This window comes from Miniopterus natalensis, chromosome 5 (genome assembly GCF_054644295.1).
Source record: "Miniopterus natalensis isolate mMinNat1 chromosome 5, mMinNat1.hap1, whole genome shotgun sequence".
Lineage (NCBI taxonomy): Eukaryota > Metazoa > Chordata > Mammalia > Chiroptera > Miniopteridae > Miniopterus > Miniopterus natalensis.
The window spans coordinates 36498340-36642518 of record NC_142085.1 but is presented as its reverse complement, the minus strand read 5'-3'; the positions used below and the strand labels follow the sequence as shown (position 1 = coordinate 36642518).

The 144179-nt window shown below is 36.5% G+C and overlaps 1 non-coding gene across 1 annotated transcript; it reads left to right on the top strand.

Moving 5' to 3' along the window:
* The first annotated feature begins 100922 nt into the window (after nt 1–100922).
* On the top strand, nt 100923–101029 carry LOC148093077 (U6 spliceosomal RNA). Its single transcript, XR_015714637.1, has one exon. It is a non-coding gene; the product is annotated as a U6 spliceosomal RNA (small nuclear RNA).
* The last annotated feature ends 43150 nt before the right edge of the window (nt 101030–144179 follow it).

Genomic DNA, 144179 nt, shown 5'->3' with positions numbered 1-144179 from the left:
ACTATTAAAATCACATGCACATGAACTTTCTTAAAACAGGTATAATGGAAAATTGACTTAATGACAGATATCAACATTTAAAAACAAGTAACCCATAATTACCCTGGTCAGTTGAAATATATACAGAACATGGATGAATTCACAAATTAATTCTCTCTATGTGCTAGCTTTATTATAGCATTATTAATAAATTAACTAAAAAATAAATCCCCATACTATCTGTAAGAGATCAAATTGGCATCTGCTGGTTAAAATCGGGTGTTTTTTTAAATACTTGTGCTCTAAGTTTGAACTCTAAGTTTGGATGTAAGCTTTGGTTTCAAATTGTTTTCAGAATCTTTCTGGCCACTGGAAAAATATACAAACAGATTCTAATTTAGCAGAAAATATGGGTTGAGTAAAATTAGATCCTTTGGAAAATATTAACTCATGTACATTATAAAAGGTAATAATTCAAACTGCCATTTTTTAAGGATCTTAAAACCTCCCAATGAGGCCCTATTTTGGGGCTTTCAAAATAGCTCAGGATAGGATGGAGCATGAAATGAATTTGGGCCAATGTGTGTGTAGGAGCCTCACAGTGAGTTACAGTTTTCTGTCCCAAGGGTCACAGATCGGTCTGTTCAAAACCATAAGAGGCAAAATTCCTGTCCGGTTATATAGGGTGAGAATTCTCCTCTCACTTTAGCAGGAGGAGGGCAGCTGTCCAAAGGACTGCTTTAGCCCTGCTACTCACTGGTCACCCAGGGACATCACCAGCTCAGATTCTTGATGGTAACCAAAGAAAGTGGTGTCACTCCCTGGGCACCTCAAAGTAGAGCAGAAAAGTGGCAGAACCAACCCCGATGCAGCAGCAAAGGCTTATTTATGCCTGAGGAGGTGCAGAGGCAGCCTCCTGAATCCAAGGAAAGCAGAATCCAAACAGGAATAGAACACGCAGGGCTGGATCAGGGCTCAGAGAGAAAGATATGTAAACACAGAGCTTCGATGTCCCCGCGCATAACTCTGTAGTAATTCTTTAGCCCGCCCCCCCTCCCTCCTTCAGCTGTGATTTAATTCTGGCCATGGGGTTTTTAATTTCAGTTACTGTACACATCATTCCTAGAAATGCTGTGTTGTTCTCGCCTCAGATCACATTGGTTTGTTTTGTGGTAGTCACTTCTTCTCTGGTCAAATCTGCATTCTTTAACCATATTAAATAATTGTTTTATACTCCATGTCTAATATTTCTAATATCTGAAGTCTTTGCGGGCCTGTTTCAACTCTCTATTGTTTCAGCTGGTTCTCACTCCTAAGGCCTTGTTTTGTGATTTTTGACTCTAAGTGAAGCATTTTCCTTTCAACCTCATTTCTGGAAATTCATTAGGATGTGAGGTGCAGTTGAGTCCCTTAGGGAGATGGTGGTTTCATCAGCCAGTCTATGGGGCACTTCTGATCCAGAGTCACATGCAATTAAATTATTAGCTTAAGATTGTGCAGTTCACTCCGGTTATGTGAATTCAGAGCACAACCCGTGAAAGACATAGATCTTCAACACAGCTCAAAGCTAGAGCAAGCTGCATCTCTCCACTTGGCAGGGTTTAGTTTGTCTTACACTAAGAGTATAGTTGTTAGCACCCGTGCAGGAGTCTGTTTTCAGATTCCCTTTCATGCTAGCATCCTAGTCTTTATCGTCTGTCTCTTCTCCACTGTGCAGCAATCAAAAGAGAAAGCTAATTAATCTCCCAGAATTCTGGCTCTCACATCATTTATTTTTCAATTTTGCATTTTCCTTATTTTTTGCGCCAGCTCAGCTCAGCATTTTAATTGTTTCAAACAAGAGGGTAATTTGTGATATCTATTTCACCAAATTGCCTGAAATAGAAGTGATTACGGCCTTAGAAAGGTTCATGTTCTGATATATTTCCTTGTTGGACTATGATTCTAAGCTGTCTCTTTCCAGGGCCTTGCACAGAGCTGACCCAGACTGGGGCTAAACAAAACATGGACGAGCAGAACATAAGCATTTCCTGACATTCTTCCCTGTGGACTCTGACCTCAGCCACACTGGCTTCGTTAGGTCATTGCTGTTCCTTATGCTCATCCCCACATCAAGACATTTGCAAGACTTATTCTTTCTTCACCTCCCACCTTCAGTAATTCCAGCTCAGAGATCTCTTCCTTAAGAAGCCTTTCTGGCCCGGCCGGTGTGGCTCATCAGTTGAGCATCGACCTATGAACCAGGAGGTCACAGTTTGATTCTGGGTCAGGGCACAAGCCCAGGGATTTGGGGCTTGGTCCCCAGTGCAGGGCTTGGGGGAAACAGCAGACCAATGACTCTTTATTGATGTTTCTATCTCCCTCTTCCTCTCTCTGAAATCAATAAAATCATTTTAAACAATTTTTTTTTTAAAAAGAAGCAGCTTTCTGACATGCAAAGTAGAGTCTGCCTAATTTATATTTATGCAACAGTCTGATTCTCTTTCTTGGTGTTATCACAATCACAATGAAATGATTACTCTAGGGATTAGTTGTTTGATGTCAGCCTCCCTGAGAGCTAGAAAGTAAGATTGTGAGGAAAGGAACAGTGTTGTCTTGTTCACAGAAAGACCCCCAGTGCCCAGAACAGTGCCTGGCACAGAGTAGCCCTTTGTTAATTCTCTGTTAAATGGATTCTTACACGAAGGTGAAGGCAATATACACTAAAAAGGGAGCAATTGCATAGTAACCTCTTACTTACTTTTTACTTTGGGTTCATAAAAAAGGTAGGAATTTAATAGTCCTATAGATGATCAATGGTGTGTAAACAATTCTCCCTTCTAATGACACAGGCAGGTTGAATGCAGCCAGAAACTGTTCCTCTGTTCAATGCCAGAGAGTTGCATTACTTACAACCTCAAATATTTAAAGTAGAGAAAAACACTTATTTTAAACCATCTATATGATTTAAACTTTTTACCACCTCAAATTTATTTGCATGCTTAACATATCTATTTATAATTGAACTTCACAATATTTCCTATGGGAAATTATCTGAAAAAAAGATAATATATGAGATAGCTTCTATATATATAAATAAGGTGACACCAAAACACCACCACTGGTAGTCAAATATGTGTTTTCTCCTTCACTGAGTTGTAGCATCTTAGGTGTCAAAAAAACATTTATGACAGTCTCACTTGACAGTCACGTTTCATTCAAGCATGAAACAAAACTTTATGAAAACTCAACAAAATAAAACAATGTCAAGGAAAATTGCATTTGATCTGGATTATTTCAATGACATTCTTTTTTTATGATCTAACAAGAATAAGAAATTCATCCTAAAGATACTAGAAATAAATTTATGCTAAAACCTAAAGCAATAGCTAAACATATCACAATAAAGTTAGTATAATCACTTTAATTAGAACATCTATAATTATATTTAACTTCATGTACCTCCATGCCAAAAGGCTTTGTTTCCTATTTTTCTTGGGAAAGACCAAAAAATATAAAATAAAATAAAATATAAAAGCAAAGTCAAAACAAACCCCCGAAACCAAACATATGTAAATTTACATTTAAAAAGAGAATTAAAAAGATAATTTTAATCCAGGAATTAATCTGTTCTTCTTTTGTGGCATTTACTAAGGATTTGTTCACATTTTCATTGTAAACAAAACTGAAAGTAAACAAAAGTAAGACCCTTTGTTGTTTAAAAAGAAATAGATGATTTTCTATAGCCATAGGATCCAGAATACCCCAAATTATGTCTGATGATTGGTGCAGTGATTTCAAATATCCACAGACAAAAATTCGCTTCACAGGGTCAGCAAATTACTTGTCCTTTTTACTTTGCTAAGGGAAAAATTGAAGAGATGGGGGGAAAGAAAAGAAGAGAAAAGGAAAGGAAAGAAAAGAAAAGACCACCTGGAGTGATTATAATGGAGGAGATTTACCCAAGAAAATAAGTAATATTTGGGACCCATTTCATGGTTTATAAACTACTTACACAACATGTGATCATCTGATTCATATAAAAATCACATAAAGACATCAGTCCACCTTTTTAAAAAAAAATAAAAATAAGGCATCTCAGAAAGCAGACTCTTTTTTCTCAAGATCAAAAGCTAATAAATGGTAAAATCAAACTGGAGGCAAGATCTTTGTTCCACAAATAGATGCTTTTCCCATAACACTGGGTGGCTGAATTTTGACTGGGAAAATGAACGAGTCCAGCATAGTGTGGAAAGATACGGTTTAGCAACAGACATGTAAAAAGCATTGCACGATATCAAAGCATAATGTTAGTTAGGTTAATAGAAACAGACTAGTCTGAAGGAAGCAATCAGCTAGCTTTAAAGTCTGTGTTGTTAGACTAACAGGAATATTATGTCGAGTTCTGAGATGTCTGCTTTAGGAAAATTATAAATCAAGGATCAGTACGAGATAGTAGTCCCAGTCAGATCTGTCCCAGAGATATTATTTTCCCAGCCAGAGGAAGAGGATGTCATAAATAAGACCCAATATTCACCCCCATTCCCCTTCTGTCTCTCTCTCTCTCTCTCTCTCTCTCTCTCTCTCTCACACACACACACACACACACATAAACATAAAACTATTTGCTGTGACAGGACAATTGCTTTTTAGCCCTTACTCTCTGAAGAATTACAGGATTTAGGCTAGAAATATTCTATTGAAAAATTTAATTCTTCCCAATAAACATTTCCATTTAAAAGAATTTGCCTTAGGTTGTGAGCTACTATTAAGAAAATTTTATTCTAGCATTCTAATGAATGATTCCAGTTATTCCCAATATTGCCAGTGATTCTGTTTTACTTCTGTTTTCTCTTGATTTAAGCAAGTCTTTCACATTTAATTGTAATTTAAGAAATTAAAATATGGTAGTTTCCCACCCTCCAAATAAATTTTCATCAGAGCTGCCTTTCATTCCTAACTTGGCTTCATTTCTTATACATTTTCACTTCTCTTTGCTTTGGACAATTGATAAATTATTCTAATAATGCAATCTGTGTTGAATCTAATGACCTGTCTATAGCAATTAGATTTATTTTACAAAGTGAGAAATGTGACTACCAAAACAGAGGGCAAGAGAAACCCTGTCTGAAATGACAGTTTTGTGGTTGGAGTGAGAGTGATTTTTCTTTTTAGATTTGCTAAAATTATACCATCTGACTAGTGGCTAGAGGATATCAAAGGTGAGCCTCACATGTTGAATAAAATCCTGGGTAGAAATAGTACACAAAGGACACAGCTTTAAGCAATGAGAAATGAAAAAGACAAGAGTTTCATGTAATTTTACACAAAAAGATTGAATTAGATTTGCTTTAATACAGAAGATATAAGAGTTTGAAAGAAAATGGTTCTTCATGGTTTAGATGTACTGAATTGAAAATGGTTTATTTAAAAAAAAAAAAAAAAAAAGCTGTTGTATCTGATTGATATATGAAGGATTGTTTCCTATTCAGAGCAGCTCTTTATGATTCTTTATATAACGTATTTAAAATTTTGACCACATCATTCTCTGCCAGTTACAAAGGTATTGCCCCTCAGATCTAAAATTACCCTTCAATGTATGTCCTAATAACAATACACCTTAAAGAATTTCTCCTTCACAATGAGCATGTTGTTAACTTTTCTTGGTAGAGGGTGCCAGCTGGATATAAGACAAGGGGCTCTCCTCATGTTTCTGTCTGCTGCTTGGAGGATCAGCCAAGTGTATAAGAGAACTTTGGTGGAGCTCTGCCTTGGAGTGTGATCCCAGAATTGTGGTCCCTTAACAACACTGCAGCTTGATCTGGCAATAGTCCTTCAGCAGCCCTCTCATTCCAGAAACCAGAACCCCAAAGGGTTCCTATCTAAACTTGCCCAAATCTGCTTCACCCTACATACTAACACCCAAAGTCATCTCAGCCATGCTGGCACCCATATTCCTGATGCAAGCCCACTCACAGCCTGCCTTCCTTAACTCCACGGGATGCCCACTGACTCTCTACCCTCGCTATAAGTCCAGTACATTTTTCCTGTGGCCTGGGAAGGTTCCAACCCCCTGCTCCCCACCTGTGCTCCAGGTTACCTTCTGTTTACCCAATAACCACAGACCAACGTGAGCCTGGCAATACCAGCAACCTTTTTACTCTCTAGTGAGTGGAAACACACTTCCAGCAAGCTCTGAACACCTTCCAAGTTTGCCTTTCCTTGGGTACTCTCTCATCTCCAGGATACCATACTGAGTTTTCTGATATCTTATGGTTACTCTTTTATCATACTTAAATAATTTTTATATTAAACTTACCCTGTGTAACCTACTGTGGGGTTTTAAATCTTCTGAATAAACCCAGAATGATCCATGTGAATACATAGCTCTAATCTGTACATCCATGTTAGGAATAAAAATTGTATGTCAAATTTAAGGCTTTCTAATAAGGCTTCATGGGGTCTCTTCTCACTTTTCCATATCTGAAAACTAAAAGGTTGGTCTATTTCTCTTGCCATGAAAAAAGTAACCTCATCTATAGTTTTCCTCTAAAGACATAAGAAGCAAGTAAGTTGTCAATGTTTTAATAATTATTATTTTATTTTATTTTAATTAAAAATAATGACTTTTGACATTTTGCATATGGCAGTGATGATCAATTAGATATTAAATTTGTTCTCTCACCATAAACAACTAGAAAAACTGGATAAAGGATATGGAAAGCTTTTTTCAGGTTTTGGACGACATGCAACATTGATGTTACGTGCATGAGAAAAGGGACGCAAACAGTATAGGCCTTTTAATAACTCTGATTTTCTGCTTTGAGGCACTTTCAGACCACGGTATAGGGAGAGGTGACCCAAGCAGAGAATGGTAGCCTCCCTGAATTGAGGGCACAGAGAACAAGGACAGGAGGGCCAAAATGCTAAAATTTATGGGCTGCAATATATAGGACATATGCTGAGCAAGAGCTCCAGAAATCTGCCTATGGGTCACAGTGAGTTTATTGTGGATTCTAAGCTACATGAATGGTAAATGAAACACCAGAAGGACAGGTAGAGAGTTACTGGGTACCTATGAGGTGAGTCGGCCCTAAAGCTTTTAAAAAGCTAGTAGACATACAACTTATAGGGAGCCAAAGTGGATACATGTAGTTGCATACTTACAACGTGCAATTGAGACAGGAAAATCACACTGTAGTAGAAGGGCTAACCTACTCGAAAGCAAAGGCTACTCTAAATTTGCTCCATCAAATCTTAAACATAAGCATTTATGGACTCAAGATAGTTTGCCAGTAGTCTAATATCCTGCCAAAATAAATTTAAAGGAATACAACAAAAGCAAGGCATCCATCAATGCAGTATTAATGATGTCTAACAAAAAATTGCTAAACATGAAGAAAAAAGAGGAAATTGTATCATTAGTAATAAAATAATCAGTTAATAGAAACAGACCTCAAATGACAGGTGTGAAAATAACAGATAAACAATATAAAGCATCAATTATAAATATGCTTGAAAATTGAAAGAAAAATATTAACATAATAAAGAAAAATGCAAGATTAAAATAATCAAATATCTAGAGTTGAAAAATTATCTGAAATGAAAAATTTATGATAGCACAGAAGAAAAGATCACTAAGCTTGAAAACATTTGAGTAGGAATTACAAAAACTGAACATTGAGAATTTTAAAACTTCAATTTTAAAAAGTAAAATCTTAAGATATTACACAGTCCTTATGCATTTGGAGACAAAAATTATTTGTTTACATTTTGTTAGGAAAACAATTATGTTAAAAACTAACAAATTAAGAATTATTTCTGGTCTACTTTGATCTGTAAGTTTTCATTTTGACACAATCTCTTTGCTTCAGGCATCTAGCAATATAATATTTGAAATGTAAATCTATGATGACATAATAGGTTCTTAAAGTAAAATTAATAGTATAAAAAAACCCTATCAAGACTGTGTAAGAAAATAAGAGAAATTACAAAATTAAAAAATTTTATAAATGAAGGGGAACAGATTAAAGCAGAGTAGAAAGTTTTAAATTCATAAATTTAAAAAATTTAATATCATTATGTAAGCACATTAAAAACTTTCATAAAATGGGAAATGTATTAGAAAATAAAAATTACCAAATGGGCTCAAGAAGTAAGAAAAATGTTGAATGAACCAAAAAAAAAAAAATCCATCTAAGAAAAATCTAATGCCAATATACATCAGATATTAGCTGATAATACAAAATGACACTATGCCCACCCCCTTGGGGTTTATAATGCAAATAAAAAGGGACCTGAATACACAGATGATTCTCTCATCACAATTATGTCCATATAGTGATATAGAAATGGATGGCACCAAGGAGTGCTGATATCAACTTGGGCATTGTGTATCTCTGCAGTCGGGAAGCATTCTGACAATAACTTTCCATCTTGCTAAACTGGCAGGACTGCCAGAGAAATGGCCCTGTAGAAGGATGCATGCACCAGAAAAATGTGATTGATCTGCATAATTAGAAATATATGACTGAAAAATAATTCCAAACCTCCTATAATCAAGAGAAATCATTTATAAATGGAAGCACATTGCTATGAGCAAATTGCTATGATTTGTGGAAAAACAATATTTTAATTATTTAAGTATATTTTTTTTACTGAACTTCCTGTCTTAATAAAGTATCCCATTTTGTTGCAATTTGACATGTGCTTGTCAATTCAAGAGGTTAACTAAAGGTGCAGGCTGTTTCTCACTCCCCCTTAGAGCTGCTGCAGAACAAACACCTCCAACCCAGCTTCATCTACTTTCCTCTAGAATCATATATGGCTTGTCTGAAAAACATAGGGCATAGTGAGCAGATTTTAAAGCCTCGATGAGCACCACAACTCAGTGGCCTTAAACATCGCTCACCACACTCAAGTGCCCCTCCTATTTATATATTTATTTAGCTTTGTATGATGTGTTTGTTCTGTTCACCCAGGTAGGATTATTTGTTTTGGAAACATGTAGTGTAATTAAAAAAAATGCAAAATACACAAACGCTTATTCTTGTCACTTTATGCTATGGATTATTTTGCATAGAGAACAAAGGAAAGATAGTAGACCTTCTTTTACTCTAGGATCAACATAAATTTTCCTGATCGCAGGCACAGAAGTTGGTAGTTATTGATCAGGGCGCTGGAGTAGTTTATTACATTCTACCTTCAATAAATGGAAGTTTTTGTCTTCGTTTTAAAAATTTTATTTTAGTGAATTATTTCAAACATTTGACACTCAGGAATGAACTGAGAGATGATCAATATTCAATTTTAAATTTCCTCCTATTTGGATCCAAAGAGCAAATCAACACCCCCAATCCAGTTTTAATCACTAAGATACATTGAGCCAATTCCTTTTATTCCTTGGCAATTCCAACCACTCTGCTCATGTTTCTCTTCCTGTGGTCCACCCAGCAAGGACAGCTTCATTTATCAATCGCTGTTATACCCTGGTGTCTTCATGATGAACCCGAGGCACTGGTCATGGAAGACTGATGAATTATTTGAAAGACAGGAATATTGGAAGTGCTGGAATACAAATTATTGTGTATCTAAAGTTATTAGCAAATTTTTTTTAAAATTCATCTTTTCACATTATGTCTCTGTTTAATGCTAATGTTGTTACCTGAATTGCCTCAGCAGCATCTGTATCAGCATTGTCAGCCTTGGATTGTAAATTACAAAGAGACAGATTGTGTCTGTCTAACTTGCTGTGAACAGCAATTAACAAAACATTTTATGAAGATAGATTCTCCATGTGTTTGCATGGTGATAAATTTTACTGAGCCTATTTTAATATCTTATTCTGCCTATATTTTAAAAGGGAAACATCACTATCAGTATACCATACAATTAACCCTAATACATTTGAAAAGAAAACCAAGATATTAAATGTCTTTGAAGTTTATATCTGAATTATTTGAACTATATTAATTTTGCAGGAAAAATTTTGTACAGATACAATCCAAATGCCATTGAGTGGACAGTAATTTAAAAAATACTTTGAAGATTAGACCTCTGCTGGTATCCAGTTAATGATCCAATAGTTTCATCAAGGAAACATGTTTAATTTAGTCTTTATTCATTTAGAATTTGAAGTTAGATTTGGCTCAAGGCTATTGTACTTTCTATGGGCTGATACCAATAATTATGTGACTCTTAAGTGATTAGCATGCTGCTAATATTTTCCGTTTATTTTAAGGTTACAGTTGTAAGTAGAAAAGTGTCAAAAGAACTCACTTATACAACAAAGAAAGATGGGCCACAAAATTATTCTCTGAAGCCAATAATGCTAAATTATACTCCACTGAATTTAGATACTAATTTTTCTGCCAAAATTGCAAAGTGAATTTCTATTTTTAAAAAGTTTCTTTTTTACCTATTGTTCAATATATTTTCCTTCAATGCATACAAAAGAATAAGTTCTTTGGACTTAATTTTTTTTATACATAGTCATCTTTGAATTTGCTTAATTTATTTGAACTTCCAAAAAATGTCTACCACAGATATTTTAAGAAAAAGAAAAACTCTATTAGGGCTTTTCAGTACACATGTCCAGGAGGTATTGTTCATCTTTTGGATAGAGATGAACCAAGAGAAAGCCCCATAATTCTTTTAATCTAATCTGTAGAATGTCACACTAAACATAATTTTATTTGAATTTCGATACAAAAGTACATTCTAAGTAGAATTAAATATTTCACCATTTTGAATAATCTAAAATTGTCCCTCTTGTTAGTTCATTAAGGAGTGAGGAAAATGTGTAAAGTGTTTAGTCCAGTTCTTTAATCACTTTGTAAATTAAAACTCCAGAGGCAATGCAATGGTGAAGTCCTTCACTGCCTTTTTAATCCCTCCAGTGCTGCTCCCCTCAGCATCCTTGCCCTCGCCCTAGAGATTTAATGCAGTTGGCACGTAAACATCCTCTAGGGAGGTTATATGACATTTCCCCTACTGTGGCTTTTGCTCTGTCCCCTTTCTCGGAATGTTTTCTTTCCTTTGCTCAGGAATGATTTCTTGCATCTTTTACAAGTTTCCAGTACAAGCTCCCCCTTCAACTTGAAGGGTTCCTTCACTACTCCTGTTCATAGTCCTCTTAAACTGGGCCAGGCGGCGAAAGACAAATATCACATGATCTCGCTTATACGTGGAATCTAAAGAACTTAATAAACTGATGAACAGAATAGATTCAATGACATGGAAGCATGGATCAGACTGACAAATGTCAGAGGGATGGAGGAGGGCGGGGGGATGGAGGGGGAGAGAGTAACCAAAGAATTTATATGCGTATATGCACAACCCCAGGACACGGACAATGGTGGGGAGAGGGACTGGGGAGGGGGGTGGGATGGGGTGGAATGAGTCATTGGGGAGAAAAAGGGACATCTGTAATACTTTAAACAAAAACAAAATTTAAAAAAATAAAATAAAATAAATAAAATAAACTGGGCCAGGACCCATTTATTTGACGGTTGCAAAAAATCACCATTTGACATTTTCATTTTTGTTATGTAACATTTATATTGTTAAACTTTGCATGTTCACAAACTTTTCTGTAGAGGGTAAAATTCAGTGAGTTAAATTTCTATGTATTTTTTGCATGTCAAGTGGAGTATAAATAGATTGTTCAATCAACGTATGCTGAAAAGAGTAACGAAGAGGTGAGCAGAAACAATGACCTTCATTCACTGTGTAGCTCTACAATGTTACCCTTGGGAAGTGCCAAATATGAACTTCCATGACAAGAGGAAAGGAGCTCCCTTATGGATGCTGGGTACACACAATGCTTGAGCTTGTAAGGACTGTTAATTAAACACCATGAACAATATGGTTTGCTACTAAACATTGTGTTTTTGATTAATTAAAACTAGCCATATGTGCAAAAGTCTTGGCAACAAATGCACTTTTTATAAATTGGAAAAATAATTTTAAATAACCTTTCTTTTATAAGAAGAGGTTGGGAGAGAAAGGAGAAAATAGAGCAGTCACAAGTGTCTATTGGAGATAAGTTGGATTCACAACCTATACTTCAATTGGCAAGCACTGTCTTCATTCTTTTTCCCCCTTTAGAAATAAACATGAATGAATATTTATGCAACTGAATTTGAAGGGCAAGAAAGGTATTGAGAAATAATTTCATATTGAGAGATAGATGCTTGTCAGCTTAGGGCAGGGGCTTTTCATATTTAGTTCATTTTATTTCTCTGCATGTTTATTTGTTGTTTGCTTATTTTAACTGAAATATTATATACACAAATAATAAAAGAATACAAAATTAAAGCAACTACAGAAAAAAAGACAAACTATAAAGAGAAACCACTTGTGATTTTTTAAATATTTTTGTTTTATAGATTTTTTTATATTTATAATAATAAGACACAGAATAAACAATAAAATAGAGAATATTGAGAGAGAAAGGAATATAAAGTGGCCATATTTCTAAAGTTCTTCCCTCTAAACCACACTGTATATAGATTTCATATCCAGAGCCTTATGTCCTTGAGAGCCTGCCTTGCTAAGAAAGGCTTCTTTCCTACCTCTTCTATTTTTTATAAAGATCTTGTATAAATATATAAGGTTTATTGTTACACAGAAGAAAAACAAGAATACATTAACATTTTATGGGAAAGCTGATTTTCTGTCTTCAATAATTTTTGTGTCATGGCTGCTGACGTGGTGAATGTCCTGTATTTCTCAAACTGGGGTTAGCAAATGTATTTTAGAATTTTCAAACTCTATACCAGAATTTTTTTAATATTGAATTTTCATTTCAATGATAACCTAAAAATAAATATAATTAAAGTCTGAAAATAAGAGGGAACATTGCATAATCCACCTTTGGTTGGACGTCACATTTACCATAACACAGATAGCAATCAAAAGAATCTACATTTCAATTTTTACTGACATGTCTACAAGGTATCAAAACCAATCGAATTTATAATCCAAAATAATGCTCCACGGAAATTCTCTCTCCTATTCTTCTAGCTTATAATATTACACAGACTCTTCAGCTTCCCTGTCTAAGCTAAACTCCTGTTAACCCTCCCCTAAGCTCCTGCCCATCTAATGGTTTTTTCCTTCCTACCCTGTCCCCTTCCCCTTTTTCTTCCATTTCCCCCAAGTAACTGAATATCCCTTTGCCCCTTTTAGTATCTCTTGCTCACACCCCAATCTAACCAAAGGTAACTTGAATGTCATTAAGTAAATCTTATAATCTATACAAACACTAAGTGGAAAAGTGAGATGCTCAGCTGGTGAGCCATACACAGAAATGAGAGAAGCAGCTGTGCACAGCCATATACTACTAATAATTTTTGTGAGTGTTAAATAAGCATATTCTGACCTTCTTTTGGATGGCCAATTAATGTCTATTCTATATTTGAATTACAATCTCATTTGTGTTATATGACCACATAAAATAAGAGAATTTGCATTTCAAATCACATTTAAAAAATTCAAACTAGGGACAGAACTTCTTAAGAGGCCCAGGATAATTTTTCTCAACAGCCCTCACATGTTTACATTTGAGAATGAGCGTACGAATGGAAAGCTAGATGGACTCTCTAAAGTGAGGTAGATAATTGGATAGACTTTCAGAGTATGTTTGGGATGAAACGCACGTGAGTATAGTAGCGAATGGGAGAGTGAAGAATGTTAGGTGTCATGAGGTGTACAACAGCAAGTGCAAACATAAAATAGAAACAGGGAGTGAAGTGCCAGTGTGTCCTGTGGAGGAACAATTTCTACACTTACAAGCTGGCCAGCATGGACAAAGAGAAAATGCATATTCATTTGGTTAAGGGAGCCAAATTAATTCACATTCATTTAATAATATATACCCATGTTTCCATCAACAACAATTTATTATTATTTCTTCCAGGTCTTCGAGTTGGCTAGGCTGTCTCCTGCAGTTAAATTGTTGTTGTAAGTCACTAAGTTTGAGATAGTTTGTTAAGAAGTAATGGATAACTGAAACAGTGACTACATTTTTATACTATAGTATTGATAGGTTGTGTTTGTTGAACAGGGAAAAAAGAAGAGCATAACTGTCTAGCTGGGGGCAACTGAGGCCAAAGAAAACATTCATATTAGCTTCACATTGCTTTGTGGAAACTCAGGTTCATTTGACACCTCTGAAGGCACCTTTCCATACACTGCTCTACCCATCCATCAGCTACTTATTCTCCCAGCCATCCATCCATCCACCCGTCACCCCACCAATCCACACATTTAACACTTATGGGGCTCCTACTCTGAGGCTAGGCAGTAAGGATGCAAAATTAAATGAAACAAGATTTTTGTTCTCAAAGAAAAATCTGTGTGATTGAGAAAATTTATTTAAAATCTGCAGATAGGCTGTGAGAATTATTAAAAGGGAAGGCGGCATTTTTTTTGTTTGTTTTCCTTTTTGGTATTTTTTAAAACAACTTTCCCTAAATTCTCAGTTCTCACTTGGACCAAAATCTCAAACACATTTCTATGTTCTCTGTAGGTACTGAAGAAAACAAGTCTTGACTGATAACAGAAAACAGTTGGGAATCTAGTGAGGAAGATGGATGGCTGTGGGGGCTGAGTCCGAAAACAGAAAAGACAGAGTAATTGAAAAAGAAGGTTTGTGTATCATTCATCAGCCACCACCTTCCAAGAAATATCAGCAGATGCAGGAGAACAGGAGTCATGGCACAGATTATACTGTATTGTCTGTCTCTCATTATGCTGAGACTTCCATGAGCAAAGAAGTCCTGTATATTTTTCACTGTCTTTTTTTTTTTTTAACACCTAACACTGCCTGGAAGTAGCTACTCAACAAATATTTGTTACGTGAATGAATGAATGAATGAATGAATGAATGAATGAATGAATGGTATCAGATCCCTGACAATGATAAGACCTGGATCTTCATCATATTCTGTATTTCAATATAGATGATATTACAAAATGATAGTAATAAAAACTATGAAGAAAACCCCCCCAAAGGTACTCCTTATCTAGGTTCCTCATTCTAAAGATGAAGACTTTGTGACCAGAGAAGAGAAGTGACTTAGCTTAGCCTCACACCGTAAGGAATGCAAGGGGGCCGGAAATCAGGCTTCCCTCTCTCGTCCCAGTCCCACATCTTTCCATTACACTGTAGCTGCACCTGAGGAGTCAGACATCCTGCCTCTCTGAACCCTGGAAGAAGCTGGTGGACAGCTTTGCAGAAGCAAGCCCTGATTGTTTTTGCCTCTCTTCACAAACAGTGTAGGATACTAAGCTGTGCCCATACCTGGTAGCCTGAGTCGTCTTTTCAAGTTGAGAAAAATAACCCAGGGGAACACCATCCTTGGCAAAAGTACACTGACTTTCCAAGGGCACTGAAGGTTTGCAAAAGCCGTTCTTGGACTCTGGGGAGCTTTAGTTTCATGAAGGTGATTTAAGCTGTTTCCTCTGGGCATGGAAGGATTAAGATTTAAGAGCCACAAGTGACATTCAAGAATAATAAGAATTAACCACCAAATACTGCTTGCTTGTTTATTTGGCCCACAGACCGACAAAGCTTCCAGGAAATACTTTCATTGCACATAACAGATGAGAATCCTTGGAAAAGCCCTGATAATCCACAAGATTAGAAAAAAATGGCCTTGAGGATAACCACTTTCCACTGTGCCTGTCCCTCCCCCGTCCCTGAAAGTTTCTCATTCACACCCTGCATGCAAGCCACGGATAAGTAGCTGGAGTATATTATGAGAGAGGCAATGTATCAAAACTTGCCTCCATTTAAGTCCCTGCTCCATCACCTTCTAGCTGTGTTGACTTTGCTGCTGCTATCCCTCCCTTTGAGAAAGAGGGAGAATAAATAGAACTAATTGAGTTATTACACGGAAGGCAGTCGCCTAGCACCTAATAATGGATCAATAAATGTCACCGAAGATTGACAGCACCTTATCCGCAATTCCAAAATGACAAGATTGAACCGTTAGTTTTTATGTAACTCTTCTGACCTGAGCTGAACTCACTAGACAGCAAAGCCCAACTTGAACTGACGAGCTGATGTGAGACTGTGCCCGTCTGCGTTTATTCCACTTAGTACAACACACGCTCCTTTTACTGAAGAAATTAATTAGTTTGAATACAGGGGGCTGTGCCAGACCCCGATGGATATTACAGTCTATTGTGACTTTATCTTGTGTTCTTCAAATCGAAAAAGAAATGAATTCTGAAAGGCGCTGGGACCCGAGCGTTGTGTGTCAGACAGCGCGAGCTTGGGTGGCCCGCTGCCTCCCTGGCAGGCCTCCCCGCCCCACCCGCCCCGCTCCCTGAGCCGGCCGCAGCAGCAGGGTGCCCGCTCTGCGCAGCCCCCTTCACCAGCCCGGGCAGCTGGGCTCTTCTTTTCTGTCGCCCCGTGGTTCTTAACGCTGCACTCCATATCATTTTCTCTGCTATATTTTGTGAATTGTATCCTGAGAAAATGAAGCATCACTTCGGTTAGCATATAAAGCTGTCCCTAATGAATATTTTCTACGAACACTCTTTACTTAATAAAAGTAAACATGGGATTTTTTTAAAAATCTGTTTTAAGCTGACACTGAAGTGCTAAATATTATTAATGACAAAATTAATTATGTAAATAATAAACTTGCTTTCTTCTTTGTGGTTTCAAAAAATAATTATGCTACTGCTATGCAATGTGTCCTGACAAGTACTGGCATGTAATTTCACAACAACACCACCACCAACAAAACAGCAGGCTTCCCTGTGCCAAAGGAAAAACTGTTTTCACTGAACAATCACAGATGTGTCCATGATACTTGAGACAGTCATATGGGAATAATTCCCAAAAGATATCAGAAAGCATTTTGAAGCTTTATGGAGCTAAGAAGTCATTATGCACTATAATCTTAAGATTATAATTGATATTTTGAGAATTTGTTCTTTTATTGTTCTTTTTACAGCATTTCTTTTCTCCTATTACAAAAATGACATCTGTTGTAGAAAAATTAGAAAATACCTATAAACAAAAAGAAAATAAAAGTTGCTAATAATCTCACCATTCAGAATATAATTTACATATTAGATTGTTTGCCTATTTGTGCATATGTAAATAATGGATGTGTGAGTGCGTGCATGTGCTTGTATGTCATAGGTCTCCTATGCTTTAGTGAGAGTGAAATGGTTATATTACACTGCAAAGAAAGCAATTATATGGAATCTCTAAGTGTAATTAGATATGGTTTGGAAAAGAAAAATAAGTCACAAATATATAAGTATACATTTGCAAATTGTGGTTTTCTACAAAGGAAATAAACAGAGGACTAAAGTATAGAAAAATAGAGTCAGGGAATAAAGTTGTTAGGGGAAGAATGTCTGAAGAGGAAATTTTAAAAGGCAGTATGTCTAGAATAATGGACGAAGTAAGGAGCGAAACAAGACGGAGATGGAGAGTGCAGTGGAGACTGGACCACGCAGGGCCCTGTGCTCCATTGTAAGGATATCCACTTACTTTGAGGACAATGGGAAAACATCGAAGAGCTTGCTGCAGAGAGACTGATGTGATCTGGCTAAATCTGGGTTATTCAACCTCCCCACTATTGACATTTTAGGTCAGATAAGTCTTTGTTTTGAAGGGCTGTCCTTTGCACTGTAGGAGGTTTAATGGCACTTCTGGCCGCTATCCAACAGATGCCAGTAACATCTCCCCAGATGTGACAACCAAAAATGTCCCCAGACATTGCCAAACTTCCCCTGTGAGTTAAGAGCCAAACAGTCCTGCTTAAAAATATCTAGCTTAAATAATTTAAAATTATTTTGGCTACTAGATGAAGGATAGATTTACCTCTTCGTTTGCCGGGAGCATGACTTCTGATTACAACAAGCAACCATCTTGTCACCATAAGAAAAATCAGCCTTAAAACGACACTAGCCAGTGGATTTCAGAGCTGCAATAAAGGAAGAATCTGGATGCTTTATGCATCGGTGAGCTGCTGAACCAAATGACCAGAATCTGGCATAAGAGAAAGAAAGTCAAAGTGCAAAATGGAAGACTAGTGAGTTCCAGTAAGAAGGTAGCTAGTGGTTCATGTCGAGAGGCGTGTCTTGGACTATAGAGACATGTCTTAGAGTTGTGACTATGGAGAAGCTGTAATTGTGAAGATTTTTGTGGAACTAGAATAAACATGATTTGAATTTATACCTCAATCTAGTTATCACTCCATTCCTCTGCTCCATTTCACAGCAAAACTTCTCACGAAAGTTGCCCATTTTCCAGATAAAGAGGGAAAAAGTATATATAATGTATGTATTATCTTGGTATGTGGCCTAGGGAACTATATAGATCAAGTGACACAAAATGAACTGTTCAATAAATGTTGGAACAAATAGCATTCTGAATAATTTTAAAAAATAGATTTCCTACACCACACTGATAAAAAATAAAATCCAGGTTAATAAAAAACATTAATTTGGAAAGCAAGACTTTAAAACTATGAGAAATAATATAAGATATATTTTCCATAATAGTACAACAGAAAGAGATATTTAGGAATCATATAAAAGTAAATATCAGAAAAGAAAAAATAACTCATATGTATGACTATATAAAAACAAAATTTTTCTCTTATGATAGACTCCATAAGCCAAGTATAATGGCAAGATACAGTTTTAAAAATATTTTTTTATGATCCATATAATAGACACAGGATTTCCATACAGAATATAGGAAGAACTTCATATTAAGAAAAAACAAAAAACACGCAGTTGAGTTACATGTTAAGTAACTCCAAATAAAGGTATCAAAATCCACGTCCCGTCAATTTAAGCAGCTCTCCAACTTGACTATTAATTAAGGAAACACAAGTCAAGCCTGGCCAAGCGTGGCTCAGCGGTTGAGCGTCGACCTGGGATCCAGGCGATCAGGGTTCAATTCCCGGTCAGGGCATACACCCGGGTTGTGGGCTCGATCAATGACTCTCTCATCATTGATGTTTTTATCTCTCTCTCCCCCTCTCCTTTCCTCTCTCTGAAATCAATGAAGATATATTTAAAAAAAAAAAAAAGGCGTTTAAGGAAACACAAGTCAAAGAAAAAACAGTCAACTTTATTCACGAAAGTATAATTACAAAATATATTCACAAAAAATAATACTTAGAATTCCCAGTTAAGAGTGTGAAATATAAGAATTCTTAAAATTTCTAGCGAGGACATATCAGAATAACTGTTTTGTAAATTTGTAAATATCCAGTAACAGTTAAAATACGTTGATTATAAAAACATCAAGCAATTTGACTTCTGGATATATGTGTACCCTGCCATTATACTTGGTTTATGGAGCCTATCATAAGAAGAGGTATTATGAGACTTTGCAATGTTACTTACAACAACAACAAAAATCTTAATATCCACCCAATGTAAAGGTCTAAAGCAGTTAAAGTGACGGAACTGTGTCCATATGTCAAGAGGCTACAACTGAAAAATACAGTGTTGGCTATTATAAATAATATTCTATGGAACAGCCTGTGTATATTGTTTTGGTGCTCATGAATATGCATTTCTCTTGGATATTTACTTCAAATTTAAATGGATGGCTTAGAAGGCATTGTACGTTTTGCTTTAGCAAGTTAGATTACTAGATGTAGTAGATTGTATTAGTTTCAGTGGTTTTCAAAGTAGTAATGCCAATTTACATACTCACCAGTAGGGGAAAAACTAGAAATAACCCAAATAGCATCAGCATTATGATGTAGCAATAAACCATAGTACTTTCATCAAATGAAATGCTATCAAGCAATGGAAGTGAAAGAGCTGCTGTTCCACAGTAAAGAAAGATAAATCTCACAGACATAATGCTGAGTGAAAGATATTTGACAGGAATTTTTTATAAGTCCATTTATTTGAGTTAAAACAATAACAAATCTAACACATGGTGATAGAAGTCAGAATAGTGATTATTTGGGGGAGTTAAGACTGGATGTGGACTCCAGAGCAGCTTCCCTGTACTGATAATATTCTATACTGTACATGATCTGCCTGAGGGCCCCAAGGGTCCATTCACTTGGCAAAAATTCATTCGACTTCACACTTGATATCTGTGTACTTTTTGTATGTGTTAATTTAACCATGGGTTATGCATATATGTATGTAAATTTTTAGGTTAATCTCTCCCCACCCACTCGTCCACCCTTGCCTTCCCTCTGAGATTCTTTCCCAAGATTGTTTTGGTTTTTTGAGGTCTTGTGGTTCCATATTAATTTTAGAATTGTTTTTGTATTTCTGCAATAAATTTCACTGGGATTTTGATAAAGATTGCATTGAATCTGTAGATCACTTTGGGTAGTGTGGACAGTTTAACAGTACAGTGAAGCCCTCAAATTCATGAACACCGAAAGCTTTGCCTTTTACTTGTGCCTTCTTTAATTTCTTTCAGCAGTGTTTTTTTAGTTTTCAGTGTGCAAGTCTTTTACCCCTATAGTTAGCTTTATTCCTCAGTATTTTACTCTTTTTGATGCTATTGGAAATGGAATTTTCTACTTTCTTTTCAGACTGTTTATTAGTGCATGAAATGAAACTGGTTTTTGTGCACTGACTTTGAATCCTGCTACTTTGTGGAATTCACTTATAGCTTATAGATCTTACAGTTTTTTAAATGTGTGTGTGGAATCTTTAGGGTTTTCTACTTATATGATTATATTATTGTGAACAGAGACAATTTTACTTCTTTTCAATTTGTTTGTCTTTTATTTATTTTATTTTTTTGCCTTATTTCTCTGACTAGAACTTCAATACCATGTTGAATAGAAGCAGTGAGAGTGGGCGTGTTTGCCTTGCTCCTGATGTTAAAAGAAAAGCTTTCAGTTTCTCACAATTGAATATGATCTTAGTTGTGGGTCTTTCATACCAGCCTCTGTTGTGCTGAGGTAATTTACTTCTACACCTGATTTGTTCTATGTTTTTTAAATCATGAGAGTGTTTAATTTGCGAAATGCTTTTTGTGAATCTATTGAGATAATCGTGATTTTAATTCTTCACTCTGTTCATGTGGTTTATCACATATAGTGGTTTGTGTAAGAACCTTCCATGCATTCCTGGAATGAAACCCCCTTAATCATGGTGTGTAATCCTTTTAATGTGCTGTTTATTTGGTTTGCTAGAATTTTGTTGAGAATTTTTATATCTATATTCTTCAGGAATATTGCCTGTAGTTGTCTTTTCTTGTAATGCCCTTATCTGGCCTTGGGAGCTGGTAAGGCTGGCATCATAAAGTTAGTTTGAGGTTGTTCTTTACTCCTTAGTATTTTGGAAGTGTTTGAGAGGGACTGGCATGACTTCTTTAAATGACTGGGAGAATATAGCAGTGAAACCATCTGGGCCCGGGCTTTTCTGTGCTGGGCAGTTTTCGATTACTGATTCACTCTCCTTACTCATTCTTGGTCTCTTCAGATTTTCTGTTTTTAGGATTCAATCTTAGTAGTTTCTGGGATTTATACTTTTAGGTTATCAACTTTGGTGACATATAATTGTTTATGGTAGTCCCTTATAATCCTTTTTGTTTCTGTGGCATCAACTGTAATCTCTCCTCTATCATTTCTGATATTCAGTTCTCTTTTCTTTCCCCCGCTTAGTCTAAAAACAACTCCTAGTTCAATTTATTTGTCCTATTGTTTTCCCATTTTCTATTATATTTTTTCTCTAATTGTAATTGTTTTTTCTTCCTCTAATTTAGGAATTAGTTTGTTTTTCTTTTCAGAGTTCTTAAAGTGTAAACTTAGATTGTTTGAGATTTTTTTTTCTTTTTTGATGTAGGCACTTACCACTATGAACTTACCCCTCCATACTGCTTTTGCCACATCTCATAAGTTTGGTAAGATCTGTTTTTATTCTTATTAGTCTCATTATATTTCCTAATTTTCCTTTTGATTTCTTTTTTGACCCATTGTTTGTTCAGAAGTGTGTTGTTTAATTTCCCCATATTCCTGAATTTCCAGTTTCATACTGCTATGGATTTCTAGTTTAATTTTCTGTGGTCAGAAAAGATGCTTGGTGTGATTTCAGTGTTATTAAATATGCTATAATTTGCTTTGTAACCTAATGTGATCTGATCTACCCTGGTGATTGTTCCAGAAGCTTGAGAATAATGTGTATTCTGCTGCTGTTGGGTTCACTTGGTCAATAATATTGTTCAAGTCTTCTGTTTTCTATTGATCTTTCTGTTTGTTCTTTTCATTATTAAAAATGGGGTTTGAAATCTCCTGCTATTATTGTGTTGCTTTCTATTTCTTCCTTCAGGTCTGTAATGTTTGCTGCATATATTTGGGTGCTCTGATATAGAAGATTTATATATATCTCCAAATATGTATGTGTGTTTTTCTTTGTCAATAAATCCATTACAGTTTCAGTTTCTCTATCTCTGAAGATTATTTCCTTAAAGTATATCTTTTCTCAAATGTTAATATACTACAACATTTTTAGTAAATGTTTGTATCATATTTTTTTTTTTATTTTTGTGTGTTTATGTTTTACATATATCTCATATAAACAAAATATAATTTTGTTCCCAGAATATAGTACTGCTTGTAACTTCTTCTCTTTGTCCAATTACTTTCGTTGTAATGACTAATATTTACCATGTTAATGATTATTTTCTTTTTGTTCTGAAGGTCTTATGATCAATTTTTAATGTCTTGCTTTCTTTTAGAATGATTCTGTATTTATTATTAAGTTGCTTTCCTTTGTTAGTTGTAAATCATGCACATTTCTATTACTATTTTAGTGTTAACCCAGATTACATGTCCTTGGTAATTAAAATCTAAGGCTAATCATCAATTCTCTCTTTTTAGCCAACACTACAATCTTAGAATGTTTTAGTTCCATTTACTGGTATTATGATTTCTTATGATTTTTACTACTATTTATGAATACACTACTATTTATGATATGCTATTGTAATTATTATTATTAAGATTTTACTTGGCCAGTATTTGTTTGTATGTGATCACAGATTTATTGGTTTTATTTCTCTGTATTTTTTCCTACCATGAGCTTTATGGTTTCTCCTAGATGAAGAATATTCTTCATTACAGTATTTCTTTTAGTGCAATGCCTGGTAGGTACATATTTTTCTGGGTTTTGGAGAGAAAATATCTATATTTCACTTTATTTATTGAAATGTATTTTCAGTAGGATGATATTTTAGTTTGGCAGTTTTCTTTCAGCATTAGGAATATGTCATTCTACTCTCTTTGGCCTTCATTGTTTATATAGAAGTCACTTATAATTTACTCTTTGCCATCTGTAAATTTTTTTTCTAGAGACTTGTACTATTTTGCCTTTGTCTTTAGTTTTCTGAATTTTATTATGACATGTATAGAATAGGCTTTTTAAATCTGTGGTTTAATGTCTTTTAATCGTTTTTGAAAATTCTTAGCCACATCTTTTTAATCATGCCCTATTTTTCCTCTCCTCTCTTTCTGGGATGCCAATCACATGTGTGTTATATCTTTTTGCCATGTGCCTCGTTTTTGTTTTGTTTTGTTTCATCTTTTTACTTCTCTGTGCTTTTTCTTATTTTCTCCTGATTTTATAATCTAGTTTAGTAAGTTCCTCACTAATTGTATCTAACCTGCTGTGACACCCACTCCTGGAGTCCCTAATTTCAGGTACTATATTTTTTATTTCTGAAATTTTTTTTTTGCTTTTTTTAGGTGTGTTTTTTTTATCCAGTTCTCTGCTTCACTATTCTGTCTTGATCTTTATTTCTTTAATGTAGTCATCACCTTTTTCTTGAAGTCTGTATCAGATAATTTTAATTTCTAGAGCTGTTGTTTCCATTGTTATTTCTTTTGCTGATTTTAGTTCATGTGACTTATTATATTCATATGTCTTGTACCTTTTTATTTTCTACTAAATAGTTTGAAAAATCATATGTTTTATGGACAAGAATATTTTGTGCCTCCAGAAAGGATTTTTGTTTACCTCATTCTGAGACCGCTAACAATGCAAGCATCATTGTAATCCAATTTTAAGAACTGGATTTTTTTTAAATTTGGATTTGATGTTTAGCTGTTCTCAGTGTAAACACTGTTATATATTTAGCTCTTATTTCTTGGATGCAGTACTTTACCATTTTAACTCAAAATAGAGGATGGGTTGCAAGAAACATCATTATTCATGGGCCCTGTGTTCCAACTTTGTGGCCCAGATCCATGAGACTATCAAAAATTCCACCCAGCCTTTTAGTTGCCTTTCCACATCTGTAAGTCAGGAGTCAGGCTCACTTATTGGCCTGTTATTCTTAACAGCAGTGTTAATTCTTTGATAACTTCTGTCAGAGTCCATATATATTCCAATTTTTTAAGTTTTCTTTTTTATATAGTTTGGTATAAATTATCTAAGTCTTTTTTTATCTGAAGTCAGTATCCTATATATTTTATAATCTTTTCTGGTCATCTCTATGTTCAAACTCTCCAGTGGAGAAACAGCATAGCATTGGAATTAAGATGATGGCTTTTGAATCTTGATTGCCTGAGTTCAAATTCTAGCCTGCCTCTTATAAGCTCTTTGAATTTTGGCAAGTAACTTAACCCCTCTATGTCTAAATTTCCTCATCTGTGAAAAAGGACAAGATTTATTTCCTTTGTTAAATGTCAGTATTTATAAAGCATTAAATATATAAATTACCTTATGCTATTATAAAATTGCTATTGCAGCACAATTCACAATAGCTAAGATTTGGAAACAGCCCAAGTGCCCATCAGTAGATGAGTAGATAAAAAAAGCTGTGGCACGTTTACACCATGGAGTACTATGCAGCTGTGAAGAGGAAGGACCTTTTGGCCTTTGGCACAGCATGGAGGGAACTAGAAAGTATTATGCTCAGTGAAATGAGCCAGTCAGAGAAGGACAAGTACCAAATGATCCAGCTTATATGTGGAATATAATAAACAAAATAAACTGATGAACAAAGTGGATCCAGAGACATAGAAGCATGGAACAGACTGAGGGATCTCAGAGGGAAGGCGGGGAGGGGAGTGTGGGTGGGGAGGGATTAATCAGGGAACTTGTATGTTTATGTACATGGCCCATGGACCCGGACAACAGTGTGGTGAAGGCCTGGGGGGAGAGGTACAGGGTGGAGGGGGTCAATGGGGGAAAAAGGGGGGCTTTTGTAATACTTTCAACAATAAAGATAAATTTTTTAAAAATTGTGCTGAAAATATTAAAATTACATATTTGTTCCTACTATTTTTCCCCACTTTATTATTTTTCAATTAAATAAATTTCTATTTTAAACCACAATAATGTACATTTTACTGATTATTAATCTTCCATATTATTATGCATAGTCTTGACAAGTTGAAAATAACATAAACAAGGTCTGATATATAAATGAAGTCTCAAATGCATACCTATCAATATACTGTCGCAGTGTCTTATTTATGCAGTTCTCCTTCGTCTTCAGAGGAGCGTACTGATCAATTTTCTGTCAAATTAGTCATTGTGATCCATTTATAAAACAGAAAATTTAGCTAATACAGAGAAGCATCGGTTTTTCAGTGGAGTAGAGAAAGACTCTTCTAACAGATTTGACCAAACGTGACACACAAATGCTTCTATTATTTGTGTAAGTGCATAAGACAAACTTAAACCCAAAATTGAGCCTAACCATAAAAATACCTGACATTTTAAAAACACATGATTCATTGATCATTTTCTGTTTCAATGTGATATGTATTCGATAAAAATAACCCATAAAGTAACCGCTGTATCATTAACCATACAAATTTTATTACTTCCTCCGTTTTATAGAAAACTAAGCCCTCCCAATTAGAAATTTGACCAAGTCATTACAGTATCTTTCTCACACTGAATTATACAAATAATACTTCAAAAAATAGATGATCTATGCTGATTTAAACTAAATATAATCTTAAATCTCTGTATACTTAGTACATAAGTACATAAATAATTCCTTCACTGAAAAAACTGAAATTTAGTCTATTTAAAAATCAAAATGATTTTTTCATTCATACGTGTCACAGAGGAATAAATCTATAAAATCGCAGAAGCATTTTATTCTAATTACAGGTATTACACATATATTTACTTGGTAAGTGTTCTCTACTAGTAAGAATAGTTCCTAACTGTGTCTCACAATACAGTGGAGGAGGCTATTCCTGCAGGATTAAGTGACACTCTGCAAGAACCTGTTTATAGAATAAAACTTTGCAGATTACTGTTCCACTAATCTCCTAACCCTCTAATTCTGTATTCGATAAATGCTAGTTTTACTCTCTTTTGCTTCCTTTACTTAAATCCTTAAGTAAAGTTTTCACTGCATGTGAATTGCTAAGAATCACCAAATGAAATTATATTTATCAACAGATTTCCAGTAGTGTGCCTAGCTGAGACCATGCCTGTAGCTAACAGTATCTGCGAGTTATGTCCTTTCTGCCAGGCAACGGCAACTACTTGTATCGCCTCCTTCAGTGGCTGAAGTGACGGCCACTTGTGTGACAGGAGAGGGACACTACGATAAACATTTTAAAGCTCTATCTTCATGTATATTTTTAATCCCACATTTCATTCTCTTGCTCTTATCCCTAAAATTTCCTAAGTGACTACAGCAGTTAACTAACCTCTGGCCTGAGCTTTTCTGTAGTCATTTTCCCAAGAAAGAATTTGGGTTTTTTCTGTTCTTGACGTTATGAAGCATTTCTAATAATGTAAGAAAAACGGAGAGGCGAGTATAATAAAAGATGTAAGATGGGAAAGACCAAATGTCAAGCTAAATAATGATAATTTGATTACTTAATATCTCTATAAATATTCCATTAGGATTTCTTAATTAAACCTCTACGCGTGCTCTCCAAAGTTGAAGACAGGGCAGCTAACATCGTTTAGAGAAATGAAGTACCATGGAGTGGAAATTTTCATCTGACCTCGGTATAGAAAAATGCCTTCTGGATTTTTCCAAATGATTTACAAGGTCTATGTTTAGAAATCTGGCTGTGGGATGACATTGCACAGTAGACTCTGAAAAACACATAGTCAGTGTCCCGGCAACTCACACTGGCTCTTATCTAGGACAAGTGCTTAAGTATTTTTTTTCTTAAGTCAAAGTCTTTCTTCTGGCTTGAAAGTACTCTTTAGTCTCCATAGCAATCCTTTGACTATACCATAACACGATCTTAAATATCTTTACATTTGTTCTGAAATAAAAGGTACTGCTGTCTTTCTTATTACTTGAACACGTAGAGAGAAAAGATGAAAATACTCCAAAATAATTCCATGATTTTATAACTAAAGGACGGAAGTTTTTCAACAAAATTCTTGTTTCTTACTTGTCAGAGCTCAGGGAAAAGAAGAAATCTGGAACAAGTTCTCATAGACATCAGAGCCCCTGTTCTCAAAACAATTTAACATCCAAAGAAAGATTTACATAACACAAATACTTAATATACAAATACATGATTTATTTACATATATACCCACACACACTTTATATTCATTCATATATTTATGCATATATCTGATATAGATACATACTTTATATTCAGAATACATAACGACAGAATATGAACACTATGTAACCATAGTAAATAAAACATTTTGCAATTAGATTTGCAATTAGGACTAGGTAGAATTAACTAAGCTGGACGAGTTTCCTGAGATAAATCAAGATAAATAGGGAGATAAAGCATTACTTTGTGCACTATTTCTAAGATGCAGATATCGATACCTGCTATATCTAATAAAAATAAGTACCATGTGTGTTCGTGCTAGACTTAAAAGATACCTGAAGTCAGAGATGTACGTAATAGGTATCTTGAATGAGAGAGACTGGATTGTCTTCAGTGAACCATGAAGAAAAAACCAGGGGACAATAATCAGGGAGTAGAAGATGGTAAATTATAATGGTGTTAGCCTCGACTTCGAAGTGGACTTTTATTGAGAAAAGAAGATAAAGTAATAGTTTTCAAGAAAAGGAGCTTGCAAAGAGGCCATTGACCAAAGTTGTTGTTTGAGAATACTTTACTTTGAGAATGCAGAGTATTCATGGGGCAGCTAAGACTAGAAGTTACAAGGGGTGTTAAGAGAGGAGGCTGAGGACACAGTGCTGATCACCTAGCTACAGTTTGGGGAATACAGTGGAAGGATTTGGGCAGCACCAGAGAACTGCACAGATCAGAGCAGCACAGAGGTAGGAGTCCCACTGATAACGGGTGACTGGGGGACCAAAGCTATCTCCCCGTGCCTAAGTTAAATGCATAGGGACCGTTACGGGATTCTTTCTGATGGTTTCTTAGAACAGAGTGGGTGCTCATTCTAGTGTTGGCGTAAGGTGGTGCTGGTAAGACGACTTCCTAGAAGCCCTTCCCAGTATGTCTGGCAATAATTGGTGGCTTCAAAAGGTAATAGAACAAGAAAGGAGAGTAAATAAATTGATTGAAGGTTACAGATGGGTAAGATCAGAAGGAGCATGCTAGTGAAAAGAGCACTGCTAACAAATTAATCTGAAAACTCCAGACACTCAAACAGTTAAGTATGATTGAAGGGAAAACTGGTAGATAGGGTGCTTGAGGGCGAGAGAGGGAGAGAGGGAGAGAGAGACCTGAACCATGAAAGGCCTTGTTCGTCATATCAGGACAATTTTTCGGAGTGGTCTAAAGGCCAATTATCTAAAACACCTTGCATACAGGGCCTGAGAATCAGGGCCTTAAGAGGATACAGGGGACTATAAAGGCCAAAGTTTGAAAAACACTGTTTTGGTACTTAATTTTGTAAGCAAAAGGGGAAAATAATCAGAAGTATTCAGGAGAGAAATATCATCATCATCGTCATTGTTGTCGTCATCATCTTACACATAGTGTTCTGTATACTGTACATAAAAATATCACTGATTTAATGCACTTTGTAAGTTTTAAGTTAACATAAAATTTAGACAGAAGTATTTTACTTTTATGGCTTTTTGCTCTTACTAATTTCAATTAACTCACCCATCCTAAACATGTCAGATAAGAGGGTTTCTATTATAGATTAAAATATTAATAATGGCTGGCAGTGGAATTGAGATTGTTAGTGATTATTTTTTTCTTTCATTATTTATTTGGTATTTTCTCAACTTGGTTAAAAAATTATATTATTTAAATAATCAAAATAAATAATTAATGTACAATAAAAATTAAGGAAGAGGCATTATCAACCTAATGCAAACAAATGATAGAGTAGTAATATTTGTATTACAGTGAAATATTAAAAATTTTAAATTATTAAATGGGAAAGGAAAGTTATTTCACATTGATAAAACTAAAATCTACATCTTTTATGGGCCATCAAATTATGTTACATAAAGAAAACTATTGAGAAAATTATAGAAATACATTTGTTGTAGTTATTGCTTTAATATAATTCTCTTTATAGATTATAAAAATAAAAAATTGAAATGAGACAAAATTTAATTAGATGAAAGAATTAATATAACAAACTTTGTTCTCTATAAGTAAAGATTATCTTTTCTCTTAGGCCACTGAGATATTGAAATTTATTTTCTAACTCTCATTTACAGTCTTGGCAGGAAACAAACTGCACACACAAAATGGCAAATTTGAGATGAGTTTTAGAAAAAAATCATTTACAAAGAAGAAGTCAAGATGTAAAGAAACCACAGGGGATCTTGTGACAACGATGGTAGTCCTAGGTTCCTGAAAGAGTGAGGAGAGGAGTCTCTACAACCCTAAGCAAAAGAGAAAGTCTTATGGCAAGATTACTCCAAAGAAGCTGTAACCTTCAGAATAGGGGAGGAGCTGAGGTAATAAATACCTTAACCATCCTCTCTCTCTTTGATCTCCTGAGAAGCTCACCCCTGCACTCCGCCTTCCCCAAGCTGAAGACAATTAGCAGCCAGTGGACATGGGGCCCATTGATTCAGGACTCACAGGCCAGCCTCCTGGGCCACAGGCTGGTAGAGAAGTGTGGGGATTTCTTCTATTGGGTTGAATAGAAGAAATCCAGCACCATCACAGAGAAAAACTCCAATGTAAGAATAAAATGGATAAAACTTATTCTCTGATCATAATTATTTTAGTTTACTTCAGATTTAGCTAAAAATATTGAAGCTAGATCAAAATCATTGTGCTGCTCTACCCTAACTTATTCTCATGGGCTAATCATATTAAAAACTCCTCTTACTAGAACCACAAAGTAAGAAAAGAAACCCATTAATTTTTATGTAGTAGGAGAAAGAAGGCTATAAAAATGTACAATAGTAGAGACTACTTCTTGATTGATCTTTCAAATTTCAGTAACTTGGTCAGAAATAGGAAGCTGGGGGAACAAGCCATCATGGAACCCCAGGACCAGAATCTAAGTAATTTATAGTTTTCCTCAAATTCTGTCTGTATAAAGTAGGACTTGATAAATTGCTCTATCCCAAAGGCTGACAAATTATGTCCTATAGACCAAATCCAGTCTACCACTTGTTTAAAAACAGAAAAAAAGTTATTGGAACACAGCCACACTCATTCACTTCCATTTTAACCTATAGCCTATGGCTCCTTTCATACTACAAGGCACAACTGAGTAGTTACAACAGAAAATACATGATTGCCAGAACTGAAAATATTTACCATCTGTTGCGGAAAAGTTTGGAGACTCCTCTGTTCCAACTATATTTGCTACATCTGTAGTAGAGGTATATTTTCTGTTGACTTATTTACTTCTATAGATTGTTAATTAGAAATAGAGGCTGAATTTTTATTAGCTTAATTATTTCATCTTCCTTAACTAGACAAAACTCAGAAGTAGTAAAACATTACTGGGATCACTGTTTTGTGATTAGTACATAGTATTTTCCTTTTTATAGTACTGCTCACAAACAAATTTGAAGGGCTGTTCTTTGTTCATGAACAAGTTTGAAATGTCTTCCTTTCCTCTAAATAGGTGATAATTATGAGTCTAAATATGAAATAATCACAAATAGTATTGTATTTTCTACATAATAGAAGTTAAAAGATCGATTATTTTTATAGAGTGGGTGAGGCTGGTCAGGTATAAAATAGGTGCTGAATTTCTAGATGTACAACCAACCTCACACCTACATAGTTGTATTGCATTTTAAAGATGATTCAGACATAATAAAATTCCTTGACAAAAGATGTCTGTGGATGGAATGCAGCCCTGAGTTCACTAGTCTGAGACAGCCATTGCACAGAATAATTTAAAAATATAATAATGAAATTTCACACAGGTAAGCTAAACTACTTAGAAACAAACTCTTTTCCTATGGAATACTAGGTCAAAAAGTAAATATAATAGATAATTTATAAAATTATGAAAATAACATTATTTACAATAATTGTTTATTATAAAGTCAAGGTCCCACATAAATATAAAATTACTGCATATATTATTAAGCAAAAAGCTATTAAAATAAATTACTATTGTAAGATAGTAGAAAATAAAGTTAAATGAATCTAGAAAAAGCAAATAGAAGGAAAGGAAGGAAACAAATTAATGGGATTGATTTACAGTTTCAAAATTAACAATGGTCATTATAAAGAATAAACAAAATTGATTTTTTTTTTTTCCATTGCTTTTCAGAGAGAGTGGAAGGGGGGAGAGAAAGAGAAAAACATTGATATGAGAGCGACACATTGATTGGTTGCCTCCCACACACACCCTGACCAACCAGGAGCCGGGGATTGAGCTTGCAACCAAGGTATGTGCTCTTGGCTGGAATAGAACCCGGGACCCTTCAGGCCTTGGGCCGATGCTCTAACCATTAAGCAAAACTAGCCAGGGGTAAAAAAATTATTATTTATGGATGATATTTGTCTTCTGAAGATATGAGAGAAATATGTATGAAAATCTAGTCAAAAAATAAATACCATTAGTTATGTAGTTACAAAACAAATATTCACAAATTAAAATTTATTTACAAGCTAGAAAATTTCAGGAAGCTTAATGGCAATAAAATATTGTCTTCTAAAATTCTACCAAGTTACTTAAAATAACTTTTTTACTATCTTGACAAGAAATATAAGAATATATATAAATAATTTTAAAATCTTTGCTGAGTGGTCAGTCTTAAAAGAAGACCTATAAAGTGGGGAAGAGGTGCTTATTTCTTAAAAATAAAACCATGACATTGTAAAAGTTATTTCCAATAAATATTTATAAATATTTAAAGTACTTGCAAATAACAACCCCATAGGTTTTTTAAAATTACTTTGGAGTTCATCAGAACAAAATAAATGGGAACGAATGGGGTTTTTGTCCTGAAACAATGAGACAATCTTATCTGTTGAATACTGTATTAAAATGTGATTTAAAGACCAAATAATTTGACTTATAATACCTATAATTTGGTTATAGGTATTAGATTAAGCACAAGCATTTTCCTTTCCTCCTTTTTTTTTGTTTTTATTTCTTCAGTCACAAAATTGCAAGAATAAATATTCTGGAAAAGAAGATGACAGAAACAAAATTTGGAAAGCTTAAAAGCTGGTGAAGGGTGAATGACTTAACTGATCTAGAAAACTGAATCCTATGCAGGCAGGGCAGTGAGTCCATTTGCACTGCAGAATCTCTTGAGGCCTGAAGCATGGATGGCATTGCGTAGCTCTGCAAATGGGGATGAAAGCAGGCAAACAGAGGATTGGTTAAAAGTGCAATTAAGAAATTAGGACCCTAAATCCCCTCCATGATTCCAGAAAGAGGGGTCCCTCTTATTCATCTCTTTTGTAATAGACTGAGGATTTTCCCTGGTGAAGGTAACAACTCTGACCTAGGAACCAGCAGCTCCGCTGAGAATGTGAGGCCAGCACTGGCCTCATGAGGTAAGCAGAGGCTCCATGAGCTTTTCCTCACTGGGATACTGACACATCTAGTACGCGACCCCCTCAGCTCCCAGAGTGTCGGCCTCTTACAACCTGCAGGCGCTGATTGAAAGATTCTTTTCTGGGGGATCTGACCAACCCAAGGAAAACTTTCTAAAGATACACTGGGGTCCAAGCAACCATTCCAAACTAAGTTCCATGGCAGAATGAAGCCCTAATGCTCTAGGGCTACCATCATATGCAAAGAATTAACCTATCTTCTCTGAATCTAGAATAATACTAGCTAAATAACTAACTCCCTTGGGGGAAATGAGGAAATAGTCACTCAAATAATATTCTGCAGTGCTTATTTATCCCCCAAAACTCCACTGAAAAAGGCCAGACCTACTATGAAGTCAAAAGCCTACAAAATGCACCCATGCACAGATGATGTTAGTCATCTTTTCATTCTTTTTTTATGTATGAAAAGTAGGTAAGGAGAAGGTTTAAAAGAAATACTTTAACGTAAGAAATGGAGGCCAAAACAAACTAGCAAGCAAATAAAAAGGGAGAAAAACCCAGATAAACACACCGTGTAGGATTGCTAAAATATTTCATCCATGAAACAAGAACAAGTGCTGGTGAGGGTGTGGAGAAAGGGGAGCCCTAGCGCACTGTTGGTGGGAGTGCAGACTGGTGCGGCCACTATGGGAAACTGTGGAGTTTCTTCAAAAAATTAAATATGGAGCTGCCATTGGACCCAGTGATCGCACTTCAAGGAATATATCCTAAGAATCCTGAAACACTAATCAGAAAGAACTTATGCACCCCTATGTTCATAGCAGCGCAGTTTACAATAGCTAAGATCTAGAAACATCCCGAGTGCCCATCAGTAGATGAGTGGGTAAAAAAGCTGTGGGACATTTACACCATGGAATACTACGCAGCTGTAAAGAAGAAGGATCTCTTACCCTTTGGGACAGTATGGATGGACCTGGAGAGTATTATGCTAAGTGAAATAAGATAGAGAAAAACAAGTATCACATGATCTCACTCATATGTGGAATCTAAATAATAAACTGAGGAACAAAATAGATCCAGAGACATAGAAGCATGGAATAGACTGAGGCATCTCAGAGGGAAGGCGGGGGTGAGGGAGTGGGTGGGGAGAGATTAATCAGAGAACTTAAATAAATAAATAAAAGTTAATATATGATCAAATTAGTAAGAATATAGGATTAGGACAATTTCATAGCCAAAAAAAGTTAGATCCATATATCAAATCAGACAGCAGGAAAATTACAAAAGAATCAATAATTTACATTTTTAAATGAAATAATTAAAAATATAAGAAGAACTAATATAATTCTTTATAACTTTCAAAAAACGACTGGCTTTCTATGACTCAAAATCCAGAAGCTATAAAAATTATTGGCATAATTTAACCACATTTTTTTTTAAATCTGAAAAAGAATGTTCAAAAGACAAATAACAAATTGGGAAAAATATTTTTAGTTTATACCACAAAGTATTTTGTTTTTCCCCCCTTATTTATAAAGAGCTCCTGGGGGGGGGGGGGGACAAAAAGTTCCATTAAAAAATTAAAGAACCAGATAGAAAAATGGTCATAGACTAAATAACTGATAAAAAAAAAAAAATACAATGGTCCTTAAATATGGAAAAAACTGTTTAGTATCACTCATATAAATATAAAATTGATAACCACTTTTCACTATTAAATTAGCAAAAATTCAGAAATTAAATAATATACAATGTTGTTAACACAGGGAGGAAACAGGTACCCACATATATTTCTGGGGAGAGTGTAAGTTTGTATGCCCTCATATGAAAGGCAATTTGGTAAGCTCTATCAAAATTATAAGTGTTTGTGCTTTTTGACCCAACAGTTCTATTTCTGATAAGTTATTCTACTAATACAGTTATTATTGTGCTAATTTGCGCATGTACAAGTTTACTTACAGAAGTATTGTTTGAAATGGCAAAAGAGTGGCAAAACATGAATGTGCATGCAACAGATTCATTACATAAACTATGGTACACTCATAGAGTGCAATTAAATTGTAAAAAAAAAAAAGGTAAGGATGCCGTCCATATATATACTAAAATGAAGATATATCCCCAGCTATATTGTTAAGAGATGAAAGTACATATATTGTTAAGGAGTAACTTTTGCTTAAAAAAGAAGCAAAGTAAGAATCTACAATTGCTTTAACATACGTAAAGAAACTCTGGAAGGATACCTGTGGAATAAATATTAGTGTTTACTCATTCGTGGGAGGAAAGCGGCCTGGGAACCAGGAAGGTGGCAAACAAGGATGAGAGGAATGATTTCCACTGTAAAACTTTTCAAAACACCATGGACGATAAAAAGATTTGTTCTTCTATTGGCAAATGATTTTGAAAGACTAAATTATTAGGAATATACAAAATTGTGAAAAAGATGCCTTCCCCTCCTGAATATTAAAATGCACTCTAAAAATGCAGTGGGGTTAAAAATAAAACTGTTATAATGGCTCAACAGAAGTGGACATGGCAATGGCCAAGACACAGACACACACCTACATACAAGGTACAGAAAATGATAAATATCTTAAATGTCTGTAGATTATTCCATAAGCGGTAATGGGATGAATGGGAAGCAACTTAAGAAATACATAGATTGAGATCCTTGTCTCATGTCATATTGTAAATGAATTCTGAAAGAGCAGAAGAGAAAGATACGACACTTCACCATGGACCCAGTGCCAAGAGCATTCTTCACATTGGTTGTGAGAGCTGGGTCATTGCATTTGGAATCTATGTCCAGCACCCACTTAAAACGCTCTGCGAATGAGCCGAAGCAGGACTCCCGCAGAGAAGGGCCCTGTCAGAGCCCTCTGTCTCCATGACCCACGAAAACGTAATTTCAAACCAGTTCTTCACGGACGGTTACGCGGGAACTTCTGCTGCTTACGCTGCGGCCTCTCCTGCTGGCTGCGAGTCCGCGGCTCTCAGCGCGGGAGCGGCCCGGGGAGAGCAGTTCTGGTTATTCTTTTGGGGCTTCTTCGTGCCGCAGGCACCTAAGGGTTCTCGTAACTGGCCCATCTTCTAAGCTGTTCTGACGATATCTGGGTGTTTTCCTAAAAAGGCTTTTGATTTGCCCTGGGACTCTCAACCTAGACTCTCGGCCTGAAATTGTGTCTCCTTGGCTCCTGGTTGTCGGTTTCAGTTTTCTTCGTGAATTTGTATTTTCCTGCTCCTGCGCTGCCTTTAAGTCTAACGCTTTATTTTGCAAGTTAGGCAGAGGACCGCAAAACTAAAACTTTATCTTAGATTTTATTTTTCCTTTTCTTTCTCTGCTCTCCTTCCAATCTATTGAGGACCTTATTCATCAATCCTAACAATTGCGCTGGAAGAGAAATATTTGCGAACAAATAAGGAGACACCAGGAGTACTTCCCCTATGCTTTCCTTTGTTTGTTTCTTTATTGGTTGGGCTTAGTTTCTTGTTTGCTTTAATAAAGCAGAGCTAGGGAGTATAGGTAAAGTCAAAACAGAACCAGAAAAGGGTATATACAGATCTGATGTACTGCAGAGAATGGGGGGGAATTTCTTTAAGGAAAATAATACAGATACCTTCTTCTCTTCTAAATTCAGCGTGTTTCTCTACCGCCTCCTTCAAGGCTCCGTCACAAAGGGAAACCTGACGGGGTTGGAGGGAAGGGAGAAATTGCCCTCCCTGAAGTCTCAACCCCTGGTGTCAGTGTGCACATGATGACATACCCGCTATTGTTAAACATGCCATCTTGAAACAATTTATTAGACAAAACCAAAAGTAATATCAACAGATATCCATGGACATTTTACTTTTACTCTGAGGTAAAATTATATCTGACTGAAGCTTTTAGGAAATCCACCTAAGTAAATGAAAAAAAGAAGTGTATTAAAGGCAGAGAACATAATGTCTATCACCTCCTTAGGCTCAACTTTTAAAATAAACTTTTTATAATAGATTTATAAATTTAGATTTACTGAAACCTGCAAAGGTCGCACAGAGAGTTCCAAATACCCTGCACATAATTTCCACTACTGTTAACATCTTACTTTGCTACAGTACATTTGTCACAGCTTATGAACCAAAAATACTGCATTATTATTCACTAAATTTCCTACTTTCATCAGTTTTACCGGCTGTTCTTATTCTAATCCCAGGTTTCATCAGGATACATTACATTCAGTCATCACATCCTCTTAGGTTTCTCTTAACTGCGACAGTTTCTCAGACTATTGTTTTTGCTGACCTTGACAGTTTTGTGCAGAAAAGTTCCCTGAGTTGGAGCTTGTCTGATGTTTCTCTCATAATTAGATAGAGGTTCTGAGTCTTTTGGAGGGAACAACAAAGAGGAACCACCTTGCCTTCTCACCATGCAGCATCAGAGTACACACTATCCACTGGACGCATCACTGATTATGTCAACCTAACTGACGTGGCATCTGTCAGACTTCCCCACTGGTAAGCTGCCCCCTTTAACTTTTTCCATTTTATTCTCTGGAAGCAGGTCATTAAGTATAGACCACACTTAAAGAGTGAGGAATCATGTTCCACCTCTTTGAGGAGAGAGTATCTACATAAATTATCTGGAATTCTTTTATACAAGAGACATCTGTCTCTTCTCTCCCATTTTTATTATTGCATCATTTAATTGTATTACTATGGATTCATGAATATTTATTTTATACTTTGGGTTATCCTCCAATACTATTTTGTTGTTGTTGCTCAAGTTGCTCCAGGTTTGGCCATTAGGAGCTCTTTGGGTCAGCTCCCATGTTCCTCTGACAAACACTCATCATTTTGTTCTTAGAGCCCTTCATTGCTTTCTGGACTACAATACGTCCCAGGTTCAGTCTGTATATACCCTGGCCCAGCAGGAAGCTTGATTCTTAGCCTATCATGTTATTCTAAGTTTTCCATAATATATTTTCAGATATGGAATTAAACCATAACTTCAGAGAAACAATGTTCTCCAGACTAGTTCTCACTAAATCTAATCAAAATAAAACACTGCCCTTCAGGATACTTAACAAATTTTTATAATATTATATCCAGTACATTTTGCTAACTTCCAGCTTACATAGGGTATGTCTGGGAGACATCTTCAAATTCTCCTTACTTGGTGGAAAAAGAAGATATTATTCATGGTTCTTACCAGGAAATTTTTTTTACCAAAAATGAAAAAAAGGCAAAGATGGGGAAAATATGAAGCCAAGAAAATGTGTGAAGCTGTAAGCTAAAAAATGTCCAGAAGGACTGACAAAATCTAGGTGGTATGGAGAAGGTTAAAGCCAGGTATGGGGTCAGAGGACCTATAGATATGAAAGCAAAGGGTAAAATCAGCAACAGGTAAGGCCATTAAGCAGATTTCTGGAACAGAAATTGTCTGTTGTATAGATCTTGCAACTGCTATAAAATGTCAGCTGGAGAGTGCATTGATTTTAGAGGCCAATTTTTAAATCTTGGGCTTTTACTCCTGAAAAAGAAACTTTTTCAGTACCCTCACATCAACTGTATACCCAAAGTTTTAGCACTTGATTAACAATTTAATTTCGCTGCACAGGTATTCCATAGCTCCCTATTCCTGTGGTAGGGCCCATTCTAGGCACCGTGAGTACAGCAGTGAAAGGCACAGAGTACCTGCATTTGGGGAACTTACATTCTGATAGGGAAAGATAAGCAAAATAATAGTGATGATGATGATGATGATAACTGAAAAGAAATACTTTGGTAGTGGTCATAAGTACTAAGAAAAACAACAACAAAGAAAGTGATGGAATGGAGCGGGCACTATTTTATATATAGTGGACAGAGAATGCCTCTCTAACAGGTACTGGAGCAGAAACCTATGGAAGTGAGAAAGTGAGATATGTGGTGGAGAAGTGAGAGAAAAGCCTTATAGGCTTAGAGAAAGCACATGCAAAGGCTGTGTAGTGAGCAGCTTGATTTGCTTAAGGGTCACTAAGAAGAACAGTGAGGCAAGGAGATCAAAAAAGTAGCAGAGAAGGGAGGAACAGAATCTGTCATGTTTTAAAGGACCTGGTAGAAATGAGAAGTTATTGGAGGATTTTCAAAAGAGAAATGAGTTCAATCTTCTTGAACTTGTAGAGACTTGTTTTGTGGAATGACATGATCTGACATATTTGAAAAGCTCATCTGGCTGTTCTATGTACATGAGACTGGGGGAGGGAGGGATGGCTTTCAAGGATGTGTTTTAAAATTTAGGTTTTATTATGATTCATGTCTGGTGAGGCCAACAGATCAGGAGACTAGTAATATTAAAAACATAGTTTGGTCAGGAGGCGGAGGGAGTTAAAGAAAAACATGAACAAGTAGCTCAGTTGTTGTTTCTGTGGGGAAAGTGAGGCAATGCAGGATATGTAGGTTTAGGGTTGGCTAGTCTGAATAATTTCAGCAGGCAGTACAGCCGCTATCTGGTAGCTGGCCTTAGGGTGATTAGGGTAAGAAGATAAGTCTAGAGAATAAAAGCTCTATAAAAGAAGTGGTTGAGGGGCAGTGGGTGGGCGTGGATTTGCTGGTTTACATATGAAAAGAGCACTTCCAGTCCAGTACTATCTCTGTCTCTAGAAGCTGGCTAGCCCTTGGAGGGGCAATCTCTCCAGGGTCAGCAAGGTCCCAGATATCAAAACATCAGAAACATGTGGTTAATAGATCATGAAAGCAGTGGAAATATTAGGGAGGCTATTCAATAACCCAAGCAAGAGCAAATGAGGAGAAATAATTGAATTTACAGGCTTTAAAGGTGACTTAGACTTGGTATGTGAGAGGAAGAGGGCATCCACAATGACTCCAAGATTTTGGGTCCAATCTACTGGAAGAATAGAGTTTAAATTGACTATGTTGGAGAAGACTACAAGGAGAAAAAAATCAAGAGTTTGTTTTTGAACTTGTTAATTTATGAGTCCTAATATATATTTGGATATCAGCTAGGCAATTGGATATATGGGTCCGGAGTCCAAGAGATGGTCTTGGCTGGAGATACAAATTTTGGAGTCATCAGTATATAGATGGCATCTAAAACCATAAGAAATAATTCAGAAATCAATTTATTATTTATAGATAAGAGGTCCAAAGAGCCGTGGGTGCTCAAATATATGCATCACAGGACCATAAAAAGAACCCAGCAAAGAAACTAAAAGGACCTGCTAGCCCAGGCTGGTGTGGCTCAGTTGGCTGGGCATCATCCCATGCACTGATGGGGTTGCTGGTTTGATTCCCTGTCAGGGCACATGCCTAAATTCAGGGCTCGATCCCCAATAAGTGGCTTGCAGGGGGCAGCCAATGGATGTTTCTCTCTTCCTTCCTCTCTCTAAAATCAATAAAATCATATTTTTTTTAAAAAAGGAGCTGCCAAACAAAAAGGAAGAATACAAAGAAAGAGTAGTTCTCATTGCTGAGGGATCTGAACCTCGGCCTTCTTACCTTTATTGGGTTTCTACAGTCTTCTACTAAATTACTACTTAATGTGGTAGTATTAGAAGACACCCAAAGAATTCCGAGATCTAAACATATTTTCCTGCCTCACAGCCTAGCAGCAATCATAATGATTGATAATAAAAGTCAGTGACCCGAGCCAGCATAGCCTTTTTAGTTTTGAGGTCCCAAATATCACTGTGATGTCCCAATTTCCAATTCAGTGAAACTGTTGTTGTCACTCAACCTTTAAGCCAGCAGAGTTCAAGATCAAGAGAACAGGAATGAAAAATTTTGCAAATGGGTCATCAGGTATAAAATAGAAAAATGGCACTAACTCTTTCACAGATTCCCTGAGTTTCATATATTAGCCACAAGTTCAAAGAATATGTTGAATATTGTAGGGCATCATTCTAATCTGATCATGTATTGTCTCCAAGCTAATGTCATAACTGAGTGTGTAATCATCTGTGTCTCTGTATTATCAGGCTAGCTGCTTCTAAATACATGTATACTTAGTAATTCACATGAGAACCAACTTGCTAACTCACTTCTGTTATTGTAAAATAAATTCCTTGGTCAGAAGCAATAATAATATATGGTATATATAGCATTGAATAACTCAGTAAGCCACTGGATGATGTTACTTATAGAAGTATGATAGGCAAAGAAAGCAAATTAATGTTCAATATAATTATTCATCACAGTGAGGGCAAATTATCCCCCGTACACACACACACACACACACACACACGCATGATAGAATATATCCAATATAATCAACCAGCTACCAGGCGGCTGACTGCTCTCTCCATATTCTCTACCAGTAGCTCAGCATTGCGTTCTGCTGATGGCAGGCGGGGTCCACATTAGTGACAGTAGCCAGATAAGCCTCGGATGTCCATGTTATAAAACCCATGCAGGGCTTGCATCCCTGCCACCATAACCACTTTGTTCAAGAGCCATTGAGCAAGCATGAGAGTTGTAAAGAGGCTGATGTTCACAAAGTAAGTTATTTGGCCCTGTGATTACTTACAGCCATCTCTACAGTGTGTACCATTAATGAAGCATTTTTACAGAAAACATGTACCTGCCCACTCTAAGCCGTCCATTCACAGAGCTCTTGCCTCTTGCCCATACCTTGTCATCAGCAACCGTCCAATCCCGTTCTTCCAAGCCCCTGATCATTTAGCCATACCATTAGCTTGGCAGTACAAGTCCAAATCTCAGATCATCTAAACTGCCAGGCAAAACCAGTCCTACCCACTGGATGATTTATCTGCCTTTTATAATGACCCTTTAATGGGATTGCAATGGCTAGAGCAAAGCACTTATGGCAGGTACCAATGTATCATAAACCACCACCCATAAGTAGAAACTAAAATGTTCTTTCTTATTCATCTGGTGATAGACTTCCTCAGTGGCTAGAGGGGGGTTGAATTGGGGGTGAAATTTAGCAGGAGAATGCACACTGTGGGTAAGGCCCAATTGCTTATATAATTAACATGTACCAGCCCAAACTGTGGTGTACCACTTTCACGGGATGTTGGTGTGCCACTTAGAACACACAATTTTATAGTGTTTGGTGGATCAGAAAATACCCAAATAGTGATTGACATTTCAGGTCATCCAGTCACATTAGGTCTCATTATTGGGCATTTAATTTCAATCAGGGTTCATTTACAACCCAGAAATTGTTTGTCAAAAGAAGAGTGGTTTATAGAAAATGACATAGTTTTGCAGGAAAGTACAGGGGACTACACTATAATTCCCTTATCAGGGATTTTCAGGCTCCATTCAGCATCCTATGTGTCATGGACACTTAGAGCACCATTGAATATTCTATGTCATTAAAACCAAGTGGCAGAGCTTCTTGTACAGAAGCCAGAAACAGCTGAAAAGACTTGTCTTGCTGTGCAGTCCACTCAAAGCCTTAGGGATCATTACTAGGCAAGAAGGTAACACATACACTAATATGTATTGTATATCCATATAATTACTAAAATCCAAAGACTTCTACAAGGTTTGCTTTCTTAGTAATAGTGGCTTAAAATGTAACATCTTGTTTTTCATTTTAGACAGGACATAACAATGCACTACAAACCACTGGATCCAAGAAACTTCACAAAAATGGCAGCTCCTAAATGTTTGTGGAATTTTATCTCCCACCTTCTAAAATGATTATATCCAAAAGCATTTTCATTTCTTGTTTCTTCTGTTACTGACATCCCATCAGTATGATATCAGCATACAGAAGGCTTGTTTTACTCTGAGTTGGTGTGAATAGCAAACTATGACAAAATGTTGCATTTCTAGTGTAATATGGAGAGAGTCTAATAATATCCCAGATTCAGGGAATCTGAAAAAGGTGGCTATTAACTTTCCTGGCTCCAGTTTTCCAGGAAGGTTCCTGAGAAGGAGCTAGAGCAGATGTTGAGTGAGCTAATCCACTATAGTATTATAGCATAGTTTCAAAGTCATATTAACGCAGTTTGTCACCAGATTACAGTTATTAGCTGAGACTATAGTTAGGATGAGACTTCAACCTCTTTCCTTAAACATTACAGACCTATGACCGATCGTGTGAAAATGCTCGGTACCTTGTTAAAAATACATATATATATATGCTCCACTCCAAACAATCATTTTTCTCACTCTCATCTTTGCAAATTATCTTAAGGACTAATTGTAAACATATATATTTATAAAAAATTTAAACTTAGATCAAGTAGAATCATTTTTTTAAAGTGGTTATTTGTTCTGATATTATCTCTGTAATTATCATGCCCAATGCCTTCACTTAATTATTGACCCAAAAAAAAAAGTGCTGAGAACCAAGCTTTGCATAGCCTTTAACCGTGCTTTATACCAACTCATTCATCATGACACTTTTTGTAGAAATTTGAGATCTATTAGGTGTCCTCCTAATTATGCTATCTATCTTCAAGGCAAATATCTCCATCTTATAAACAGTACCACAAAACGTTGTAAAGTTCCTTTATGAAATGATTCTATGATGTTTATAGTATTTATTTGGCATATCAGCCAAGCAATATTATTGTTTTAAATGTATTTATCCTTTATTATTCTCCTTTATAAATGCTTAATTCAATACAAAGCAGTTATCTCACCAAAACACATCAACTGCTTTCTTGTGTCATGAATTCATTCAATGCCTTTGAAACATAATTCACATTGTATAGTTCATCTATTTACAGAATATAATTCAATGTTTGTTAGTAAGAGAGTTGTACAAGCATCATCACAATCTAATACTGGAGCATTTTTATTACCCTCAATAGAAACACCATCCCTATTACCAGTCACTCTTCATTGCCTCCACCCCACTCAGCCCTAGACAACCACTAATCTAATTTATATCCCTATAAATTTGTCCATTCTGGCAGGATCATAAAATGAAATTATACAATGTTCAGCCTTTTGCAACTAGCTTCTTTCTTTTAGTATAATGGTTTCCATGTTTACCCATGTTGTGGCATATATCAGAACTTAATTCTTTCCCCCTAGGCAAAACGTTTCTGCCTCACTGCATTGGAGATTCATGAAAAATTTTTTGTCTGGACTCACTTGAGTATATATAGCTGTACCATTTTACATACCCACGAGTAATGTGTGAGGGTTCTAATTTCCCCCAAATTCATGACACCACTTGTTATTATCTATCTTTTTGTTACAACATCCTAGTCTGTTTTAAGTGGTATCACATTGTGGGTTTTGGATTTGCATTTCCCTAATAACTACTGATGTTGAGCATCTTTTAATATGTTAGTTGGCTGTTTGTATATCCTTTCTAAAATATGTCTAACAAAATCTTTGCTGATTTTTATTTTTAGATTATTTTTCCTTTCTTTGCCCATTTTTAATTCACTTATTTATCTTTTGAGTTTGGTTATATGAGTTATTTACATATTTAGAAAACTAGATCCTTACTAGTTCTAATTTGCAAATATTTTCTCCTTTCTTCTATTCTGTGAATTTTCTTATCATTTTCTTGATAGTGTCTTTTGAAGCACAAAAGTTTTTAATTTTGATAAAAAGAAAATTCACTATTTTTTCCTTTGGCTTCTTGTGCTGTTGGTGTCATATCTAGGAAACCATTGACTTAAACAATGATTCATGCTTATTTTTTTCTAAGAGTTTTTATGGTTTTGGCTCTGTCAATAAGGTCTGTTATCCATTTTGAGTAATTTTTAAATGATATGACATATGGACACTGAAGTTTCTGCTTGGATGGCATATTGGTCAGCTAATGATTGAACAAAGGTTTCCTTAAATGTCTGGAATTAATAAGTCTTTTAGTCTTTGCCAAGGGATCCAGCAGGTTCATCTGCAGTACTCAACTCATTGTTCACAACTCTGCTTTAGTCTTACTTCCTAGTTGCACAGAACCTCATGTTTTGCCAGAAAGGAGAGTTTAGGACCTTCTCAGATCTTTCCAGAACATGAATATATCTATATGTATGTATGCATATAACTATACACATTATATGCATGTCCTTCTAGATTGCCAGAAACATGTCAGAGCTCTTCTAAGCCCATTATGGACATCTTCTCCTCAAGCTTTTTCTTTTACACTTTTTAATTTGTCTATTGTTTGCAGCAAATGTTTTCCACTGCTTCAGGAAGCCATGATGTTTCAACTATTGCCACTAACTAATTTTGACCAACACCCCTGAGAAAAAACCTGCCCACACCAGGCAAGCTCTGAGTCAGGTCAAATAAATACAGTCTTGTCCTAAATACCTGGGAACAAAGCTTAGGAGAGTCACCATCCAACATCATCTTCCTCCTCCACAGGCTCTCAGACTTCTGGTTGTCATCATGACTGTGGGCTGCTGGATTTTAGAGCTAGGGATGGGGGGTTGGGGTGGGGGAGGGTGAGATAGGGCAAGTTAAAACACCACAAATTCACTATTCTTACTTAGATTAAGTCTTATTTTCTTGAATAAACACTCTCTGGCATGCTGTAATTCTTTGGTTAATTTCTAGAGTTTTAAAAAGTCCTGACCATTTGATTCTGACCATTTTTGCTGATGTTCTCATTTTTTTTATGGAGAAAAGAATTTTTGAAGGTCCTTAATCTGACATTATGCCCATGCCTTCATTTTTAATATTCTACTTACCTAGAACTCTTCCTCCGCTGTCATCTCCAATAAAATATCCACAAGATTCATTTCTAATTCCACCTCCTCAGGATAATCTTGCTTAAACAGAATTTTGCTTGCTCTGAATTCTCCTATCATAGTTACCATATTTGTAATTTATTTTATTTTATCAATTTTTAAATTTTTTATTGATTTCAGAGAGAGGAAGGGAGGGGGAGAGAGAGAGAGAAACATCAGTGATGAGAGAGACTCAATGATTGGCTCCCTCCTGCACACCCCCTGCTGGGGGTCCAGCCGGCAATCCAGACATATGCCCTGCCCCCGAATGGAGCCTTGATGTCCTGGATCCTAGGTCCTAGATCATGGGGGGATGCTCAACCGCTGAGCCACGCCTACAAGGCTGTAATTGATTTTAATAAAATGGCATCTCTTCCAGCAAGTATCTAAACTGTTATTTGAATTAGACTTGTTGTTTAGCTTTTGATATGTGTATTTATATTTTCTTTCTCCAGCTAGACTGTGTCTATTGTAAAGACAAGAAAAATTACCACCTGGTACTTGTCTGATACACTATATATCCTGAAATAGTTCTAGGTACATGAACTGAATTCAATGGACCACTTATTTAAATCAAAGTTACATAATTGACTATGAAAATTATCAAAATTTATATATACATATGTGTGTATGTTTGTAAAACAAATAATATATGCAAATGTATACAGCAATATATATCATATTTCCAGAGCTAGAATGTTGTAGACCACAATATCTAATTACATTGGCAGACTATTACTTTGGGTTGTTTTTGAGGCATTTTCCGTGTGACAAGCTTTATATCTTTTCATCAGTTTCCTAGGGGGTTGGCCTAGATCTTCACAGGAATTTAAATATTTAGCATGCCCTAAATTTTAGTTGCCACAAAATATTTTATATTTATTCTCTTTATACTGCAGTCACTGCCTTCATATCCCATTAAATGGAATACTAATGACATATTTAGCTACATTTTTATGGTAAAATAGATATATTTTTCTCATCTAAATTCATGTTAGACTTTTGGGAACTTAATACATTGAAAAGTTACATAATAGAAATGAATTAATGTAATTGTATTAAAGAAGGCTGAAGAAAATATCCTATGGGTACTGTCAGCCTTTCACTGGGAGAACCATCAAAGATAATATACACCATACTGTTAAAGTAATTTTGGACAGTTCACACACACGCACGCCCCCCCCCACACACACACACACACACACGCACACATGCACACGATGTTGCAATTGCTGTCCTTCAACCAGACACTGCCACTTACGCGCCAGGTAAGGCTGCCTCTCCCTGAGCCTCCCTGAAACTGAAATATTCATGGCAAAAGCAGCCGTGCCTTTCCTAAGGACTGTGAACAAGAGTGGTGATATATAAGTTGACAGTAGCTTTTCCTGTTTTCCCTCAAGTACGTATTTGGGTTCTGCTGAAATTTAAAAAATAAGCTCAATTTTCTTCCCTTTCTTTATTCTCCATCTAAACTTAGGGAGGAGGAGCACACAAGGCAATAAAAACACTCAGTGTTTAAGCAGAGACTGGAAGGCATTCTACATGGTATGTTTCCCATCTGTGCCACTGCACCAGAATTAAAAATGAATGTTCTCTCTGTGTACACTCCTCTCTCTCCTCCCTAGACACAGGAATCATTTTCTCTCTACTCAGCTTGAAGGGATGTAAATGATAAGGTACAATGTAAACCTGACCCAATCGGAAGGCTTTTGTGTGTGTTTTTCTCAGGAAAACTCTCCTCAGCATGACAGAAAAATCATTTGGAAACAATGAATGGAAACAAAGAACAGAAATGACTTTCACATCATAATGCTAACACACCTGTTAATTCCCTGACATAATAGTCATTTTTCAAGTCCACAAGTCAAAAATAAATTTTATCCCAGGGATTCATTAAATTGGCCATAATGAATATTGACTAGAAACAATACTTATTTACTGCATTGAAGAGGTAGTCGGCCAAATCCAAGATATTATTTTTGAAGCCAACAAGGTGTGTCGTGATCATGTTCAAAAACTAATGAAAAACAAGTTTTATTGAAATCTATAAATTTCGCTTGCATAAGAAATTATTTTTGCATTCTCCGCATTCCACTGCTGCTCTAAGACTCTTATTAAAGGTTGGAGACAAATAAAAATTTACTTTTATAACTTAGGGACCAATTCAATTTTACAATGATTTTTATTGGGGGTTGGTATATGGTCTGATTTCTTTCATGGCTGAGAATACATGTCTATTGCCTTCAAAATGAAGGGCAACTTAGTTATATATAGAAAGTTTTCTTTCCCCCTCAAAATTCTGAAGTTGACTCATCACCCTCAGAATGTTAGTATTGAGGAGTCTGAGGCCAATATTGTTTTCCCGTTTTGTTGCTTAACCTGAATTCTGGTCACATCCTTTATAAATAACGTGGAAACACTTAAAAAAAAATACTTCGAATTGATATTATTCCATTGCTTTCCTTATGTTCGGGGGACACTTCTGACATGCAGGTTCAGATCTTGATGCTATTCAAAAGTGGATTTTTTTTCTATGAACTATATTTATATATTTCCATTTTCTTCACTATCTGCCCTCTTGCTCAACATGTCCTCACAAAATATTCAGGGATTACTGAGGTTCCACTAGGGTGTCCTCCGCTAGTGCTGCCCAAGTGATAATGACATCTGTTAGGAGGGAGAGTTGCAAGTTGACTCACTGCATCTTTGTTATCAATACTGAAATCAAAATTTCAGCCTGTGAAAGGTATTACTCCATTGTCACTAGAAATAATGTGGATTTTCTTTATTTATTTTGTGTCTTCTGTTGGTCATTAAAATGAGAATTTGAAATCAGGAATAAAAGGACCCCAATGGAGCTTGTTTTACTCTCCTTCCTGTGAGTGCAACTGACACTTTTTAACCTTGTTTTATTTTCATATTAAAATAATACATGATGTAGAAAATACAAAGTTTATTGAAAGCTTAAAGGGCATTTGGTTGACATATTTGATGCTGCTATTTAAATTTTCAAAATCATTTCATCAGGAGCACTTTTGTCAGAATAGAGAAATTAGAATTAGAATAAAAAGCTATTTTGTACTGACCTCCAGACTGAAATATCATTGAGATTCCCAAAATCCAACTGATATCTATATTGGTTGTACTAGATACATAAAAAAGAAGAGTTTTAATTTGACACATCAGATTTATTGGTGGAGGGGAGCTTTCTAAAAATGCACACATATCACATTCAACTATTAATCCATGAAACTGTATTTAAAGGTGGTGATCCTCTGATGCATGTTGGTAGTAGTCCATGTTGATCTGTATTTTTAAAATTAAAATACCTAGGTTTCCAGTAATTGCTCAGATGGAATTAGCCAACTACAGTCTATCTCACCCACTAATTACAACTAAAAGCTCTGAACAAGGTATATTACAAAAAGCAACTCCCTGAAGATTCTAAAACATAAACAATCGCGGGAGAATTGAGACCTGAAGTGAAACTTCAGAGTGACTCACAATAGGTAGCAAGTGTCCTGTTTCCTTTCTTCCCGTGTCTCCTGTCTTGGGTCTACCCGAGCCCTCTCCCATGAACATCACTGGACCCCTACTCTAGTCTTCCCAGCTCCCTGACGGTATTAACATCTCTGCTTAGCTTTTTAGCTTCTTATCATCTACTTCTCCTTTCTAGTAATAGCACAGCATAGAATTTAACAAATTTCTGCAGAATGATAGGTTCACTTCCCTGTGGCTCCCTTTTCCTGGGGCCTTGGCCTAACTAACATTTTATTTCTCAATCATAATTGTTAGGGGGCTTGCCCGGCCGGGCGTGGCTCAGTGGTTGAGCGTCGGCCTAGGATCCTGGCTATCAGGGTTTGATTCCCGGTCAGGGCACATGCCCAAGTTGTGGGCTCGATCAATGACTCTCTCATCATTGATGTTTCTATCTCTCTCCCTCTCCTTTCCTCTCTCTGAAATCAATAAAAATAATAATAATAATAATTGTTAGGGGACTCTAAAGAGCTCTCGCTCTCTGCTTCTGTGTTGGGTTTCAGACACACTGAAAAGCACTCTGAGGGGAGAGCATGACGGGGAAGTTTGGCCTCCCTTCTCTCTTTGGCCTTGGACATGCAGGTCCTAGTTTTCGATTCTGTTTTGTTTTGTTTTTCAGTCTAGATTTTCCTTGTTGTTTCAGTGCAGTAGTTATCTGACAACTATTTCTTAATTGTCTCAGTGCATCATCAGATGCAAACTACTCTGATGCAGGCAGAAATGGAAGTCTTAAAAATTATGGGTTGGTAAGTCATCAATTATTAGTTTTATTTCCAAATACTTTCCAAAACAGTGTTAGAAATTAATAATCTTTAAGTGGTTGGTATTTGTGATATGCTCTATAGTTTTCCTCTTCCCAAGCAAAACTCACAATGTACCGGCAAACAGCCAGTACCCACCTACAGCGGTGCCTCGGTTTTCGAATGGAATCTGTTCTGGGAGCCCGTTCGAGCTCTGAAACGCTGGAAAACCGAGGGATCCACAGCCCACAGCTGGGCCTCAGGACCTTGCCCTCAGCGGGGGCCGTGTGGCATGTTCCACTCCCGAGGCGGGTTCGAAAACCAAAGCATTGACTTCTGGGTTTACGGCGTTCATAAACCGAAATGTTCCTCAGGGGAGACGTTCGAACACTGAGGTGCCACTGTATTTGCTATATAACCAAGGTGGTCCCCTCCCTCTTTTATAAAAGTTCATTAGGTATATAAGCCCCCCTTGAATGTGAAAATATATGTTCGCTGAAGGAAATATTTTCCTGAGCTCTTGTGAATATTCAAAAATTATTTTTAAGAAAGCCTTTGGTGCACTGAAGTAATTACAAGCAATTGAGTATATAATGACTGTATTGTTACTTCGGGACTTCAGTGAGTATCAGGTTACAGACTTCTCAAATCCTATGTAATCCAATGTGAAAATCTATACATTGTATAAAATGGATTTAAATTTAAAATTGCCTCCCCAAAAGTAGATTAAATGTAATTAAACATGCCCTCATATGTACCTAAAGAAATTTTAAATTCAACTACCTAATAATCTCTGTAAAGGATATGAAACAATAATTTGATAAACTGCATTGTGCCAGAAAATTTCAGTCCTGCTGCTGCAGCAACTGTAAATCTGATCTGTTTTAAAAATTGGATGGGTAATATTTCTAAAGTCACAAGATCTGAGATACTAGTTATAAATAAGGATTCTTTATCAGACCACTACTCTCACTACAGAAAAAAGCTTATTAAAATATTTTACATATGACATGACCCTGGTATCTGAATAGTCACTGACATAAAGGTTGAATTATTTTGTTAAGAGTGTCAGCTTTCTATTAGCTTTCAGTTCAAAAATGTGGAAAACTCACCTTTCATGAAATGTTACACTTTGATTTACAAATTCTTAACTGAAATAAACAAGAACAATGAGGGTGGGGAAATTTGCTTAGTAAGTTACAATGAAGAATTTAGCCAGAGGCTTTCATGTGCTAGAGTTTCGTTGAGGGAGACAGCTTCAGGCACATAAGGTCCGACTATATTCTGGGAGGTAAGCCAGAGTCCAGCCACCAGCTTTATGATGTGTCATTCTCTCTGGTTTGTCTTCTCCAGAAATTTAGACACTGAAAGCCTCTTCTAGGACATTCGGGCTTTTATCAAAAAGAAGCCTGAACTTACACACTTCTTAGTGTAAGTAGTGACTACAACCCCATAAAGCCATGACCTCACATCAAGGCACTCCCTTGGGGTGATATTGCTAAATAAAGCTCCACCTCCTCAGAAGTGTGGACCATACCCTAGGTCACAGTACTGAGAAGCATATGTTAATCAAAAGGTACAAAGTTACAGTTATGTAGGATAAATAAGTCTAGGGATCTAATGTATAGCATGATGACTATGTTAATAATCCTGTATTGTGTACTGGAAATTTGTTGAGAGTAAATTTCAGGTGCTCTTGTCACACACACAAAAATGGTAACTATATGAGGAGATGGGTATGTTAACTAACTTAACTATAGTATTCACTTCACTTTGTATATGTATATCAAAACATCATATGTATACCTTAAATATATACCATTTTTATTTTAAAAATTAAAAAAACAAACATTTTATATATCTTTACACTAAAGACACCTGGTCTGGACTCACCAAAGCTTCATCAACTCTTAGTCAAATCACAGGAAAACTGACGTCACATCAGTTACTCATTCCAACTTAATGGTACGATTTTCTAGATCATACCCAACCAGTTTATTTACCACAAACATTTCCAAGTGAAGCAATGCTTCATAGAAAATATGTTCCACTTCTATGACACTTCATAAAGTACAGAGCTAAGAATCAGCTCTAAATAGGACAGTAAATGCCTAGACAGCATAAACATCAACGCAGTACACAATTTTGGTCTCGTTAATGTAGTTTTAAACACTCTCAATAATGCAGTAATATAGTCATTCTCAAGTATTCCTAGAGTATTATCTAATTTTGGTCTCCATATTCTGTAAAAATCTATCTTCTTCCAGTTCATGTTAGGCTTTTATCTATTTTTTTTCTTGTCCCAGCTTTTCTTAGCAGGATATAGTGATGTACTCATATACATATTTGAGAAGGATGATGACTATAGAAAGTAAAAGTGAATAGTTTGTGGGCACAAGTCTCCATTTGGCAATCTAGAATATATATAAGGGCAGATTTTAAAGATATTTTGAACAAAGAAATGAAATGGCAGTGGGAACTTGAAGTAGCTGTTTCCTTATTACTGAATTTAGAATTTAAATGAAATCTCATAATTACTCTGCAGAGTTTGCTTTAAACATCAGATTGTTCTTAATTTTTCATTTAACATCAACATTGCTCCTTTTTTCAAAAAATTCTACCTATTATCACTACATTCTTCTAAAATAGAAATATACATGTGTTTGAATAATAATGCATAAAATTTCTCAACTTTTTGAAAACAGGTATTTCATGATCTGTTATGGATTTATTGTCTCTCAAATTCAAATCCTCAATGTCTTCTAGAGCCTTACTTTGCAGTAATATTAAATATGGGTTTCCAAATACTCACATATTTTTTATGTTAACCTATGCAAATATTTTTGTTATTATCTTGATTTGTGAGCCATTATTCTAATGAATTTTAATTTTACTCCAATCATAATTACAGCTCCCTAGCAATTACTGCAGCTCCCTTCCCCAGGAAAATGTATTTTCTTCTAACATAATTAGTTCAGAGATGTGCATCTAACTGTTATAGTCTAAATGTTTGGGTGCACTACCCAAAAATTATATGGTGAAATCTTATTACCCAGACATATTTAGGTCATGAGGGTGGAGCCCTAATGAATGAAATTAGAACTTATGAAGCAGACCCACAGAGCTTCCTAGTCCATCCATCATGTGAAGATACAAGGCTATGGCCCAGATCTGTAAGAGGAACCTCGCCCAACCAAGTTGTCACTCTGATTTCAGCTTTCCATCCTCCAAAAATGGAAGAAATAAATTTCTGTTCTTTATAAGCACCCAGTCTGTACTGTTTTGTTATTACAGCCCAAGTGAATCATGACCCTTCTTTAATTATTTTTTTAATTTAAGAATAGCAGTGATTAATCTTAATCCTGTTGACATAAGAAATGTCTAAACATGCAGAGAATTTTTGTATGAGCCAAACTGATGACATATGCCAGGGAGCAAGATCTCAAGTGCTCCAGAGAATAATAGTTTTGAAGCTTCTTTTATGCATTTGAAATTAAGGAGGGAATGTAAGGAAGATTACAGAGTTGGGAAAAAGCAAGGAAGAGACTATATTACAAGATAATGAAAAAGATTATGTGCTCTCTTCAGCGTGGTTATGGCTTCTTTCAAAGGTGTGTTGACCTAGTTGCACAGAAACAATGGACAGGGATTGCTTAAAGTAAAGATAAACCTTTTACTAAACCATGATCTTCCCAGTGGGAATTTATGCTCAGATCACCCTGTGAGGTTATTTTTCATAGAACCCCTCCCTTTTTTGGGTCCACAATCCCTTTCTGGAGAAGAAGTTGAGACCTACCAGCAGCCCTTTTTCCATCCTCATGGAGGGAACTTATCTGAGATAACATAGGTGATATGGAGTCAGATATTGACAAGCAAGATGGAAAAAGAGAGTTTTACCAGAGTTGGAGGTCTTGGTCTGGCTTTCCTGAGGCCTATATGTACCCTTGCTTGTCTCAAGGGTTAATTAGGTGAGTAAATAAATTAACCTTCTTGACTAAACTGAGCAAGTCACCTGAAAACAACAAATTCCTGATTAATCATTTGTTTAATACATATTTTACTGTCCCCATTTCTAACAATTTCAAAACAATTGACATATATTTCTTTGATATTATCTTCATTTTCCTCTTCATAAATTTTGGTCTTGAAAATTTTGTCTTAATTTTTTTCATTATTTTTCTTCTCATCTTCAGATACTTCTTTCTCCTTCCAAACCTGAGAAAGCTAAACTAGTGTTCCAATTACTAAAACATACTCATTGATTAAATGATGTATTAACATTAACAATATTTTTAGCTAACATATGTCTATGTATAACATTTGAATTACTTTTGTCAATTTATTCCAAAAGTCATACAAATAAAGTATATTTTTTACAATGACTAGCTTTTGAAGTTTAATACAGCTCTTAATGTTTAACATACCATCAAATTTTCAAAAAAAAAAAAAAAAAGAAAATTTATTTGTGATAATATCAAAACCTTAGGGAACTAACTTTATATTTTAATGTTCAGATAATGTAATAGTCAAGGATTTAAAAATATTAATCAATGAGATTTTTCAAAAACATAATAAGAAAATCAGACACAAAATAATAACATGTACCTATATAATACTGGAGAATATGAACTTAATATTTAATTTTTGAGGTGATTTAGAAATAAATTATTAAATTCTGTATGGTAAATTCTAGGCACTGTTTTGATAGCCTATAAGGTGTAATAAAGTGGGTTATACTACTGAAGTAAGAGATAGGGCAATGAAAAAAATCTAATGTTACTTCTCAGGAACAATAAAGTATTAATCATGTAGTGAACCAAAAATATGACAAATTATGTCCCTAAAAATCTTGTCATAGATTCAAAGAGGTTAGATGCTAACTAAAATTAATGCTTAAAGGAAATTGTTATTTAAGTATTGTAGAAAAAGTAATAGGGTTTCTTCATGAGAATATTTACTATCTTAGTGAGCTCTATCTATAACTCCATTTTTGTTTCCATAGCCACATCCTGATCTTAACACCTGTGGTATGTTAATCATGCAAGTGTACTCTTTTCTGTCTCTCACATAACCAGCATTGACATTGTCTTACAAAATAACTAGGTTATGAGTAAAGATTTGCCAGTGGCATGAAAACAATCTACGTTCCCATTTTACCCAATATTAGCCCATTTAAAATTTGTACATATACCAACAAGCAATGTATAGTTTTCTTTGCAGTCTAATCTATACCACCTTTAAAAAATACTTTTAAATATTGGTGCTTTCATTCTAATTAAACTTACTTTGCTCATTCAAAATTTGCAGAGCAGGCTCTGGAGTTCCTTCCTGTTGTGAATAACATAAAGGATCCTCAAAATGCAAAATAATTATATTTGCATAAAATATTCAGCTAACACATTGATCGTAACCTGAATTTGGTATAAAACTGGACCCTAACATTTTTTCAATTCACCCCACTGCTCCGTGTATATTAAAGGCCCATTGTGGGATTTTAATATTTATGTGAGAAACTAAGATTATTTTTAATTCCTAGGGCTATAATTCTAGGACTTTGCTTCTCAATTGTGGGGAGTTGGGACAATGTTTAATATCAGAGCATGGATGCGGGGAGAGAGTCAAAAATTATTCTATTAACTATTGGATACCCACCTATGTCTCCCTTGACATCCTCAGCTGGGAAAATTACTCCGAATGCATAAGCCTTATTTATAAGAAAACTTACCAGTTTTCTTCACTGTTGTTCTTTGGGAAGCTACAAAATCTGATGAATAGGCCTAATTTATTTTTTGTCATTTTTTTCTTTCTCCATTCCTATTAGACTACACTAATAGAAGACAGAGACCAAATCCAATTCAACACGACATCCTCAAAATTGCATTTGGTATTAGCAATTCTCCAAACATATTTTTTATGAAGCATTGCTTCACTTAGAAACCCTGGTGGCAAATAAACTTGGTATTTTAATATATTCTACATATTCCTGAAGGCAATAAACTGAAGAATGGTTGGTTGTGATCTAGACAATTGTGCCACTTAAGTTGGGATGAGTAATTGATGTGAGGTCAGTCCTCCTGTGATTTGACTGAGTGTTGATGAAGCTTTGGTGAGTCCAGACCAGGTGTCTTTAGTGTAAAGATACATATGAACAGAAAATACAGAGAAGATACAGTGACTAAAATGCATCAAATCAGTGGAAGAGTCATGTTATAAGTGTGTATCCTGCCATTACAATGTTCAAGGTACTGCTCACAACTCAACACCTTCTGGTAGAACTAGTCAACAATACCTTTAATTTATTGGAATATGAAGCAGGTTACCATGGAAAAAAAAAAAAAATGGCCAAGTAATGAAAGTCATTCACAAACAAAGCTCTGTCTATGAAGGTTACTTTTCTAACGGAAATGTACTGCAATTCTACTACACATTTCCATATTTATCATTCTCATTTTGCATTAATATACCCTTTGAATTTTCTAAAAGAGAATAAACCATGCAATATTTCTCAAACTTATTCTCAACTATATTATTTTCCTATCGATTTTGTTAAAAATTACCACAACTTTAGTGGCTTAGCCCAACACAAATTTATTCTTTTACAGCTCTGGAGTCCAATATTTGTCAGAAGGATTATGTTCCTTCGGGAGGGTGTAGGGGAAAGTCCATTTTGTTGTCTTTTCTAGCTTATGGAGTCTATCCACATTCAGTGGTTCCATCTTCAGAGCCAGCAATGTAGCATTTAATCATTCCCCTCTGTTCTTGTGCTTCCATTGTCGTGTTTCTGACTGTAATCTTTCTGTCTCTCTTCCTAGAACCCTTGTGATTACATTGGGCCCATTCAAATAACCCAGAATAATCGCCCCATCTCTTCATCACATTTGCAAAAATCCCTTTAGCCATGGATTAGCCCGTGATCATTTTTGGAAGGCCATTATTCATCTAACCACAGCCATGGAATCCCTTGCTTTTTTATCATGGAGCCCCTGTTACAATCTTGCTGAAATAGTGTTCTGTAATACATTTGGGAAATTTATATTTTATAAAAAGATGGACAATATCCCAGACTCTAGAAGCAGAAATGAGATAATGAAGAATAAGCTATACAGCAAAGACCAATTTACTGTGGAAAAACAATAAATGGCTGGAGCCCTGTGACTTGTGATTTAAACCAGTTTTGTCAATGTGAATGGCCAAATGAGATAAAGAAAAGCCCTAGGACCTTGTCCTGACCTGCCTCTAGATTCTTTAAATGCTCTCTGTTCAATGCTCCCTCAGATGATTAGGGAATTAGGCCAAGCATAATGAAGGAACAAAAGATAAATGTGAATACTATGACCTCTCAGATTAAGGGAATCTGTATGTTTCATGAGGATGTGCCATGATGCATGAGAATGAAGAGTAATCAGAGGATGGAATTTGTAAAGTTCATAAGGTTACGGGAGATTAATGTGAGTTAGATATATTGTGTGAAACAACAACTCAGTTGGCTAAGCTAAGGCAAAAAAAAAAAAAAAAGGTAAAATCTAGTTTCAATTAAAAGGCAGCACAGTATAGTGGTTACCAACCCATGTTCCACTGCCAAGTTCCATGTAGAATTGCTCTTCTACCACCTTAACTGCCCTTTACATCTTCGTACCACAGTTTCCTCATCTGTAAAATGAGGAATACATCTATGTCATAATATTTGCAAAGATTAATGGTTAATTTAGGTGCATTACATAAATGAGCTCAATACTTATTATCTATTGTGACTACAATTTCTGTAAATTTTAGGAGTAAAGTGAAGATTAATAGCAGGAAGAGATGGCCCAGAGCTAAATGCAAGCATGTCTTCTTCTGACCATTATCATCTCTGATGAGAAGAGAATGAATATCTGGCTATACACCTTCCAAAACAGAGAGATAAAGGAAAGAATAATTCTCAGCTGACAATCTGATTATGTGAAATCACTGTTCATCATACATCCATTAATGAGCATAATGAATGCCTTGAAAAAGGAAATTCCCTTGTCACCTGGCTCACAAACATTGGTGCACTTTGGAATCAGCTTGGGACGTTAAAGAATGCTGGTCCCTGGCTCCCACCCCCAGCCATTCTTATTTGCTTGTGCTAGGGTGCCCCCTGAAATTGGTATTTATACAAGCTCCCTTGATAATTCTAATATGGAGCAAAGTTTGGGAACCACTGCCCTTGCTGATTTAAAAAATTGTTAACTAATGAAGAAGAAACCTCCAGTTTGCCACAGAGCAATGTGCTTCAAGTCTGCACTTTCATTCCTTTTGAGTTCATATTAGTGTTTAATCCTTTGAGTTGCTGTATGTATAGCATATTGAATGATATTAAATTACTGAATATTCAATTATTTTGATCTATAAAATTATAATTTCATATGCAGTGATTCTGAATAGTTTTATGCAGAATAACTCTTGTCCTAAACAATCTAAATGTCCATCAGTGGATGAATGGATGGAGAAAATGTGGTATCTACACACAATGAAATATTACCCAGTCATAAAAAGAAGACATCAGTGGATGAATGGATGGAGAAAATGTGATATCTACGCACAATGAAATATTACCCAGTCATAAAAAGAACACATCAGTGGATGAATGGATGGAGAAAATGTGCTATCTACACACAATGAAATATTACCCAGTCATAAAAAGAATGGTGGTCTCCTGGGACTGGGGGCAGGGAGGAATGGGGAGTTGCTATCCTATGAGAATAGAGTTTCAGTCATGCAAGATGAAAAGTTTTGAGATCTGCTGTGCAACATTGTGCTTATAGCTAACAACATGGTACTGTATAGTTAAAAATGTGTTAAGAGGATAGATAGATTTCATGTTATGTGTTCATTATGACAATTTAATGAACTGTACAAAGAAAAGTACTACTTAGTGAAAACTAGATAATACAGTACTCCTGCCACTTCTTCCACCTAGAATGTCTTCACTCAGAATTCTGTCCTAGAAGTATTATCAAATCTTGAAGTCCTAGTTCCAATGTTAATTCTCATTCAGTGCCTTATCTTCCAGAATGTCATGAACCTGCCCGTGGAGATAATATCCCAGTACAAGAGAAAAAAGAAAGAACACAGGCTTCTTCTAGAGAATCATCAAACAGTTTAGTAAAGAAAATAAGCTTGGGGGAAAAAAGTGAGAGATTGTGGGTAACAAAATGCTCGTAAGAATGGGGAGAGGAAGTGGGAATGAGAGCACTGAATCCCACAAATTGTACAATAATATGCGAGGACAGGTTCAGTTGGGGCGAGAGGTGGAAAGCACAGCCCTAAGCAGCACTGCAAAGCATGAGCATCTAATTAATGGCATTGAGGTTGCTAAACACAGAATGATACGTGTGAATGTTGGGATAGTTTGATAAAAGTACAATATTGCTGCAAGCAATTAGATGTTAGAATTACATTATGCTTAGTGCTGTTATATTTATACCCAATTCAAATTGTGTGTAATTAAATAAACTAGCATAAGAGATTGGCATAAGTTCTTTCCATGGCTCCTCTCTTGGCAGTTTATTGGAGAAAAAAAGCAGACGGTGAACTAAGGCAATGAGGCAACACTCTCTATTTGTGCCTGATCCCTAGAGGTTCCTGTGTAACAAAGAACAATAAAAGCATGAGGTTCCACAGCACACTCAGAAAAAATCTCACTCAGGAGCAAAGAGGGGCAGTCTCAGGACTCCCGTCACCACCAGAGTTCAGCCCTCCTTCCGTCACCCAAGCCTTCCCTTTCCTTGGATCAGGAGAGTGAACATGTCTCCAGTCCTCATGTTCTCAGTGTTCTGGGCTTCAGGGGGCAAGAAAACCAAATTTTTATTATTAACCTTAATTGTAGGTGTCATCCCTTATTCAAACACCTTTGTACTTCTTTTACGATGCTCATTGCCAAGTTGTAGATAAGCTTTGATTGAGCCATCCTGGGGCCTCGGTACTATCAGCTACAAAGACAAGGAGCGCTAAGACCATGGAGGCTAAAGGACAATCAATCTGGCAGCACAGCTGGATCTGAGGGGTGGTAGCTACATTGCAGCATGTGGGGATAAAGTGGGTGAAGCAATGTAGGTTTTCTTTCATCTTTATTGAGTTTATTGGAGTGACATTGGTTAATAAAATTACATAGGTTTCAAGTGTACAACTTGATAATATATCATCTGTATATTGTATTGTGTGTTCACCACTCACAGTCAAATCTACTTCTGTCACCATTTATCCCTCTTTTACCCTCCTCTTCCTATTCCCACCCCCGTTTCCCTCTGATAATCACCATACTGTTATCTGAGTCTGAGGTGTTTTTTTGTTTCTTTGTTCAAATTTCTTCACCTTTTCCATCAAGACCCCAAACCCCCTTCCTTTTGACAGCCATCAGTCTGTTCTCTGTAACTAGAGGTAAAGCATTGAAAGCATACTCAGCCATGTGTAACAATTACTTTATGTGCCTAACATATTACTTATTACTTATACTTATAACATATTACTTATACCTAACATATTACTTAAGGGCATGGATGATGCCTAATTTATATTGAATTCCAGGAGAATCTTGTGCTAATTATAAATCTGGAAGGGCAAAGCACAGAGATTAGTAGAAGTTCTGCTCTAATAGCCAGGACTTCTTGATGAATTCATATCTAGTTCTGTTGGTATAGATACATTTATTCTTAAATTATAACTGGTACATCACTGCCATCTGGCATTCCATGGCTAAGCAAAGCACCTTCACCAGGAAGTGAAAAGTCAATGATGATAATAGCAGTGCATGTCCACTGAGATGCAATAACAGTTTCTGGGATTTAATCTATTGCCCTGGAATGGACAAAGAAAACAATATGAGCGTGAAGAAATAACACCTATCATGGTGCATAATGCCAAAGAGAGAAATGGGTGTGAGGAATGTACAGTTTATTCAGGGAAAGATGATTACTCGGAGTGGACTGGTGGTTAAGTGATCTGTTTGTCAAATGCATTCAATACTTTCTCATGCATGTGATTTAGTTCATGCAGCTCCTAGATCCTCAAATTTGTCCGACCAACATTATCGTGAAAATTCTGCCCCTACTTCAGGGTTAGTTCAAAGAGAACTAAATCAATTGTAAAGTCACTGAAGTGAAATCCAAGATACTTGACTTGCCAGGTTCATGTTATAAAGTGAAAACACACCTAAAATCATACAATGTTTAAGTTCCCTATGAACTTGAATTTATTTAAGTAATTTGAATATGCACTGAAAAACATGATTTTTCAGAGTGATGAATCATTTAAATCACTGTTATCATAGAGATTCCATCTATGGTGTAGTGTATCTTAGGTTGCCAAGCTTTACTAAGCTCCCAACTATCTCTTTGGAGCTTCAGTAAAAGCCTTTTTAATGCAGTTACAAATTTTGTCTGATATAACCTCCATCCTATGGCTGACTCCTCTACAATATCAGTCTTCAGATGAAGTTAATGTAACAAAAAAGCATGTGTATTTATTTTTGTTAAATCTTAGGTGTTTGGGCACATAATAAATCAGTTTTGTGTGTATGGTATTATTACACATTTTGAATGGCCTTGTACATCCATTGTTGTATCCTGAAATAGTCTATTTTCATCTCATATATTGCTCCTACTAGGTCTAGAAAACTTGCTCAATGCTCATCTCTTCCAGGTAAATTCTGGACAAAACTGTAGCCTAGATAAAATTTGCTTTTCTAATTGTTTGCACATTTTAGTGTCCCCCTAACTCCAAGAATACTACTTCTCTATGTTACATATCACTTGCTTATGTCCTCACTGTTTGAGGACCTTTAAATATGCTTAGCATGAACCCCCAAACTGCAAATGAATCTATATTACATGCTTTAAAAGAAGCTGGCACTTTTATGCAGAATTATCTCTGGTCTCACTCTCTTTTGTCTCTGCCGATAATCTCCTTTCATTTTGCCAGACTTGCTTCAAAGTTAAGAGCAACAACCCTTATAAGTACATTCTTACTGTGGTAAGACCCTTGTCTGAGACTGAGTTCCCAGATGTGTTTCTAGTTAGTAAACATTCAGAGCAAAAACATTCTGATAGTTTGCAATTGTACCTCACTAAGTGTGGCATTCGTAGCTAATACACATACTCACTGTGAGATTCCAACAATCCCAAGCTAATCCTTTATTATAATTTATAAATTATGAGCACTACGTAATTGTATGTTAGATTGCCATAATTTTCATGGTAACCCTCTCAAACAAGCTATGGCAGGGGATTTTGTCATTGCACTTGAAAGATATCTTTGGACATGAAGAATACGGCATGCTTTACAAGAATCAATACAAATAGAGAATTAGACTGGCAAAATTTTATCTTCATACCTGTGTTCCCATACTTCATAAAGTGGAAAATGAAAGGTTAGGCAGGTCATTAATTTTTTGTACAGACTGTCCTTACATGTTGGCATTTACTGACTGCATAGCAACATAGTGTCAGTTGCTCCATTTATTCCCCCTTGGTAGGTAAATCTGGGAAGCTTACAAATCATCTTACAATATTTTTGCTGATTCATAAGCAAAAAAGTGATCACAAAAATTACCAAATTTATTTTCTTCAGATCCAACACTCAGAAACAAAGTATTAAAAGTTCTTGAAGAAAGTCATAGTTTCTCAATATAATTTGAGCAACTGAAAGGGGTTGTAATGAAAGTCATCTTTCAACCTTGCCACCTCTTACTAACTCCCTTGAACATAATAATAACTGACATCAGTTTACACAGTCAGGTATAAATGCCTCCACTGTATAGGCAAGATGAAACTATCCCTGCGACCTAAATCTGGCCTCACCTGCATTATACAATCAGGGAACATGCTGATAACAGCAGCAACAGAACAGTTTTTCTTAGACCTGGCAAATCAACATTGACCAATTTGCTCCAGGTATTCCTGCTGCCCCCAGAAGTCATATCATAACTAGATCATGTGTATCTGAATCACAGAAGCCCTTAATATACAGTGTCAGAAACCTAGTCACCTTTAAAAGCTTGATGAAAATACCACCTCAAAAATATTTTCAGTTAGTTCTTATATCGATAGTAAATTCAGCTGGGCTCACCTGACAGCATGAACCAAGATAGAAAATTCTCAGGAAAAGTGTCTCCAGAGTATAAGTACATAAAAAGATTTTAGAGTGTATTTTTGTTTGTTTACACATACACACAAAATAAATAAACAAATAAATAAGTGATACTATGACTCCAGATAAAAGAGCACTTTTTAAAGTTTAATAATAGCTCTAGGTTCTGAAATTAAACACAGCAGGAAATGAGAGTTACGGATTTCAAACAACATTGCTGTGGAACGTTCAAAACTGTTGTGTAACTACAAACATAGCATGAAGACAACATAGAAACTCTATGGCAGGCAACTAGGTGCACTGAAAGTTTAAAAAAAACAACAGTCTGGCCGGTGTGGCTAAGCAGTTGAGCGTCCACTCAGGAACCAAGAAGTCACTGGTTCTATTCCTGGTCAGGGCACATGCCCAGGTTGCAGGCTCCAACCCACTAGGGGCGTGCAAGAGGCAGCAGATAGATGATGTTTCTCTCTCGTTGTTTCTATCTCTCTATTCCTCTTCCTCCCTCTCTCTCTAAAAGTCAATAAAAACATATATAGAGAGAGAGAACACTGTATGTCCCTGGAATTTCCTCGTTTCATTTCTTTAAGAATTCTAGTAGGATAATCAATGCAAAGTCTCTGAATGAGTGCTAAAACCTCCAGGGCTAGGGATCTAGTGATGGTGCTATTACAAAGGATGTGTTCTGTTAAGAAAGATTTAGTAATCGCTTTGCAAGTGCCAGGCAATGTCCAAGGCTCTAGGAATATAGCATAAATAACCCAAAATAAAATGCATATCCTGAAGGAGTTTACATTCTAATCAAGAGAGACAGAAAATAAGTCACATAAGATACCTGTACATAAAATTATGGCAATTACTACAGAGGAAAATAAAACGTGAAAAGCGAGGAGTGTTGAGGACTGAAGTAGGCTGCAGTTTTGAATTAGGTTTCCAGGGAAGAGTTCACTGGAGTGATGAGCTGAACAAGGGTTGAAGGTGATGTAGATGTCTGGGAAAGAACATTCCAGGCAAAGGTAATAGCAAGTCCAAAGCCTTGAGGTAGGACCAAGGTTTATATTACTAAAAGGAGTAAAGAGCCAATGGAAATTTAAGGGAATGAGCAAGGGTATGGAGAGGAGGAGAGATGAGGGTCTGTACAAGCCATTTACTAGATGTTGACTTTGACTGAGTGAGATGGTAAGAAGAGGTGTGGTTTGGTTGATGTCTTCAAGAAACACTTTGGTTGCTGGGCTAAGAATGGACAGGAAGCAGGGACAGAAACAAGGAACATTTAGGCTATTGAGACAAGAGGCTTAGGTAGCTTGGACCAGGATTTTAGCAATGGAGGTGGTAAGAAGTAGTCATATTCTGGGTAGATATATTTTGAATATAGAGACAAAAATATTTAGCTGAAAGATTGCATGTGGGATGTGAGGAAAGAGGAATTGAGGACTGCAAGGTTTTTGACCCAGATAACTGGGAGAATGGAGTTGCCATTTAAAGCGGCCGAGTACACTGAAGGGGAGTTGAATTCAGGAGTACAGAGGAGAACAGGAATTTTAACTGGGACATATTAGGGTTACAGTAACTATTACACAATTAGTGGTTAATGTTGAATGATGTTGAATGATGTTGAATGACCCAGGTAAGAGACATAAATTTGGTTGTCATAAGAACGAAGATGGTTTTTAAAGCCAGGACTCTGGGTGAAATCACCAGTGCTTGCAAGTGAGGATAAAGAGAAGGGGTCTTAGGACTGAGCCCTGGTGCACATCAACATTCAGAGGTTGGAGAAAAGAGAAGGGATGGGGGGGGGGGGGAACCTGTAAACAGTGATTAGTAATGAGGTATGAGGAAAAGTGTAAGCATGGATTGAATCTTTGAAGCCAGAGGAAGAAAATATGCCAAGGAGGACATGAAGTCATACTCTGTCTAAAAATGTTGATAGGTCAGTAAGAGTGTTGTTGGATTTAACGCTATATATGTCCTTGGTGAACTTTACAGTAGCAATTTCAATGGAGTTCTGAGGTGAGTTGGTTCAGGAGAAAATAAGCAGAAGAACAGGGGTCAGCAAATATACTTAATTTTTAAAGAAGTTTTACTATAGAGAACATCAGATAAATGAGAGTCATTAGAAGTAAGTATATGGGATCAAGAAAAAGTTTTAATATGGAGGAATAACAGCATGTGTGTGTGCTGATATAAATGATCTACTTGAAAGTATTATTAAGAAGTCAGCTACAATAAATATCTGATAATATGTTTTAATAAATGGTATACTTCTTTTCTAATAGTAGCCTGACCCACTAAACCATCAGTTGCTAATAAAGAAGAAAATTCGAACCACATTTATACAATATTAAATTGAGAGCATAAAAGGCCATCGCTATGCCTTGACATTTTTCAGTGTTTCTACTCAGATATCAATCATTGTTGATCACCATTTCGCCAAAAATAATTTCCACTATTTCAATTATCATCATGCTCATGAGCATACTTCAAACAAGTTCTTCCCAAATATTTGATAAGTTCATAAAGGCAGAGTTCTGATAGAGGACTCTTGTGTGAGATTATAGTTTCTGGGGAAAGGAGCAGTGGCTTTCAGGAGCTAGATATTACTGAGGAAATGAAGGAATAGGTGCACGGGTTACCTTCAGTGAGTGAGGATCAATGCTGGGGAAACAGTAGAATGATTTGGGAAGTTTTCAAAATACTGATACACTGGATTCATCCTCAGAAACGCTGAGGTTTACTTGGTGTCGGATGGTATCCAAGCGTCTGAATTTTTAACAGCTCTCCAGGAGATTCTCATGAAGAGTGTTTAAGAACCACTATTCTTGATACATACTGTTGATAGCCGTCTCCCATGTCATCTTCCAAGTTCTGAGGGTTTAGTGGTGGCAGGGATTCCAAGAACAATGAGATTACTTTCTAGTCTTCTCAGGAGGCAGTATGGTGTAGTTGAGTCTCTAGCTCAAGAATGACTATTCGCTTAGTAAAACTCTTATGAATTCACCTTAAACAAGCTTATGATTACATGAACAACTGTTCCTTACCTCTCCCCAGTTCTTCAAAACCTATCTTAAAAGTAAAATCCAAGATCTAAGTCACAAACTCAGACTATCTAAAAATATCTACCCATGTTCTTGACAGAAAGTAATTTTTATTTACCAGATTGAGCAGAAGGCAGAGCACAGAAGTAAGACATCCTTGGGATGCTCTGATCCTGTGTTTAAATGACATGTTGAACTTCCTGTTGCTGTCTTTCTTTTCCTACACTACTCTAAGTTGTTCTTCACATCCTTTAGCTTATTGTTTTCTACCCCTCTCTTATGATTTTTTTTCTTTCTGCATTTATTTCTATCATTCTCTGCCTTTCTCTTTATTCCCTGGTATCTTCTTTCGCTTTTCTTCATTATTGTGAGCAATGGGTAGAACAGAAGGATGGAAGAGATAATAGAGGCTAGGAATGGAATATCTTGGAGGGTTCTTATAATCATGTAGAAAGCATTTCATTAAAAGGGAGAACTTAAAAAGTATGTATCAGACCAATAAAAGTACAGGAAATGAGTTCCAATGCTGTTGCATCATTTACTCAGAATGAACAAATTATAATGAACAAAATAAATTGATGAACAAAATAGATCCAGAGACATAGAACCATGGAGCAGTCTGATGAACTTCAGAGGGAAGGCAGGGGTGGGGGAGTGGATGGGGAGAGATTAATCAAAAAATTTATATGCATATATGCATAACCCCAGACGATGGTGTGGAGAAGGCCTGAGGGGGGGGGTGCAGGATGGAGGGGATCAATGGGGAGGGGGAAGGGGGACATCTGTAATACTTTCAACAATAAAGGTAAAATTTTAAAAATAAATGAACAAATCATAAAGTGGAAAATCACATATACCATAAATTCATACAATTTTAAAATGTACAATCTATTTATTCAACAGAAAATATTATTGCCTGGCATTACTGAAAACATTTGAAATAATGCCACCAGCATCCTCCTGGAAGAGTAATTTACAATCTATTCACAGTCTAATTAACATAAGTAGACCCAATGCATGTATAAACAAAATTCAAAAGAAATTATTTGAGACTAAAGATAAAAACCCATGCATTACTATGTGCTTATTACTATGAACTATTATGCATTATTACAGTGCTTAGCTCTCAGTCCTATGCACAAATTAATTTAGTACTTACTAAATATTGGTAAATGAATGAAATTCTTACCAAATTCACATAAAAACATTTTTAAAAATTCCTTTTTACTCTTAACATTATCATATGTCTCTCTATGATAAATCAGACTTTGTTCAAAACCAGTGAGACTTTGGGCAAAAATATGCTATACTCTGCAGTATAATTTAATCCATTAAAATAACTTTATTACACATGTTGATTGCATACCAGAGATCAGAGACACCGCTGATGAAGGATGAATCCAAACACTATGGTTTTAGAAGACAGGAAAAAAATAGGCAATTGAGTTCCACAATATCCAATCAAGATACTCATTTTATCTTTTACCAACACTGTTTGGAAGTTAAAGTGAAATTGTGAAACATATCTAATCAACTGTGACTTACAAAATGTTAGTCTTTTGTTTCCATTTATAATGACTTGGTCAACATTTTAATGGTAAATGTACTTTCAGATTTTGGATCTCCCTACATAAAAATACTGAAGATTTTGAAGCCCTTTGAATTTTAGCTTTAAATGAGATGGCTCATTACCTACTTTATCAATGTAAAGTTATTTTAATTTCTAATACTAAATACTTTAATGCCTAATAATAGGGATCCTACAACAGGTATATATCTTGTACACATTCACTTATTTGTTCTCAGTGGCTATCTATTTGTTTAAATATTTGTATCCCTGGAATATTATGAGTTTCTTGAGAATAGAGCTTAGTCAGATCTTCATCTCCAGTAACAAAGACAGTGAGCATATATAGGACACGTTTGATAAATGTTTGTGTATCAGATTTCTTAGTTGCTTGGCAACTAAAACTATACTGATTTAAATTCTATTTTATAAATAGGGACTATAATAAACCCCTGTTCATTAATTATTCTCCTCAGTGGTAATCTTAGAGCAGGATCTCCATCTCTGGTCCATAAGATTTATATAGTCAGAGAATGTTTCTGGTCATTTCGTTTGATCTAAAGAGTGTTTTAGGAACTAACTAGACACTAACTACCATGGCAGTGATAGCAGTGGGAGGAGCATAGCCCCTGCTGTCTTATTCTAGGACTTCGTCACTCTATTTCCCAACATACATCTTGAATACATTTGAGTTTATGAGTCTGACCTCCTGCAGTCCAGAATTTTAGAATTGAAAAAGCCAGAGCAAGAAGCCTAGACTCTAGAAAGTGTGTGATTCTGTAAGGATCTGTGGCATATACAGATAGTCCTCTGTGTTCACAGGTTCTGCATCTGTGAATTCAACCAGCCACAGATTGAAAATATTCAGGAGGAAAAAAGGTTACATTGGTGCTAATGAGTAGTATGTAGTTAGGCCTCTGATGGTTGTGTCTGCACTGAACATGTACAGGTTATGATTTCTTGTCATTATTCCCTAAACAATAGAGTATAACAACTATTTACATAGCATTTACATTATGTTAGGCATTACAAGCAATCTAGAAATGATTTAGTGTATACAGTAGGAAGTTTGCAGGTTATATGCAAATACCATACCATTTTATATAAGGGATTTTAGAATCCATGGATTTTGGTTTCCACGGAGGGTCCTGGACCAATTCCTCATGGATATAGAAGGACAACTGTATTGCTTTTGACTAAATTATTACATTTATTATTTTTATTGCAGTGCAACAAATTAGCACCAATGTAGTAGCTTAAAACAAGACACATTTTATGTTTCTGTGGGTCAGGAGTCCAGGCTCAGATTGACTGGGTTCTCTGCTAAGGGTCTCACAAGGTTGCAATCTAGATGTCAGCTGGGTTACATTCCTTCATGGAGTTTGAAGTCTTATGCTAAGCTCACATCATTGTTGTCAGAATTCAGTTCCTTGAAGTTGTTGGACTGATGTTGCGCCTTCTTACTGGCTATCAGTTAGCTGCTGTTCTAAGCCCTTTAGAGACTGCATCGTTCCTTGTTATGTGACACTCATAGGTGCTCCCATAACACAATGCTTTTCTTCAAGGACAGCAAGAGAATCTCTCTCAAGAAGAGCCTCTATTTTTTTGAAGGGCTAATTAAGTCAAGCCCACCCAGGATCGTCTTCCTTTAGATTAACTCAAAATCAGTTAATTTGGGATCTTAATACTTGCAACACCCCTCACCTTTGCCATATAACTTAACCTAATTATAGCTATGAGATCCCTTCCTATTCAGAGTTCGCACCCACACTCAAGAAGAGGGGATTATACAGAGGCCAGAAATCTTGGAAACCATCCTAGAATCCTGCCTACCACAAGGTATCTTTCAGATCTTTCATGTAACCTTGTTTTCCAGAATATAAAATTACTTTAGCATATCTATACATGCATACATGTATATTTATACAGTACACAAAATATAAAGTGTGTATTATATTAGTTTAAATATTACATATATTTCTATGTGTATACCTGTGTAGGTATACATATGCATGTGTATATGGAGGGATAGATACATACACATATTTTCCCTTCTATTTCTCTTCTCTACTTACCCTTCTCTGTTTCTCCTCTCCCTTTCCTCTTCTTGTTTTATCTTTATCAATTAAAAACCAAGTAGAGTTAATTTATATAACTTTCCAAAAAGCAAGAGAATTTATCATGATTTTGAGAAATGAGGCTGAGGTTTTCAATTTCACTCAAGCATTTACTGGGATTCTTTGGTAGGCCATGTGTTTGCATGCTACAAATGAGATGGAGTTTACTTTATGCACTGGAGAGCTCTCTAGAAAAGAAGCCCATGCATTCTCTTAATCGTGCATGATTATATAAAGAAAAATCCACCATCTGTAAAGCAATTTCCTTAAGTAAATTGGAGACATTTTTAGAGGATTCACAATAAAGTGAAATAAAAGTCTGATAGAGCCAATTCTTTATTTATTCAAGAAAAATACCTGTTTTAAGAAACTGGATTAAAGTGACTTTGCTCAATGTATTTGTCTAATGGATTTTCTCAAGTCTGGAAAGCTTGAGAAGATCAAATGAGTAAGAAACAAAACTGCAGAGATTTTCCTATCTAATCAGAGGTTTAAAAGTCATTTTATTCATAAGTATTCAGGAGTGGGAATTAAAACGGTGCTTACATTGTGATGGTAAGAAAAATGAAAGCACACATCATAAATGGGCCTCTGAGGGTCCCAAGGGAGGAGCACCACTCAGCGAGCCTGAAGTCCTGGTTAAAATGCCAGTTCTACAATTAACTAGTTCTGTCATTAAAGATAAGTTCTTACTTTCTTCACATATGGATTATGAGTAACATTAACTTCTCTGTCCACTTCTCAGGGTTATTGTCAGTAACCAGTCTGACTTAATAAAAAGGTCATGGAGACATATTTCTAGAGAGAATTTTATTATAGTTCTGGTTTTAGCACTTTCTAGCTATATGGACCTTGGCAAGTTATTTTTCTGGTCTTAAGCCAAATTCCCTCCTATGGAAAATAATATCTAGTGTCAGGATGATTTTAACAATTTATAGAAGTTAAGTAGATAATCTGTAAATTGTATCTATTATTAGGATGATTAATTTAAAATATCATTAAAATGTAAAATACAATTCTTAATAACCTAGGAATAGAAAAAACTTATCAACTAGAGCAAAGGATGACTTTGCTCTAGTTGATAAGTGGAATTTATTCTGCACGTGCAACAAGAATACAGTACAGATATATACTTTCACATTCTCCCACCAACCTCATTTCTTTATTTCAGATTCAAATGTATAAAGCAAGAATTACCAGGGAATAGTTAGAATTTGTTCTGAGAATATTCAAAATGATTCTATATATCTGGACTTTGGAATTATTTTCTTTTATCATTATTTCAAAATATTATAATCAGTATCTCATATTGATTTTTTTATATAGTATTTGGAATAAATGCTTTGGAACACCTTTCTTCTAATAATTTTGTTTTGTTTTGTCATTTATTCATTCTTTCTAGATCATTATTACCGCATGTATAAGATGATGAAGGTTTTGTTTGTAGAAAAGCATAAAGAATTTTTTTTAGTAAAAAGGATTCCACCTTTTGTTCAAATTCTGCAAAGAATATGCTTTAGAAAAACCATTTAGATAGCTTTCAGTGTGATCCTCTGATAACAGAGAACATGTTAATATCCAGGTAACGAGGGGAAAGAAAATAAATTCTGAACCTACATGTTTCAGCTGAAGAGACAAGACCCCTTCCATTTCAAAGTGGTTTGCATATGTTCAGCATCAAAGGCCTGACCATGAAATCCTCATTAAATACTATGCTGAACCTAAGTTGCTGCTGAGGAAGATGGAAGATGTCTGTTCTACAATCACACTACCATGTTTTCAATGAAAGCAAATCTCAGACTAAATAGTGCCACATACACTGCCATTGGTAAGTCAAATCCTTACAATAAGCAGGCACAAAAACACTCATATGACCTGTTCCTGTCAACTTAATAAAGTCCCAGTTCTCTGTTTTTTGAAGTTAATCACTTTCTACATAAAATGTTCTCTTGTCCAACAATGTCTTAGAGGCACAGTTCAGTTAACTGAACATTTGACCGCGCCAACGCGAATATTCTAACCTATGACTACATGAGCGGCATGCTGAAAGGTGACACGTAAAAGCTTCCCTGGCTCTATCATCTATGACAGAGATGGGACGTCTAAAATATTTTGCCAGTCTGTATATGCTGAATAAAACTAAATTCACACATAATTTATAGGCATAGTCTTTAATGCTCATTTAAAAGCTACTAAATTCACCAGTGGAAATCCTCTTCTAACATGCATTTGCAAAGCCTGTGGTATTTATCAGAAATAATGATAGATGAAAGACATGTAGAGTTGCCTTTTGATCAAATGTTATCACCCCTTATGTGTTTAATATATTCCCTATTAGGAAACTAACTGCCCCTGAAGTGGAGTTGAACTAATACACTTATAACATATTTCCATATCATAACACTAAGAATGATTGATCCCCAACCCAGACCTCTCTTATAAACTCTAGACTCACAGCATCAGCTGCCTACTAAACATAATCAATAGTCTCCTAATTGGTTCCTGTTACTGTCTTTAGCCCCCTGTAGTCTATCATCAATATTATAGACTGAGTGATCCTGGTTCCTTTGGTAGAAACGGAGAGTTACTCAGAGTAAGGGTCAGATTTTATCATCCCTCCAGTGACTTTTCATTTTACAGGGAATGAAAATGAACATCATCAAGCCCTCTGACCTCTCTGATCTTCTCCCTTACTGTAACGTCCCTGCTCAGCGCGTCCAGCCTCAGTGGCCGCTTTTATGCTGCCGCAGTCCTGTCCCGCTGCCTCCCCTCAAGGCTGTTGGACATGCAGCTTCTCTCTGCCAGTTCTTGCTCCGCAGGCATAGGCGTGGCTTGCTCCTGCACCCCTTTAGGAATCTGTACTAATGTCATCCTGTTAGTTTCCTGTGCCTGCTGCAACTAGTTACCATAAATCCTGTGGCGTAAAACAACAGAAATTCATTGTCTCACAGTCCGGGAGGGCAGACGTTCAAAATAAGGTGTCAGCAGAGCCCAGCTCCGTCTAAAGGCTCCGGGGAGAGTGCTTTCCTTACCTCTCCCAGCCTCTGCTGGAAGCTGGGCCTGTGGCCGCGTCACTCAGGTCTCTGCCTCCAAGGCCACGGTGCCTGCTCTTCTGCCTCTATAAAATCCCCTGTCTCTCTCCCGCAAAAACACTGTTACAACATTTAGGGCCCACCCAGCTAATCTAGAACAAACTCCCCATCTCTAGAACCTTAATTTAATTGCATTAGAAAAGGTTTTGCTATATAAGGTAGCATTTACAGGTTGAGCATTAGAACCTGATATTTTTGGGGGAAGCCATTTGTCAGCCTACCACAGTCATCCTCTCAGAGAGGCCTCCTCTCCTACCACGCTTAAAAATGTCCAGTGTCCGCTCCCACAGCACTTCCTCTCCCCGTTCTTTGCATTTTTTATAGCATTTTTCACTTGACGGCACTCTACATATTTACTCATTTATTTCTCACATTATTTGGCTCTTTCAGCTAAAATGTAAGCACCATGAAGGCAGAGTTGGCATAAAGTAAAAATATTCTAAGGAAATTTCTAATTTCCATTTTGAAAAGCATTTCATTGTAGAACATGTGTAAATTAAACAGAAATATTGTTTGCTTATAATTTATAAGCAAAATCTCCCAACTCAGAAATCCTCTCACAAAAGAAGCAGAGGAAGAAAATATTTTTATTATTTAGTAAATATTAAACCAGAATGCAATGTGCATCACAGTCAGTCCCTTAAGAGACTGCAAAAACAGAAAGAAACCTCCCCTTTTTATGTAGCCAACCCATTAAATATACGTTTTTTTAAGATAAACAATAAATAGTCCTAAATAGTTCTTGACAACCCCACTTGTGGCACATAGTTCATCCTAACTATGGCTGGGTAGCTGGGGTGATCACCTCTGTTAGCCAGTTAACTTTAACAGGGGGAAACAGAAACTCTTCCCCTCTTTAAGACAGGAGGTAGTTCTGCATCGTGGATCAGGGCACCACCTGAAGCTGGGCTCACACCCTCCCACAGGAACCCGAAGATAGGGATGCTAACATTCTTGATGTTTGTGTTTTAAAAAGATAGCTCCCAGGCTGAGAAAGACATTTCTGGATTATAAAGCTGTACAAAAGCCTATCTAGTTTCAAAAGGATTTACATATATTTCAAAGAGATGAGAAGGCACTTACAGTTACACATTTTCTAAGCTAAATGCTTTAAAAAAAAAATGAAGGCAGGAAAATATCTTCCCCCATTTTCAACAGGGAGAATTAAGCCTTTTTTAAAAATTTATCTTTATTGTTGAAAGTATTACAAATGTCCCCTTTTCCCCCATTGATCCCCTCTCCCCTGCACCCCTCTCCCCAGGCCTTCACTACGCTTTTGTCTGTGTTCATAGGTTATGCATTTATGCATATAAATTCTTACGTTAATTTCTCCCCACCCACCCATCCACCCCCGCCTTCCCTCTGAGATTCATCAGCCTGTTCCATGCTTCGATGTCTCTGGATCTATTTTGTTCATCGGTTTATTTTGTTGATTAGATTCCACATATGAGTAAGATCATGTAATACTTGTCTTTCTCTGACTGTAAGCCTCTTATTTTAAATTTATGTTATCCTTACCATATACAACTTGCATCTTAAATTTAATTAATCTCATGTGAAAATTGGTATATTTAGTATATTTCTTTCTAATCGTGTGTGTATATTAGTTGGTATTTTTACATATCCATTTTATTATTTATTACTTATTATTTATTACTGATGTATTTCCTCACATATTAAAAACTTTCTGTTAATCCTAATGTTAATGATGACTTCCATTTTTATAAAAGGAATTAAACCAAAATCATCCCTAAATGATTAAAGGTTAAATGTGCTCTTAGGCTACTTTTTTAAATTTTTCTATAGCCAAACGTTCTACCATCTAGGATTTCAGTGTGATGCTTGAGATGACTAATACTCCTAGTTTGGTGCAAATCATATCTTTGTATTGATTCTTTTAAGAAGTATTTATTCCTTGAGGAGCTCACAATCTAACCAGGAAAAGAAGGCAGCACAGTGAATTGCTGTGCATTCTATTTACTTTAATAACAGACATGTAAGCAAAGTGCTATGGAGACACGGGCCGGGGGGGGGGGGGGGCGTAAGTCAGCCTGGGAAGTTCAGGGAGACTTTGAAGAGGAGAGTGAAAGCACAAAACACAGCCTAGGCGGAAGGAGAAGCATGAGCTAAGGACAGGACTTATGAAAAGGCCTGAATATTTGAGCAATGGATTACAAATTCCAGTGGGGTTGTATTGGAATTACCCAGGGTGTTTACATATGGATCCTAAGACTCTCCACCAGAGTCAGAATGAATACCTATGAAGTGGTCCCAGAAGCCTTATGTTAATGCCCATTTGTTATGAGCCCAATCCCCACCCACGTTTGGAAATCAGTACTTTAGGGGCTGTGCTTGGAGCCCAATGCAGATGAGACATGAGAGAGGCAAGCAGAAGCCAGGTGATGAAAAGCTTTGTGGGATGTCCATAAAGAGGCTGCATGTTAATCCTGATGAATTAAGACTCAACATTAATTTCCAGCCCAGCTGGACAGTAAGCACCCCAGGAGATGGGAGGCAAGAAGAAAATAAGAAGTGGAAATTATCAGGATGGAGAAGTGAGTGTTAACATGCTCTCTTCCTCCTCAACCAGCCAGGAGCAAGATATTTCTACCACTTGAACTACTTTCTGCTCTGGCGAGGACTTAGCACAGTTTGTTAGGAAAGAATTCTCCAAGTAAAACATTTTGCTTCCAGCTGTGACTCTGACTGCTGCTCACTGAGTTACAGAGGAGCCTCTGCTGGTAGACATGGTGGCTATTTCAAGGAAGAAAATGAAAAAGTCTATGTTTTAGAAGTTATGGGGAAGAACACATTTTTCTCTCAAACTATGAAATACATTATGTAAATTAAAAAATATGTTGTTTAAATGGAGTGTTCAGAAGAGACAAACTCACCTTCTACTTTTCACATATCAATTTTGACAGAGAGTAAAAAGGTCATTACATATAAAAGCATAATTATAGTTAATAATGTACAAAAAGTCTTAGAAGAAGACAGTAACATTCCAATACTTATTGAGAATGCTTAAGGTTTCCTAAAATCTGTAATGAGTTAAAATGACATTAGAACCTGCTAAAGTACACCTGTTACACAGAACTGCTTAAGGTATGACTTTCCAACCTCAGTCTAATGACATTTGGGGCTGAAGAATTCTTTGTTGTGAGACCTGTCCTGTGTATTGTAGTGTGGTTATCAGCATCCGTGGCCTCTACCTGCTAGATGCCAGTAGCACCCTTCCCCAGTTGTGAAGACTAAAATTGTTTTCAGACACTGCCAGATGTTCCCTGGGGAGGACAGTGACAATATCGTCCCTGGTTGAGAACCAATGGTTTACTGGAAACATATGAAGGTGAGATACTTCCTGAAATTTCAATAATTAAGCCCCTATATAAAGAGTGTCCAAGTCTAAACCAGATACAACTTAGGGAACTGATGTTCACTAAATCCCACCAGATATAATGATATTAAGCATGGATAAATGATCCTGTTCATAAACAGCCAAAAGTACAGGGAGTTGAGGCTTGAAGACAGACTTTCATAAAAAGCTTAATGATATATGCCACTGATTTCCTTCCAAGCATTAAATTGTATCCCAGTATCCTCAAGAGCCATCAGTGATGTATTCCCTTCTGGGCCCAATGACCATAGTGAAACACTGTGGCCCCAAAGATAGAATTTTATACAGCATACTGCATATATATTTTTTGTGCATTCCCTAGACTCTCACAAAGCATATGCAGTCAGGATCTCAAAATCCAAATATTGCTGATTCACAGTATTTCCTCTGACTCGTGACCTTTACCTATCTTTGCAGAATTTGAGATTCACTTTCTCTGGAATAATCATCCTTGGACCCAAAGGTAAATTTGGCTTAAAAGAAAAGTCAGGGAACTGACTAGCCTCTAACAATTCTTCCCCCACCCCCCCTCCTTTAAAACTCCTAGGGATCCCAATAAAATATTTTTTTTCAATTAAATTTATTGGGGCAACATTAGTTAATAACATTATATAAATTTCAGGTGTACAACTTTATACTACAATAGCTGTATACTCTATTGTGTGCTCCCCACCAAAAGTCTAGTCTCTTTCCATCACCTTGTAACAACCCTAAGTTTGACTTCTATAGATTTCATTTCAATTTTTTGCCTCTAAAGAGTCTTAACTTTAACATACTTATTTAAATTTGACAGTAAATACTGGCACCTTCCCCAGTATTCATAACTCCATTCCTAAATGTATTTTCAGTGACATATTGCTTGGGTAAAATATGTAAAATTTATATAGTCAATATTTATGGAAATAACTCTCCAACAATAAATAAATTGCTCTACATTCATATACAGACATTTAAAATCATAGGTGAGAAGAATAATTAATGGCATGTTTATGAACTAAAGTGGAAGTTATAAAAACAAAATAGAAACCTCTATATAGTTTGATCTTGATTTTATACATATATACAGATATGGCTGAGAAAAACAATTTTTACTCATTAAAGTGACAAATATTTCAATTCACATATTTATTTTAGATTTTCCCTTTGTTGTTCTCAAGGCCTCCATAACGAAGGAACCTGCATGTTCAGAGCAAGACAGATCTGCTGACCCCTAGACGCCTACTTCAGCCTCCCAATTCAGGGTAAATCTCTACACCCTTCCTTGTTATTTTCAGTTCCAAGAAATGCTGGACATCCTTCATCTCCAGCAGACTTTAATCTCCATCTGGCTTTGTCTGTCCTTTATAACTAATCCCTTGAAAGTCTTTCATAATTCATTTGAGAATTCAAGCTCAGTCATCAATAAAAGCCCCCTTATTCGAAGCCACGTCTGTAGACATTCCTTCCACCTTTTTGCTCCAACAGGAACCTGGCTCTCTCCTGTGACTACTGTTCCCGAGTGGAAATTGGGTTAATCTTTTTATCCCCTGTACCTCTCAGCTTGGAGCTGGGCTAAGTGTCCTTTTGATGCCACATTGTCACACACAAACTACTATGCCCTCCTTCCCTCTAAATACTGTTTCCTCAAAGCATATGCCTCCCAACTATGACCCACTCACTATCCCTGCTGAGCTGCAGCTATTTACAGTGTTCCTAGTCATAACTAACATTCATCGGTTCCTCGATTTTATACTAGCGTCATTTACTGTGATCATTCTGTGCATAAATTCTTCTCCTTCTATCATTACATAGATGCAACAACTCCAGTCAAATCCAACTCTCTCATCTATGGTTGGAATATTGAACCAAGGTGTGAATCAACTGTACTGGAAGAAGAATATATATTTTTTAGTACAGATTGAAAGTGAATTTAGGATTAGCGTTACGTATAGTAGTTAAAAGTAGAAACCCAAAATTTTCAATAATAAAGGAATTTAAAGCAAAACAACAACAAAAAATACAAAGTTAGACTGCACGTTCAACCACAAACTGAGTTGATACAGACAAACAGTGGTGTTGAAACAAACGGTGCAGAGGAAGCACGGGAGATGGAGAGGTGAGGGAGGCTCTCCTTACAGCCCTGCTATAAAGCCCGTCCTCATGTGAGTGATTTCATAATGAGAAAGTCACGTGCAAATAGCGTGCACTGTAACTGAGGGTGGAGCCGGTCATCATCTAACTAGGTCCACCTAGGGAGAGAGTCTGAATAGAACTTTGAGAAGGGTTTGAGTAGGTAGCAAAGGATGATTTTCCAAGGGGATGGTCTCAGGTAGTAAATAAAAATTGCTTTTGTTGACGATCTGAGCACAGATATTTATTGGGCCCGGATGACCTACTGAATCATTCACTGATGTGACCGTGGTCAGTGAAAAGCTACTGAATGGTTATCAATTCACTGTTGCCTGTGTCCCACCAGGTGACAATGACTATATCCAAGGAGGTTTCAGTACTGGAAGACTGCTGAGCTCATCCTCCTTAGGACCTGGTATTGACTAATTAAGTTTTATAAGTAACTGCATTGCTGTTTCTGTTGATTTCTATCACTGATAAAGACAAATATTAATGATAACTAAACTTTATTGACCTCTTACTAAGTACCAGGCACCACTCTGAGTGCTTCACAAGCATCATCTCCTCCGATTCTGGCAACTCAGACAGGGATTTCTATTATCTGCTTTGCAGACGACAAAACAGACATACAGATGATAAGCAATCTGTCCAGTCACACCATTAATAGGTAGAGGGTCTGATCCCAGGCAAAAGGTCTCTAGAGCCCATGCTTTTACCCACTAGGTGATATACTAAGTAAGATCAAGATTACCCAAAGGGAGACAGAGAATGAAGAAAATAGTCGCAAGCACCACTTTTTTTTTAGTATTTTTAATTTTTTAATAATCATGTGTTACAAGTATATGTAGTGAAAAAAGGTCAGTTATTTTATAATTTTACTTTCCTTAATCATAGATATTTTTCCCTTCTGGCATAAAAATCGATTTCAAATGTCAGAACCCTAAGTGAGTCATAGTATAATGTTTAGGTAGATGCACAGATTAAAGTTAAAAGAGAGAAAACATGGTTTCACCAAAAAAAATTAATAAATTCAGCCCATATAGGAGTGGGAAGAAGAGCACAAGTGATGAAGGAACCAAAGCTCTCTGGGGGAGTCATTCACCCCAGCTGGCTCTGAAGGTCCTGTGTGGGACACCACAGGGGACCTCTCCATTCTTAATAATGGCTCCACAGGGTACTACAGCCCTGTCCTGGGCTCTGTCTCCTCACCATTCTTGAATTCATTAATTAGATTCAATACGAGGCCACTCTTGTCCATCACAGTTGCTTCCATGTTAAGAAAGGGACTTCTGTGAGGTTTTGTTCTGGCTGATCAGTATTCCCAATTGTCAACAGTTTGATCTCCTGTCTCAAGAACACAAAGAACCAGACACACTAGGGTAGGGATGCCTCATTTTTCTCCTTAGCTAATCCATGCTCTCCAATCACAACCAACTCATACTCAAACAGCCATTTGCTATGGTTTCTGTCAACTTAAAAAATCTCCCAGTCTCTTCTCCGCTGTTATTTTGCTGTATTCTCTCACCAGACAGACTAAAATACTCTAAGTTGGCCATGTCTTCCACTACTTTCCCATCCAAACATAGCAGAGTGTTAAGCAAGGATTGACTTAAACAAATGCATATGTATTTTTACACATCTATTCCTAGATATATATTTTATTTGTTAATTTTGTAAAATAGTGATTTGTGTTTATTTCTTTTCACTATTAACACCTCAGAGAGGAAGAAATCCCTCCATCTTTTTATAACATAGGATGATCAGCAGTCACAGGATCATAGTTAACTTTCAACCAAGGAACAAAACACTGGGTGCTAGTTCCATCCCAAACACCAAGAAGCTGGGTAACTTTGAACCAGCTCCTTAGATTCTCTCACTCTCACCTGAAAGGGCTAAATAAAATAAGAAATTATACCTAAACAACTGTATTTCATATTCAACAAGTAATTATTGAATACTGAGTTGTGCCAGGGAGTGTGCTAAGCACGGTGTCAGCATTCTGTGGGGACTTATAGATTTATTCCTTGGCAAATGCCCTTGTGTTTTCTAAGGTTTATTCTCATTATACTTTAAAAGAAAACAGTTATGGCTTATTGCACCCTGCAATGTCTAAATTTTGCTAAGATTTCAAATACTGTTCTCTTAAAGGTTTTCAATATTTTCAAAATATTATTATATGCTGTTGTATACCCATGAGATACTGAAAGAAGGGTAAACATGATCAGCAGATTTAGGTAGGGATGTTACCTAGAAATTCATGAGGATGTACTCTATTTGCTAGGTTCTATGCATATGTCCACTCATTTAGGTATTATTATTCTTATTATACAACTGGGAAAAAATACACACCAGGAGTCAGAGAGCTTATATAATATTCAGAAAGTCAAAATGGCAGTGCTTAGAGCCAAACTTCATACTTTGACCTCATGTGATTGCAAAGGCTTCAATATAGTAGAGTACTGCACTTCTGTGGAAGTGTAGTGATTTATTCCGATCTTTTTCTAGCATATATAACATTAGCCAAACTTACAAGTAACCTATTGTTGCTTAAATAAAATGCCAGATAGCCTAGGGTCAAATGGTCATTTCTTCTGTTGACTTCCTTTTTATTTCGCTGACTTACTGTAGTTTGCTAGCTGTTCTCAAAACTCCTACAACAGCATTTTTGTTGTTAGAGACTGGAGTATAAGTTTACAAATGTTTGAAAGGAAATCAGAAATGTAATAACTGCTTTATTAAATATAAGAGATTACTATAGACTGAGTTTAATTAAGATGTAGAAGCTGTCACAGTCGAGAGATAATCCAGATCAGACCAGTTTCTACAAATTCTACTCCCCTCCTCTACCTCAGACCCTAAAGAAAAGATAGTGTATCAGAGGAAATGGTCAGATCTCACATTAACCCTTGTAGATACACTGCACAAACTAAGAAACTTTTAGTATCATCGGTACCAGCTTCAGGGGCATAAATGAAATAGCAAATAGCTCCTTTTTCAAACGTTTTTGGAATTAAATAATGTTGGAGCAAGATATATACTAATATACATTTTTCATACATTTCATCCTTCAACAGAATATTGTTCTCTAAGTTTTCATTATCATCTGTCCCATTGTAATGAGCTATATGCTGAGATTTCCTCATGACTGAGGATCCTTTAATTCCTAACAAAATACATGGAGAATTTGTAGCTAAATATAAAATAGGCTAGGGAATATTATTGGTGGTCTTCAGATATTTAATGTCAAGTTTGGTATCATGAAAAATTCTAGTTGGCAAGATAAATGAATTTTTTTTAACTAAAAGAAAATACAGAAGAATGAAATCATGTGTCTTTCAGAAATCCTACCCCTTGCCGCTGCCAATCTCTGCAAGCATCTGTAATAAAGTTAAGGCGGGTTGGGGAGAGGGATTCATGTGCTCAAAAAAAAGTTGAGTCTCCCTGTCCGCATGGCTCAGTGGTCCCATGGCGGCTGGTTAAATTCCTGGTCAGGACACATGCCTGGGTTGGGCTCTGTCCTCACTAGGGAGCTTGCAGGAGACAGCTGATTAAGTTTCTCTCTCATCAATGTTTCTATCTCTCTCTCCCTTTCCCTTCCTCTCCCTGAAATCAATAACAAAACAAAAAAAGGGTGATTCAGAGACTATATAACAACAATAAAAAGAAGATATGGAACTCAGTGCCAAATGTACAATAATTAATTAGAGTGAATTTATTAAGTTATTTATAAGTCATTTAATCTTTATCAAAGCTTGGAATTAAGCTTTCAGTGGAGTCTCCTGCTCCTCCCCCTCGCCACCCTATTTCTGCCTGTCTTTCTTTCCTTCTGACTGCACTCCTTGGGGCCAAGGGTCCTTCTCGACCTAGTGACTCTACAGGGGACTCCCTCAGGGGTAAATTCTTCCTATTCTCTTCCTTATCAAGCTTTCCCTTTACCCAAGGTGTCAAATTCTTATTTCATCCTTTGAGCTCTGTATATTACTGTTGATGGATGATTCTATTAACTTGAGTGAGTATTAATGGGTAACCATATCTACTCTTCGGGTGTAACTTTAATACATGTCTAAGCTCAGTGTTTAGCTTCAATCCAATAGAGTAAGTACTGGGGGGAATTTCCATGTCATGGCTTGTAGGTGAAAGAGCTGCCAGGAATATAATACATAGTTGAATGTGGCATCAAATATACAGATAAGATACATTAGACTGTACTTGTGCCTCTGCTGTTAACCACCTCTGTGATCTAAGGAAACCATTCCCCACTCAGGATCTCAGTTTTACCATTGTTAAATGAGGCTATGAGCCACACAACCTCTAAGGGTCCATCTAAGCTTCTAGGATTCTTGATTTATAGTGCCACACACAGAATGCTAAGACATGTATGTATTTATTAACACAGGGCCAAGTTCATAAGGAATGTTGTCTATAGATCTAATTGGTAAAAGCAATCTATAATTATGAAATACACTTGATTATTTTAACTAAGTACCCATTGTATTCCATGTGTCTATTAGTTAAGATAGGCTAAGTCATGCTATATAACAAATAACTTTCATATCTCATTACCCAAATACCACTTCATTTGCTGTTCTTAGCAAGCCCACTGCAGCTGCAAGCAGCTTTCCAGGACAGCTCTCCTCAATGCGTTGGCTGAATGTTCCAAGTTGCTTCAATCTGCCACCTCTGCATCAACATGATTCCATAAACAATGAATGAGGCAGAGGAAGAACAGTGTAAAGAACTGAACACCATAAACCAGTGGCACTTCATCATTCTGAGAACATACCCACATTTCATTTTCCGAAGGAAGTTACCTGGTCACATCTAACTTCAAAGAAACAGAGAAGTGTAATCCACCCACTACTGCCTCCTATAATATGATATGATGATTGAGTATCACCAGAAACTCAAAACAATGGGCATAATACGTGGGTGTGAACATAATATCTGCCTATGTGAAAAGACAATAAATGCAAAACACAGTAACAGGGCTACAAAAGCTTGCTGGAAATCTCACTAGAAATATGCACGTGGGCCTTTGGATTCATTTAGCATTCATTTAACATTTATGTTTTCTATGCCTACAGTGTGCCAGGTGCCAGGAATAAAGCTATCGCTATTTAATAGATCTAATTCATTCCTGAAAACCCTACTGCTAAATGAAAAGTCATAAAATGAAAAATATATTTCCATTAATTTTAATGGAAACAATTATGGTGCATTCCATCCCAACTCAAGATGTCTAAACAATTTTCACAAATAGAAAAATATATCAATTGAACAATGAAAACAAGTTTAAATGGGTAATAAATAATAATTTGAAAGCGAAAAACTACATTTTGCATATAAATGAAAAGAAAGGGGTTTGTCATGGTTCTGGAACCAAAATAAGAGCTAACTAGAAAGGGAGATAGGAACTATTATATATAATAGGTATGTGAGATGATCATTTTATTTACCATTGGGAATGGAAGAGTTTTGAACAATGAAGTCAGTGCTATCTGTAAATACTTTGGGACAACAGGCATAAACCAGAACCACCCTGGGGAAACTGAAAGGCACGGTCACCCTACTCAAATGCAATGCTGTTTATGGATAATCATGAGATGAATGTTAAAAGTGGTCTTTCAGATTTCACCCTGCTGACAGTCATATCTCAATTTCAGTTTCCATAGCTCAGTGCCCATTTACTCTGATGACAGTGAGACAGCACAAAAGGAACAGTCAGCAGCAGCATTATTTTGGCCAAGCTTTCCTGATCTCCTATTCCTCAGAAACATACTAGCTAGCAGACACAGAGCTTACCTGAGGCAGATTTCACTGCAGCTTTGAGTGGCACTCATCCCCTGCCACAGGACCTTATTTTCAGGCAGGTAGAAGCTCAGTTGATAACTATAAGAAGCTCAGTTGATAATTATCTCAAACTAATCTACATAAGTGAAGACATCTATATACAAAGACCTCAACTCAACAAGATAAACCTACAGACAAAACTTGAATATAACTTGTTTATAGCTTTTAAAGGCTATTCTAATGGAACTTGTAATCTTTTTGTCTTTTTATCATTCATTTCTTATTTATTTTTCAATTTGGACTTGTTTATACATCAATTTTTTATCTTTATTTTTATTGTTGACACTATTACAGATGTCCCCATTTCCCCCTCTTTGCCCCCTTCCACCCAGCCCCTGCCCGCCCTTCCCTCTGGCCATCACCACACTGTTGTCTGTGGCCATGGGTTATGCGTATATGTTCTTTGGCTAATTCCTTCTTCTTTCATCCAGTCCCAATCCCACCCCGCCCCCAACTGCTGTCAGACTGTTCCATGTATCCATGCCTCTGTTTCTATTCTGTTCATCAGTTTATTTTGTTCATTAGTTTCTACATAGAAGTGAAATCATATGGTATGTGAAATTAGCCAGTCAGAGAAAGACAAATACCATAGGAACTAGTCATCTTACATTTCACTTGAATCACACCCTCCACATAAGGAATCACTAAAGAGTTTGATTCAAGGAGGTAAAATGACCCTACCTTTCTGTCACTGACAATTTGCTTGACTGTGAACAAATTATGTAATCTATATAAGCCTCAGTTTCTTCACTGTAGAGTGAAAATAACAACACCTATATTTCAAAGTCATTGAAAGAATTAAATGAGTCAAGGTGTGGAAAGTGCCTGGCATATTAGTAACCAGTTTCCTCCCTTTTAAAAATAGAAAAGCGCCAGTACAGGGGCCAAGATGGAGACATAGGAGACTCTTGAGTTTTCCTGCTCCCACAGCAGCACACTAAACAATTCCCTCTGAGAAAAATCCAGAGACTAGGTGAGTGACCCCTACTCACCAGGCAACTAAGAAAATTACACTTTTAGCTAGACTCAGAAAAAAGGGACAGAAGACTCAAATAAATAAAATCAGAAATGAAAGAGATGTTACAACTGATAACATAGAAAACTAAGGATCAAAAGAAATTACTGTGAATAATTATACACCAACAAATTAGATAACTTAGAAGAAATAGATAAATTCCTAAAGTCATCCATTTAATACTCCTAATAACCCATAACATAAATATCACTGTTTAAGCATGAGAAAACTCAGATACGGTGGGGGAGAAGGCCATAACTAAATTGTCAGCATCACAAAGTGGTAGGGCTGGGATTTGAACCCAGGCAACCTGACTCCAGAGTCCATATTTTTAGTCATCACACTATAATATTTCATTTCCTGGTCCTTGACACTGTCTTGTATTTCATTTTTTATCTCTAATTATATGCCAACTCCACTGCTTGCCCCACTGCTTTCTTTGTTCTCTCTGACATCAGAAGACAGGTTAACTAGAGGCTCTTACAGGCAAGTTTTCAAGAAAGTTACAATATTTAAGCCATAAATCATTCTCTGGTTCAACTTTTGAGCCATCCCAGAATGTCACCTATTACCAGGTACATGTTTTCAAAACCTCAATTATTTTTTTCAACATAAAATTCATTTTAAAAAATAAACAATATTCTTGTTGTGATTAGTATAAAACTCAACTACCAAATAATTATATATGCCTGTATTAGATATTGAAAAAAAGATTTACCCTGAATGAAGACTGGCATTTTATTATTATAACATTCATGTCACGGTCCCTTTCCTTCCCTTCCCTCCCACAGGTGTTGAGCAGAGCAGCATCCTCTAATAAAACTCCTGCTTCCTAATGTCCACTAGAGTCTGCTTCCCATGGAGCCCAACCTGGGAACTGGGCTTTCACAAAACCCTTGTACTTACACCACAAACATTAGCACAGCAGTCTTTCCTGTGCCTATTATTTTGTCTTACACCGATCTTTAGATGGCACTGAGCAGTTGCCTGGTAGATCCTACTGTGGAGCCCCTAGGAGGGCAGGAAGCTGTGGCATTTGCAGTCGGTGTCCATGTTTGTTTTGACCCTTGCTAAGATTTATTGAGCACTTACTGTGGTAAATATTTTCAGTAAATTAGGTCATTTAATCCTCACCATAAATCTTGGAGGTAGATATTCCAATTAGCCCCATTCTACAAATAAGGAACAAAAGTAACAATAAAAAAGTTAAGTAACCTCTCCACAGTCAAAATGAAAAAGTGGCAGAGCCAAGCTGTGAAAGCAAAGCTGGAGTTCTTGATTTCTACCCTATAATGCCTGTCCAATGTTATTTTTCCTCTTCTGGCTTTTCTTGCTAAACAGGGACATACCTTCAAGTCAGCAGCCCCAGTCTATATACCCATAGGGGGAAGGAAAGGATTTACTTAGCAGACCTGAATTTTTCAAATCTCTGTATTTCCAAGAAAGACCTGTTTTTGATACTAGCTCTTGGCCAACTCCAAGCAACTGAGCTCTGAGCTCGTGGAATGTTCTGTCTCCTAAGAATGTCCTTATGCCGAGGCCTTGGCCCCACTCTACAGGTTTAGCCGCATAGTTTAACAACATGATTGCTGGTGAGCACCTGTTTTTGCACTGGAGGCTGAAGGCTGAGTAGCTGAGGTCAGTACCCAGGTGCTGCATGTCTGTGTGATTGGCCTCCAATAAAATAAAATAAAAACCTGAACTCAAGGCTCAGGTGAGTCTCCCTGGTTGGCAACACTGTGCATTTGTCATCACAAATGGTTGCTGGGAGAACTGAGTGCACACTATACAACCCCACTGAGAGGGGATACCTGAAAGCTTGTGCCTTGTTCCTTCTGGACTTTGCCTCATGAGCCTTTCCCTTTGTTGATTTTAATCTGTACCTCTTGCTGTAACAAATCATAACCATGAATATAACAGTTTCTGATTCCTGTAAGTCCTTCTAGAAGGTCAAGTCAGAGAGTCGCCCTCAAGACTCTGACACACATAGTAACTGAAGAAACAACTTCACCTTAAACACAGCAAGATCAACAAAAAACCTTCCCCCTTTTTTGGGTCTTTATTTATCTTGCTCAGAATCTATTAGGATCACACTGCAGCCAAATGTGTCAAGCTTCCTGAAAAGGAGGCATGGGCATTGCATTAAAACCATTGTTCTTCTGTCCCTTACATATGCATCTCAACTGGAGAAACTTGTGTTTCTCAATTAGCAGATGTTATTGATAGGTAGAGAGAGGTAAGCTCGGTTTTGAAAGCACAGTTTAATAATGCTAAAGAGAAGAGTCTAGAGCCTGGGAATGAGATGATGCAGAGGTTTTATCAGAAAGAAAGGAGTTAGGGTACAGGGAGCAGAGAGGGGGAAGTGGGGAAAAGGGGAAGTTGGGAGGGTTAAGGGTGGAAGAAAGCTACCAGGGAAGAGACGGCAGGTGCCTGGGAACCAAACCATTAACCATGGATCATAAATTAGTGTATAACTCTGGCTATCTTTCCTTTGCCGAAAAATGAAGAGCCAGGTGCACTGCTCCAAGTCCTGCACACTGAGAGGCTTTTCCTTCACCACAACACTTGGCAGCCATTCAGGACAGGTCTGCAGTACTGCTACTGTTTAGTTTTTCACAGTCCCAGCACATTTTGAGAAATTATATTCATCATCAGTCAACTTGTCCAAGGGGGCCATCAGTGTAGAATAAGGCCCAGAGACAAGGTCCATGCCTGCCTCTCACAAATCATTTCAACATCACTGAATCTGTTGACTCATATGGCCCGAGTGGCAGAGAAGCTTCTTTGTCAGCTTGGACCCCTTGCATGACCTTCTGTTTTTCTAGGTCCCACTCAAAACTAGCCATTTTTTGGTTGATTTGGTAACTAGTTAGAGTAGCATGCCCATATGAGATACTTTTCCTTCAAAATCTAAAGAAGCATCCTCAGTGTTATGCCTCTTTCTTAGTGGTAGGAGGGTCCAGGTGCAGCACCCTGTCCTTCACCTTGGCAAAGATAACTTGGCATGGCTCAGGCCACCGGAGAGGGCTGGCACACTATGGCCCATGGGCTAAATGTAGCTTCCAGTCTCTCTTTATACAGCCACAAACTCAACACGGTTTTTACATTTTTAAATGGTTATGAAGTAGAAGACGAGGAGGAGGAGGAAGATCTATAAAGCCAAAAATATTTATAGATTTACAGACCTTGTAGAGAAAAGGTTTGCCTTCTAGACAATTGTAATGTTTCTTTCTTGGCTTTCACTGTCCATAATGGCTTTCACTCACTCTAAGGGTCAGGGAAACATTATGAAGATTCAGACATCTAATAGCATGTCTAATTACAAATTCTAAATTAGAGTGATATCCACAAGGTAGTTCAGGGACCCTCTGGGCCCACAGTGAGATGGACCCTACCCAAAACCCCACTGATCACCTGACCTCCAAAGCCCCTGCTCTGTATGATGCACCACAATGGCATTTTGGATGACAAGGAATTACTGTTAATTCAAGGCCAGTGCCCAATAATTCCTCAGAAGTCTAATAATTTCCCTTTTGCAACGCATAGTCAATCTGGCCCATGGATTCAGGTCACTTTGAGGAAGATGAAGGGGAAGATTTATAGTACAATCTTTTGGCTGGGAGGAAGGCATTTTGCTAGGGAGACATGGCGTCTCCCCTCATTCAGGGGTCTCTGAATCTGTTAAACAAAGGCTCAAGTTTGGAAATTTGTTGAGAGGTTGTGACTTCTGTTCACTATATCTAGAGCTTTACTGCTTATACAAATCATGTAAGACTTTAGTATTTCACTTCTAGGAACAGCATAACTAACCAAAGATAAATACCTCTGCTAGTAGGGTGTCTATCACAATTAGTTGATGCCAGTTGGCTTCTGAAAACCTGGAATGCCATCATCTCATTCGGAGAGTCTATTGTTTTTGGTCTACAGAGAATATCTGCCATAGAGTTCTTAAAGAATGCTATGGATCCCCAACTGCATGTATTTCTCAGAGATTCTCAGAAAGAAAATGTACTGTTCCTAGAGGATCTATTTAGGGAGAGGACAAGCAGATCTTGCATGATAAATCCACTTTACTATCCTAATGACTCTAAGCCTTTAGATATTTTCCTATTAAGTATGGCAAGGAAGTCTAGCCTTATGATCTCTTTTAGTGCAGGCCACCACCAAGTCCAGGTTTCAAACAAGCAACCTTGTAAGCTATTAGAACCATTCCCCATTCCTAAGCAAATACATGGAATCTGAAAATTTCGCTTAGTGGACAAATTTTAATAACTTTGGCTGGATTTAATTTTGTGTTCTTTCAACCCTGGTCTCATACCCCTAGGAATTATTCCCACATTCTGTTCCTCAGGTTTCTGTGGAAACAAATTGGCAAATAGTATTGAATTATTTTAGTATCTATCACACCTTTTTGCTAGTCACACTTTGTGCCTCATCTTCTGAATTCTACTGGGACTTGAGTCTGGTTATAGGTTTTGAAGCTATGAGAGTAATAAGGGTAGGTTACAAGAAATACCAGTAGTTCCTTGCAAGGCAACTACGTTAGGAAAGGCCATTTGAATGTCTTTAAGCAAAGGAAAAGCAATCTCCTCACACAGGGAAGGAAGGGTTGCTTATTCTGGCAAATACTGACTTTATAGTATTGGAAGAACTTACTAAACTTTTCACATATGCCTGTTGCATCTGCACCTGAGCTAGAGCCCAGAGTCAAGAGGGAAGCGACAGAGAAGGACAGACAAGTTTAAGAACAGTTGAATATAAAGCATGTAGTGGGGTGGGGAGGAAGAAGGCGAGGAAGAAGAAAGAACAAACAGGGACCTGTGAGAAGGAGCTGGAAGCCTCAAGGGCAACCTGGAACCTGCTTTGGTCTCTCACCTCCTCCAAGCCACCAACATGTGGGTGATGTGCAGGATAGCGTGGCGCCCTTTAGCATGGAGTTCAATGAGGAGATCTGGAGGATGCTGCAGGAGCTGCAGACTCAGCTACTGTCTTGCAGCAACAAGGTAAGCCAGTAGATCCACAACAATGGATGAGCTGGGGTAGCACCTAACCGTACACCAGCCTTCCAAGAACCACCATGACTGCTGCTTCACCTTCACCCACCCAATCTCATGGAAGTGCCTCTTGATATTAACAGCTCAGAGTCACTTGGGGAAGGGAGTTTCATCTTAGAGAAGTTGACACAGGGCAAAGCCAATTAAGGTGGTTCACTATGTAAAAATATATATATAGCTGAAAAGTATATATTTAGTGTACCTAGATTTCTTGTGAAGGAAAGCCAGGGGCTATGTTCTGCACTATATTTGGTGTGGATCATAAAGAGCAAGCCCATAGTAGATGGAGTGGGCTAGGGGAATGGGAACCAGGCGCAGCTGGAGTAGACATATGATGGTCATCAGGGAACTAAAGAATAGATCTCCAAAACATGGGGAATTTGCATTCACATGCATTTTCCTCAGGGGAGGAACCCTGAGTCTGGTTAGATGCCATGTTGTCACTCCAACAGATGATTAATTAGGGAGGTGAGATGATAGAAATAAGTTTGGCCAAAACTTGCTGAAACAAATGTTTTCTGTCAAGTGTCTGCAAGGAGGGTTGACTTATAAATAGTCTCTCTGACACTGCAAACCACTAACTCAAGAAGAGCAGTTGACTCTCAGAACCTGAAGCAGAGGAACAAGATACTTTCTCATGAATTTTGGAAGCTCCTTCAATAAGGAGTGAGAAGCAACACAAATAGGGTAGATGGAAGAAGAGGAGCCCTGTGTCAGCTGAAGGAGAGACACTAGGCACAGGAATCTCCCTGTCTGTCTATGGCACGAGAGCCGCCGCTACAAGGGCCAAGTAAGCACCAACAGCAGAGCGAAGCCTGGGGCATGTGTGTGGAGCACCAAGCCCCTGACAGCTGTGGAGTCCCAGGCAACCATGCTCACCAGACACAGAAAGGCAGTGCCTGCAGCCCAAAGCTGAATGTTCCCAGGCCAGAGCAGAGCAGAGCACAACAAAAAGGGAAGGTATTTTCCCACATTAAGGTTTATAGTGTAATCATAAGCCCAAGACCTAACTGGTTATTTGGGAAAATGGAGAGCTATAAAACATGTGTCTGACATGGGCAATGCATGTGCCTCTGATAGGGAAGGAAAAGGATTTTGCTGATTAACTGCATTTTTGTTCATTAACAATCAAGAACAATTCGAATGAGTCTTCAGGCAAACTAGCTTTCCCCAACTTAGATTACATGTGATTCTTAACCATGTCAATTTGTTTTAATTTTTATCTCCATTTGTATCATATAAACTTTAAGATGAAATCTTATAGCTAATTTATATCATAGTTTGTTTTTGATTATATAATTCTTAAGGACAGTTATTCCTAATAACCCAGTTGTCTTTGATAAAATAATAAGTTTAACTTTTGCTCCTTGGACTCAATTAAATAGTTATAAATTTTGAAAGGGTAAATATTTTGCTACTTTATTCTATGAAATACACATTATACCCAGTAATAAATATTATGTCTATATTAGGAAAATTACTATTCCAGTGCAGTTAAGTAGTAATTGAATGTTACTGCTGATCATAAAATTATACTGTATTTGACAAGAGCAGAGAAGCTCTAGGTTGATAAACTGTTAGTTAAGCATAATTATGGGAAAAATAGGGTATATGAATTATTTTTTAATATTTTTATTGATTCCAGAGAGACAAAGTGAGAGGGAGAGATAGAAATATCAATGATGAGAGAGAATCATTGATCTGTTGCCTCCTGCAAGCCTCCGACTGGGATCAAGGCTGCAATCCAGGCCTGGGCCCTGACGGAATTGAACCCATGACCTCCAGGTTCACTGGTCAACGCTCAACCACTGAGGCACACCAGCCAGGTGAATATGAAATTTTGGAGTTTAGGTCTTCTGTGACTACATGGACATCTGCTTAGTTATCCTTCATGTATTTATGGTTTAGAGATATTCTCATTTTTGCACCCTTGAATAATTGCCAACATCTAAGAAGTTTTTTTTTTCTTTTTAGATGTACACAAACCAAAATTTTGCCTTTCTTGCTCAATCAGTGTGAGAACATACATGTGAAACAAAGAGAGAAACAAACAGTATCTACTTAGTGACATTTCTCTAAATGTCAAACTTCCCCTGAGAAAATAACAGGGAAATTACTGCTGCCACCTTGTGGTTTAACATGTGTGAACAGACCTGGAAAGGCACAATATTTTTAAATATTTTCTTCTCTCTTTTTTTTTCTTTTTAAAAGAGAGTATCTGTCTAGGAACTACATGACTGGTTATTTAGAAATAACTCACCATAACAATGATTATAGATAACAATTACATTGACATGTTTCATTTCTCAACTACTTTTGATATGTAGAATATAGGTTAATAGTATAGATTCATAGAAATTTCATCTTGACGGAATTTTAGAGACAATCTAATCAAATCATTTAATTTTACATGTGAGGAAATCAGGAAATAGTGGCAAAGACTTACTTTGTTCTCCGCTATATCATGATTGGGAAAGAGTCAAAGGACAAATTCAGAATGTGATTCTTTAAATAGTATAAGACAAATAATTTTAGGAAAAAACTTTCTTAAGTTTGATAAGAATACTTACAGGTGGTCAAAAGGTACAAACTTCCAATTGTAAAATAAATACATCCTAGGATGCAACACACAGCATAGGAACTACAGTTAATAATACTATAATGTATATTTGAAAGATGTTGAGAGTAGATCTTAAAAGTTCTCATCACAAGAGAAAAAGTAATTCTGTGTAGTGATGGATGTTAATTCCACTTATTGTGGTGATCATTTCACAGTATACACAAATATGCTGTACACCTGAAACTAATATGTCAATAAAATTTTTTAAATTCAGTTTAAAAAGGATACTTAGAAATGATAGTGATAATAAGATAAAAGTGAGAAGTTAAATTTTCATTTTTAGTGCCTACTATGAATAAAGATATTTGGAAACAATTTTCTTTTCCTCTCCAGTAGTAGAGCACCCGCTTTCCAGTCGGGCAGCCATGGCTAAGTGACTAAGTCCTGGTCAATGGTAGGCAAGGGCAGGTGACATGAGCAGTTTTCAGGTCACTTCCTTAAAGGGCAGGCTGTGCCCTTTATTCCTCTTGAAATGCAGACATAGCTAGCTTGGACCATAGAGAAGGGGGTGGAAAACAAGGTTCGAAGAGCAAAATGTTAGAAAAACCTTGGGTCCCTGACGCCATGGAGCGATCACACCAGCTCTGCACTGACACTCACACTGAGTGTGAGAAAGTTTACTTTGTGAGAAGAGTAAACTTCTACTTCATGGCTATTGTTCTGGAACTCTTTTATTCCAGCTAAGTTTATATCGGAACTGAATAAAATGTGACAGTTTTTAAATGGGTAGTTGACGATTTCAGAGGCTACAGAAAAATGAAGAGTGCATATTCGTTTGTAGGAAAGCCAAAACAAAATATAAGAGGCTGGTGGCTTAAAAGATAGAAATTTCTTTTCTCACGATTCTGTGGGCTGGAAGACCAAGATCAAGTGGTCGGCAGAGCAAGTTTCTTCAGAGATCTCTCTCCTTGGCTTTCAGACGGCCACCTGCTTACTATGTCCTCACATGGTCTTTCCTTTGTGTGCATGTGTGTCTGTGTCCTAACCCCTCTCCCTATAAGGCACTAGTCATCTTGGATTAAGACCCACCCTAATGACGTCATTTTAAGGTAAGCACCTCTTTAAAGACCCAAATAAAGTTACATTCTGAGGTACTGGGGGTTATGACTTCAACACAGGAATTTGGGGGATACACAATTCATCCCGTAACAGATTGAAAGTGTTTACTGGTAAATATGAGTTGTCCCAAAAAATGTATACACACTTTAGCAGCTGGTAGCTCTATTTTGAAAATGAAATGTATTTTAATGAACACTGCCTTTATAATTATTCAAAGTGTGTGTATTCATTTTGGGGGGACACCTTGTATAAAAATACAACTTAGCAGATATTTTAGGTCAAAATACCAGAAACCCAAAACAAAATTAAAATAAATTGGGTAAATCTCTCTTAATGAAAACTATCAAAAGCTCTGTCTTTGTGTCCTCCCCCCTCCCCTTGTTTGCTAATTTGCTGATGGCAGCCATTCTGGCAGGTGTGAGGTGATACCTCATTGTCATTTTAATTTGCATCTCTGATGATTAGTGACTTTGCGCCCAGGATTGTTCCTTACATACTGTGGATGGCTGATAAATATCGTAGAATAGGGATTGCTATTGTACCAGAAATTTACCCTAATCCCTACCAAAAAAAAAAAAATTGTGAAGATCGATCTGGGTTCAATAGATGAAGAAAATTATTACCCATGTAGTACCAACTGGCAACACAGCAACAGAAAATGAAATGTCTCAAGCTCAACTCAAAAGAGAAAACTTTCACAAAAATTTTATTACCCCTTCACATTCCATGTTAACTTGTCCAACTCTTTCCAGCTCCCTTCCATAACACAGCAACTCAAAACCAGTACAGGTTAGTTAGGATTATAATCAAAAGAAACAAAAAAAGTAATTTTAATATTTCTCCATAGGATTAAATCCAACGTTCTTATCTTCTCTATGTAGAATATTATAATACTGACCTACTCCACCTGCTGGCTCACCCTGTAAGTACTTCCTACGTATTCAGGCACCATAACTCAGTAGCTACAGAAGAGCATTTACCATGGAGTCAAGGAAGCCAGCTCTTCAGCACCCTGACCTTACATGATCCTCTACCAAGTTTTGAAATATGTATTCGTAATTTTGTATTCTTTTTCTTAAAGTAAGCTGCCCAAATAGTATAAATGTTGGACCCTGCAAAACCTGGATCTGCCTTTAGATACCTGGTATGCTATTTAAATCCTTGTGTGTCTTCTCACAATGTCTAGCACCCATCCCTCAAAATACATCAAAATGACTTCAGTTCTACAGAAGTACAACATAAACATCATGGAAGTGGTTCAAAGATTAATTTATCACAAAAGAGTCTGTAAAAGTCCTTAAGTGTTGGAATGAAATATCAAGCACCTACAAATAATCTATTTCTTTGATTAACAAAATGTGGTATGTTAAATAATAAGGGTTATTATTCATAATACAGTTATCAGGCATGGTTTAGATAATGAACTTCACTTTATAGCAGGTCCTACTATGTGTAGAACAAAAAACTGGAGCCAAGGGAATCTGACCAGAGAAAGTTAAAAGAATTCTCTTTCTTAAAGGGTTATCTAGCAAAGCCACCCCTATGGTCATGAAGATTGCTTTTTAGGCCTTCCCATGAATAATGAGTTTGTGATAGAAGAGCGGGATTATACTACTTCTCATAAAATAGAGAAGAAACTTAGAAATACTTAAAGAAACACAAATAGAACCTTAAAAAGAATACAGCGCTGGCACTGTAGTCCCCGCTGAACACATGGGGCAGTGGAAGACAAAGGATGCTCTGTCACAAGCAATGAATGCGGCACACATAAAATACGCAGCCAGTTTAAATTTAAACTGTGCTTGCAACATAGAGTAAAAAGGCCAAAAAACACACCGAATCTATTGGGGATTTTTTTTGTTTGTTTTTTTAATTTTTAGAGGAAGAAACATCCACAAGCATCCTTGGCGGGTAAAAGAATAAAAAATGAGAAGTTAGGTGAGTTTGTGAGAAAGGAGAAAAGGGGACTGGCACCAATATACTTTCTATGTTGAGTAAATAATGAAGAGATGAGAGAGCCATGAGGAAAAAGCATCCCTATGTGATTCTCTTTAGAGGATTCAAGAGAGGTCAAATCTTGTTTCCTCCAGGGGCACTTCACAATTTGAAAGGAGAAAACAGATTGAAGGTCAGGAAAGTACAGGACAATGATCACTGCATATAAATCTAAGAGAGAAAAAAGATGCTGGGAAAGGAGAGGGATGGGGGTCAACACAGAAGATAATGGGATTTAGAGTCAATCGGAAATTGAATTGTGGTTACCTACCAAATTTAGTCCTCTGGATGAACAGAATAAAAAGGCCAATGAGATATGCTAAAGGACCCAAACATTATAAATGAAACTTTGTGGAGCCATTAGAAGCATTTACTTTATTAGTTTCATTTTCATTGACAAGAGCAAGATTGTTTCTCTTGGTGTTTCAAATGCGCTGGAGGAAAATTTCCTTAGGACAAATCAATTTCACAGATAGGGTGCATCTAAAGATTTAAATCTGTTTTGGTCTTTAGTCAACAGAGCACTTCAGATCTGCCTGCCTACTTAGGAGTGGAAAGAGGTGAGCCCTTGTGATCTCACAGGGCAGCTCAGGGCAAGGGGAAGGCAAAGGCTCATTAATTGTATCACTTTACTGAGAGGGCAGCCCCAGAACTTGCAAGAAATTACCTCAGCATAACAATTTATTTCTAGTTGACTTTTGCACCATGGATTCTATTTGATGCTGAAGTTCATCGAATATGCCTGACAAAACTTGTATTATAGTGTTTAATAGGTATCTATTAAGCTATATTGTGGATTATTAGAAATTGATCAAAGTTCTATCTTCCACAAAGGAGAGCAGAGTTTAGTTAGGCTATTTACTCAGCAATCTAACTTTCTGATGTGGTTTAAAGGTGAAAACAAATTTGTAACCAGTTCTCTAACAGGATTAGGTAACTTGCCAAGCAGAGAAACTTCAACTTCGGTTTACTGCCACTTCGGTTTAATTCCATAAGGCACAGGTTTTAAACTGTTAGGATACATACAACAGGAATAATCTTAACAAGAGTATTCAGTCCTATTTGACTACCATTGTTCACATAAAACCTATTCAACATTTGATAGACTGGATCACCTCTGATAATAAAGGCCCATGATGGTTTGGTGTTATATCTTGGCAAAAGAGAATTATAAACAAGAAACTTCTAATAATGCTAGAGGACATATTAAAATACAATCTTAGATGAAAATGAAAATATTATATGATAGTAAGAACCTAGGAAAATTCCAGGACATGCGGAATAAGACATAAACAGCAGGTTTGCAACCTCCTAGTAAATCCTATCTTCTCTAAACCAAGGACACTTAAGAGTGAATGGTTTTCACTTCTCCTCCGCAACCAGAGGGTAAATAGCTTAAACAACCTTACTCTGGGAGGCAGATAACAAATCCAATGAGTGCCCTTTGCCAACCACACCCAAAGACAGACAAATTAAGAGCATGAATCTCATTTTGGTCCATCAGCTTAAAGCTGAAGAATATTCTATTGATCCTCTGCTAAGACTTCCCCTAAAAGCCTTTAAAACCCCTGAAAAGGAAGGTCCCAGCGCGCTCTCCCTCCAGGGAGCACTCCCAAGCCATTCCCTTTCCCCTCTCCTTCCCCCCGAGACAGGAGAAGCCTAAACTCCAAGGGACCCCATGAGACTTTCAACCAGGGGAGCAATGGGCAGCAGCAAAGCCCCCGAACCTGTCTCCAAGGCCCTCTTTTCTCTGACTTCCAAGTGAGCCAAAGCAGCCCAGCCTCGGCTCTCCTGCTGTTTCTTCTATGCCCTTCCTCGGTTCACTGTCCTAAGTGTGTTTTTGCTGCAGTCAATAAATTCTTGATGACATATTTGCTTTCCTTTCCAGCACTCACTGCTTTCTTCTTTATTGGATATCTCTACAATATGGTCAAGCTCTGGTTTTTATGGATCCCAATTTGTTTACTGCCCCGCCCAACCTCAGTTCAGTCATTCAACTGAAATAATTCATCCTGCCCCCAATCCAAACTCCACTCCTTGGCTCTAAAAGGTTCTTACTCTGATCCCATTCTGCTGGGCGGCAGCAGCAGTTTTGCCTCCCACTCTCACACTGAATCATAGTAACTTTCCATTATGCTAGTCAACTGTACCCCAAATCTAGAGGCTCACGGGAAGACTTTTCTTCCTTGAGTCCTCCGTCGTATCAGTAAGAGAGCAATAAAAAGATTAACTATTTCTAAAAATTAAATATTTAATAGCTGCATAATTCTAGGGAAAAAATGGATTAGTCAGACCCAAGTATAGAATGTCTTTTTTTTTTTTTTAAGTTTTAAAAGTTAATTATACAACCCAGGGTAGGAATAATACTTTTTTAATAGCACTTATTGTCTGTAAAATATGCTTTTAAAACAGATGAAACAAAAGGAAGCTTTTAAAAATCCTGGACATTTATTGAAATGAGTTTAGTTTTCCCAAGACTGGATGGGCTCAGAAATAAGTCGTGGTTATTGGTGCTGAGATCACATGATCTGAAGTGTGCCGGCCAGTCCCTCCACGAGTGATTACTGTCCTAAATTCTAAAGTTGGAGTTCTATTTTAGAGCAGTTTACAGACATTTTATTCCCTATTAAAATAAAACCTTCCCTACTTTCACCCCCATCCTATGGGTATCACCCTCATTTATTATATAATAACCTTTGAATAATTATTTTTAAAATTTATTTTTAAATTATGACATCTTAGGTAGAACATTTTAAGGGGACACCATAGTGTTGTTTAGGATTAGACCTGTAATGTGGCTAATTATTTAAATTTTGAAACACTGATGTTTCTATTTTGTTATCATGCAGGGGGGAAAAAAAGCTCTTATTTGGACTACTAAAATAAAATTTAAACATCTATTTTAATGCACTTATATAATTAGTAAAGCTGTTAGAACCATCCTCCTGTAAAGAAATATATAAAAACCTATTTCTTCAATATACACTAGAAAATAATATTGAAATAAAATTCATAAAACAATCATTCATTTGGTGTTTATATTGCTGCTTTTCTGCAATAGTCAGAGCCGCTTTAAAGGTTTGTTTGCAGCCTATCAAGAGTGAGGTTTAACAAAATCACACTAATGAAAACTGTTCAAGACTAAATGTTTAATTACCAGAAAATCAAAACTGAGTTAGATTATGGCAAATCAGTTATCCTATATCATGAATAGATAAACAAATAAATAGAAGACAAGACAGTATTAAAATTTGTGATTTTCTCTCTCAAGAAATGAAAGAAAACGCTCAATTGTGAAGCAGTGAGGCAGATTGCTAATTTTATAATGATGGTTCCCACAATTAAGCAGCAGTCATTCTCTTTGGTTATATAACTGCTAATTCAAAACCACCCAAAATGGAAAAATCGCTTAACATAAAGATAATGGGCCTGGGATGGCTGCATGGGAACATCTTGCCTACATTTGTGAATTCGAGTGTATACCACTTTGAAAAATGATGCTTTGGCTTGAGAGTGTAAAATTATTTATTCTCTTCATAAGTTTTGCAGCGAAAAAAATAATTTAACTAGCTGACACAAACAATATGAAGTAATTTTAACAAAAGGGTACTTGGTAAAATAGATATTTTATACCCATTAAGCAAAGATATTGTTGTAATTATGAATTACATGGGTCTTAAGAGCTCACCTGGCACTGCCTTTTTTCTTTCTACTGGCCCAAGTCATTGTGACTTCTGAAATATAACCGAGGACAGTAATCGGGTTTCAATGCTCTGTTAGAGAAGGCACCATAGACTCAGGGTCCTTGATTCCAAAGTCTCTAGAGTAATTTGTGTGTGTGTTTCTGTTTGTGGTCAGTGAGAACGCTCAGAAGAATAAGCACTAATTTAATACTTTCTGTAGGACTGCAAGACTATTACTTTAAATGACATATTGGAATTGTTTTATATATAAAAACAATATATATTCACACACATATATTGCTGAGGCAAACAAATGCTTATGTAGATATCATTAGAAAACAAGATTTATGGTTTAAGAGAAATAGATATAAATATAAAATCAATAGATTTAAGTAAAAACTTGTAACTCAAGTTTACAATAGGAAATAGCAGTATGAACTTAAGATGCATTTTTTATTAAATAAAAATAAATGATAGTGAAAATCCAAAACACTGACAATACCAAATGCTAGCAAGGATATGAAGCAACAAGAACGTTCACTAACTGCTGGTGGGAATGCAAAATGGTACAGTCACTTTGGAAGACAGTTTGGCAATTTCTTACAATACTAAACACACTCAAATATAAGTTAAATAAGCCAGTCAGAGAAAGAAAATACCGTATGATCTCATTTATATGTGGAATCTACTGAACCAAATAAACTGATGAACCAAATAGAAACAGGGACATGGATGCATGGAACTGTCAGAGGGGAGGGGGGAGGGGGGAACTGGATGAAAGAAGGTGACGGGATCCGCGGAAAGACATATATACATGACACACAGACAGACAACAGGGGGGGGCGTGGCGGCTGGGTGATGGTGGGCAAGGGGGTGGCGGTAAGTGGGGACATCCGTAATAGCGTCCACAATAAAAATAAAATTAACTTAAAAATAAATAAATAAAGAGTTACCCTTTTATAAACTATGGACTTTGGATGACATGTCGGTGTAGTTTCCTCAACTGTCACAAATGTACCGCTCTGTCAGAAGATGTCGATAGTGGTGGAGGCACATGAGAAATCTCTGTACTTTCTGCTCAGTTTTGCTGTGAACTCAAAACTGCTTTAAAAAATAAAGTTTATTTTTAAAAAGGTATAGTTTCTCTAACTGTGTCCACTGGGGAAGAAAAAAAAAAGACCCTGGCAGTAATGAACACTCCTGGCGCCTAGACTGTAGTATCTAATGTTCTTCGTCACTGAAAATAAACCAAAGCCCCACAAAGAGATCGGCTGGCAAAGGAAGTGTACAGGATGTGTCTGGAACATCTTAGAACAGAAAGCAGTAAAACTATTAAACAACTTCTGTGGCCTTATCCCATGAACTCAGGAGTCAAATTTAAGAGTCAGTTACTGGGCAAAGTTGGGGTAGTTTGAGTCTCAGAAAGAATAGCTGCAGTACATTGAAATAAATCAAATGAGTTCAGAAGTATATTTTAAAAATACATTTGCAGTGCTCACTTTGGAAGCACATATACTAAAATTGAACCGGTACAGAGAAAATTGGCATGGCTCCTGCACAAGGATCACACTTAAATCCACAAAGCACTTCATATTTGGGGGACAGATGGTTACTACTTATTGTGGTGGTCACTTCCTAAGGTATCTCAAATGTCAAATCACTCAGTTGTACACCTGAAACTAATGTAATACTGTATGCCAACTACATTTCAATCTTTAAAAAATAATAAATAAATATATTTAGTAGTCTCCTTAGAAAGATTCTGGCAAAGTAATTAATTTTGTTAAAACCTGGTACACTGAGGAAAATAATCACGCATTCATCTTTTTTTAGTGTGAAAAAAATTTGGAGTAACCAAATCAAATAGTTGACTCTTCATAGCTATATTCCAGCTTAAAGGGGGGGGGGGGGGGCAGATAATAAAATTAGAATATTCCCACTTTGCAAACCTGTAATGAAATAATTAATCTAAACAGCAACCATCAATATTTGTTAATATCATAAAATGAAACACAATCAGATATTTGGACCTCCTGATGGAATTACACAATAACATTCATAAAATAATTGCAATCAAATAAAATAAAAAATCAAACCTGAATCTGATCAGACCACTAGATTTAACTATCAGTTTACAGGAAATGCAGGTAAGATGAACCCATTAAGCAATGCCACAGAGATGCAAAGCAAATGGGAGGGATAAAGGTCATCAACTGAGAAATTTTGAATACTCACCATATATTTAATTGCTCTAAAAAGTTAATATGTATTTCTAAATGGTGTAATGGGCACTGAGATTGTGTTTTTAGGAGGTCCTTCATATTTTAAACATATTTAGTGAAATATTTAAAGATAAAAGATGTTGTGTCTGGAATTTGCTTCAAAATAATCCAGTGGGGCTGAGTGGATAGGAACAAAACTGAAATAAGTTTTCCATTAGTGATGATTGTTGAGGAGAAGTGATGAGTACAGAGAGAATTCTTTTACACGTTTGCACTTGTTTGGAATTTTCCATCATAAAAAATGTTTTATAATGGCAATATTACAACAGAATGAAAAGAACACTTGATATCCTCCATACATTTCCCCAATACTTTAATATAAAATCGGCAAATACTCCAGTGTATGTCCAAATTACAATTAGAATGATTCAACCCTAACTTAGAAATGATTAAAAGATCTAATTTATTCAATTGTTTAGGTTGCAAATTTGGCCTCATCTTAATTTCTAACTGTCCTTTCATTTTGAGTAATAGACTAAAAGAAGTTCTGTTAAAAATATCTGCAATCAGTATTTACTTGAAAAAGTATAGGCAAATCAGCTTCCTTGTAGGAACTTTGGGAGAAGAAACTTTTTAACTAACTTTAAACAGAGAGGCCTGAAGACCTAAGAAATATTTCTGACATACATAAACAAGCACATGTCAGGTTAGCAATCATCAATTTAAAAAATTGGGCTACTAAGAAACTTTATATGATAAAACACGGTAAAAAATAATTTAAATGCTTAGTAAGGCAGAAAACAATTCAATGAAAGCAGATGAAACAAGCCTGTGATGGCCTGGACGACTCCAACCTCAGAAGGGAGTTGAGAGAGATGAGATTGTTTCATTCACTCTCAGCGTGTAGAGACTAATAGCTCCCATGGAAGATGAAGAATGTATAAGAGCTTAATGAACTGAAAGGAGTTCTGCAGTACCCTACTCCAGAAGAAGTTCTTTTAACAATCTGTTCATATGGTAAAAGACCCTGAGACTGTGATATGGATTATCAAGTTGATGACTAAGATAAATACAAATGAAACGTATACCGGAGATGTGAGGCTTTACCGCAGCCCATTTGGAATTGTTAGGCCTGACGATGCTTGGAAGATGCTCAGGAGACAAATTTTGTAAATGGAGAGATTATGGCAATATGATATAGTCAAACCTTGCATCAACTAAACAGTCTTTACTCCAAAGGAATCCATGGTTTGAAGATTGGATTTGGTTAGAAATTACAAAATGCTGACTATCGCCCCCTACATGGAACAGTCTGACAGATAGCAAAGGGGAGGAGGGAGAGGGGACTGGAAGAAAGAAGGTGAAAAGATCAGCCAAAGAACATATATGCATAGTCCACGGACACAGACACCAGTGTGGTGAGGGCCAGAAGTCGGGGGCGGGGGCGGGCAGGGTGAAGGTGGGCAAAGGGAGACTTTACTTTGGGCAGTGAAGGCACAATGCAATATACAGATGTATAAATTTATTAACCAATGTCGCCCCAATAAATTCAATAAATTTTTAAAATAATTATGTACAATTTAGAAACAGTCATGAAAACTTAGGAATTAAATTTAGTGAAATTAAATAGGAAAAATGTTAAATAATGCAAAGTTTTATCATGTAGCATTAAAAAACTTATATAAGTGACATTAATAAACTCATGCATGTAGAAATAAATTGAAGCATCAGTACATACTGTGATAATAGTAAAAAACAAACTTTACCCTAATTACCATTTCTTTATATGTGAATATTAACATGTATTATAAAAGTTTTCTCTGTGTTCCATTGATTTTTGTATCTTATGCATAAAGAAATAATTTTATATATTTGATACCCTGTTTTGGGAGACAGTTGTCCATGGTCTCTCATGTTTCTTCATAACTTTGTGAGCAAAGGCACTGACTGCCTTTGTTCTATACGCTTTGTAAAGATGTTTGTACCAAACACAGCTTTAGAAGATACATATAGTGTCTCACTTGGAGCAAGGACAGATTTCCCTTTTGAGAAAAGAACAGATATAAGCCATTTGAATTCCCAAAGCTCAAGGTTCCTCTACTTTCATGGAATCTGCTGCATAAACAGTGTCATCTTGCTTCTTTCATGTCACCCTGTGGGAATTGTGACTGGGAAGTTGCCACCAAAATGCTAATACTCTGGCTACTGTGACTGCTGTGAGTGTTGCCATTGCAATTAGCTAGTTTTAATAATAGGAAAGGAGCGAAAGGGAGGCCAGACATTATAAGCATTATGGCCACCTAGGCGACTTCACTATGAAGCTGCAACTTCTTAATCCCCAGGGAACTAGGGGTGTTCCTTCCCTGCAAGTCACTGAGGGAAGGGACTGGACAAAAGGGAGATGGGTTCATGCGCAGTAAAGTGGCGGTGACATAGGGAAGGTGCCTGTCAGTCTAACCTGGACCAGAGATCATTGGCCAGAGGGGGTGGGGCCACTGCAAGCCCACAAAAATTTGGGAATACATAATCCCCCAAAGAGTTCTTTCTCTTGGCCCTTGGTGCTCCGATTGCTCTCATTTCTCTGGTTTTGCTCCTACTTCCTTGCTTTCACCCATGTCCCCTCCATAGACATGTGGCCCTAGGGACTGCATGGCTAGCCTGATGCTGGACTGGACTATGCAATTATGGAATGGAAACTCTGGGCAGTGGCTTTAATCTTAGCTCGGCTGAAGGCAAAACGGGATCTTTTCCTTGGCGGGACAGAGGGAAATAAGACCTTGGAAACTCAGGGGTCTAATTCCACACAAATAAATATCACTCATTCTCCCATGCAAATTTCAGAAAATTCTTTTTCTCCTGACATTGCAAGAAGCACACTTCCACCGGCAACAGGCGGGGACATGGAGAGCTCCTCACCCGTGAGTAATAAATAGTATTCTGTCTCTGAAACAGGAATCTGTGTCTTCAACCAGTGTCTATGAAACTGTCAGCTTAATTTGTTTTCTTGCAATTGGGTAAAATCTCAGATCCCTGTTACTCTGTCATATGTGTTTTAATGTAATAAGGTTTAATCATAAAAATATTAAAAGGAATTGAAAAATGTGTTTTATTTCTAAATATTTGAAAAATCTATTTCATAGTTGTTCCTACAAATGCTTTGAAGTACCACAGACACTACATGTGGTTTTCAGTTCTGCTTTTACTTCTGATTTTAATGATTTCCTCGAAATGTGTTACTTAGAAATCATTCCTACTAAAGTTTAATTATGCTTAGTTGATATACCTACTGGTGACCCAATCGGATAGGACTGAATACGAGAGGAGATTATATAATACAAATATGACTTTTTAAAGCTGCCATCATGAAGAGGGGCTCTAGAAAAAGCAGATTCTAATTTTTTGAAGGGTTCTTTATTATTCCAGACACTAAGACTAGAATGTCCCTTAGTAATTCACCCTGTTTAAATAACCTCAATAGCAGTTATTACCTGTCAATATCTCTATGCCTCAAATTCTTTGTAACAAAAAAAAATTACAATTCAATAGTCAAATTATAATTATGTTCTGAAAGCTATTGAGCAAATGTACTGAGTTCTTTACATAAAAGTCATTACAGATGAAAATTATTATTTGGTTTCAACACTCCTCCTGAGGGACTGCCTTTGTGTTTCTCTCCAAAGAAAATGCAATTTGTTCCCAGTAGGGAAGCTTCTTTCCTGTTCAGTACTTGATGGTATACGACGCGTACCACATCTCTCTAAATTATATTTTCTCTCACTTCTAACAATTTATGAATTTTATAAGTCAATGTACTAACTAGTCTCTCAGCAGGTATGGATTTTGCAGTTCACCAAGCTTCTATTTAGATTCTCTCTCTCCCTCTATTTAATTTTCATTAAAATAAATTATCATTTTACTAATTTGAGTTTAATAAATATATGGAAATTACTTAACCCCCATTAGTATAACATTGTTATTAATTTTCTTAAGAAATTTATAAAATACCTGCTGCAGAAATAAGCTTTGCTTTGTTCTTCGTTTTTCAGTTTGGGATAGTGCCATATGGAGGAAAATATGGCGAAATCATGGAAAGCTGAGGCTAAAGCGATAAACTACAGGTGGCTCTCAACTTTGCCTTGAGCTAGACTTAAAAATGAAGCCAATAACAACCTCCTCTAATACATAAAAATATGAATGTCACAGTCAAGAGCTGTCTCCTTGGCTTTGCTTAGAGCCATCCTATTTCTACTGAAATGCTTTCACACCCAGACTCCTATTTTGAAGAATTTCCTTTATATTAAGACTAGAATCATGATACCTTAAAACAAAGATTTATGGGATGTATTCTTCACAAAATTGGTCTAAAGAAAAAAATTCCAGATTAATTTGTTTCATATTATCAAACAATTAAATTTTGATTATTCATGGGTTTTTGTTAGCTATTGTCAGGAAGTCTAATGGTAAATTTGATGCATCATTAAAATAAATAACTACCTCAAAAGCCTGCTCTTTATCTTTTAGCCTTCTAAATTGTCTTTGCATTCTTTTATATTTCTGTATTACCATATTTCGTTAAGCTTGAAAAGCACATTTAAAGCATGCTTTCCCATTGCAATGTCTCTGAAACAAAAATGGGTCTTAAGCCAGTGACATCCTGCATATTCCCTGGTTGTCCCTCAGCATCCACTCTCCACCCAATGGAGCTACTTGCTCCCTGGCTTGAGCTCTGGCCAGAGTGTGCTCTATCCCCTGGGTTCTCTTCTCCTCTGGACTCTAGCAGACCCGAGTGGGATGCCCAGGCAGTACAGCAGAGGGGAAACTGAGAGAATGTATTCCCTCAGCTCCTGGCTGACCGGTTTTAGTACAGCAATAACTATTCCTCTACTTAAGACCACAGTTCTTGTCCGGCTGCTAATCTCCTACAGCATTAGGCTCTCACACCTGCTTGTTCCCCCTAGGCCTTTAAAGTAAGGGTTACTGAGGGCTTCCAGTTGTTGCTAGATCCAGGTTGCTTTGCAGTCCCCCTTGTTTATTTCGTTAACATGTCCACACAGTTGTAAATTGTCCCTTTATTTCATTTGCTTAACCTTTTTGAATATGCCATTTCCTTCCTGATGGGATCCGGACTAAAACATTTATACCAGACATGTCCTGAGGAAGCAGGCATCAAAGTGGAATTCTGGGGTATGGCTGCAAATGTCTTCAATGATCACATTTGCTGGGGAAAATCAGACACTGGCGATCCAGGCACACGCTGGCACTGTGTTTGCTCAGTTTGTTACTAGTGACGGTAGGGGTGGAGAGCAAGGAGAAAGCAAGGCATTGGAAGATAGTGGGACCGTGATATATGGTCACTATGGTGACAACAGTGATTACTAGATTGTAGGGTGGAGTGGCTGCTCTAACTGCCCCTGCTAAAGCGCACAAAGAAACATTCTTACTGAGAGCCGTGAATTCAAATTAAAGGCACAAGTGGAAAACCAGGAAAACTACTTTGGCTTTAAACAAATATAATATTGCCTGTAACAGTGAATCACTTATGAAAGAGAGTCAAGTGCAAGTATTAATAAAAAGAGTTGCTGCATCAATTTTCAACGCCCTTTATGCTAAAGAAATGAAACATCCTTGCAAGCAGAAGCAGTCTCTCCTCCCCCATCTGAAAGAAAATCATGCACTGATTTTACTTAGGGAATTTGTCTCATATAAATTCTCCTCAGGAGCCTCCCTTACCACCTTCTTGCCTCCAGGCCCATAAATTGAATTAGAACCCAGAAGAGCCCAGAAGGTAGACAAGATGTATTCTTTGAAGACCCAGCTTATAGACCAAATTGGTAGGATCCTGTCAATTTGCAAGTGCAGGAATTCTGAGGGCATGGACAGCGACATATTCCCAACATATTAAAACCAAGAAGACAAAATACACTGGCCAAGTTTATTTAAGTAAGTACTTTACCTAGAATTCAGGATTTAATGTGTTGACTCAAGCACCTGAGAGTAGTATAAACAATTGGATGCGTCAGTTAATTGAAACTTGGACTCAAAAGTGCCTACAGTCAATTGAGATACCAGAACTGCCCTGGCATACAAAGACAGAAGGAGTTCTAGGGCCCCAGAAGATGAAATAAAATCCATTATGTACAAGCTAATCAACCATTTCTTATCCATATCTTATAGAAGGGCCCAAAGGACACTTACTTCACTAAGACATTAAGGAATGTATTATCAAGAAGCCCCTAACATTACTGAAAACTCTGCAGGCTAGAGATAGGCAGAGGGGTGCAGAGTAAAGATTATTCCCCTGACATAAGCAAAAATAATGGGACCACAGAGTGGTAGATGCCAGATAACAGGAGTCACCATCAGAGTTAAAGGGGTTGATCACGGCCACAGGGAAAGAGTGGTAATCAGAGCAGTTCGAACAGCGGGGTTCTATGGCAATGGCTACTTAATCATGGAGTCCCTAAAGATAAAATGAACAGCTAGACTCCCAAGCCTAAGAAGATGCTTCTTGATGAAAATGAGTGGGGAAAGTCTAGATTTAGTAGAGAAAAGTATAAGTTCAGAAATGCTAAGAGGGACTCATGCACTCTTCCCCAGGTCACAAGCCTGAAGCCCCCTCTGATGAAAGGAAGGCCATGTCTAATGAAGGACTCTAAAATATATATTCTCTGAATCCTCTCAAGAGCTTTTTCCAGGGGGAAGTTCAGCTATTTGTCAAGGTGTCTGTAAATTAAAGGAAGGAAAATACCCAGGCTTTCTAAGAGATCTTAGATATCTGCTCTGAACTCCGGCCAATCTCCAGAGATAAAATAAAAAACAAAACAAAAAAAACACACACACCACAGACAGCTGGTCAGAATGGGGGCTTATACCAGTTAGGTGACATGTGGAGCTTTGGTCTTAGTTCATCTCACAATAGGTTCAATGAGACTACAAACTTCTCCTGTAGTTATTTCCCCAAGCCCAGAATTCATAGTAGGAATAGAGATCATTAGTAACTGGACATTGGTTACTGAATCAATAGAATGATGACTCCTTTGATGGAAAGGGCGAGAGGATGTCTTCAGAACTATCCTTCACCCACATCGCTGACAAAATTAGACTAAAAACAACACTGCATTCCTGAGGGTATTACAGATATTAGTGCCATTACTAAAGATTCATAGGATATAGAGGTGGTGATGGATCTCATATCCCATCTTATCACATCTTTTGACCACTTTAAAAATGAGAGTGGTGCAGTTTATAAACAATAACTGTGGGTTATTATAATCTTAATCAGGTGACGATACTAATTCAAGGTACAAATTTTGCTGAGCAAAAACAAAAGAGCAAATCAACTTAACCCCTGGCAGCTAACAAGGAGCTATTAACCAAAAATTCATTTATTTTCTATTCCACTTTGTAAAGGTAACCAAAAGCATCTTGTCTTCTCATGTCAGTGATAGCAATACACCCTCAATATCACAAATCAAGGCAATATCAATTATTCTGCTCCCTGCCAATGATGAGTCTACCAGAAATACAACCTTCTTCTTATCCCACAGAACTTCACACTGGCGCATTATGAAGACATGAGTTAGGAGAAAACCCCACAATTATCTAGTCTCCTCTGAGGTTGTGAGTCACTAGAGGGGTCTGCCAAAGTGAAGAAAAAAAAAATAGAACAACTACAAGGGTCACAGAATTTCTGATCCTTTTACTAGGTAACCCATAAGGCTTCTAGCTTTGAGGAGAAACATCAACAAAAATAAGGTTCTGCAGCAGGTTCAGACACACAGGGCAAACTGCCTTAATTGTTGGGCCTTATGATCCAACACATTCAACGGTATGGACAGGACTGAAAGCAAATTGAGAAGTTATATGAAACTTCTTGCAAACTCCAACAGGAAACTCATTGTACAAACCCCTAGGGTTTTAGAATGAGGCCATGCTATATACTGCCCATATTTACTCTCCACTTGAAATGCAGTTTATGGTGGCAATTCAGTGTTTGATTATGGCACATCAAATAGCTACGCCACCTAAACTCCTCATCTGGACTGGGTGTTACTGACCCCTCAAATCATAACATTTAATGTGCACAGCAGCATCCCATTGTATGGCACTTGGCCCCAGGTGCTCCAGAATGTAAAATTAAACTTTATGAGCACTATGGACACGTGGGGAGTTTCCTGGAATAGAGGAAGAAAAATGCAGGCCAGGAATACAAATTGGTGTGCATGCTGAGGTGAAATCAGCTGGAAGTGAATAGTTGCTGCGTCGCCTCCCCAGTTAGGCTGGCCATAAAATGCAGCAGTAAGAGTGTACTCCTAGTTGGAAGAATTCTATGTAGAAGATTTGACTGTTTATTTTACAGTGGGGAAGAGAAGGCTTGAGATATGAACCTATACTTATTCAAAGTTTCTAACCTGTTGGTCAAGGACACACATAGAAGAATATTTGAAGATGAGTGTGGTAGGACAAAGAGTTAATTGTCAAATCAGAGCCATACAAGTCATAGATTTTACTCAGTAGCAACACTTACACTATAGTTCAGAGGATAATGACTAGGCACAGAGAGATAAAACTTCATGAATCCAACAAGGCTAGTTTTAAACCATAAGAGCCAAATATAAAGGATATGGCTAAGTTTATGTTATGGCATAATTTCGGATCAAAACCAACCATATACTTTTAGGCATGTTAATTACATTGAACTCCTTCCACAATGGAGAGGGCTTCAATTTGTCTTCATGGGAAGAAACATATTTCATATTTATACCTGCCTTCTCTGCCTACAAAATTTGTGACAGCATCATCATTTCCAGATTTATATAATTCCTTGATATACTATACCTCTAACCAAGAAGTTATACAATGGATTTATGACTGGAGTATTCACTGGTCTTATGTAAGTACCAACACCAGAGGCAACTGGGTTGATATAATGAACTAATAGCCTATTGAAGTCTCTGCTATTTGTCATCTAAGGGAAAACACTGAGAAGTGGAGGCATTATCTAATAAAATATGGAAAATGCCTGAAGCCAGCAACCAATATATGACACTATTCCCCCAAAGCCAGAAATGCACTGATCTGGAAGTGAAGGGGTGGAAGTCCTCTCACTGAAGGAATTCTTTATTCTTACCCTCTCAACCTTGGACTCAGTGGATGTGAAGTATTAATTCCTCAAGAGAAATGCTTCCACCAGGAAACACAATCATGGACCTATTAAATTGGAACTGAGAGTGTATGTATTCATTTTCTAATTCTGTTGTACCACATGACCACAAATTTAGTGTCTTCCAACACCACAAATTGATTACCTTACAGTTCTGTAGGTTAGAAGTCCAACATGAATCTCATAGCACTAATATCAAGAAGCCAGCAGAGTTGCATTCTAGGAAAAAATTCATTTCCTTAACTTGTACCATTTCTAGAGGCTACACACATTCAATCATGGATCCCTTCTTCCAACTTCAATGCCAGCAACGTTGCATACTTTTAGCTGTTCTTCCATAGTCATGTCTTCCTCTGTCTTTCTTTTCTGCCTCCTTCTACTTTTAAGGACTCTTGTGGGCTCACATAGATAATCCAAAATAATCTTCGTATTTTAGGGTCAGTTTATTAACAATCTTAATTCCACCTGAAATCTTAATTCCCCTTCACCATGTAACCTAACATATTCACAAATTCTGGGGATTAGGGCACAAACATCTTTGGAGGAGCATTATTCTGCCAATCACAGTGTACCTTGTTTATTTAGGGACTTTCATGCTGCTAAACCAATTTGCAAACAATAATGTCACTTAACTAGAAATGGGAATTTATCCCTATTGTCAAGGGGAAATTGCACATTAAGACTTAAGAATAACTATTTTTGAAATCCAGAGGATTCACTAGGTCACCTTGTAGTGCTCAATGGGTAACAGAGAGAAAAATGCAGCAATTAATAAATACAGGACCACTAAGGATTTATATCTTCTGGAAATAAAAGTTTCAATCATCCCACCAGATTAAAGATCCAACATTGGTGGAAGGCAAAAGAAACACAAATGGGTCGTGGAAGAAAAAAACTATTATCAATTTAGGACTTCAGATCAATTACATAAGAGGGGAGTTAGTAACTCTGTTTTGTGTAAATTAATGATTTATTTCCCCCTTGTTTTCTTCTATCATATCTGAACAATACAGGTAATGCTAATGTTTTAAGTAAAACGTGAAATTAAGACTATAGTGATATTCTGTAATGAGACAACTGTGTTCTCCTTTTGTTAGAGGAGTATGAAGGCTGATGGTCAAAAGGAATAGATCATCTCCATTTGCCCTCGATAGCCACTTTCTGCTCTTCTCCAACCTACTCTGAGCTCTAAGAGGTGACATCTATGAACTGCTTCATCTAGGGTCTCTTGAGTTTGGCATCTTTTTGAGTTCAGATGAGACATTAGCAGGAGATAAGAGGTCAGAAGGAGAAATAAGACAGAATATTTATGGCTAAATTCCTCCCTGACAAGTACACAGCATTGGCTGCATTCTTCTAGCTATGGCCACTAATTCCAATAAAACTATGCAAGCTTGTTTGCCTGCTATTGCAGGTTCTCATAACTGCTCCTCCTCTTGTCACTTGACGCCCAGGGACAGAAACGGCTATCAACTGTGGAGTCCCTTTGTGTTTCAGCATCCCGTTACTCTCCTTACCCTGTCTACCCCTTTAGAAATAGTACCTTTATTAGTCTTTTTAGTTATACTCTTAGGATAGATAACATCTGTTTCCTGCCTAAAATCAAATAAATACAATGGATTATTTAAAAATATTGTAAATAACTATATACCAACAAATTGGACAATCTGGAAGAAATGGATAATTTCCAAGAAACATAGAATCTTCCAAGAATGAATCAAGAAAAAACAGAAAATCCACCCTAGCCTGTTTTGCTCACTGGTTGGAGCATTGGCCCACAGGCTGAAGGGTCTTGGGTTTGATTCTGGTCAAGGGCACATACCTCAGTTGCAGGCTCCAACCCCAAGCCCTGGTCAGGGCGAGTGTGGGAGGCAACCAACGTATGTGTCTCTCACATCAATGTTTCGCTCACTCTCTCTTTCTCTCCCCCCCCCCCCACTCCCTTCTACTCTCTCTGAAAAGAAATGGAAAAAATATCTTTTGGTAAGGATTACAAAAAAAAAAAAAAGGAAGAAGAAACAGAAAATCCAAACAGACCAATTATACACAATAAAATCGAAGCAGTAATAAAAAACCCTCATGAACTACTGGTGGGAATGCAGACTGTTGCAGCCTCTATGAAAAACAATATGGAGATTCTCCAAAATTAAAAATAGAACTGCCTTATGACCCAGCAATTCCACTTCTGTTTCATATATACATTGGAATATTACTCAGCCATTAAAAATAATGAAATATTACCATTTGAAACAGCATGGATGGACCTAGAGGGTATCATGGTAAGTGAAATAACTGTCAAAGACAAATACTATATAATTTCACTTATATGTGAAAATAAAGAGCAAAATAAATATGTTATACATATATTTCTACATATCTCATATGTGTAAGAAGAATTCGTCAGGGAAATAAAATATTTTGAACTAAAAGAAAATGAAAATATGACATTTAAAAATGTATGGGGTATAGCTAATACAGAGTTTAAGAGGAAATATATTGCATTAAATGCTTGCATTATATAAAACAAAGGGTTTCAAATCAATAATGTAAGCTTCATCTTAAGAAATGAGATAAAGCCCAGCCAGCATGGCTCAGTGGTTGAACAGTGGCCTGTGTTCCAGGAGATCTCGGTTCAATTCCTGGTCAGGGCACATGTCAGGGTTTTGGGCTCGATCCCCAGAAGGAGGCGTGCAGGAGGCAGTCGATCAATGACTCTCTCTCTAATCATTGGTGTTTCTGTCTTTCTCTCCCACTCCCTTTCTCTCTCTGAAATCAATAAAAATATATATTTTTTAAAATAAATGAGATAAAAATAGCAAATTAAACCCAAAGCAAGACCAAGTATGAAAATAAATGAACTTAAATCAGTGAAATTAGAAACAAAGCAACAGAGAAAAATCAATAAAATGAAAGCTTTTTTATAAAAAATAAATCCATAAAATTGTTCATCCTGTAACAAAATTTATGAGGAAAAAAGTAAAACAGAAATTATCATAACAGAATTCATAGAGGAGACATCATTACAGACACTTCATATATAAAAGTGATAAGGGATTTAATCCATCTTGAGTTTGTTCTTTTGTATGGTGTAAGAAAATGGTCTAGTTTCATTTTTTTGCACATATCTGTCCAATATTCCCCAAACCATTTATTGAATAGACTACCTTTACTCCATTGTATGTTCTTGCCTCCTCTGCAAAATATTGGCTATAAAGGCATGGGTTTATTTCTGGGCCCTCTATTCTGTTGTGTTGATCTATATGTCTGTTTTTATGGCTGTTTTGATTGCTACGACTTTATAGTATAGCTTGATAGCAGGTAGCATGATTCCTCCAACTTTGTTCTTCATTCTCAAGATTGCTGTGGCTATTAGGGGTCTTTTGTGGTTTAATTTAAATTTTTGGAATATTTGTTGTAGTTCTGTGAAATACACCATTAGTATCTTGATAGGAATTGTGTTGAATCTATAGCTTGGTGATTGCCGGGGGTGGGGGGGCTGGAGGAGGGTATAAGGGGGGTCAATGTTGATGGGCTGAGGCTTGACTTGGGGTGGTGAACACACAATACAATGTTGTAGAATTGTGCACCTGAAACCTGTATAATTTTGTCACCCCAATAAATTCAATAAAAAAGGCAAAAAAGTGATAAGTGAATACTATGCCCTCCTCTGTGTTCATAAATATGACAACTTACATGTAAAATGGCCCAAACTACCAAAGTTCTTTCAAGAATGAATAAATAACTTGATGTATCTTACTGTGAATTAAAGAAATTAATTTCCTAGTTAGAACTTTCCAACAAGAAACAACTCCAGGTCTAGATGGTTTCCCTGATGAATTCAAATAAACATTTAAGAAAGAAAGAAAGAAAGCCAAATTTAAACAATATCTGGCAGAAAACCACAGAATACATGGTAACACCTCCCAACTCATTCTATGAGGCCAGCATAAATCAGATACTAGAATAAACACAACACCAGAACTAGACAAACATATCAAAGACATTAATGTTATAGAACAATGTCCCTCAAGAATATAGACCTAAAAATTCTCAATGAAACAGTACCAAATCAAAATCAGCAATATAAATATGAAAATGTACATCCCAACTAAATGGGGTTTATCCAAAGAATGCAAGGCTGGTGTGCTAGCTGAAAAGCAGTCAATGCAATATACTATATTAATAGTCTAAAAAAGAAAAATCTCATGGTTATATCAACTGATTCAGAAAATAGATTTGACAAAAGTCAACATCTATTCATGGAGAAAACTATCAAGGAAATAGAAATAGATACCAACTTCCTTAACTTAATATCCTACCCTGCTATTCTTTGTCCCTTTTCTGGTTCACTGTAGCTATTTTCAGGCAAAATATGTGCAATAATTAAAGCTGCCTTTTACTCAGCTTGTACTGTCAGGGACTGTGCTAAATGCTTTATAGACCTTTTGAATTTAATTCTTAAGGTAATCTTATTATGTATATATGTATGCATGTGTTTGTGTGTGTATGAGAATATATGTGGCATTTTTTTCATTGAATTGCCTTCAAACCTTTGTCATTTGCATATGTCCAAACTCATCAAATTGTCTACATTAAATATGTACAGTTCTTTCTGTATCAATTATACTTCAATAAAGGTTTTATTTTTAAAAAGGATAGATAATTCAGTGTTAGCTGTCAAGGTGAATGAAGAAGAGAAAATGAAATTGAGAACATGTGCACAAGTCACCTTGACATTTTAACCATATGGGGTATTGACATAAAGTCTTATCTGTCCTGCTTCTGACTAAAACAGAAAAAAAGGGAAACAAAAACAAAGCATCCCTACTTTCTCAGCAGAAAGCTTTTCAGAAGCCAGAAAACAAAATACACTTAAGATTGTGTGTTCAGAGATCTCTATCAGTTGGGTCACTTTACCATGCCTGGGGAATTACTAAATTTACAAGTACACACTGATAATTTCCCTCATTCTTTACAGTGAACCCTGAGTAAAACGGGCAAAACCAATTTTAATGAAAAATCCTATAATAATTCCATTGAATTAGATTTTTTAAAAAATTTTTAAATATGTCTTTATTGATTTCAGAGAGAGGACGAGAAAGGGAGAGAGAGATAGAAACATCAATGATGAGAGAGTCACTGATCAGCTGAGCTATATATGCCCTGCCCTGGGTATTGAGCCCAAAACCAGGGAATGTGCCGACAGAAATCGAACCGAGATCTCCTGGATCACAGGTCGATGCAGAACTGCTGAGCCACGTTGGCCAGGCCAAAGTGAGTTAGATTTAAACCACTCTTTTTCACTGCCAGGAAAAAAACGACTTAGAATCATTCTAAGCAATTAATTTGAATATAACCACCACTCCATTTTTTTCTGTATAAGTATCATCAGTCCAGTCACCACCACTGCATTCAAAGATTCTGCACATACCTATGATTCTATATTTATTATCTCATTTTAATAATTTTTTAGCCTACTCTGTCTCCCCCATATTTGACCTAAGGGTGGCAACTTTATCATTCATCTCTGCAACCCAATCACATAATACACTGCCTAGAAATAGCAATTAATAAATATTCATAAAATAAAGAATAAATTATGGTGTCTGCTTTTCATATCTAAAGTATTTTCCATCTATAATAATAATGATAGTTGTTCAATATAAATTTTGAGTACTTACCATGAACCAGATACCTTTGTAAACATTTTACATAACATTAATTTATTTAATCCTAACAAATACCTATGAAATAGTCTCTTTTTTCCAGATAAAAGAGTACCTGCAAATGTTGAAACAAATGGCCATTTGCTTTTACTTGTTTATAGAGAGAGAAGACAGAATGAGTGTACATTCCACCACCACCTTCCTTTGTTAAATAGCCTCGGAGAGCAAAAAAAATTATGGACTTGATCTTTCTCTTGTGTACCGCACTTCATTACCAGCTTCCTCTTTATTCAGTACCTGGAGATACTGAAAGACCCCCATCCTAAGGTAGGCATCCTTTCCATCACAGATAATCTCTGTAAAAGCTCTTTCCAGGACACCAGTCAGAACATTGGGACAGTAAACAGATTGTTTGTTGGATTAGCCCAGCATTCCGATGTGTGTAGGGGAGAGTCTAAATGGGATTTTAGAAACAAATGAGTTGCTTGAATAGGTTCAAATCATCTATGGAAATCCTAAATGTGTTGACACAATTATATATGCATCGTACAGATGTTTCACAGTCTTACTGTCAGACCTTCTTCTCTCATCACAGGGACTTAAGTTAGAGCTGTGATCCTGCTCCTGGCCCATTTCTCTCCCGGTAACATTTTCCTCCCCTTGTCCACCTTTAGGTCTTTATCTGATGCAATAGCTGTTGTACTTCCTGCATCCAAGTGTCATCCCACTACTAAAATACTCTCTAAAGGACTTTCCATACTTAACTATTGAAAACTTCTGCTGTACTCATGTGTCACACTTACATTTTGTTGTATCTTTTATGTTTTCTCTTCCTAACTGCACAATCTGTTCATGGCCAGAAATCTACTGACTGCTAACAAAGAAGCAATTTCTGATCTGCTGGTATTTCGGGTTGTTTGCTACCACAACGTAAGGCTATACTATATGGACAACTATAGAACTTATCTATAGAAAAGGAGGAAAGGAGTCAGAAAGGTAAAATGACTTAGAATAATTCCAAGCAACTGATGTGATCAGTTCTAAGATCAATTCTGATCAGTTCTTCTAAACAACTGGACTTCAGAATGTCTCTTGAATTTGACAAAGAATTTGATAAAATGGTAGAAAACCTGAGATTTGCTTTAATATAGTTGAGAAAAAGAAGCCTAAATAGATGAAACAAGTATGCCCAAATCCTGATAATTGTTAAACCCAGGCTATTCTGTATTCTCTCCACTTTTAAATATATTTGAAAAATTTTATGAAGCAAAATTCTAGGTAAATCCACCAAAGATATGACCAACATATAATAAATACAAAGGTCAATTATAATATGATGGCATGAAATAATTTTTCTCATGGTACTGCATAAAACAGTATGTCATAAAATAAGGTTTTTCAGGGTTATTTTGCTACTAAGAGGCACATAAAATTCCTTCGTCTTCCTATTGACCTAAATGAAATATACATCAACATCACTTATCAGCTGATTTCCTAATTAGTACTTTGGCATCACAAAATTATAAATGAGGGGCTATTCTAGTCTCTGGAAAGATTTATTCTTTTTAAATGAATACATTTTGCAGTATCATACTCAACACCCCGGCTTGAAATAATAAAGAATGGTCAACAAATTCAGATCCGATATGTAACCCATTGGAGATGCAACTATGAACAAGGCTGAATATATGTCCTCAAAGAACTAACATAGTAGTTTGCCTTCAGTGTTTTTCTGTGACCTTGAGGAAACTTTAATTTTGTTGGGGCTAAGTTTCTTATCTAAAAAAATGAGGTTAATCCTGGCTAGCTTACAGAACTGTTGTAGAAATTAAATGTGACATAGTTTATTGGTCAGGGATCTCTAGACAAGAGGAGATTCATTATAGGAATTGGTTCATGAGGTTATGGAGCTTAACAAGTCCCACGATCTGCCATTTGCAGGATGGAGAACCAGGAAAGCCAGTGGTGTAATTCAATGTGAGTCCAAAGGTTGAGAGTCGGGGGGCCAATGGTGTATGTAAGTCCAGGACCAAAACGGAAAGACCAAGAACCAGGAGCGCTGTTGTGTGGGCAGAAGAAGGTGGATGTCTCAGCTCAAGCAGAGAGAGATAAATTCCCCTTTCCTCTGCCTTTTTGTTCTATTCAGCCCCTCTGGGAATTGGATGAAGTCCACCTACGTTGGTGAGGATGATCTTCTTTAACTTTAAATCAGTCTATTGATTCAAATGCTAATCCCTTTGAAAGACACCCTCACAGACACACTGAGAGAGTTTACCAGCTAAATGGCATCGCTTAGCCCAGTGAAGTTGACACATAAAATTAACCATCATATATGTAACAGAGAGCCTGAAATGCACTAAAACTATTTTTATTTTCTGATTTATAGATAATTGTTTTGTAAGATTTGTTTCAAAGCTTACTACTTCTTACTGAATTCATAAATGAAGTTTCTGATTCAACAAAGTTGACAAGATACACTGTTTTCAGACAATGCCTACATTTATAAGACTTTGCTAAAGTAAATACACAGTTACTAATTCTTAAATTTTTTTACTTTAAAAGTTCTAAAAGCAGGCATAGTAAACATCAGGAAATTCAAATTTATCTTCATACTCAGCCATTAATGTCCTGGGTTTTTGAGGAAGTAATTAGACTTTTTTGTGACTTTATTGTTAGAGTGAGGGGCAGTATAAGCTTTATGTTAATCAATTAGCATATTATCTAGGCTATTTCAGCTGTATTCTCAGGAGAAGTTCGCTATTGAAAAACTAGATGAACGCTTTCCTTTTCATTGGTTTGAAATTAAGGAATTTATTTGGTATTCGGATATAATACTTGTTTTCCTTTAACCACTAGTCTTTGTTAGCAGGTTCAGAATACCTTTTTCATAAAATTTTCAAGTAAACAATGCCAAAAATATGAATGAACACCAAAATAATAATAGTTGAACAAAGGTTTCCTTGAATATTGTTAAACATAGCAATATTTGGTTGCATCCACATGGTATTATATTTCAAACCAAGGCAGCCTTCTGTTATTTATAAAATGATATCCAGACATTGTTGCTAAATGTATTTTACTGGGTTGAAACCTGAGCGGTATCCTTATTTTCTACAACCATAGTAAAGATAGATGACACAGTGTTCTGATTTAATTGTGCTATTTGATAACTATGAAATTTAAAAATATATATGTATATATGTACATATGTATATATGTGTGTGTATATACATATATACATATATATACACACATATTTTTCAAAGTCGGACCTCCAACTGTAGAAAGAGTTTCAGAAATTCTTGTACATTAGCACAAAAATTTAAGATACTCATTGCAGCATTGCTAACAGCTATGGAAAACTTGAAACCACCTTAATATCCATCACTAAGTGAGGGGTTAAATAAACTATATTCCACAATATATCCATATTATGTAATATATTATGGAATACAGAAGCTTCTACTTTTAGCCATCTATAGGTTAATGAACATTCATTATTGTGAATCACACAGCTTCTCAACCCTACTCACCACGGAATGATGACTTTTATTGTTCTTCCCATTTGGGTTTCAGAACAAATGGTTTTCAAACCCTTTCAGGACTTTTACTGCTTATAAGCATATATACTATCTAAGATATGTTTTTACAAGCATCCTAAAATATGGGAAATATACATGTGATGCCATGAAAACAGTGCCAACACACAAATTTTAATGAAATAGAAAGTTGCAGAATAATAAACATATTCCACAATTTATGCATGAAGATAGTTATGCAAACATATGTGAATGTGTACAAAACACACAGCAATGGGCTGTTAATCACACTTATCAATGGGTAGGGTAATAGGCGGCCGGGAGCAGAAAGAGAAGGGAGTAGGGACTACATGGTGTTTTCATCTTTCTCTTTATGTATTTGCTTTATTGTTTTAATCCATTACAGTCATTGCCTATATAATGAAAAAATAGAGGCAGCATTTAAGAAAAACATGTGCCTAACAAACCAGAACTAAAAACAGAAAAGGAGAAGATGCGGCCTTGACTGGGACCAACAGCACGTCTGGACATTCACCTGCCTATGGGAAGGGTCAAGGGGCTAGAACATTGAAATGGAAGTCTAAACCTTGCTCTGCACAGTCATATACAAAATACGGAAAAACAGACTCCTTTTCATGTCAAAAGCCATGAGACCGACTGAAATTACGAGGAGAGCTAGAGTGAGGCTATTCCTGAAGAGTATTAAAAATAAAAAAGGAAAATACATGGTACGTGAAGAGCTGCTGCCTGGAGGCCCCGCCTGGTTGAGCGCTGCTGTGGGAAGTGAGTTCACGCCGCCCGCCGCTTCGGCCCCTGCTCGACGGGCATATAAACGGCGGGTGGACTGGGAGTTGGGGGAACCTCTGCTTTATCACACTCAGCATAGTTTTCGTCTCCAGCCTGGTTGCTCATAAATAATTGCTTAATATAATGTGTTGTATTGGGGAAAACTGACCTGGTGTCAGCCTTCTCTCAAAACCTCTTTGACTTTCTAGTCTTCCACCTATGAAATACAGAAAACAGGACTTACCTCACAGAGTCCTGATGAGTGTCAAAGGATATGACGCGTGTGAAAATCGTTAGGATGTTACACAGTGTCATACAAAGCTATGTATTATTGAAAAGGGAAAAAGAAGTTTTATGGATATCAATATAAAATCTGGTAGAAATCTAAAAACCATAGGATCTAAGTGTAGCATGAAACCCTGTGTAAAATTTTGTTTTCTCCCTTAGGTTTGCATATTAATTTTTTTACAATTATGAAATAAAAACAAATAAGCAAAATGGAATAGTTGAAAAACTTTGTAATATGATTTTTTTGGATTTAAATTAGCTTTTTACATTTTCATTACTGAAAATTTTCTCTTTTTGATTAAAAAACTGTGAATAACAACACAAATCAATTATGGATTTACCCTAAAAACTTGATCATATGCCTAAAACTTTTCTTCACAGCATCCTTCTTTTAATTTCCTTATTGTAATGCTCATTAGATTGTGAAGAAGCTATTAGCACTTTTGGGATATTTAATAACATAGTACTAAACCAAAAACAAGATGAAAGATCACTTCATTTGAGAGAAAATTAATTTTTCAAAAGGAAAAGGCTACTTTTTGAAAAATAGTGCCATGTCTTATTTTTGAGACAAGGATGATTTAAAAGATTAAATGTATACATAACTAAATGTCCCTCAAAACATTTTCAGTTATAGCATCATTAAACAAAATAAAAATCAAAGTAACAAAGTCTTCATATCATTTATTCAGCTACGTTTTTAGATATATGATTTCAAAAATCAGGTTGTCATGGTCATTTTGTCTGGTAACACTTATTGAGTGCTTGCTATTATAGGCACTCTATTTTCTGCTATACTCTGGAATATATCATTTAATCTCACAAAGCTCTTATAGTTTTTATCCCTACTTTATAAATTTAATTTAAAAAACCTGTCATAAAAGGCAATTTGGCAGTATCTATAAAAATTTTAAAAAGAGTTTTCATCATTTAGCCCATAAGTCCTACTGATAGTAGTTTATTCTAGAAATATACATACCTATATATGCTATATTATATACAGGGGGTTACTCATTGCAGCTCTGTTTAGCAAATGGTTAGAAACAATCCAAGTGTCCATCAACAGAAATGGTAAAATAAATCATAACTCTATTCTAATTATCTAATGCTGTTTAACAACTCACCCCAAAGCTTAGTGACTTAAAATAAACAACCACTTATTTTTTTTACTGAATTGGAAATTTGGGCATGGCTCAGTAAGGATAGGTCAATGCTATCCTATGTAACATCAACTGAAGTCACTTGACTAGGGGCTGGAGTAGCCACTTTTAATCTGACTTATTCACAACTGGCAAGTAGGTGCTAACTATCAACTAGAAGGTCAGACGGGACTGTGAGCCAGGGGCCATGATTCATCTCCACCTGGATTGCTTGAACTCCCTCACAACATGGGAGCTGGGTCCAAGAGCCAGTATCTCACAAGAACCAGAATGAAGCTGAATTTTCCTTTATACATAGCAAAGTCCACAGTATCACTTCTACCTAAGATACAAATCCTTCCATATTGAAGGGAAGGCATAATATGCAACATTTTCTAAGAAAATGTTAGACATCTAGATCACCAAGTTTGGCAAACTATCTTCCGTATAAGACAGGGAGGAAAAAATAATATATATTTGTATTTACATTTGCATTGGGAAGTCCAAAATTGTATATAAGTGGTTATGCTTTAAGTGAAATGGAAGGAGTAACTGAAGATAGAAGTAAAAGCAAGACATTTAATTTCATACCTTATATTGCTTTGATTTTTGAACTGTGTAAATGTATAGCTTATTCAAAATTTTTAAATGCTTGTGTATGTGTGTGTACCCACAGACATTTAGAGAAGTTAAATAATCTACACAAGCTCACCCAAGAAATAAGTCACAGAGTTGGGAATGAAAGCCTGATATATCTAACTTTAAAATCTAAGCTCTTAACCACACTGTTATCCTGCCTCCCTTCCTGGACTCAAACTCACTCTCTAGTTCAAGACAGCTGTACTGCAAGGTAACTCCCTGCCACGCCAAGAGAATGCCGCCAAGTGAGCACATCCCTGATTGCCATGTATCTGCACGATTCCTGCTCTCCTTCACGTTGACTATAACAGATAGCTTTGATAATGTGATATTTTTATTAGTTTAAAAGAGAAAGAGAAAAATGATGCCTAAGAAGAAGCACTTTTGCGTTTCCAGGAATTTCAATAGCTAAATAAGATCTTCCCCTAAGATCACATGTCAGAGAAATGAGCAATGTCTACTTTATATATCTCACTTGGACTCTCTGAAAATTCTATTATCCACAAAAAAGTTTGTTGTCAGCATTATTTATTTTTCAGAGAGAGAAAAAGACAAATCATCTCTGTATCTTTAGAAACATCCAAAACAAAAAGCAGTCTCATAAGGTAAACAGATTGCTCACCACAAACGCTTAGACTGTTAGGTGTCTTCTCCCCCAAATCCTGCCTACTGGTGTTCTTATAGGATGAAGAAAACAGAAGGGAGTGACTGCTTTCTGTACTGGACAGGGCCCAGTACCACACGGACTTCTAATTTTAGAAAGTAACATACACTAGGGCAGAAAACAGGACAAGAGGAAGGGTAATTAACTAGCACCTCCTCCTAGGCAGCTTTCTGCCCTCCAGGGGGCTCTTTGAACCATAATGGACTCTCTAAAACAGAAAAGAGCAATGGAGAGAACTGGGGCACTTGTTTGTGCTTTGATGCATGTGTCAGCCCACATATTATAGTGTGTACGGGAAGGGGACCACTGGATTTACAGCCAGTGCCAGATTGATATGAGGCTCAGAAGTCTTTGTAAAATGATTGACGATAAGGCTTTGCTATTATTAAATTAAGGAAAACAAGTCAAGAAATAGCTACCTGGCTTGAATCAGAGCTTTACCACAACATAAACCAATGTCTCTTTTTAACAAAGAGAAAAAGAGAAAATTCAATTTCCATGGTGATTGCACTAACCAATTTTTGCTTTCAGTACTACTCTAAAATGAGGTCAAATACAGAAGATGCTGATCATGATTATTAGGCATGTACCTATATTGTTATTGTTGTCATTATTATTATTGTTTCCCCAAAACAGTCAATTTTGGGGAGATCGAAAAAATAAAACAGAACAAAAAGGAGAGCACACTTTTTTGTTTTTTAATTATTTAATTCCTTCATGTGTGTGAGGTCTACCCTTTCTTCAAGTCTGTCTCAGCACACTTAGAATAAAAGAAGGAGCCACCGTTGTATTAGCTCTTTAAATGAGATGAAGTCTTACTAAATAAGAAACTGTTCATGTACCCGAAGTTCTCTGTTTCCTTGGGAAGTTACCAAGAAACAACAATTATATAATATACCCCTAATATCCAGACCATCCTAAAAGAGAACAGAAAGGATGATTTGGAACACCCCTCCCTCCTTTTTTTAAATGGAGAAATTCAGCTACCATTCAATTTATCTCCATGTGGGAAGTAGAGGTCTTTGGATAACATTAGGATATAAATTGGCTTAGTTTAATCTTCTAGAAAAAAACTAAGAAGTTATATATGAGAGGGTCTCACTGAATTAATAAAAAAAATATTTCAGATATATTGAATACCCCACATTCATAAATCATTGATCAAGGCTTTAAATGGCAAATATATTAATCAATATACTTCAATGGGGAAAAAAGTGTTACTCAGTTTAAAAGAGAATTAAGGTAACTTGATTCAACACTTAGACACTCAAATGATCAGAAAATTGCTTCTGGTTTTCCTGTAGGAAACCATCAGACATTTATTCTGCTTAACATAAAATGTCCTTATCTTTGTTGATATAAATCACTATTTTCAATAAAGTTTCTATTTGACCAAATCCACAAATGACTTGCAATTTATTTACAAACTAATTACAGAAGTTTTCAAATTTTTCACATCTCGAAAGGAGCCTGCCATGTAACTGCATGAGCTGCTTCAGGTAGGAAACAAACAGAATTTATGATTTCACTGCCTTGGTCTACTTCCCCTGAAAATGATCATGGGGAGGAACACGCAGACATGCAAACAGAGGTTTAGGAAAAGCACACGAGCCATGTAAGGGTAATCAGAAGCCTCGAAAGTCACATTTTGTTGGAAATGGCTTTGGAATATTTTGTATTTCTATCTTTTTGCAATAATGTTTTACATGATAAATGAGGCATTTTGTTAATAATAATGGAGACCATTAAAACACTGACAGCCTTCTGATGAGAGTGCCCTGCATTACTGGTTGAATTGAACACACAGAACCAAACCCATTGAGACGATGCCCGTCTCTAAGAAAAAAATCTCTCTCTTTCTCTTTTTTTTAATCCTCAACAGACGATATTTTCCCCATTGCTTTTCAGAGAGTGGATTGAGCCTGCAACCGAGGTATGTGGCCTTGACCGGAATCGGACCAAGACCCTTCAGTCTGTGGGCCAATGCTCTAGCCACTGAGCTAAACTGGCCAGGGCCAAAATAAATCTAAAAAGTATTTCTAGAAATAAAATGGGGGGAAGAAGAGCACGGTAGAACTCAAGTCCTTTTTGCATATCCATCTTTACAAGAAATCCCTACATATGCAATCAATACTTGGAGACGCATTAGGCCATATCTGTTCACTTTAATTTGTTATTGTATGTTTCATGATATAACTTCAAACTTAAATAAAGCTACACTTTTGGTATTAAAAACATATATTTGTTCTTAAGATATTTAAAGAACACTTTACAAACATATCCACTCCGAGAAAAAGAACAACACATTTGCAATAAGGATATGAATGGTAATTTTATTAAGCTAATGTGCAGCAGTCATCAACCCCCTGATGTAGGGGCATTTTGCCACCTACACAACTTATTTCCTCTGAAACACTTTGTGCTGAGCTGTGCTATGCTGTGCCCCAAACATCTTCAAGCTGTGATCTTTAAAAGACAAAGGCAGAAAATGAGTTTTGTTTGTAAAGTCTTTATTTCTGATATATTATGTTGAATAACACCATAAAATCCTCCAGAATCCAAAAGAAGCTTTTAGAAAGTGTATTGTTGAAGTTTTCCTGTTTTCAGCTAAAGTGCTTAAAGAAACCTTCCTAAGCAGTTGTACTACTAAGGCAGGAAAATAACATATATTTGAAACAGCATGCTATATTGTGCCTGTCAGGAGGGTTCAACAGGCTAAATTAATATATGGTGGTTTCCTCTCCCCTCCTTACTGAACACCTGCTGTGGTGAGTTTGAAATTTGAGTACTTCTAGCTTTTAGTTTTAGAACATGGTAGGTTGGAACACTTAGTACTGGCATCTCTCCTGCTTTACAGGGTATGTCTGTGCATTTTGTTGATGCTCTGCCCAGGGTCTCTGTCAGTGGGATGCAGAGGAACCCAACCAGCCACAGCAAGTGGGAGGCTTCAATGACTGTCTCGATAAAAAATATTATTTTGTAAACGGTAAAATTATTTACTGAAGTTTGCCATCTGCCAAGTATTGAAATAGAAAATTACAAGTATTCCCTCCAGATATTTAAATTCAGTGTCTTTGAAAATAACTGTTTGATATTTCCTTACACCTACAAAAATATAGGGGTGGGCAAAGTAGGTTTACAGCTGTATGTGAGACACAACTTATCCTTGTATTATTATAATCATAACTTACATATATTTTTCCATACAAACAACTGTAAATCTACTTTTGCCCACCCCTGTATATACACTAATGAAGCCACAAGAAGCTCCTCCCTATACTAGTTTGTTTTCAAACACAATTAAGCTTCATAAATTGAATTTTTCAACTAACTTGTTAAATGTTTAACTTTATAGGTAAACTCACATATGAGATTTTCTTTCGTTTTGTAAAGCCAGTCTGTCGTCTGTAACTGGAATATGCATGATAATTATGAGTATAGATATTGATAAGAGTCATAAAACACACACACACACACACACACACACACACACACACAGGAACCAGTGTCCATAAACAAGATTTGAAGTGTTGGAAAATTCACTAATTGAGATCAAGTTCAATAGCTGCTTTCTTTCAGCCATATGACCAAGTCATTGAATCTCTACCCACCATATTCCTTCCTGCAGCACTTACTGCTCCTGTTCTTGTCAAAGTCACCAATTGCTTCCACACTACCAAACTGAGTGATCACTACTCTGCCTTCATCTCAGGGGACCACTCCAAAACCTCCAGCAGAGTTAAGCGCCCCTCCCTGTTTTCTCTAAGATCACACCCACAGGTTTTCCTCCTCCCTCACTGGTCTTCCTTCCCAGGATGCTTAGATGACTTCTCCTCCACTACTCAGTCACCAAATATTGACTCCATCTGTTAACTGAACCAACTAAGTGGCTTCTTTCCATTAGTTTAAGTCCTATTTATCTGACGGTTACTGCCTACTTTGTATAACCAGCTCAGGTTCACATATTCACCTGGCAGTCTGATATCTCCACCTGACTGACAGCTACCTCAAATTTATATGTCCAAACAGAACTCTTGATCCTCTCCCCCTAAAACACTTCTCGGCCGTATTCCTTCATACCTACAGCCCAAATCCAAAGACCTTACTTCGAGTCTTTCCTTGGCCCTTACTTCCTTCATCCATTAGCAGTGTCTGTTGACTCAAACTCCAATTTATCTCTCAAATCCACCACATCTTTCCATCTTCACTGTTTCAGTCCTTCCCCAGGATCCCATCATTTTTATATTGGACCACTGAACTAATCTTCTTCTCTCCTCTATATACCATGCCAGGCAACACCAGCATTAAAGTGATGATATGCACATCAAATTGTGAAGCACTCCCCAACCCAATAATTACCTACAGAATAGTTTCTTAAAAAGGAAAAAAAAAAAAAAAAAAAAGTGAGAGAGAGATTGATTCAATAGATTAATTTTGTATTATAGGCCTAAATGGAATCCTCAAATGAGGATATCCAAAGTAAAAAAAAGGGGAATGTAATTTTTTTTTTTAATATATCTTTATTGATTTCAGAGAGAGGAAAGGAGGGGGAGAGAGAGAGACAGAAACATCAATGATGAGAGAGTCACTGATAGAGCCCATGACCTGGGCATGTGCCCTGACAGGGAATCGAACCCCGATTGCCTGGATCCTAGGTCGACACTCAATCGCTGAGCCACGCCTGGCCGAGCAGGGGAATGTAATTTTTAATTATTTTCTAGAAAAAACAATTTATATGCTCTCTTTTAACTATGTAGATAGGCACTTCTAACACTTCCACATCTAAAATAGCAACACAAAATAATCTTCACATTTCTTTTTCTAGTTCTTATGAAGAAGAGGAGTACCCCATCTTCTAACCAGAACACACGTTCTTTCTTAGGAAAGGTACTGAAGTAAGATCTCATAGAGGTCACTGAGCTTCACTTCTTATTTATCAGTTTGGCACTGATGTAATCCATTCAGTAGTAAGTGAGGGGAAGCCTGGCAAAGGAAGGAGGAGGGCACTACTTTGCAAACCAATTATCTTGAAAGCATTCAAAGAAAGAGAAACAGAAACTTATCAGAAAGAACAAAAAGCAGACATATGAAATGAGAAAAGGGTTATATGTACAGTGGCACCTCGGTTTTCAAACATGGTTTACAGACGCCGTAAACCCGGAAGGAAATGCTTCGGTTTTCGAACACGCCTCGGAAGTCGAACACGCCACATGGCTCCCGCTGAGGGCAGGATCCTGAGGCCCAGCTGCCGGCTGTGGGTCCCTCGGTTTTCGAACGTTTCAGAGCTCGAACAGGCTTCCCGAACGGATCACACTGGAAAACCAAGGCACCACTGTATATAAATTTTTCATTAAAAATAACCAGTGTATTACCATAAAAATAAGCTCCTATTATTGAATGTTCACTTTAGTAAGTACATTCTGGTGATCTGTTTTTAATTGTATATAGTCATATTTTTTAGACTTTTAAAAAAATATATGTCTGTATTGATTCAGAGAGAAGAAGGGAGAGGGAGAGAAAGAGAAACATCAATGATGAGAGAGTCATTGATCGGCTGCCTCCTGCAGGCCCCCCACTGGGGATCCAGCCTGCAACCTGGGTATGTGCCCTGACTGGGAATCTAACCTTGATCTCCTTGATCATAAGTTGAAGCTCAGTCGCTGAGCCATGTTGGCCGGGCAGACTGGTTTTTTATACAGAGAGCTTCTGTAAACAAAGAAGATTATTCCATATTCACATTGTAAAAAGCTAAGTGTAAATACTCTAAAAAACATTTTTTAGAATTGAGGACACTGAAAGTCATAATATATCTTCTCAATGGACACCTGATGGTAAGCACAATGACATTTTAACCAGGCTGCCAGCCTCCAATTCATCTTTGTATATAATTCTGTGATATGCAGGTGCAGTAAAACATGCTCTGAAAATATGTGTTGTATTAATTATGTTGTTGGGGAAATAAAATTAAAAACAAAATCTTCTCTTATCCCAAAAGTTATTTTCACAAAGGTAGTAGAAAAAGAAAACATCTTTATTATTGAATAAACTAGAATATAATGCTTATCATAGGCAATTTGTTAAGAGATTGTAAAGACCGACAAAAATCTTACCATTTATATAGCCAAGTAGACAGAACCTATCACATATGTGTCCTCAGTATAAACAATAACTAGTCCTTAAGTAAGAGGCATGGACATCACCATTTATAACCATAAGTTTATCCTAAGCTCATCTGGTGACTTGGGTGGCCATCTGTGTTAGTTAATTGGCTTTGTACAAAGGAAAAAATAATTTTCTCATAGCTTTATGACACGCGATAGTTTTACAACTTGGAGACACAAATCAGCTAAAGTTAGGTTCTTCCCATCCCACTGAAACTAGAAGAAAAAGGTGTTATGTTCTTGAGGTTGACATTCAAATGGTATGGTTCCCACACCCTTGAGAAAGACATTCCTGGTCTTAAAGCTGACTAACTCCTATCTAGTTTTCAAATATGTTTATATACATCTCAAATAGGTGGGAAAATACTAAGGAGATTTTTTAATATAGCTCTAAGAAGAAGAGGGGAGGGAAATCTCTTCCCTTGTCTTCAGCAGGGAGAATTAAGCCTCTTATTTTTAATTCGTATTTGTCCTTACAATGAAAGAATTCTAGGCAAACTTGCCTATAGAGAAATAAAATCCTTAGTACCTGAAAGTACACAGGCACAACTAGATAGTGTAGAAAATATTTTAGAAGCAGTGATTTGGTCGAGTGTCAAACTATATTTTCCCTAAGAGAAAAGCTGACTAATCTTAATGAACTGTGTGGTTTTTTTCTATTTCGACCTCAAAGTTTATCTTTATTTAAAATTTATAAACATACATCTCTCCTCCCTAGTCTACCTATGAAATTTAGGCCAATTCAGAGGATTATCTCCTTTTAGATCATCTTTCTATTTCTTTAAAATGGAAATTTAAAATCAAATACTTTGCAAAAACACTGTTATTTTCTCATTTGGACTCAAGCATTATGATTAAAACAGAAGCAGCTTCAAATTAAGGGGGGAAAATACTGAGCCAAGATCATAATTTGGTGAGAGGTTGTAAATGCCAATTGAAACTTTCTTGGCATTATGCCTTGCAGAAGCAGAATGCCATCAGCCTTAGAAAAAATTCTTCACGTTCCCATTTGCCTGATCCCCATTTCTCACACTATAGTTATGAGGTACCAGGCCTTTCGTCTCCCTCTATTCTCCTCTCGGGTCACCGGGTCATCGTAAGGCTGCTGAGGGCAGCCGTCTTCCATTCTGCCTGCATTCTCTCCCTTAGTTTTCTCATTTCTATTTCAATGCTGTCCCTCTGAGGCTCGGTCTGAACAGAAACTAAAGCCACTAGGCACTCACAGTCAATTAGCAAGTGATAAGAAGCTAGCAGCCTCAAAAAAGAAAAAAAAAAAAAGAAAGAAAAAAGACTAAATGGTATTTGAAAGCAGTGATGAGATGTATGGAAATGTAATACTTCATCCAGCTTTTCTCTGTGGATTTAGTCATTTCAATGTCCTTACTTAACCTCTGCCATTCTCCCAAGTAAATTAGCCTCTATTATCTGGTTTCTGAGCCAGGAGGGAGAGTGAACCGGGAGACAGTGAGCACAGCGGGGCCGCAGAGGATGAGCGCTGCGATTTCACTGTCTCTAGAAAGCTGCTGCCAGAAGGACTTGGGCTCTCATCACCTGACCACTTAGCCTGAAAGAATGGCATCTCTCAGTTTCACATTTATTTCACGTATCACTGATATCCCACTTTGTTTATAAGAAAGATTTCAGGTGGATCATGGACTTTAATTAGCTAATATTGCTTTCATCAATATTTTTATTAGGCTGCACATAAATCTGCAGTATCTTAAAGGTCAGGATTTAAATTAAGGCAGGAGTAGCAAACTGGCTGCCCATAGCTTGCAAATGGTTGCTGCGCTAGTTCTCTCTGGTAGACAGTGTTTTTATAAAAATCGAATTGAAATTCCTGCAGGCAGAGCACACAACCTTGCTCTCTGCAGTCCCCATTCCTCTTTATTATTTTGTACTCAGCCTCATTCAAACATTAGTTTATCTGCCTGGTTCTTAGAGATATCCAGATACAAATCTCATAGTCTTTCAATCCATGCTGATTTCAGTGAACCAAGAAAGGGAGTTTGAAGCCATGATATGTTGCTGTGTGTTCAATATCAATGTGCTAGCACAGGCATTAGAACTTCTCAGGTTTTCATGTCCATAATGTAGCTCCATCTCAGTTTACCTGATAGTGAAAAAGCTAATGCTTTATGTTTCTAATTCAGTTCTGACATAGTAGGCAGTAAGTCAGACTTGAGCAGAATAGGAACAATAAGCCAGGTACGGAAGGTCACAAGGGCATAAAGCCCTGGGTGCCTAGCAACAGGCAACTGTAAGGTGGGACCTTGCCCCAGGAGTAACCTTCGCCCCCTCCATCCCTTTCATATAGCCGGTCATCACTGGTGATGCAGTAGACCCCCTTAGAGGAACAAGGTGGGCAGAGAATAGCCTCATACAACTCCCCCAGCAGAACTCCTCTAATCATTAGCATGTCTAAAGCAGGAGCTATTAGCCTGAAGGCTATGGAAACAAGGAAGGCTTGAACTAGGTGGAGTCAGAGATATCTGAGCACTTCACTGTTACAATTAGAGGTGGCCCTCAAAGAATGGAAGATATATAGCTATTATCCTCAAAAAGCTTAAAATGCAGTTCAGAATAAATGATAAATATATAAACGTCTAGGGATAGTTTCAAAATGAAATATCAAAATGTTTAATATTTTAGAATTCTGAAGTCAAAATAAGGTGTGATAACCCTGAGGCTAGCATTATTCAGGGACATCAGGACCAGATGCATTCAACTACCCCCTACCCTAAGGCAGACCAATCAATAGAAACAATAACCCAGACCACAACCCTAGCTCCCTTAGTCACCATGATTAATGATTTCCCCTTCTATGTATAACCCATGCCCTACAAGCCTTGGAGGAGCCCGGTCTTTGAGCATTAGCTCACCTGTCTCCAGGCATGGGCCACTTCCTAAAAATAAACCCTCACTTTCTTTGCTGCAAGCTCCTGTTTGTGTCTCACTGGGCTTTGATGCTCTTAGGCAAATGGACCCCTTTAATTCGGTAACAACCTAAAGAGAAACTGAACATTCCCCTTCACTAATTCCCAAAATTCAAAGAAAAACAGAGTGAGTCATGCAATTTTTAACTTAATCCCAATCCTGGGAATGAGTCAAACAATCCTAAAAATTCTCACTAATGCCCTAAAATCTGAAGAGAAACATACTGGGAAGAAAGCAATAGTTACTACAGAAAGACAATATAAAGGGGAAATGGAACAACTGGAGCTTAATATTTAAATCCTGTTATCTCTCCATGGGAAACAGTTCCAATATGTGGAGTAAACCATACTGAAGTAAATTTGACAAACAGATGAGAGCCAATCTTTTTCAATAGACTTCCCCTAGTTCCCACTGAGTTCTCTCTCTCTTCCTTCCCTAGTCTGTATGAGACAGAATACTCTCAAAAACTACTAGGAAAAAAACAATGATGTTCACACAGAAATGGCCCTGTTGATGGAAGTACATGATTGAGACACATGGCAGAGCATTATATAATAAAACAACAGGTAACATTTTTTTTTTAAATTTACATTAGAAACAAAGAGACCAGATAAGAAGAAAGCAAAAACAAAGGAAATAAAACAAATAAATGTGACTGCCAAAAATAAGGACACAAGTAAAACACCAGAACAATATCAGTTACCAGACTTGGTTAGATTTAGCAAAGCAGATCTGAAACAAATTAATGACAAAGAATAGAGGCTTCTGACAACAGAGTAAATGTAGAGGAAAACCGTAAAAGTAAAACAATTAAAGAAAACAATAAGGAGAACAAAGGCAATCCAACATAAGGATAAATTTTCCCTAAAACTGGAAGTCCAAAGGACAAGGCAACAATGGTATTCCAATATAAAATAATACTTTGCTGATATATGAGAATAACTAAATCTGTACATTAAAATAGCATATGATGTTTCAGGAGTAACTGAGAAAAATGATGAAATTATAAATATTCTGGATAAGTTATTAAGCTTCAAAAACAAAGAAAATATTTTAATCATTCAGACTGAAAAGAGGAGAGACTAAATCAGGTTAGCTTCAAACTTCTCCAAATTAATATCTATTTACAAGAGAGAAAAATTTAAATGTCTCCAAAGTTATCAGGATGTAGAATTAGGACCTAATAATATTATAAGCAGTCAGAGATGCCAAGTTTCTTCAATTATAACATTATGCAATCTGTCTCTTATTGCTGCTATAACAAATTCTCATAAACTTGGTGGCTTTAAACAACACGAATTTATCATCTTACAGTTCTGGAAGCCAGGGTCTAAAATTAGTTTTATGGGCCTAAAATCAACTTGTCGCCAGGAATGCTCCTTTTGGAGGTTCCTGGGGAGAAACCATTCCTTGCCTCTTCCAGCATTCTTTGGCTGGTGGCCCTATCACTCCAATATCTTCATCTTCTTTCATGTTGTTTTCTCCCACACTGTAATTGCACTACCTCCCTCTTATAAAAACACTGATGATTACATTGGAACCAACTAGGTAGTCCAGGATAGTCAAATCTCAAGATCTGCAATTTAATCACATATGCACTGTCTTTTTTACCCTGTAAGGTAACATACTGCTATAGACTGAATGTGTTCCCCAGAAATTCCTATGCTGAAACCTAATCCCCAGTGTGATAGCATTTGGAGGTGGGGCCTTTGAGAGGTGATTAGGTCATGAGGGCAGAACTCTCCTGAATGAGATTTTGCTCATATTGAAGAGGCCCCAGAGAGCTACCTCTCCCATTCTGCCATGTGAGGTTATAGCTGGGTTCATCCATGAACCAGGAAGTGGGCTTTCAGACACCAGATCTATGAGTGGTGCCTTGATCTTGCACTTGCTAGTCTCTTGAGCTGTGAGGGGAAAAAAAAAAATTCTGTTGTGTATAAGCCACCCAGTCTATAATATTTTGTTATAGCAACCTGAAGAGCCTAAGACACATATTCATACATTCTAGGAATTAAGACGTAGATATCTTAGGAGGGTCATTATTCAACGTACCATGGATACATAAGATATATAAGAACTAAAATCCAGTGAGATTACTCAAAATAATGTCTTCAGGATACAAAGCTGTTTTAAAAAAATGAGTACTAAATTTTTAAGCAATTGAAATTAATCAATTGTATGGTGACACAGCATTTTGTAAATGTTTAAACCTTGATAAAGTAAAAAAATTAACTACAAAATGAGAGATGGTAGTTTGAGATACAAAATTTTAATGTTTTCAACTATTAGGAAACCATATCACTTACTAAAAAAATTATCTGTTCTCAGTTCAAAACTTATATCTGATAAATGTGTTTTCAATATACTGCAATGATTCTTCGAAGCTGAGAAGTAGTTGTACAGTTATTGAAAAACAACAAAATCAATGGTGCCAAAGGGATTTTATCTACATTCTTTACTAAGAAGTTGAAACATTCACAGAACAAGCAATACAAAATGCCCCTGGTGTTTGTTTTAGATCTGTTTCACTCTGTTATTTTCCCTGCACATTGTTTTACTGGATTATTTTTGGCTAGATTAAGATTTTACAAATCGTCTTCTAAAAATGTCTATATTCCTTCCCCAATTTTGGCACCTATTGGGAAAACCTCCATAAAAATATTCCCATCTGGAAAATATGCATTTTGAAAATTTTCAAATCAAACAGTAATTCTTCTCAATTCCACACAGTTTATGCAATGAGTTTATATATACATATGTAGTACTATCAATTCTTAACTTATTAAAGTTACTTTCTTACTTATGTATGCATTAGTGTTTTAATTATTCAGCTGTTTTTCAAACCTAAAATAATGTGTAGTAATTTTTGGTGGCAAAGCTTGCATTCTGCATATGTGTTTGCCGTAATGTTCAAATTTTGCTATAATTCCTGCCAAATGAACAAGTTCCCATTTTCATGCTCATAAAGTTGCTTGGCTGATCCATTGATGTTATGCTGTTATATGCTGCATCACTAAAACCTGAATCATGCATTCAACTAACTGCCACATGGCATTATTTTTTTCTCATTTACATAGAGTTTCTGTTCTACAGCACTGGCAATTATAGATTTTAAAATTCAGATTATAATTCTGAATACCTAATATTATTGATAATGTGCATTTCTCTTTCTTAAACCTGAAATATATGAAAAATGTGCCACTCTTGGGAATATCTATGTCTACCTCCAAAAAGTTTGAGATATAGACAAAATACAGAATACTTTGAAATATAATACAGTAAACCAAATTCTAATACTTTTTTTTTTTTTTCATTTGAAGTGTTCATATAATCTTTATTTCCCAAACTCCTTACCTTTTGGAATGTTAGAATTTCTTATTTGAGATCAATAACTTTCAAAAAGAGAGTAATAGTCAAATTATACCTTCATAAAACTGGATTTGCAAAACCAATATTTATTTATTTGAATGGATTCTTTGAGTTGCTCAATTTTTAAATCTTTTAGGTTTTGGTGAAATTTATCAGCTATGCTTGATGAGTATATTATACTGAAACTAAAGCATTTCTCTTTTTTCCCTTGCATTCTATGTTTTTCTCCCAAAATGTTTCTATGATGTAAATAATTTTATTTTCTAATGTCTTTCCAGCTTCCATTTCTGATTTTGGTTATGGAACTTTCCTCTGAAGCATCAAATTATGCATAGGTGGTGGAAGAGGACAGTGTAAAGGTTTTTACCTCTAGGGTGTCCCTGCACTGCGTGCACCCCTGCGGCACGCAGCCCCCTTGGCCGCCTACCCTGCCTAAGGCCCTGGGACAGGGCCCAACCTCTGTTCTGCTCTGCAGGGCCCCAAACAGCACAGGGAGGCCTAGTCACAGCCAAGGTCACAGCCAGCTGACTGCCCAGCTGGCTCGTGACTGCACGTGAGGACCTGGCTTCAGCAGCCCCTGCTGTGGCCACACACTGGCTGGACCTCAGTATTCTGGCCACTGCCATCACTAGGTTCCCTTTTTATTACTTCATTATTTTCTTTCTGGAACTTGCACAGTTTGTAGCATTTAAAATAACATGTAGGAATAGGGACTGTTTTCACTGAGGATCAAAGCTGAAGCTCAGGTGATGGTCAGAGGCATATATAGGCCTACATGCCTCACTCTGGAGAAGTGACTTGAAAAAGATCAGCCATCCCACCTGTTGCTGTTCTACATTCTATTCAAGAAATGTTAAAGAACTGAAGTTGATAGTCCTTCATTTTGTACTTAATGAAAGGAAATTTAGAGGAAAAGTTCTCCATTACTTGGTCTATATATACCAATGCTATTATTCTATTTGGGGGACATAAATATCCCCTGTGAGTAGGGGATAATGTTTATTAGTCAGGGTTCTCCGGAGAAACAGAACCAAGTGTGTGTGTGTGTATGTGTGTGTGTGTGTCTACAGATCTATATAAACAGATTTATTATGTATTAGCTCACATGATTATGGAGCCTAATAAGTCCCATGATTTGCTGTCTCAAACGCTAGACCTAGTAAGGCCAGTGGTATAGTTCAAAGTCATAAGAGCCAGAAAGCCAATGATGCAGATTTCAGTCTGAGTACCTGAGAACCTGGAGCACTGAAGACAGAAGGAGACTGGGGTTCTAGCTCAGCAGTAAGGCAGAGCGAGTCTAAAGACTCCCTTCCTCCACCTTTTTTTTCCTCTTCTAGCCTCAAGGGATTGGATAAATCCCACGTACTTTGGGGAAGGAAATGTGCTTCACTAAATCTACCAGTTCAAATGCTAATCTCTTGTAGAAACACCCTAACAGACACAGGAAGAAATAATGTTCCTCCAGATATTTGGACTTGACCCACTCAAGCTAACATAAATAAACCACCATAGGTTTCCTCTGAAGGTAATTGAAATTCCCACTTTCAATCACCTTATGAAAATTCTGAGGCAGGATTCTGAAGTTATTCTTACATTGGTAAACTTTTTACTTTATCTGGGTCTTTGGTTTATAATCCAAATTTTTGAATATTTTTGCCTAAATGATGAGTAGACAACTAGCCTATCCAACAAGGGCCAGGCTCTATTAAATACTCATTTGCCATCCATGTCCACTTTCTACTCTTTCTTACCCTTCCCACTCTGTGCTCCAAGAGGCTAACATCAGGGACTACATCAATGACCTACCGGCTGGATTCAGCCAATGGATGATGTTGGCAAGAGATGGGAAGTTAGGCAGTTCCCTCCCTGCAGGACACAGGTTAAATGTGGCTATATTCTGCTATCTGGGGTCATAGTTCCTAAGGGACATTCCTCTTCCACAGCCATAGCTACAATTCTTAGGTTCAGTAAATTATCCCTCTTTTTACTCTTTTCAAGTCTAGAGATAGTTTTAATAGCTCCCTTATATTGCCAGGCACAAGGTACTTCAAAAACCCCTTGAGAGTTCCCCTTCACCATAAAACTGATAGATCTGAATGACCTAATTCTTGACTGAGGAAGTCTTCCACCAGGAAAAACAATCATGACTGTACTAAATTAAAGTCAAGACTGTCCCCTGATCGTCTTGGGCTCTTTACTGGCACTAAATCAACAGGCCAGATAAAGGAGCACCAGTGACTGATTCTGATTACTAAAAGAAATTGGGATGTTGCTGCCCAAGGAGGCCAAATATTTTCAACCACACATTTCTCCCACCCCAATGAATGAATGGTATTTGTATATAGATTCATATGTATTTATGTATCCACATAAATACACATATACATGTATATATATATTTTTATTCTTGTGCCTCTTAGCTGTCCCCAGGTGACTTTAGAAATTAAAGTACATCAAACTAAAGACTAATTACTAGAAATACGCCCTTTCCACAGAATCATCTCAGAATTTTGAACAAAAGTGTTCAGGTCCTGAGGTCAAACAATCTTATCAATTTTTCAGAAGGGCCTCTCATTATGTCAATTCAATTAAGCATCTTCATATTCAAAGTGAAGACTTATAATTCCAAATAAAAGTGGGTTAAAGTGGTTAAAGACTTTCAGATATAAAAGTGGTTCAATCTACCTAGTTTCACAATGATGGCTTAAAATGTAATTTTTATTATATGTCCTATACTGACAGTGTTTGCTGTCTAAATAAGGCAAAAATATTAATAGAGACAAGAAATTCTACTCAGCAAATGCCAGTCATCAGACCTGTAATTCTGTTTTCTAGGGATGGATCAGTGTATAGAGTAGGTGCTACAAAAATTGATACTAGTTGTCATTCATAAGCAAATTTTTCACTTAATCATAAGTGATTTTTATACTTATAAAATCAAGCAATATTTATATTTCCTGGACAAATACTATCCCATGTAGCTATTTAATTAGCTGAAAGCATAGAGATGTGCTTTTGTAAATTTCAGGTTTTCTCTAGAAAATTACATTAAAAAAACTGGGGGGCTCAGGTCCACATAATTGTATTATTGTCCTTAATGATGATGTGTATATACATATGTACATATATATATATTTGATGACAATAATATGCACTGGAAAACCCTCCACTTAAAATAAAAGTGGGCACACTAACAATTACCTGTATCTACTATTTGGTCCTCTCATTTTAGCCCCATCTCCCTCTTCCTGGATTACGAGCATCCCGAGTCCTATGTCCGTTATGGAAGTCCTTATCTTTCTATATTTTATTGTAATTATATGTATTCCTGTAAAGTTTTTTTTTTTTTTTCATTTTAGTTGTTTGAAAATTTGTTTTATTAAAAAAAAAAAAAGGGTATCACATTGTATGCTGTTTGAGGGCAGGGTTCCTTTTGTACAATATATCATGCAGTGATTTGGTTACATCCCCTGTAACTCGTTCATTTTGTCTTTGTGACTTAATGTTGCATTTTATAAGATAGTTTTTTCTGAATCTATTGATTGATAATATGATTTTTATGTTAACATATTAGTTACATTTATAGATTCCTAAAATTAAACCTTTATTTCAGATGTAAACTACTTCTAATGTGAATGAGGTGAATCAGTTTTTATACTCACTGGATTTTATTTGCTAATATTTTCTTCGCGGTTTTTGCTTTTCTGTGTATGATTAAAATGTGTATGAGCTTATTTTTCTTATAATGACTTCCATTTTGGTAAATTTATTAGAAAATGAGGTAGAGGATTTTCATGTCTTTTCCATTGTCTAGAAAATTTGAAAGAAATTTTCTTTCTTAAACATTTGATACAACTTGTAAAATAATCTAGGTTTGTATTTTCTTTGAGTAATAATTTTTTTAACAACTTCTCAATTGCTTTAACAGGAATAAGGCTACTAATGTTTCCATTTTATCATGAGTCAGTTCTCATAGTTGCATTTTTCTACCATTAATTTTTCAAAATTGTGATATAGTTGACAGTGCTCTCTTATCTTTGTATGATCTCTAACTTGTCTTATGCCTTTTTTATTCACAATATTGTTTATTTGTGTCTTCTTTTTTCTCTTGATCAATAATGACAGGTTTTTTTCCTCTATGAGAGTTTTTTCAAAAAAATCATCAACTTTATTGACTTTGTTGAACATCCCCTTTCCATCCTCTGTTTTTATTTTATTGATTTCTGCTCTTACTTTTTTCATTATCTTTTTTCTAATTTTGTTCTTATGTTTTTCTCTTGCTATGTTCGTATGTTGGATAATTAGATTTTAATTAAAAGTTTATGTCTCTACTACCGCTAACATTCTTTCAAGGTTGTACTTATTGTATTTCATAAGTTTTGATATGTATGTTTTAACTGGCATACAGTTCTTGGATTATTTTATTATCTCCAATATGTTGTTTTTTCTAAACAATAAGTTATTTTAGCAGAGAACATATACAATACATACCTTAACTTAGAGGCATAATATAATTATCATGGTAATGACAAGAAAAAACTAAAAATATACATTATATGTATGTGTGTGTGTGTGCACGTGTGGGCTTTGAGGGAGAAATGGAGAGATAATGCTCTAATTTTAGATTATCATTTGTTTTACACTGATATGTCAATACTTAGACTTTTTCTATGTATTCTCAGTATTTTGTACTGTATCTATTACATAATACTGAATATATAATATTGCCTGAAAAGAGAATTCTATGGTTTTCCATATATTTTCCTATTCTTTTTGGAACCTTTGAGAATTGCCCAGTTTATAGTCCATTACTTTTCTGCATAATGGCATACATTGATCTTAGTCTTTTATTTTTTCTTTAAAATTTTCTGTGTAATTTTTCTTGTCTTATTAAGCAAATCTATTTGTGCTAGTGAAGGGTATGAAACTAAAAGTACTCAATAAATTTTTGTGAAATGAATTAATTAATGAGGCAAAGTTAAACCACACAAGCATTAATTAGTCAACTATCAATAAACAGAAGTTAATTCAGTTTTTTCCATACTGGTATTTTGTACTTCCCTAATATACTCAGTTTTTTAGCATTTTAGCACTCTATTGGCCAGCTTGCTTCTGCTCTTCCAAATTGTACACAAGTTTTGTTTTCCAGGACCTAGGAAGTACCATTTAACCTGTAATTCCAAAATACATATTCTTGAGCTAAAAACTGCACAAGGCAATTTTACAAAGCTAACAGAAGCTAAAAATTACAGCTCTGTTTATAAAACAGAAATGATAATATGAATAAAAATTCTAGTTTTATTTACTAATCTGCGTGTAACTAAATGGTATTTTTAAAAGAAGCCATTGACAATGGAGAAGATGAGACTAATGGTCTACTTTTTCAGATTAGTTTTTTAGGCATGTGAAGTACCCCTTACTGAATTAAGTATATGCATAGTACTGCAAAGATCTTCCATCCAAAGGAAAAAAAAACCCTACTTCACTATTAACTAGAAAATTCCTTTATATAGTTTGTTTGTAGATAATATTTGCTAAAATAAATAAAATTCTATTATAAGTTACTGTAGGAGACTACCATGTTTTACTCTATTTTTGTCATTATCACCTGAGCAAGATACACAAGTGGCTCTCCAGTAGCAACAGAAGACTCCAAAAAACCAGGAACAGCTTGCCAGCAATATTTATGATCTAAGATGCAGAAATGATATTTATTTAATTTCAAATTAGGTATATACTTCCATAAATGCAATACTGGATATACAAAGTTGTTTTAGAGCAGACATCTGAAATAATGCAGAGGGATTTGAGATAGGAAAACAAGATACCAATTCTTCTCAAATTTTTAACACCAAGCACTAACAGTCTAACCAGTTTTCAGCCCCTGGGGTAACACTTTTCAAAAATTATTTGGGGCATCATATCAAATTGATATGATGTAAGAGCCTTATTAAGAGCAACTGCAAGGAATAATGGTCATCTTTGTAGGTTCAGGACAGCAAGTTGCTTGCTCATGGTTGATTAGAATGACACTTTGATATGACAGTTTGGGGAGGCCTCTCTCATTACATTTTCAGCAAATTGGCAAATTATAGCATTATTGAATCATAAAAAATAGATGACAGGTATGAAAGAAAGTTCACAAGCAAAAATAAGCATATTAGTTTATGGAGAATTTAATGACAACAATTATATCTAGCTTTATACTTGTTTCAAATATAAAAATATTCATTACTATTCATAAATATAAGGGGAGGTCCTTTACAGAAAATAAGTATTTAATTCTTAAAAACCCTTTGAAAGGGTTAGCTTTTGCTATACAAAACTGTCATTATTCATCACTATAATGATTTGCAAAAAACTTTACCAGAAATTCACTATCAAAATCAAAAGGTCCCTAAAGAGCACCACATGTACATATCAGCAAAGACATCTGAATTGGGCGCTTCTCCTCATGAGAGAACTTCAATCCTATTGCAAATATATCTTTGCTCTCCTCCTGATGGAATTGTGAATTGTATTAAAGTTCTTTAAACCTGTTATATATTATTACTATGTTCTTTTCTACCCTTTAGTTAGAGGTTTATGCTGGCATAGATTCTTGTTGGCTTCTGTTAGTGCCTGAGGACTCTACCAACAAGCTTAAATTTAGTTAGTATCATTTCTATATTTTAACATGTTATTCCATTGTTTAGTTGCTTTGGAATACCTTCTCCTTGCAGTGTAAAAAGAAAATCCATAGTGACATCATATACTGCTCAGGAACACCTTTTCCAATGACTTCATTAAATGTTAAATAATTAGGTATTTTGTATTTTGAATGATACGTTACCTAGAAACATGGATTGTGATTTAGGTATTTAAGAATGTTTTACTGACGTTTGGTTGGAGTTCTGTGATAGGCCTGGAATCTATTAAGATTTTCCAATTAAAAATAATGGAATATAGGCTCCTCCTCTCTGGAAATTTGCAGTCAAACCCTATGCAAGAATGAAAAATATTTGGCTAATAAGAGTTACCTATATTATCATTATAAAAAAATTCACAGGTAAGGAGATAGACCTCCATATTAGTTCATATGTTGACTGAACAAATATTTATTTGGCACCTTCTATGTGTCAGATATATAGATATAGCAGGGAATAAAACTATTTGACCTCTTTCTACAGAATTCTTGGGGATAAAATACAATTAGCAAAATATGAAAATCAGGCTGTATGTTAAGAAATGACAAGTGCTATGGAGAAAATGAAAATAGAGAAGGACACCATATGGGGAGTGAATGCACAGGGGTGTTGGTAGGTTTCTGTTTTAAATAGGTGGTCAGAGAGATTCCATTGTTAAATAATTCTGAACAAGGTGCTACATCAAAAGTAGACCATATATCTCTAATTCTTGCTAATTCCAGAAGTGCTCACTTCCTGGACAAATTAAGAAAGAGTCCATTCTAGGAAGAACAAATGGAAGCTTAAAAGTTTTTCCAAAAAAAATGGGTAATTTGGACTGTTAATATGACTTTAGGAGGAAGACCCAGGTTTGGTTCAGTGGGTTAATCTTAGATAGGGATAGTAATTGGATCAGAATGGCTATAATTGAGATGAATAAATCAGCCATTGACAAATGGGGATAAATATAAATACTTAGTAAGTAATATGATAAATGTATATTATCTTGGGCTACATAGTTTCTGAACTAGGATGCTACATTTAGGAGCTATGATATGCCACAAGGATAAATCTAAAGTAAGACAACACTACTGATTATTATTATTACTCTTATAATAAATATTTCTCTCCAATGTATGTCTCCTTTTGGCACAGATCTTCAATGATACTTAAAATGAAGTAGCAATTCACAGTCACATTGCAGTTCTTGCAGGAACTTCTATGGCAGTAGATTCTTAGGAATCTTTCAGTAATAATCACACAAATGTTTTGTCTTGGTGAACTGACCTAGCTGTTTTTCTCTGACTCCTTTTAGCTTGGTTTGGATGCTCTGTGCTCTACAGGCATGAAATGTACCTTGCTCATTAGGATCAGAGCTGCAAGTAGCGACATTGTGACAGTGACCTCTATATGAAGGTTGGATTAAAAACACCCTCCTTGTATGTTACAAATCTTGCTCTCTACACAGCCCAGGATGACAGGAATATCATACCTATGCAGGGCTAAAGGG